This window comes from Conger conger, chromosome 10, assembly GCF_963514075.1.
Source record: "Conger conger chromosome 10, fConCon1.1, whole genome shotgun sequence".
NCBI lineage: Eukaryota > Metazoa > Chordata > Actinopteri > Anguilliformes > Congridae > Conger > Conger conger.
The window spans coordinates 13,749,201-13,880,055 of NC_083769.1; the positions used below are offsets into that span (position 1 = coordinate 13,749,201).

Sequence of the window (130,855 nt, forward strand, 5' to 3'; positions counted from 1 at the left end):
TTCATTTCCGTAAAATGTTACTTTTTGCATAGCAGATGTTAAGTTATTCACAGAGTAAACTTAAAGATTTTTTTTGTATTCGCTTCTGGCAACAGACTTGGAACATTTCATATTATGCCAACAAGAGTGGAACCTTGTGGTCACGTGGGGCTGTGCTCCAATAGCCAGGCTCACCGAAGGATGCTGGAGTAGCGGGTCGTCCCAGAGTCGAGTGAATGGAGAGATGTGGTCCTTCCACTACACACCAGACCGATCTGCGACGGGCAAAAACTTCTCACCCTGCAGAAAGAAGCAAATTAAAACATGGAGAGATGTGCACATCACTTAAAGTCGGCAGCAAGGACAGAGGGACAGATAGGGTCCGTAAGGGAGAGAGACGGAGAGAGAAAAGAGCGCGCACGTGCGTAATCATCACTGGGAACTCGTGTTTATCCTGCCTCTAATTTTTCGTTTGCACTACGGACAGAAAGTGGGTTTAAACATATGAACGGGAAATCCTGGAGTTCGAAAAATAGTAACGTCTATTTTTTTGAGGAAAGCTATGGTAGGTTATTTTTTAAAACAAATTAACGTAATGTAGCTTCTGTTTTTATTCAGTCGGCTGCAAACGTTAAGAGGGCTTCTACCCAGAACATTTCAAAAACCGGGTTTCAGAATCCTAAAACAATTAATTTAACTGTCGCTGGTTGTTTAAATGTTTGGTTGAATTATTAAAACCAAGTGTATTGTGTATTTTTTTCTTTCTTTAAAAAAAAAAAGAATATACTGTGTATTGAATCAGTGTATTGAAAATGTTTCGTGCATGCTTGGCAATAAAAAACGAACGGATTCGTTTACTCTTTTTTGTGTAAATTAAATGCGTGCTCATACTTGTAGTTAAATGCATCTTCGTCCTGAGTGTGCACTGAAACTGCGCATTACGCGAGTGACCAGTTTTTTATTTTGAACTACACGATTTAACTAGTATCAAAGGGAGTGGTCAAACAAAGGGGTTTTGACAATCATTACCATACACAGACAAAGAGAACATCACAAAAGAACCCATCCCTACATGAGAAAATAAGGAAGGGTGTACCAATAACTGCGTGTTCTCCAAGTAGCTTAATCGCTAGAGAGTCGCATTTCGATATGCCGTTTCATCATCATGTTATATACAGTATGGAACAAATTTTCGATAGTAACAAACATGCATATTGGCCCGGTAGGCAACAAAGGCTCTCAGACAAAGAGAGGGTGGTAAACTTCAGCACAAACGAGCTGAAACAGATATATTTCACCACAGCCCTCGCATCTAAAACTTCACTGAATTCATTAACGTTTGATGACTTGACACGGGGCAATTTTACAAATTTATCCTTGTATTTTAACGACGTAAAATTAAAACTGAAGTCAATGCATAACATGTATACCTACTGCAAGTGGACGGCCCCAATTAAACCCAACACTGTAATTCATACCCGATGAAAGAACACCCCCAACGCCAATGAGATCACCTTTAGATATGATATATGTGCAATGAGTTTGCATATTTCAAAACACATAAATACCCCCAAACTCTAAAACAATAAATAGACTAGGTTTGTATATATTTCTCAGTAATCTTGGCAATAATCTAAGACATATAATAGTTTATGCCCGTGAATGGAAATAAATAAATAAATAAAATGCAAACGAAGCAGGGTGCGATTTCTGGACGAAGTTGATGAAAGCCGTTGAAGCCGAGCTGTTTTGAAAGCCCTCCGTGTTTGTCTGTTTGGGGTGATGGATGGCGGACGGAGGAATGTAAACCCGAGTCGACCCTCCGTCTCCTCCGGATATAATCTCTATTTCATTTACTCTCGCGGTGCCGACGAGAGGAGAGCTCCAAGCAAAGGCCTGGCGAAGGGCGGAGGCCGGGCGGGCATCGCTGCTTATTTCACCACAACCGGCTCATTTACCAAAAAAGAAAAAAAAAAAAAAAAGCCACGTGCACGACGGACTACGCCAAAAAAGCGCTAGCAAAGACAAAACAAGTTTAAGATCAAGGACATAATAAATGCAAAATAACCAAGTGATTGTTGAAGCCAATCAAATGTCCAATCATTATTGCTTGGAAAAACAAACAAACAAACAAACGACTTGGAAGTTAATCCAAGTCACATATCATATTTAAATTTCCTCCACACAAGCGAAATGTAGGCGGTTAATTCGGTGATTTGGCACTGTCATAAAATCACTGTTTGTGCGACTTTATTCTCACTGAAAGAAAAACAACTTTTCTATTCTGAGAGGTAGCATAAAAAACAACCTATTTATTGACAGATTTGCACGTGAAACAAATGTACGTACTCATTGAGATGGTTCCTTGTTTCTATGTAATTACACCGTAATGGCCTGCACATAATGTGTTATTTTTACACGCAGCAGAACAGATGCGTACCAAAGTCACGATTGTATAGACAATTCATTCAGCGTCCATTAAGGAAAAATATTAAGAAGACCATCGTTCCCTGACTCCTTCCAGTTGTAGTCTGGAAATCAATCTCATTTTAAAAGCGATTTGTTATTTAGAGTTCAGTGAATTGCTGTCACAAAGCTTGTCAAATAGAAGCATTCAGTATGCATATTACAAGTCCAGCTTCATTCTAGATCCAAAGCCATTAACATGAAATATTACTGTGTTCGAGTGTGCACTGAACGCAAGCAAAGCGCTACGTGGGCCCAGTTAGGTAAGTATCTAAGTACATAATGGACGAACGAGCAAATTGGTTTAAATTCTTATGTTACAGCTGTGTATTACATATACTCTGCTCTTTTACAAAGAAAAGCCTCGGTTCTTGGTGTTGTTTGCTGAACTGCAAGCGGCTTCGAATGCAATCTTGAGACAGAGCCCTGAGACAGAGCCCTGAGACCAAGTTCTCCGTTGATTTTGATAAATAGGCGTGCGTAAATATCTGCACCACACAACGTTCGGGATTTTGCCGGATTATAGACAGGGGCAATGGCGGGTGTTACATTGTTGCTGATGCCAGTCCCCTCCCCCAGCACACACACTACAGCAATTAGAGCTGAAAGCCATAAAATAAGTCATACAAACAGAATTCATCATCTCCATTATTACTATTTTTTTGTTAATACCGTGAACACGAAGCCAAGCAATATAGTTCACTTTTCCGCTTATGCTGTAGCCTAATAATATCAGTTCAAATTCTAATGGGACCCCTCCTTGCCAAGTACTTGCTTCCAAATATTTGGCCTATTTGTCTACATTCGAAATAAATACTTACAAATAAATGTTTCATTTTGTTCTTAATTTATTTTTCTTCATCTAATTAAATAATCTCAGTTGCGGTAGTATTATAATTTTGTTAGTATTCACGTTCATCTGCACAGAAACGCTGTGTTTTGAAAAATTAATTCGCTTTATTTCATTCTTTTCCCCCTCTCGGCTTACCCTCCCTTGCTTGAAATTGAAAAAGCGTTTCTTGATAGTCGGGCTGGTAGAGCAAGACCATATTTTAGCCCCGCCGCCAGCATGCTGCAATTCCGAGTGAACTCTGTTTGAACCGCCGTGGTAGCAATAAATCATTTCCCCTTCTCTCACAAAAGCGCGGCGCTCGCACTGGGTGTCAAACCTCTTAGAATTTCTACTTACCGTCGACGCTTTCAGAGACGAGGACAAAACAGCCGCAGAAAACATCGATAAACCTCAGATACCCCTCACACAGAAACGCAAATAGGCTATGTGCATAATATTGTGCAGATTTAGAATGTTGTTTCAACACTGAGGATATCGATAGTGATATTTTATTTTGTATGTATTTATTAGGACGTGTAACATATAGAAGTAACAAACAGGAATACGTGCTACAATATGGCTTGGTTTGAATAAACCGAGTTTTGATGGGTAGGCTACGCGAAGTAGGCTCGGTGTCGCAGCGCAATATTTATTTATTTATTTTATTTTTTTAAATAATACATGCTGAGCACCCGTCCATGTGGGGGGGGGGGGGGAGAGAGAGAGAGAGAGAGAGAGAGAGAGAGAGAGAGAGAGAGAGAGAGAGAGAGAGAGAGAGAGAGAGAGAGAGAGAGATAAATAAATAAACATAAACGTTTAATGCAGGCTATTTTCCAAAATTTCCTGGCGGGATTGTAATACGAACAGCTCGATAATAACGCCCATGGTAACTGTTCCGGACCAGTCTGTCGTATTTGGCCAACGTCTAGACGAAACCTAACTATTCTCACCGAAGGCATTAACAATCTGTTAATGTTTTTTAGGGGACGGCGCAGGAGAGAGTGAAGGGGAGAGAGCCCGAAAAAGGATGTTAATGGGCAGAAGCATAGCTGCCGCTTATAAGGATGCATACAAATGGTTATGTCCCGCTAGAGCTGAGACAAGATTTATGGCTTCATTGCCGTTTATCGCTGTAAACAACGCCGAGTTATAAAAAAACGCACTTGAGCCCCAAGCGGCGTCCTCACAATATCACAGAGGTAACAGCAATGTCGCAAGTTTAAAACTTTGACGTGTGTGTGTGTGTGTGTGTGTGTGTGTGTGTGCCTGTGTGTTCCCTGCAAGTGAAGAAGTTCACGCTATTCACTACGGACCACGGTCTACGGATACAGCCGGAATATCTACCAGCTAGGGTAGGGACAACACAGGCCTAATTTACAGGCCTGTTTTTTTTTTATTTCAATTTTTTAAGCTAATGTTTCAGTGTATTTCCTAAATAGCACTATACACATAAATCGTTTCCGTGTATATCTGTGCAGCACCAAACACATGAAGAGGCCTTACATGGATATAGCCCAAATAGGCGAAATTACTTCGTTTTAAACACATTTGTTTGTTCTTGTTTGTCTATTTTTGGAATTACAACACTTCCAGCGCACACTCGAGACGTAGCTACACTTTTAAAACCATTGACACGTGTTTATGTGATTACAAAAACTTCGCAATATAATGTCAGGTAGCTTACTATTACCCAAGGAATTGTATTATTTTTATGTACAACATAGTGCATGTTTTGCCCTTCCAGTCGCTCCTGGGGCTAAGGCTCAACTTGTTGAGTGTACTAGGCTACTAGCCCACCTCATGCTTGGCCAAGTGCACGATGCTGATAATAGCTCTCGGAGTAGGCTAATAGTTGAGACTATTCGATTCAAAATGAATTTAGGTTCGAAAGATTAACATTTTAAACTTTGCAATGTAATATGCTGTAATTGCAGCAATTGCAGCAAGGCGCTATGATTTAACGGTACAAACATAAAAATAATAATAATAATTTGAGTAGTTTATGACTGCGCCTTAGTTATAGTTCATAGCAGCCACAAGATTAAACAGCGCTGGTGGTTCGGTAAACCCTTTCTCAACGTGGAACGCTTTTGCTCGAGCTCAGCCAGGTTTTTCTTTCCGAACATAAGGCCTAAGCGAAGGCCGTTGTAGATATAACCACATGCCTGAGCTGTAGAGACTCGACATGTTTTTAATGATTATTTTCGTTTCCATCCCTGCCCCTGACAATGGTTGGCCTTGCTTGCCTCTTCCATTATTGCCCCGCGTGGGACATTAGACACTAGACATGACACTATTTACGAAGAAAACGCATTCTTCTGGCCTGTATGCATGTCCCGTATTCACATAATTGTCCTACTACTGAGGATTGCGTCCCTGCCTGTCAAGCTAATTTCGCGTTATGGACCCTCTTATCCCGTTTTTCATGGTTCAAATTTAAGCACCCCTGCCACCCCCTTAAAATAAATAAATAAAAAATAACAAAAGAAATAACTTTGTCTTAACTGCCGATTAAAGTAAATAGCTGAAATGTATTATGCACGAATCCAGAACTCTGAAGACACACATTTTCTGAGATTTGTCAGAAGTTGTCGTGCTGCTCGGATCTCTCACTTGACGGCGAATGTTCAGATATTGCTATTTCACTAGTTAAACAACGTACAGAACAATAACCTACAATTCATCATTACGAGCACATCTGGGCTACATTTTCAAAAAAGTAGGCTATAGTCCTAATAATATAAACCGATAACAGCCTAGTGTGATCAACGCCAATCATGGCTATAGACTATGGCTATTTAACTTCACAATATACCTAGTAACTTTAACCACCATTTTTTCAACGGTCATTATTGCAAGGTCAGACTGACCAATATAATTCATGTCTTTTAAACTTGAAATGGATTCTCTCTGTTGCAGCCCAATCAAGTCATGCTAACGCTACAGGAATTTAAGGTGATGTCTTCAACAATCCAGCTCGAATAGACCGTTTAAAAAAAATTTGCAGGGTACGTTTTGTTTATGTCACTGGCTCGATATTAACATAAACATTTTCCCCCCCGCAGAACATGCGGAACTCAAGCCGTTAGCAGGCCTACGCGGCATTAAGGGTGGTTGGAAACACAATAAGGATGAGAGTATTAGGCCTAGTCGCCTGCTGCCCATAGAAGCGAGTAGGTGTTTTCGATCACCACAATTACGTAGGTGGGTTCTTTTACTGGGAGGTTAAATGTTATGTCGCTAATACAATATGGACATTTAAGCTCTATGTAATTATTTTAATTGTTTTAAAAGGATTATTGCACTATAGGCTACATTTCGTTTTTATTAACCATATTGGGCCAATAACAATTTAAGAATTCATTGCCATGATTTGAATGACGGCTTATTTTATAATTTTAAATTCATGAACGATAATACACGGTAAATAAAAAAATAATGCACATTTATTCTAAGACAAACCGGCATGCATTGATTCAATCCGCCACCAAGCCTAAACGGTGGCTTATAACGTAAACTGGCTGTTTTCTGGAAAGCTGCCACATTTTGTCAGCTAAACTGATTTTCATACATTTTTATTCTCGCAAGAACAGACAACCACACAGGGGCTGTGCCCTGCCTTGTGACCTCCAGTTGACCTCAGATTTGTTCCGTACTGCGGCGCGACATCACGGCCAGAAACAAGGATACTGCGAGTTTATTGTTGCTTGTAACAGTGGTCTGAGGAAACTTTGCTCTGTCTTCATATTTGGTTAAAAAACTATTCATATGATATTTTAGCAGATTTGTTTTATTCCTTACATCCTTCTAAGAATATATACATTAATTACAGTGGGCTTAAACAGGGACATTGTTCAATATATAGTTTGGTATTTGTGTTACACATTTAAGGAAGGACCTATTTTTCTCCTTTATTTGAATTCTTCATTTATATCAACCAGGGCTGGCTTAGAAATATTGCTTAAGTTACAACAGAAAAGGTCTTAAATTCCTTATGCTTATTGGCTATGAGTAGATAGATCTCTAGGTTGCACTGAGTTTAGACTGGCTGGTCACAGCAATGTTTTTGGGTTCAATAACTAGGCAGTAGCAGGGTTCTAATAGTGCTTTGGGGAATTGTTGATTTGCTTCAAAGAGGGCCTGTTTCTGGTTCAAAGTTAGTAATTATAGCTGATCAGAAGCAGCCTGTAACCTCGGAAAAATACTCTTTAATCAAAGATCTCCTAGGACCAATTTGCACAAGTGGCTTACATCAAGAATTACATGAGTGATTTTTCCCCCAGCTGTGCTGCTGAGGAACTTGGAAGCTGAGTTTGAGTTATATTGTAGTTATAAGAAATCCCAATTAGTCTGTGTGTATGTGTGCGCACATGTACATGTGTGTGTGTTCATCTGTGAGAGCGGGAGAGAGTGTGTTTGTATAGAAGATAGGGTAGGGGTTCTGACAGTCATTTTAATTTTTCTAGAAGAAAGAGTGTCTGGGCCATTAAAAAAAAATGACTACATCTGCTGGAGTTTAGGTGCATGTAGGCTAAGTAGTTTGCTTTGTGATGTGCTCCAGGTTGAAATCCTAACTCACAGTGCCAGCTGTGGTTGTGGAGTATACATATTGTCAAGCCAACCCTCAGGGAGGGAGGGGCTCCAGGAACCTCTGGTCGACAGTGTGAGGACTGTGGCAGTTTCTCCAGTTCCTGTTGCAGTAGGTTGGGTGGTGGCTAGCACAGGGTCTGATGAGACAATTATACCCTTACTATCCTTACATATATTATATTTAAAATGATATCGTCATTGATATCGTTTGCTAGCTAAAGCACTGCATTTCCAGTCTCTCGCTTGTGCCCACTGCGCTTAACTTTATGCTTCTTGTTTATGCATTTGCGATAAGTTAAGTATTCATGCCAACTGCTGGTTATAACGCTAATTACTTGGCATCAGTCTTTTGTTGCTCAAACCTTTGTATGTACTTAGGTAATGTGCTATTACAGTATCTGCCAAATGGGCTGTTTCTTAAGCTGCCAGTGAGACACCAGCTGAAGTATTAATATAACAAAACGGTAAAACCATAATGAAATTAATGGAAACTATAAGCAGAAAATCCAACGAAAAAAATAATACTTGTGAGTTTAAATGAAATTACGGCAAGGTGGTTTATCACAGAGAAATATAACAATTATTTTAACGTTTTGTTATAACCATGCAATTTTGAAGCTCCCCCAGACCAAAAAGGGGAAAAAAACATGTGTAGCTGATGATGGAAAGTAATGGTGTTCAATGATAGAGGGAATCTATATACTTCTAATTTTGGAGGAAACAGCAGTATTCAGCAAAGGCATGGATGATAATTCTGCTCTGTTCTGATGCATTGTAAAGCCCCCAAACACATAGTTTTAATTGCTGATTTAATCAAACTATTAGGAGGAGTGATTACATTTCTATTATACCCTATATTTATTTATTTAACTTTGACTGTTTTCCTCTTGCAAAGGAATGGTGTGAGAAAAAGAAGCAAGATACTGGGGAGCCTTGAATTCATGGCACATTTACGGTCAATTACTGTAAATTATTTGATGTATTAGGCTTGAGGTTTTCTAGCACATTTTTAATTACGGAATTTAATCAAACGATTAGAAAGAACTATTGGATTTCTATTATAGACTATGCACTCATCTATTTTCCCAACTTGTTTTTTTACACACACGTATGCACATCCACAAACTCTCTGTCTGTCGCACACACGCACAGACAAAATGGAAACAACAACACGTGTGGACAGTCACTGATAATGCAGGTGTTGTGTGATGTTTGCGGGTGTTGTGTGATGTTTGCGGGTGTTGTGTGATGTTTGTGGGTGTTGTGTGATGTTTGCTGTTGCTTTTATGGACATTTCAAACTACAGTCTGTGCAAAAAATACTCCCCTTTGCTACGGTTTTCACCTTGAACACAATGAAAACATAATTTCTTCTCCTATATGCGTCTTGAATGCGTCAGTTGTGCAATGTACAGATACCTCTATGGAGGTTTATATTTTAAAATAAAACATATCCTCTGTGTGAAATGCTCCACAATTTCTGCCAGATACAGGCAAGAAGCAGTGGTTTGAGTTTCTCTCAGAGGTGTTTCAAACCATCTGACTGGATTATTTCAAATGTGTTTAAACTCCGCTTTCATGTTTATTCATCCTGCTTCTTCTCTATTTCAAAAATATTATTCATTTTCAAACATGTAATTTGGCTGATGCTTTTATCCAAAACGACTTACAGTTGATTAGACTAAGCAGGAGACAATCCCCCCTGGAGCAATGTGGTGTTAAGGGCCTTGCTGAAGGGCCCAACAGCTGTGCGGATCTTATCGTCGCTACAGGCTGCTAATTGGACCATAGGTTTGTTTAAATCTTGCAATGCATAATTTCCAAGTTACTTTAAATAACAGCTTCTGCTAAATGCTTGAATTGCAATGGGCCTGAAAACCCAAGCCAGAAAATATCTTCTCAAGGCGTGACACACTGGTGGCAGACACTCCCCTCCCCCGCCCCTGGTGAGGCACGCATGGGGGTCAGCTGTATTTGGGCCGCAGGTGAAGAGAAAAGGGGACCACAAGGTCCCTCGCCGGCAAACCTCCTTTTAAACACCAGACCGGAAAAAGAAAGCATGTTTTTTTTTTTGTTTTTTTTAAAGGAAAGAAATACAACCATAGAAAATCCCCAAACCCATAAAAGGGTTCCCCTGTTACCACGGAGCCGTTACTAAGCAAGAGCTTGGAGAGGAGAGGTAAGTGAACTGTAAATCGTGGACGGTTGGGGCGTGTGGGGATAGGCGAAGTTTGAGCTGCCGAAAGGGACGGTGCAGGCTCACCTGCTTTATGGTCTCGGTACTCATTCATGTTTATGGGGGAGCGTGCTGTTTTACGACCAGGTCTGACACTTACTGTAGGAGCGATTACAGTTCCTGACTACCAGGCAAGTGAAATACGCTCCTTCGGCGTGTAGCGTATGCTGTGAAATGCTGCCGAGCCCCAAAAGGCAGGGCCTCGTGCAGGGAACATGAAAAAGCTTAGCGGCAGTTAGCGCGCCTCTCTGCCCACAGCTTAGCGAAGGTTAGCGCGCCTCTCTGCCCACAGCTTAGCGATGGTTAGCGTGCCTCTCTGCCCACAGCTTAGCGCCAGTTAGCGTGCCTCTCTGCCCACAACTTAGCGATGGTTAGCGAGCCTCTCTGCCCACAGCTTGGCGATGGTTAGCGTGCCTCTCTGCCCACAGCTTAGCGATGGTTAGCGAGCCTCTCTGCCCACAGCTTGGCGATGGTTAGCGTGCCTCTCTGCCCACAGCTTAGCGATGGTTAGCGTGCCTCTCTGCCCACAGCTTAGCGCCAGTTAGCGTGCCTCTCTGCCCACAGCTTAGCGATGTTTAGCGAGCCTCTCTGCCCACAGCTTGGCAATGGTTAGTGTGCCTATCTGCCCACAGCTTAGCGATGGTTAGCGTGCCTCTCTGCCCACAGCTTAGCGATGGTTAGCGTGCCTCTCTGCCCACACCTTAGCGATGGTTAGCGCGCCTCTCTGCCCACAGCTTAGCGCCAGTTAGCAGGCCTCTCTGCCCACAGCTTAGCGAAGGTTAGCGCGCCTCTCTGCCCACAGCTTAGCGCCAGTTAGCGTGCCTCTCTGCCCACAGCTTAGCGATGGTTAGCAGGCCTCTCTGCCCACAGCTTGGCGATGGTTAGTGTGCCTATCTGCCCACAGCTTAGCGCCAGTTAGCAAGGCTGTCCTTAAATGAGGCTGTCTAAAAAGGAGTCTGTCCTTAAACCAGTCAGTCCTGCTGTTCCAGTGCATGGTGGGACCCATAGTCTGCCAGTGCCCACTGTGGCCACAGCGCCTCTGGCCATTGCTCAAAGACGTCGGCTGGCATGACGGTGTCTCTGATGTGGGTCTCCCTGACCCGAGGGGATGCTCCCACCAATTATGCGTCGCCCTGCAGAGCAACCGGCCAATCAGCAGTAGCAATCCTGGACCGTGGATCCCACCCACCAGAATAAGAACAGTGTCTTAACCAGGTGAGCCACCCAGCAGCACCCGACAAGTACAAACTTGTCTTGAGTCAGCCTAGGTAGTGATGGTGGTTAACTGTCACCTCCTTTCTGTGAGACTTTATCAGGGACCAGTACATCAACTCATCGCAACAGTACATCGGACATCTTTGTCAATGTGGCTGGCCAGTCAATTTGAAGGACCTGAGCATTTTTCAACCCCCTACACCTCTGACTGGTCTGGGCCCCCCCTGTTTTAACCCTGTTCCTCAACCTCCTGTGACAAAAACAACCTACTCCCCTGAAAGAACAACAGTGTTTTACTGTCTACTGTGCTGGGAGAACTTACACCTCTCCATGCGTACTGTGTGTCCTCCGCAACAGCAGCAAAACGGTCAACACCCCCCCCCAACAAAAAAAAAGCCGAGCAGTTCCCCTGCGGCAGAAGGGTATCATCGCGCTCTCGTTGGGTTCAGCAGGTGGTGTGGCTCCCGCTCGTTCCAGCCCTCTCTTCTCATTCGGTTCATAACATTTCATAAGTTATGTACATTGTAATGTTTTCATTACAGGAGTTCAACGAGAGTGCAGCCGTCGTTAGAGCAGCCTCCCAGCGTCGGCGCGCAGGTGCGTTATAGCGGAACCGGCACGCCAAACGCGCCCGCCTCAGAACTGCTGCGTCAGTGCCTGTCGGCGCCAACGCACCGCGTATGAGCGGCGATGGCGGAAAGTGCATCCGCTGTACCGCCATCTGACCCCCCCCTACTGCATAATTGGGAATTCCTGGACTAATGGAGTTGTTTAATTAAATTTTATTGCGGAGAGAGTAAATGCGCCGGGCTGCTCTCTCCCTGGCGGCCTGTGTCCAGCACCGCAGACCCCGGCCCCGCTCCCTCACAGCCCTGCTCCCTCACAGCCTGACTCCCTTACAGCCCCGCTCCCTTACAGCCTGACTCCCTTACAGCCCCGCTCCCTTACAGCCTGACTCCCTCACAGCCTGACTCCCTTACAGCCCCGCTCCCTTATAGCCTGACTCCCTTACAGCCCCGACTCCCTCACAGCCCCGCTCCCTTATAGCCTGACTCCCTTACAGCCCCGACTCCCTCACAGCCTGACTCCCTTACAGCCCCGCTCCCTTACAGCCTGACTCCCTCACAGCCCCGCTCCCTCACAGCCCCACTCCCTTATAGCCCCGCTCCCTTACAGCCCCACTCCCTTACAGCCCCGCTCCCTTACAGCCCCACTCCCTTACAGCCCCGCTCCCTTACAGCCCCACTCCCTTACAGCCCCGCTCCCTTACAGCCTGACTCCCTCACAGCCTGACTCCCTTACAGCCTGACTCCCTTACAGCCTGACTCCCTTACAGCCCCGCTCCCTTACAGCCCCGCTCCCTTACAGCCCCGCTCCCTTACAGCCCCGCTCCCTTACAGCCTGACTCCCTTACAGCCCCACTCCCTTACAGCCTGACTCCCTTACAGCCCCGCTCCCTTACAGCCTGACTCCCTTACAGCCCCGCTCCCTTACAGCCTGACTCCCTTACAGCCTGACTCCCTTACAGCCCCGCTCCCTCACAGCCCAGCTCCCTTACAGCCCCGCTCCCTTACAGCCTGACTCCCTTACAGCCTGACACCCTTACAGCCCCACTCCCTTACAGCCTGACTCCCTTACAGCCTGACTCCCTTACAGCCCCACTCCCTTACAGCCTGACTCCCTTACAGCCCCACTCCCTTACAGCCTGACTCCCTTACAGCCCCACTCCCTTACAGCCTGACTCCCTTACAGCCCCGCTCCCTCACAGCCTGACTCCCTTACAGCCCCGCTCCCTTACAGCCTGACTCCCTCACAGCCCCGCTCCCTCACAGCCCCACTCCCTTATAGCCCCGCTCCCTTACAGCCCCACTCCCTTACAGCCCCGCTCCCTTACAGCCCCACTCCCTTACAGCCCCGCTCCCTTACAGCCCCACTCCCTTACAGCCCCGCTCCCTTACAGCCTGACTCCCTCACAGCCTGACTCCCTCACAGCCTGACTCCCTTACAGCCTGACTCCCTTACAGCCTGACTCCCTTACAGCCCCGCTCCCTTACAGCCCCGCTCCCTTACAGCCCCGCTCCCTTACAGCCTGACTCCCTTACAGCCCCACTCCCTTACAGCCTGACTCCCTTACAGCCCCGCTCCCTTACAGCCTGACTCCCTTACAGCCCCGCTCCCTTACAGCCTGACTCCCTTACAGCCTGACTCCCTTACAGCCCCGCTCCCTCACAGCCCAGCTCCCTTACAGCCCCGCTCCCTTACAGCCTGACTCCCTTACAGCCTGACACCCTTACAGCCCCACTCCCTTACAGCCTGACTCCCTTACAGCCTGACTCCCTTACAGCCTGACTCCCTTACAGCCCCACTCCCTTACAGCCTGACTCCCTTACAGCCCCACTCCCTTACAGCCTGACTCCCTTACAGCCCCACTCCCTTACAGCCTGACTCCCTTACAGCCCCGCTCCCTCACAGCCCCGCTCCCTTACAGCCTGACTCCCTTACAGCCCCGCTCCCTTACAGCCCCGCCCGAGCGCCAGTTCCTGCACCTCGGACAGAGACGCTGCTGATGCACACAACAACGCAAACGTACAGTGTTCCTACCATCCGTGTCCCTGCGCAAATGCAGCTACGCGTTCGTCTACAAAGCCCTTGACACTGCCCTCCCGCTTAGGCGCGCGGCAACGATCCGTAAATGGTGTTTACGCTTCAATCACAGTCCTATGTCTGTTCCCATATCCCACAGCGAGATTTTGGGAGGAAAGGCCTCTTTGCCACTTTTCTCCTGGATCAGCAAGTCTTGTTTATTATTATTATTATTGTTATTATTGTTATTATTATTATTATAATTACGGACAGTGTGTAGAGGAGTACCCAGTGTACCGGTTGTGCGTCACAGCCCCAGTCCTGAGTGTGCTGAAAATGGACCATTACTTTCAATGAGTTTAGCAGGGAAGCTTATCCGAGTGAATGACCTACAGTCCAGCACAAACACACCTGTATTCACACCTGTTGTTACTGTGAGCGACAGCGCTGACATAAAATTCCCTGGCCACCATTTCCTGACCAGTGTGTAGAATATGATAGAACTAGTCAACTACAGCAACTGACAACTAAAGTACAAATTCTCTTGACATACAGACTGTATCCGTTACAAGCTCTTAGAGGAGAAAAAATATAAACGTGTATTATTTTAACTAATAAAATGGCAGAACCTGCATCCCTGAGTTTGCTATGGTGAGCAGGCTTTTGCTTTGCACATAATTAATAACGTACAAATGTGGGATGTGGCAGTATGAGAAATGTGGGGGAAGAGGCCTACTCGGGGGGGGGGGGGGGGGGGGGGTTGGGGGGGAAACTTGTGTCGTCAGAGTGAAATTTAAGGGTGGTGGGGTGGAGCTCCAAGACAAAGCAGCAAGAGACGGTATGAGTCCGTCAATAAACACACACACACACAGACACGCACACGCACATACACGCACATGCACACACACACATGCACACACACACACAGACACACACGCGCGCACACACACACACATGCACACACACACACACATTATTGGCATTTGGCATACGCTCTTATCCAGAGCGACATACAGTTGATTAGACTAAGCAGGAGACAATCCTCCCCTGGAGCAATGCAGGGTTAAGGGCCTTGCTCAAGGGCCCAGCGGCTGTGCGGATCTTATTGTGGCTACGCCGGGATTGGAACCACTGACCTTGCGTGTCCCAGTCATGTACCTTAACCACTACGCTACAGGCCGCCCCACACGCATGCACACACGCACACACAGTGCGCGCACAGACTGACAAACACACAGACAAACACACACATGTATCCACGCACAGGCACACACACACACACACGCACTTGTGTGTGTACACATGCACACACAGTGTGCGCACAGACTGACAAACACAGACAAACATACACATGTATCCACGCACAGGCACACACACACACACACACACTCGTGCGCGCACACAGATATAAAAACGTGGCCAACGTGCAAATACACTCATGCACACAAAGACCGATCCGAGCAAGCAGGCATATACACACTTTCTCTGTTACACACATTTGCACGTTGTCACACAGATCAATGGACAAATGTCACCGGTTATGGTTATGCACTCTGTTGTACATTGTGCTGGATAAGTAATGTAATGTGCACACACACATCTACTCTGGGGGGGGCACACCCCCCCTCAGACCAGCACTCTCTTACCCCTGGAAGACAGCTGGGTCTGGGTGACCCCTGTGTGACCTCAGGGCTCTCCTGCACATGCTCTTCCACATGTTAACCCCACCAGGTTCACCTGCTGTAGCCAACGACCCGCAATTCACCTGCATAGCACACCTTCCCTCTTTTTTATCCCACTGTCCAGACTCCCATACCCCACACTCCTCTGTGAAACAGGCTTCTCTGGTCCCGAACATTCCGTGCGACTCTCAGATTCGGTGAGAACGGAGACGCGTTTGTGCCCCGCTTTTATGACCCGAAAAGGCATAGCTTGGAGGGGTTGAGCCGTCTTTATATCACTTGGTTACCATGTTTTTTGGGGGGGGGGTTTTAGCTTGAGTAACAGAGGCACAGATGGGTAATATTACAATCCAACAGTGCAAGTGTCTGAGAAAACAAATGTGCGTACCAACCACCAGCTTGCTACTATAGGCTAAATACAGGGACACTGTTTCGGCCATCGTCTCGTCTCACTACCGTATCTAAATAATTAACACATGCACTGCGCATTTTTTTCCCACAGGTGGTTTCCAGTAGGTCTTTATGACTGCTGTGCTATTGTATATTATTTTCTCTTGCTGTTTGAGAAAAGAAAACAGTGTTATATATATTTATTGAATTATTCTGAAGAACACCTAGGCCTACGCTATATGGGCAGGCTGCTACTTTACGTATTTGAAAAGGTACGGATGCATCAGTGAGTCTTCTGGAGGAAATGCATTGTTGACGAGGCAAAGACAAGATATTATTTCAAATATTGTGCTTGGAACAAATATATTTATGTATGTCTGTCATATCAGTTAACACATAATTTAATAAACGGTTGTATCGAAATAGCAAAAATTATATTTGCAAATATACTTAAAAGTCTTTTTCCAAATCGTATTCCTGCATGGTCCTAATTATATGCTTTTTAATTCGTATGCTTGTATAAACGAGTAATTGTTAACTGCAGTCTACAATAAACGAATAATTTATACTTTTCAATAAACGAATAATTTATACTTTTCATGATTTATTTGTTTGTCTATTTTGGTTATGAACTTTCATGAAAATGTAGGCCTACTTAGGGCATTTGCGAACATTTTCCCCCTCATAATTTCGTTTGCTCCCCCCCCCTCAACAGCCTAATAAATAGATATTAACAATAATGCAACATACCTTTCCTTCAAACCTGCAAGGCAACCTGTGTGTTATCAACAACTCCCCACGGATAGACGATCTGAAACGTGCAATTGTACACTTTTAATAACCTAGCTTTCCAGAGTTGTTGAATTCAAACAAAACACTTACTATAGACAGGAATTCAGTCCAAACACGCATGCAATTCAAATGTAAAGCAAGTTCCCAGTGTGATGTAAGCCTTGTTGGACAACGTGAAGAATTCCATGGTCGATGAAACCAATAAAAACGTCTGCCTTTTGCGAAAAATTAACTGTTTCTTTTGTGCTTCAAAGTTAACGACATGGCGCTTCACATCAGGCCCCGTTTACGACATTAATATTGTAGTCTATTGAGATTGAATCCTTCTTATTCTTGTCACAGCCTACATTTTAAGACAGGCTACTCAGCCCACCCCTTTGAGATTGCAAGATAACAGAAGTTGAGCAGTGAACTTGACTGTTAAAAAAAACAAAACAACTATTTAAATGAGAGCAAAGAAAACATGAAGAGTATTGTTCGGATTTATTTCTTTATTATTTTTGCGGTACGAATCAATCAAAAAGTCTTTAGGTAAAACTTAGGTAGTCCTACGCGAGCGGGCCAATGTACTATTTCACCCTAATGTGTTACATAAATGTGAAAGCAACATATGATTCCAAATATAAGTTCATAATCATAAGTCACACGTTTCTCATACTGTAGACAATGTAGACAGACTGTTCCCACGGAAATTATGTTTTTTATAGGTAGTGTATTTAAAGTGGACTTTCACTTTACTTCCCAGAAGTAAATCAAGACCACGGTTAAAAATATTTTTAGGTATACCACTTTACGACCCAACGTAGAATTAGTCAATGAATTATATCTACTTAAAGCATAGTTTCAGAAAACCGATTTACTTCTATCAAATAGCCTACTTAAATATACTTAACTTGACGTAGAAATAAACTTTACTGTACTTACACGTCTTTTGTAAGAGCTCCCCAAACATATTTGAAAATGTAATCTATCAGATAAATCAAAATATAGCCTAACATGTGGTCTCAGCTGCTCAAAGTAGCAAGAATATTCATTTTGGTGACGCAACACTAGACTACACAGTAAACTGTTTATTGCAATGTTTGGACTGCTTTTACGGGCGAGCATGAGACAAATGTCCTGTTAATGGTTGCCTTGATTGAAACCTTGTTTTTTAAGGAGAACCACTCTTTTCTGTATTAATGTTATTTTTAATTAGCCTACAATGCAGTTTGCTGTTAGCAGGGAAACCTGCAATACGTCGCCAATATGAATTGCAGGCTGAACTGAATTATACGTAAACAATGATTTCCTACATTAGCCCTATGATTAGCCCACAACAGTATTGTCGTCATGGCATAAGTAACTCTAAAATATTAAATATTCAAAATATTCTTCTTCTGCCCTTTTCTCGTGAGCACCTCCATACTGTGATGGATGACATGCACAAGCTTAGAGTCCGACTATGCCGCTTCCCTGCACAGCGACACAGGGCCGCGCTCTGTCAGTGGGGGGTAGGCTAGTTGTGACGTAGCGTGGAGGCAGATTGCCTATTACTAATATATGTACGTCGATTTACCGCGGAATTAAAATTTAGTAAACAAAAATATGAAAGAAAACATCATAGTTTTGAAACAAATTTGTGTCAAGATTATAAAGCAAAATATTTCTGATTGAGAGCGAATAAATACAATTGATTTAAATACTTTTTTGTTTTAAATAAAATGAAACATATTGCAGACAATTGTGTTAGATACCTTTGACACAACACTGATTCTTCAGCACAGCTGCAGTAAGCAACCGCTCTGTGCTTGTCTGGGTTGCAGCGTTTCAGTAGTTGGTGGACAGGCTACCCACTTACAAAGCACAGGCCGATCATTCGTAGCCTAGACTATATCAAATTATTATGAAAATATTTGCAGTTCGTAGAATGGAATATTGTCACGCTTGTTTTTCTCTTTATTTTATGTCCTGTTAAGAATTATTTATATATCTCCGTACGTAACTGATGGACGCACGAGGAGGCCAATACGAATCCCTTACTCTGCAATCAGTAATTAATTGTGAAAATTAAACGGCAGATTGGTGACTGACTGGTGGGCTAACCTGTACTTAACATACACGATGTCTCCTCCACTGTGAGAGTCTGGATATCTAGACAAACCACTGCACGATTGGGAAGTAAAGCAAATAATCATCTATCGAAGTCCATTATTTCTCATTTCGTTAATGTCACGTCACCTTTAGGCTTAATACAGGCGCTTGTTTTTGTAGATATTTTATGATTACAATTCCTTAGTTTAGTTAACTGAAACTAAAAAGTAAAATGCCATGGCTCGCAGTGGTTGGCTTTAATGAAAGTAGAACAAACTAGGGCTCAGTATGTTTTGTAAAAGGTCGTTGAGATGCCTGATTCGTCCTGAGGGGGATATGAATCCCGCGTAGAAGCGAGGGGTTTCAGCGGCCTCTGATTAAAATGGGCTATTAACTGGATTTTAAAACACAACCGAATTGATTTGTGTGGGCGACGCGCAGTGCAGGCCACGGTAGCTCTCGAGGACGTTTCATTCCTATAGAGACCGTAACCACGACAAAACTGTGAAGCACAAACCACAGAGCTGCATTGGAAGTTACGGATCCTGCATTTCTGTTGTTGTTTCTGTCGATAATGTTGCCTTTATTGTTGTCGTCGTTGTCGTCATTATTCAGCATCATTCATTAAAATGACTAATACCGACTCACCGCCAGCGTAAGCACCATTATCATCGGCAGCCGTGCATTCAGCACTGTCATCATTGTTTTCATCAGTAGACAACACATTGTCTCATCACAAAAAATCACGTGTTCAAAAACCACATGTGAACACCCAACATGCGAATAATCTTACTTAGAAGATGAGAGAGAGAAAAGGTCAAATATTGCTATTTAAAGTCAAATGTTTGTAGTTTGGAAAAAGTCAGTCACGTGTGAAAATGTCGAATTTCAAGTGATTTCATCTCATGTTTTGTTTTAAATATCATGCGAAAAAAGCTCATATGTGAAAATATCCATTCCTCATGTCACATTTTATTTCACATGAAAATATTTTAATTCACGTGAAAATATTAAAATTACGTGATTTAAAAAATAATAATAAACGCCATAATCCTGTCACTTCACCATTTGAAGGTACAGCTCCGTGGAAAAGGTATTTCCCCCTTGCAGATTTTCTTTATTACTACACATTTGTCATGCTGAATGGTCTCAGATATTTGGATAAAATGTAATATTAGACAAAGGGAACCCGAGTAAAGACAGAAAACATGTATTTTAACTATTCATTCCTTCATTGTTTATTAAATGAAAAAAAGTTTTCAAACATCGATATCACCCATGTAAGAAATGCAATTACCCCCTTGAACTTAAGTAACCTTCAGCAGCAATAACTGCAACCAAACACTTTAACGTCGCTGTGAAGTAAGTTCAGCCAACATTGCTTTGCAGAACTGCTTTAGTTCAGTTTGTAGGTTTGGTATGCCAAGATCAAATGATCAAATGAAATTCCAGAAGAGTTGAGAAAAAAGTTGTTGAAATACATCAGTCTGGAACAGCTCAGTGGCTACACCGAGCCACAGTGGTGGCCGTTATGACCGAATGGAGACCACTCGGAACAGAGCTGAATCTTCCCAGGAGTGGCCGGCTGGCCTGTGAAAATTCCTCCAAGTGACAACTCATCCAGGAAGGCACAAATTATCCCAGAAAATCCAAAGACCTGCAGGCCTCTCTAGCCTCAGCTAATGTTGGTGTTCATGACTCTACAATGAGGTAGAGACTGGGCCAAGGTGGGAGAGAGGCAAGGTGGAAAGCATTGCCAACCAAGAAACACATCGGTGCTCTTCAAAGACAAAGCACCTGGATGATCCTCAAGCCTCTTAGAATAATGCTCTTTAGACAGATGAGTCAAAAGTGGAACTTTTTCAATGATACTGGTCCCATTATATCTGGCATAAAGCAAATGCATACTAAAAGTCAAATGCCATAGTGGCAGTGTGATGGTGGGGGAAGCTTCGCTGCCTTGGGACCTGGAAAACTCGCTATGATTGAAGGAAACCATGAATTCTGCTCTGTTCCAGAACATTCTTTAGGAGAATGTCCAGTTATCTGTCCCTGAGCTGAAGCCTAATTATTATTAACAAGTTATTTAGCAAGACAATACATATAGTCTTGTTACATATACATTTATTGTCTTGTTACATATATATAGTCTTGTTAAATAACTTGTTACTAATAATTCTGCTTTATATATATATATATATATATATATATATAAAACAAGACAATATGTGTATATGTAACAAGACAGTAATCTAAAACACAAAAGCAAATCCAAATGTGAATGATTGAAAACCAACAGAAATTATGTTTTGAAGTGGTCTAGTCGAGTCTTAACTTGAACCCAAAAGAGATGCTATGAAAACAGTCAATGCTTCAAAACCTATACCAATCTTTATTGCAGCAGTTCTGCAGAGAAGATAATTCCACCACAGCAATGTGAAAGACTGAAATTATAGGAAGTGTTAGGCGGCAATTATAAGTTTAAGGGGGCAATTATATTTCAAATAAATAATTTTAATAATAATATTAATAAAGCATTTTGTGTTTACTTCGGTTCCCTTAGTCTAATATTACATTTTGTCTAAAGATCTAAAACCATACAATAATAGAGGAAATCATGAAATACTTTTTCATGGCATTGTATAGGGCTGTGGGATTCATATTTAGGGTTCAATGGACACCTGTAACCAAAGGGGGTAACAGAACTCAAAACACACACACAGAGGTACACACATTCAGTCTTTCCCTCACACTCTCTAGATTGTTGTGCCTATTTGAATAACACCATTCAGGATTATTCAACTGCAGAAAAGTTAAGTGAGTTAAAGGTATATAAAATGGCTGATGATTATTTAGCTTTCTAAATAATTATGGCATATGTCAAACTGCCTATGGTATTTAGTTATTTTTTAGGTGAGGCCTGCTTTTTACCCTATAAGATGTGAGATTACAAATACGTCATTGCAATGTTCTTAACCGAGCATTCTAATGTTAATGACATACAAACTACTCCTCAAAGAGTTCAAAGCCAGCACTAACCACACTCGAACGAGATATGTCAATTGAGTTTTTACATAGTAATATTTTATATTTTAAAAACATTCTAAGACTTAGAACTGCATGAGTCTACTTCTGTCAATTCCTGTGCAGTCTGCTTGCTATACACTACATTTATAGAGCTGAAATCACAGAACACGTCCGGTTACAGTGAAATATTGAAATGAGTTGAACACGTGAAATATTAGCCTGCCAGGCAAGCCATTTTTGTACAATACACCTGTGGTTACTTTAGCAACCTCTCATTCAAATGGGTCGTACGTGGTCACTCAACTTTTTATCCCCTGTTATGAACTTTTTATTAATATGTGCAGCGGCAATCTATTCATGAACGCCAAATGCTATACGCGAATGACAAAGGCATCCTTTTTCACCATCTGCCGCGCGTTCGGTAAAAGTGTTCCTGTATTTCCGCCTACGAGACTGCTAAATCCGAATAGCTTGTCCTCTATGGCCTATCAGTACCCATGAATGTGGTGGTGCCCTTATATTTATAGGCCATGACGACTTATGCTGCTACATAAGTACTTAAAATAAACGCACACACGGCCGAGATTCTGGTCTTAGTGCGGTTATCTTTTTCACTGTGTCGGCGTTGGTGCGGCACCTGTGCGAGTAAACGAATTTGGGCGTCACAGCTAAGCACCAGCATCTTCTGGGTGGTGTCATATTCCCACGTGATATCGTGAATTTTTCGAGTTTATTTAGAAAATATGTGTCCCGGTCGTGCAGAAATGCTCATTAGGTGCTAATTACCCGATGCATTCTGTTGGACTGGACGATATTTCATATCGTTCAGGTTTTGACGATGAAGTTGAAGGGGGAAGGGAGGAGGTTGGTTGGGTAATAGGCCAGAGAATCAGAGAGTGAAACGGGAGGGACAGTAACGGCTAAAATGCGATAACATGTTTGACCTGGCCTTATTTAAACACATAATCTTCCCGAAATAACGAAAATCTGAAATAGGAGGTTAACAACAACTGAACCTCTTGGCCATGTCCGCAAGCTTTTATTTATTGAGTTGCTGCCATACGGTTGGCTAATTATATATTTGCATTAACAAGCTGGTGTACAGGGCTACCTAAATAAAGTGTTCACTGAGTGTGTGTGTGTGTGTGTGTGTGTGAGAGAGAGAGAGAGAGAGAGAGAGAGAGAGAGAGAGAGAGAGGTAGAGAGAGCAGACTGAGAGTACCAGCGTATTTCACAGGAAAGTGGGGGGGGGGGGGGGGGGAATATTGTCTTAACCTTTGAGCCTTTAAGCCTCCCAAGACTAGAACATAGTGTAATTACACCACAGTACAAGAAAACAGCGAGACAATTTAGAATTACGTATGTTTATATAATTAAATTGTGTATTTAAAAATAATAAACTACAAAAAAACGTTTCTTTCCTGCCAAATACAATAAATCAGACAGACACATTAGGAAACCCATAAACCCATGTTAGGAGATGGAGATATACGACACCACAATAAAGATGAGTTATACGCTATTATGGCAGTCTTGGTGCCCATTATGTCTGTTACAACATGTTAAACCATTGTGATTCTTAAATCAAATATACTTTAAAAAATACAGCTTCTTATTCTTTCTTAATTATTTTATAGTACTCAGGTTTATAACTAAAAAATATATAGTTATGTATAGGTACTATAGAACCATGTCTTAATTTACGACCAAAATCTACATTAGAAGGTATTAATTCGAGAAAACGGTTCCTCCCCATGTTTCCCCCTGTAAATTATAAGTAATATAAAAGCTAGGGGTCCGGGATCTGTTCTGATACATTTTTCATCGCAGCACAATAGCCTATCCGGTTGAGATTTTGTTTTTTTTAAGGAGCTTTTTTCTCCAACATCATAGAAAGACAGTCAGCTTTTATTTTCACAACTCGACTTTGGAATTGTCATTTAGCCTACGGAGAGACGGAAAAGTATTATATCTTAAAAATAACCGACATACAATTTCTAACAAGGGCAATAATTTACCCATGGCCTTTTACAAGCAAGTATTATCAAACAATGTCTCGAATAATTTCGCAGACCACCACATCAATACAATGCTGACACTCAGTGTACGACAACCGAAATCAGACCAAACTTCAAATTAAATAAACTGTCATAGCTCACTACCGTCGACATGTGATAAAAGGAACTGATACACATGACATATACACACTTGTATGGTGTAGTTTGTACAGTACGGTTGGTTCATTATTAACGTTTTGGCGTCTCTCCAAGACAAAACCACCATTTGCAGGTTATATCAAAGGCGTGTTCTTTATATTTGGAGTCTAGTTTCAAAAAGACACCCAGTCCCACCCTGATCTGACGTCATGTACAACTAAGCTGTCTTTCCCTGTCTCTCTTTTGAGATAAGAAGTTTGGCGTTATACTCACATACCTCTGACGGGTGCACGCGGAGGTGAACAGATCAGAGACAAGGTCCGTCAACCGCTCTAGAACGCCCTTAGAAAGCTACAGGGCGCGAGTCAAGAAGTTGCCCGAAAGTTCACCGCTCTCTCTCCCTTTCTCTCGGGTCACCCCGGAGACCCGCAACGCAGTAACACATTAAGACCTGCCCTCTTTCCCCCTTTCCCATTAATACGGCAGAAAAATCCACAAAGAAAGCAAGAGGACTGGCGGGGCCCATGCAAACCTACGAGAGCGCACACAGAAGGTACACGTTGAGAGAGCCAGCCAGGTCAAGGGGTTGTAAAGGTCGGCCATCACGGCTGAAACGAAGCTAATGGAACAGAAAATGTGGCCTCTCAGTGAACCCGGCCTCCTCGCCGTTAGCCCAAAACTTCAATAAAGTACCTATTCAGCTTCGCGACATGAAGGCGACAGGGCCTAGAAAGAGATCACGGGGAAGCTACGTTTTGTCGTGCACATTAATTTCTCTCCGCTGTCCAGCTACATAATGGCTTCAGAAACACTCTTCTGGGCCCGCTGTTTCCAGCGCCGCTCGAAAGTCATGGCCAAGTCAGGCCCTTTCTTTTACAATTCTCCTATACCTTTGGAAGAAGCTAACGTTCTCCCGCGACCGTACGTTGTTTTTTACTCTCCGCTAATGTACATTACTTGTAAATGTCCAAAGTAGAAATAAACATTTGCAGTTCCCAAAAAAAAAAATTCAGGCCCAGCCGCACGTGATTGATGGAGCGAAATACCACAATCCTTTGTGCTTTTCAGGACCCCCAACCCAGGAAGCCGTTGTATAATCTTCATTCAAGTCACACCAATTTATAATTTATCAAGATCTCTGTGCCTTTTCTTGGTCCTCGTTTTTTCCCAATTCTCCAACTCGACTGAGTCACGTGATTATACTTGCGAAGGTTTGGCCGCCAAAGTCTGCTCGGACACATCTGAACGGGAGAGAGTAGACTACTGTATACTTAGAGATGCAGAGTTACAAAACTGACACATCGATATATATTTTTTCGTTTTAATGCAAAATGACAGCAGTATAGCTATTCCGATTACTTGTGTTTTATGAAGTCAGATTCTATATTTTAGATTTCTGATGCACTTCGGTTAGGCTATTTAGGGACATCCTGAGTTTACACCAAATAATAACCTAACGCGATTCTGCTTTCCTGTTGGTGTTTTGTAGCAGATGAATGTCCATGTAAATCGACAGGGGGGTCTCCCTACGGATGTCGTGTAACAGAAGTGACGGTGACGCCGTCACGCCGCCTCCAGGCATATCCGAGCGGCACATTTAAAACCTGAGGGTGTATGGCTCTCAAAGTCATATATTCACCAATTCCAGACGCCGTGTTCTGCTTTAAAAAATCTGGGAAGCGGAGTGAATTTAGCCCCAGTGGAATTTGCAGTAGCACACTGTAATCTTTGCAGCTTTATGTGAAACACTGTGAAATATTGAAAACGCGGCGAGCTCACATTCAATCACTTGCTAGGATTTGTGCTTAATCCAGTCTTACTGGGTTTGCCAACATTTGACGTTGGGTGGCTAAAGAGTTGTAACTATGATAGTTACATATTTACAATGCTCGGCTATGTAGCCTATGCGAATATTTAAGTTCCTATGCAGGGACAGCTGGGTGTGGCATTTATTATTTTTATTATTATTAACGAATTTAAAAGTACATTGAGAAAGAAACGCGAATCCGAGGCCTATATCAGACATGCAGTGACATAAACATCACCGGAAATAAGATCGACTGCTATTGCTACTGAGAATGTTCTTATCGTTCAGAGGCTCGTTAGTAATCATTTCGCTGCTGAATATAAACACTGGACCTATGTGATACTAAGCAGTATAAGCTTCAGTAAGGTTATTAACTACTGAGCAATTTCTTTGCAATCAATAAACAAATATCAACTGCAGCCGAACTAATTTGTTTGAGCTATCCATAGACTAGTGACAAATACGTACGTCATTCGTGTTCGAATACATTAAATGGCAGCATTATGCAATTATACATGAAACGTAGCAAAAAAGAAAAGAAAATGTCTACTCGATCTGTACGTTTTCAAATATTAATTAAGTATTGTGAGTATTTGGAAATTAATATAAGGAATAAAAACATATGGGGGCGGGGGTGATAGAAATGGGCTATCCATTATATATTGAGAAAATAAATAATAAATATTGTCCACTTTCACCGTTATACGGTGTGTGAAAAGTTAGTGAGGTATCTTTAGCTAAGAAAACAGTTTGCACTCAGCGTTTGTTTGTAGTCTGTTATTTAAATAACATTTCAGCTAACTTAGACAAAGCAGGAAGCGGCCTTCTTTGGTCGAGACCAACGAGGGCTCTCACTGAAAAGGGCCGTGCCAGGCTTGAAAACTGAAGAACTGATGCATAGGCTAATTACAACGAAGCAACTCGAGGATTGTAGACATGATTTCTTGTGGATTATGTGTAACAGAGTGAGAGAAAGGTCTGTTCCTTGCAGCACGCCAAACGACGCAAATCCTAAAAGAGAAACTGAATCGAACTGATAACTGATTGAACAAATATACAAATATGCTATCTTCAAAATACCTCGTATTTACATTTTAGAGGCGGTGGAAGAGGGAGCGAGAACGTTAAATAATTGATTATTGATTATATACACAGGAGTAGGCCTTTATTTACATTTTCAGAAACACAATGGCTGAAAAAATGATTGAGAGATTATTTCAGCACCACGTTCTTAATACTTGTTTTGGATTTCCACGCCTGCAAATGCCACACGAGCGAGATCTAGTGTACCGCTTAGGGTTATAAAATATGTAAACTCGTCAGAGATAGGAGCCAGAGTGCAAGGGAATGAAACGCACCCAAACGTGTATAAAACTAATGGACACTCACTGTTTTATTGAGCACTATGATTATCACAAATACACTAAACTTCATTTATTGCATTTCACATTGATCTGCTTAAATCAGCCTAAAAACACAACGTTATCACCACAAACTAAATCTTAATTTAAAATATTAATTTTTCAGTTACGCCAAATAAATCACAGCAATTTTTTTTTTATAATTTCAGATCAACAAAAACGTTCAAGGTCAGTGCCTTCCCAGATATGTTCTGGCCGTTTTCACATAGAAAAAAGGAATGTCTCTTCAGTCTGGTTCGCTAAATAAATAAAACAATTGTGCATTTAACCTAGGCGAGTGGGCCAACGAGTAGTCCACAAAACATTTGGAGAAAAACGCCATTCTTTTTCCTTTATCCGAAACATTTTTCCTCAAAAAATCATTCTCTTATTTCCAATGTCCAATAAATTAAACCCTGTGTAGCGTAAAAACAATCCATAGGTATTCGCGATAATCCATGCTATATAACATGCATTTTATATAACTGTGGACTTAAAGGAAGACCTTTTTGTTTGTGTTTGCTTTTTCTTTCTTTCTTTACGCACAAGAAATCTACGAAGAACCAAAATATATTATATTCTATAAATAACCAGTCTTTCCCCCTCCTTCTCTTGAAAGTTATGTCTTATAACCTTGTAATATCCTCGCCACGCTCGGCTCCAGACATCCGGGAGAGTTCATCGGAAGCTGCGATGGTGTTTGCAGCCGCGGTTGCCGCCACAGCGCCGGCTGATGATGTTGTGTTGGACCCGGTGGAGGCGCCCGTGCTGGATGAAGATCTTACTTTGGTGTTTGGTAACCTATGGTCTTTTTTCCATTTCATCCTGCGGTTCTGAAACCAAATTTTGATCTGTCGTTCGGAGAGTACCAAGGAATGAGCGATCTCGATGCGTCTTCGCCGAGTTAGGTAGCGGTTATAGTGGAATTCCTTCTCCAATTCTAAGACCTGCTGGCGTGTGTAAGCAGTCCGAGACCGCTTTTGATCCGCTCCATTGTAATTGGGGTTCACTGGAAAAGGGGAGAAGGAAAGAGAAGGGGAAAAAGAAGGGGTAAGGAGTGAAGGAGGGAGTACATAAGAGTGGTGTGCATTGTGATATTAAGGGGGTAATAAATAAAGCCAAATAGAGGTGGTGGTATATAGTGTTTAATACATCTTAAAAGCCTAATAATCGCGTGCTTAACTGTCCCTAATGAGGATCGCATTCGCACTGAAAGAGTCGCTGAATTATTTATGCAACATTACAAAGCTGAGATTTTTTTCCCTATCCTGTCTCCGTCTCTCTCTCTCCTCTCACACACGCATACATAACAGAAAAGCCACATGGCTATACGGCTGCCCAGAGTATAGCGCGGCTATAAAATTTATGGTGGGTGTAATTACCAATGCCGAGTCGTAAATCCGCCTCAATTGTGCCATTCCAAAGGCATCTCTCCTATCGTAGCAGGGGCTGGTTTTGGAGATGTGGGCAAAATAAAGAGAGAGAGAGAGGGGGAGACGGGGGCAGAAAAGAGGGAGAGAGCAGGAGAGTAAGGAAGACAGACACACAAGTTACCTACCGGTGCTGACGTGAATTTTCTTCATCCAGGGGTACACGACGGGCTGCTTGGCGGAGGCTGTGCTGTTTGGAAGCTCCGGAGCAGCCTGGTTGCAGGTGGAGGACGCGGTCGAAGGGGTGGAGGGGGAAGTGGGTAGTGGTGGGGGCTCACACGGCGCTGGCTGCCCTTTCCCCGCAAGCAGGTGCCCAGAGTGGGGTAGCCCATGCCCTCGTTGGGTGTCAGGCTCGGGGATGCTTGCACAGTTATATTGGCGCTCCTGGTATGTCGCTCGCGGAGGATACAACTCCTGGTGATGATGCTGGTAGCCGCTGTCCCTCGTGCGGCTGTAATATTCGGGGCTGTGGTCTGGGATGTAGCTATTTTGCGAATATTCCTCGCATGGAGGAAATTTCGGATCGATGTAGTTAGAGTCCATCAAATACGAGCTCATGATCATTAATTTCTGGAGTGGAAAATAATTTTTCTAGCTTTGTCGTTTTTCTGCTCCATAAAGCCCTCCTACTAGCGAGCGACCCTGTAAAGTTACTTTAACCACGTGATGCAGCGGCCCAATCGCGGCGTTAGAGGGAGTCCCCGGATAAGGAACCAGGATCCGAACGTACCCTGTCTTTTCGCCACGGCGAGCGTAATTGTATGCAAGTGTGTGCATAGGCCTGCGCGCGCGCGCGCGCGTGTATGTCCTGTGAAAGTGGAACACAGACACTTTGGTAATTGGGTTAAGATAATGATCCAGGAATATATTAGCCATAATGGGTGCAAGGTGATCCAGGTTTGGACTGCTGCAAGGGACAGGCGGACCAATGCGCATGCTCGGCTAGGGAAGGTGCAGGTAACTCAGGTCTGGAGACTGTTGGAAAAAAAGGAACAAGACTGACTTTTTAAGTGCACATATCAGTTATGAGTAATCATCTAACACGAGTTAATAAACTGCGATGATCATGATGATGATAATGTTCGTTTTCAGTGGTAAAAAACAAACACTGAAGTACAGTCTTGCTCAAGTGCTTTTACGTTGTTTGCACAAAATGCTTTTTCCATTTGGCTGATGCTATTATCCACAGTAACGCACACAGTTTGCATTCTTTACATACAGTACAGTCCATTTATATAGGTGAATATTTGCTGAAGTAATCCAGGGTAGGTCATTTGCTCTAGGCTACAATGGCAGTGGCGCGCCTGGGAACAATATTGAAGTTATGAGCCCACGTCCTTAGACATTATGCTACACTGCGTATGCTGTCACAAGAGTCACCTAACAAACGGATCAAAGTTCAGGCAACACCAATTTGCGACTAGATTGAATTTGGCCATGCGAGAGTACAGGGAAGAGGGGCGGGCAAGCTGCTTCAGAAGTTCTGCACATCACACAGAGCCAAGGCAGGGCAAGCTTCTCTACAGGTTACAACGTCACAAACGGCATAGGTACTTTCTCCCCCAGCATATTCGTTATTGTTAATAATAATAATAATAATAATAATAATAATAATAATAATGTCAATCATGTTAATAGTATGGTAGAGTAAACGGATGGATGCTCAATTATTCGAATACCTTCCTCATGTAAGACTATAACTGTGTAAACAGGTCATGTTTTGCCCATGTAAGAATATAAATGTGTAAACAGGTGTCATGTAGAGTGCTTTTAGAAGGGTGTTTTCGGCTGTTTGTCGACGTGTAAACAGCTGGAAACAAAACGACTGAAAAGATACCTGGTGTTTTATTTCTCGACGTTACACAACCACTCGCCCTGCTCGCCCTGTTCGTGAGCAAATCTGTTGTCATTGACAACGATTTATCGTTGGGCACTGTGGCAACATTTTCAGAAAGTAAACTGGGCTTCCTGCTTTCTGTGAAACTCACATGCATTGATACAGGTATAAACAGAATGAAAGGTAGCAATGGAATTAAATGAGATGACGTCCACAACAATTTGTAAACCTGAGAGGGTTCGGAATCGCCCATGTATTCCTGTAGAGACTAATTTGCGATTGTTTGGTGTTCACACAAATTCGGTTCTACAGGGTTCATATAGACGACTGTTGGAGAGAGCGGGTTCACTGGAATCTGCAGGTAAAAGCAATTACACAAATGCAAACAGAGTGAAGGATGGTTATGACGGTACAAGGACACGACAGAAAATAATTGCACGCTGTAGCTACCATTTATAGCCCCATATGGTGTTTCAGGGTAATTCCTGAAACACATTTTACAGCGGGCCTTAAAACTTAACAATATCCTAGAAAGGCAATGACACCAATTTAACCTCAGCCCTCTTCCTATCACAAACAATGACAAAGAACTAAGAATCACTCAGATTAATTGGTTCAAATGGGAAGATAATGTAATGGTGTCGTAGGCCTATTATTAAACAGTATATATATATATACTGTTTAATAATAGGCCTACGACTATATACATATAAACCTCTGAAATTATTTCGACACTATTGCCTCGCTGAAGTGTGTTCTATAACCTATAGTTCAGCATGAGAAAACGTATTGTTTGAGCTATAGACCTGTATCTCAATTATTCATTTCAAATTTTAGTATGACATAAATCCATTTAAGGTATCCGTGTAGACACATATATCCATTTGTTCAACCACCCAAATGAAAAGTGATATATTTGCTTCCATTTTCCGTTATCTTCCAGTGCAAAGTACTGACGCGTAGAATGGGTGCGTGATTATATAAATGCAAATAGGTAGGTTTTAAATGAAATACATCAGGCATCAACAGGACAACTTCCAGCTCAACCCAATATGCACCAACCTCGACCTTTCGCAATACGTTCAGAAAACTGTCATCGCCTATTTGAGCAACTCTGCAAACAGTTAGTGTCAGGCACATAAATTACACCGCAAGACGCCTTCCCGCGAGACTGCCTTACCAACATGTAGCTGCTCTCGTTAGCCTTCCCGCGCACAATCAAAATTAGGGAAGCTGAAACGTCAATGACCAAATCTGTTCGTCGATACCAAAGCGAATAAAAACTGGAGAAACATTCTACACGCAAGTATGCGTACCCACACGCACGCTCGCACGCACGCACACACACATACACAATTTGTGTATAAAACAGGAAGGAGAAATCTTTCACTTTCAGATTATGTGTAATCCAAACTCCCATTGAAGTGGCCCCAATTGTATAAATATTCAGTCACAAACAAGATAGATACAAAGCAGCCGCCTGACAGTCGAGATGAAAAATACATTTCTATTGTTCCCAGGGGTTTATTGTGCTCGCCATTATCATACTGACCGTTCGGTAACCTGTGGGCCCACGGTCCGCATTATCAATCTGCCATTTGCAAAAAATGAGACGAGGAAAGGAGCATGGACGTGACTATTATATGTGCAAACAATATTTATTTATTTATTTATTTATTTATTTATTTATTTATTTATTTATTTATTTACTGTTCGCAATCATGTAGCCTACACGACGGATCCATGCCTGCGCTTTAATATTCACCTTATCCTTAAAGCTATTTTTTCCTTATCACAGTATTTGGAATCATTTAATTTGTGTGATGTGTCCGTGCGCTCACCAATCACCATTAAATTGCAAAAGTAGAAGGCCTTGTATATTATCCTTTCCCTCTTATTACGTTGGCTACCGCTTCTCTCAGTCAATATGACACGTTTTTGTTTCCATTGTCACAAAAATAAAGGTCGAAGATGCTTTATCAGTAGCAGTGTTCCGTAAGCACAGTGGCGGCGGAGAGAATGTATTATTTAATCGGTGACAATGAAAAAAAGAAAAAAGAAAAAAACAACGAAATTGACCACTGAATGGTCTCCATAACTGAGCATTTCGTGGCCTTTATTAATATATAAATGTTGTATGCCCGATTTCTGTGTTTGTTCGATGTGAGGGGTCACGATCTATTTCACCCTTGTTTCTTGCTTCCCTTATTTTTTTTTTCTCCTTTTCCTTGTACAGTGCGGTATAACATAGGTTGAATAATCTGCCCGGAGAAATTGGTAACAAATAAACAAAACTGCATGTTTCTAAATAGATTTTATTTCGAGCCATACTGATCTGAAACGCCCCCCCGCCCCGCAAACCCCCCACCCCCCCAACCCCCTTCCTCCCGCCTCCCGCCTCCCCCAGCGCCTGGGACGCATTTTAATATTAGTTAGACAGCATGACCTGCGTTTCACCTCGCGCGTTCGACTCGTTCCAATAGTTCACTGCCAAGGAGTTATTGATGAGGAAACGCCAGTGAAATCTGTCTCCGCACAAATGGCTTTTAGATCTTGCACCTAGTTCAATAACTAGTTATAATGTGGAACTAGAAAAATGAAGCCCCCAGGCGAACTAATTTGATGTTTCATTTGTATGTTGGAAAAATTGTAAAGCTTTCGCCATCCCTTTTCCCCTTCAAATACACACTCATACACAAACACACACCCACATGGACACGCAAACACACACACATACAAAAAAACACACACACGTGCAGAGTGATTGATAGATAGATATATAGATAGATAGATGTCCTGTTGGGTTATTTTAAAATAAGCTTTCTTGATTTTTCTTTTGAACAGGAACCTGTTTTATCCTAAAAATTGTGTGTGTGCTTGCGTGCGTGCGTGTGTGTGTGTGTGTGTGTGAATGAAGATCAGATGTTGACAGTGCCCAGGCAGGATTAGTCGGCCAGAGTGTATCCTGGCCCAGTCGTTCATTTAGGTGGGACCACCACACCTAACTGTGAATGCCCACCTGGCAGGTAGATAGATAGAGATATATAGATCAAGAGATAGATAGATAGTAGATAGATGTGTCTAACAGTTTGTTTTACAAGTATATCCCCAAACCCACCACACAGAGACTGCTTTCCTATCTCCCGACCATATCGCTGAACAGGATGGGAATTTATTGTGGGGATTTATGTTTGACTCGGAGACACCCAGTTCGTGAACTCGGACAGACCAAGAATGCAATCACATGAAGTCGCAGCGAGATTGGTTCTCCAGAAATTCTGCTTTCACATTCAAACAGCAAGGAAAGCCAACGGGATTGGGGTTTCGTGTTTTCGTCGTCTTTGGCATGGTGGGCCCGACCCAGGATCAAACTCGGACATGCTATTCAGACACGTCATTAACTTATTATAAATGACAGATGACATTGGAGGTAGTTACCTGCAAGTTTTACTGAAACTGAAAGTCAAGAATTTAATAGTGCGTATCTATACCTCATTTAACCTCGTAAATGCAGTTTATCTTAGAAAATCTAATCTTAAAATGATTACGTTTAATTCATCGAAAAAGAAAGGAAATGGCACGTCACGACGTTCCTTAAACTGTAAAGCGATGATTCTGCATAATCACATATAAAAAGCTGCTATTTTCGCTCATATACTCATTAACGGTGGAGTTCAATAAATATTTGCTCAGTTTAGTAGGAGAGACATCAATAATAATAATAATAATAATAATAATGGACAAATAAGGTAATAGGCGATACGTCCAAGTATGATACAGCGGGAATTGAAACTGCAAGATGCAGTACACATTTGCCACAGTTGTAGCCCTGGCACCATGACCGTTTCGAGACATTTCATATCGATTGGCCCGGTGAGTAGGATGCAATGCAACATTTGACATGTTTGAATCCCGGTGGTGTGTTTTTCATGTTTTCATGAAATTCCGTTTTTTGAGATAGCAAAACATTGCAATAACAACTAGAAATGTCTCAAAGCAGTCAAACTTTGACTTCAAATTTTCATACAAACAGTCAAATGTGTTCTTGAATCGGAAGCGAAGACTTCTTAAGTGAATAGGTATCCATGAAATGTGCTCAAAGAAGCTTATATCGAAATATTTTACGATGACAATGGAATTGCCCAGCACACCTCAGATGTTAAACATGACATCCCCGTGACTGGACCGCATTGAATGGGAAGTCATTCTCCTTTACGACTATGAAGACTTACAATAATGTGTCCCTTACTGGGTGATGGATAATTGCAGTGGACCAAGTACATGGTTGAGCATGACTATTTGTAACTCAGCAGCAAGACTGTTTTACACAGGGACCAGACACACATTATTACATTTAATCCTGTCTGAACTTGTAGTAAAATTCTACTATTTTACAAAGATTAGTCCGCTTGTCTTTTTCTATCATTGTTACGATTTCTTAATCTGCGAGACGACACAGTCGCAATGTAAGTACAGAAGAAATTTGTGTTTCTCTTTTACTTGACATTCTCGCCAATTGCATTTGTTGCAACTTTTCTGTTCGCCTTTGCAGCAAGGCAGGTAGGCAACCCTACAACAAAAGCACGCACTAATATAAGCTGTAAGTACCAAAATGCTAAAGTGTCAAGCAGTGTGCACTCTTTTGAAACATTCACTTAATTGTCAGGCCCAGTAAAACTGAAAGCAGCTCGACACATTGATTAGTTTTTAACGTACAAACTAATCCCAATTTGAAATTGTGTAAACTGATTGAATCTACTGTACAGTAAACCGGGTCATGATGATTCAAAACAGTCAGAACTGTACGGTTCTAAGATGTGGGAGCAGTCCCACTTTATTGAATTCAGGTGTTTCCAATGCGCACTGAACGGCGACAGCAGGTCGTGCCAAATGCAGGTAATTTGTAAAGCCAGGATCACCGGATGAGACTCCCAGGGAAAGTTCATATCAGATTCAGAACTGTGATATGCACCCAATAACTGTGCTATAGTAGGGTCTATTATAAACCTGCATCCAGAAAGTCGTGAGTGTTGGTTCGTTTGTTTGATCCAGGTTAATTGTTTACTTCATTTAAAGTTAGTTTGATTTGGTTATAATTCACAGGTAGTGGATATGTTCTGCGTCTCTTCTATCTTCTTCTGTCTTCTAAATTTATGGTTAAGGACGCAGATTGGCCTGTTTTAGCTACACAACCTTCAAACCATATTTGCAATATTGATGTACGTTTTATCAATTGTAGCGTCCTGTTACTTTCCATCTCATATTGATTTTGTTCATCGCCCACCGACAAATAGTGACAGATATTCGCCAGGTTTCGCAGCCAATAAACAAAAACGAATATTTTCCTTCAGCGACTCCCGTTCATGAATGCCTAGAACATTGGGAATTATTAACAAATCTCCATTGTAATTGTATTGGTAATGGATTATCATTAGATTTTTGGCAGTAGAAATCACAAGGAACATAATAAATAGTAACAATTTGTGTGTCTACGCCTGGCTATGTGTCCGCTTTCCCAGAGCCATACCATGCATTAAATACAGATGGCACTCCTTAATACACCTTTCACATTAACGCCTATGATGCTGCCCTACGTCAGTTTTAATGTACCAATATACGAACCGATATATTTATTTGTGCATGTGCGCGCACACACACACACCGCCAGGCGCCAAAATCTCACCAGTGCTAGCAGATAAAGCAATTACAAAGTCAATCTATAAATACAGCATGTTAATGCTGGGGGACTCCAACCAGACGCACAGGCGCATTAATACATACAGTGGGCTCAGATAAAAATGCACAAATATACAAATAAAACCGTTATTGACGTAAACGTGTGAAGTCGTTTTCTTATCAGCGATTCGATGCAATCAACCTCACATTGTTAAAAAAACAAACAAAAAATAAAAACTTTCCCCCAAAAAATCGAATTTATAATTATTGGCACCCCTGGTTGAAACTTGTGCAAACACCCCTGACAAAGATGACAGTCGTGAGTCGTTTCCTATCATTTGCGATAAGGTTAAAGAGTTTGGAGTTCTAACTATCATTGTATCAATATCATTGATATCTTTAGGTTTGTGCTTATTGACTGCCCTCTTCAGTTCAGACCACAGGGTTTTTGATGGGATTTAAGTCTGGAGACTGAGATGGCCATTGCAGAACATGGTTGTTGTTTTCACTTAACCATTTCTGTGTGGATTTTGACAAACCTGGTATTTTGTGAAATTCATTAGGCCATGCCCTGGGACCACTGGTAACAAAACATCCCCAAAACATCAATGACCCACCTCCATATTTGACAGTATGTATGAGGTGATCCTCCTTGCATCAATTCCTCTTTGCCAACAAACATGTTGATGGCCAAATGTCCAATTTTGGTCTCATCTGACCATAGCACTCTCTTCCAGTCATAATTCCAATGAAATTAGTTTTTGTTTATTGTGCACAGTAAAGGCTTTCTTCATGCAACCCTCCCAAAGACTTTGGTGGTATGGAGGTGCCATTATAAGGTTTGTTTTGAGACCTGGTAAAGACACAACCAATCTCTGCAATTCTTAAACTTTGCTCCTTGGGTTCTTTATGACCTCTCTCAACACCTTCTTCACTGTTGGTGGGGACAACATGCTCTTGCGTCCTCTTCATGGCAAGTTTGCAACTATTCCATATATTTGACACTTGTATGGTATGTTTATTCGTTGTACCCATTGCTTGTGGCAGTCTTGTCACTCTTTTGAATGGACAGTTCTTTGGTTTATTCGTTGTACCCATGGTGACAAGGGATTTTGCATGCTTGTTACCTCATTTTTATACTCGAGTGAAACAGGTAGTGATGGAATGACACAACATTGTTCCTTAAATACTGAAAAAACATTGAAAAATGAATGTAAGTGTATGGATATAAAAGTACAGTATGTGTGAACACAACATTGTTATCTGTGTTATCTGGGTGCCAATAATTCTGGGGCTGACCGTACATACCAAACACTACAGCCCCGTTACCGTTTCTGCAGTGTCTGCTAGCGCAAGCCATCCACCGCTACCACGACGAATGAGATCTGGCCAATCACGATCCATCTGCTCTTTGTTTGAACGTACATATCTAATGAGAAATTTGATCAAATATGACTAAATTGGATTCGGATGACAGTGTACCGGGAGTAGTGCAGCACTCTGTTCTCCCGAGAGACCCTGGTTATCTGTAGTGTGTCGTGTGCCTTGATGCTACAGCAACAGGGTAGTGTGCAAAATAAACGTCAGCACCACGACACAACATGTTTTTAACTGAACACTTTGTGTTGTGTAAGCAGATGTTATGCATGCTACGTTACGGAATGAAGCTGAACTTTCTGAGTGGGTCCTGGAGAGCAGCTTTAATTTCCCACATAATGTAGTTCTCACTTCCTTAATTCCATATTCAGCTGAAATATTTAATATTTAAAGCTACGGCAAACTAGATTTCGAAACAAGTGTTGTCTCGGGAATGGGTGAGATAAGATAGAACGTCAACCCATATTATTGATTCAACACCTGTCTAATAAGTGTCACATGGCTACACGGCCCAAGTCCAACTGGGACCGTATGGATTCTGTAAGCCAAGATTTAACACTGACCATTTTACTGTGATTTGGATATAGGCTAATACTTGATATGCCTCCATGCCACTACGAAAGAGAATGTAGTTCTCTGTTAGCCTAATTGTAAGATGAAGTTAAATAAAAGTAGTTTATACGATTATTGTATAGATACGACAGGGACACTTTAAACATCTGATGACTTTCAGAACGAGTCGTGAAATAATAGGTCTGGAATATAATCGAAGCTCATCTATTCATCCAGGATTTCGTAACCATGAAAACTGTTAACCCATCACAGTTTTACAATTTCGCCACAACACTGTAGCCTAAACATTTTTTTCCTAAGCTGGAATAAACCAAAAATACAAAATAACAATATTGCGATTCTTCGCCAGTCAAATTTATTGCTTTGCTGTTCAGTTGAATCGACCCCTGCGAATTTATTACATTTTAATGAATAAAAAATAAAACATTTAGACACTATTATTTTAATATAAAATAAAGAAAAATATGTATCAATTAGGCTACGTATTTTGGTTTTTATTTAAAATAGCATTTTATCGGTAGCATATTCGGTTATTTCCATCTTGTTTTTTAAAAATTGTTCTAATTTTTTCATTTTTGTGATGTCTATCGTTTAATTAAACGAATGTAGCCTACTCTGTTCAATGTGATAATTATTTTTATTTTTGGCACGTTAGTATTTAATGCAATGTAGTCGTATGACCTATATGAATTTTTGTAATTGTCCACTGCCTTGTACATATTAATCAGTAACTTTCGAGAGAGTCAGGCAGTTTTCCTCTGAGCTATTCGGTGCTATTTCATGAGTTTTTATAAGGTGGTGATCCTACGAATATTCTGCACACTTGGGAAATCACTGTGCCTGATCACTCGCTAGTGGCGCCATATTCAAAAGAAATTAATGTGGAGAAACATTAAAGCCATGAAACATATACTAAAGTTAGGGTTTAGCAGGTGGGCGGGGAGCTGACCAGTCACCCTAAACAGCACACTATCAGAAAAAATGTATGAACGAGTCTCTATAAAGGTACAAATGCGTGTCCTTGGGGTGGTATATATAAGTACATTCAATTGTAGACTACCTATAGCTTGGAAGACACTAGTCACAGCACTTGCGTCATTGCATTCACAGTTTCATTATCGGCCTCGTGGGCCAACAGTAGTCAAAAGTGGCTGTTAAAAACTACAACAGCAATAGACTCTCTGTTTTTGAACATCTTTGTTTGAGCATTTCCACTTAATTCATCTGAGTTATTTGTTGTTTAAATTTAAATAACCACAACATATAGACCTGCACATATACATATGTTCAGTTTTTTGCATTTAAATTGTAAGAAATTTTACATGTGCAACGAAAACAGATTACTTCTGGGACGTCAGATATTAAAAGACTGTCCTTATCCTTCACAGAAAATGCCCTGCTTCCACTGTCGCCCCGAATATGCCTGTTTGACTGCTGCTTTCACGCCAAGTGAGCCAACGTGCACGCTCACGAGCTGCCAAAAAGCGTCTCGGTTTTAGCAGTTCCAATACTCTGGGTTTCCGCAGTATGTGTCCATACTACGTCTACACAGGTTCCTTTTAAATGTCGGGAGAGAGGGAATTATGACGTAATGCAACTGGCCAGCACCTCCGCAGCTGTTTTATGGCTTTCGCCCGATTGTCAGGAAATACTGCCCTCTGTGTCCGCACGGCAGTTAGACAGTGGCGGCCGCAGGTATGCAGGTATAATAATAAAAAACATAATAGAAACGTATCGCTACTTACTGGAGCACACATGCTGTCCTTTCCCGTGCTTTCTTCCTCCGTATGTGTATCTGTTCATAAAGAGAAGGATGGAAGCATTTGAGTATGTCAGAAAGAAAAAAAACATTTCCCGAACCACTTAGAAAAAGCATTACATTTATTTGATTCCCTGCGTTTGTTTACAAGAAAATGCATTTCTACAACGAGGATTGTATAAGACAATTACACATGCAACATCCGAAAAAAAACTGCCAATTAACATGACAATACTTCAACATACCTATTAGTGTCATAATGTCAAATGTGATTCGTCCAGGGGGTGGACACATGGTTCTCCCCAGGCTGCGATTATGTGCATTTTAAACGTCACTTTAGTCCCGCTAAACTTCTGCAAGATCCCTCTGGTTATGTTGCAATCACGGTGTTCCAAACACAGTTAAAATCAGGAGGAGAAGCGGCGTTTGAACCCAAGAGTGGTATTAGTACTTGATCAACTTGAAATAAATAAATAGCCGACAGAAAATACATGAGAAATATTTAAATCGACAAACGTCCGGCTTATTCCAACGTGTTGATTATAAGAGATCATGTTATCTATGTGTGGGCAAGTAATGCAAATCTAAACGAAAAGAGGGAGTGTTCATTGCATAATTACTTTTGTCGTTGTGTTTTTATATTCGCGGACTGTAATACGAATATATGCCTGTGTGAATATATAAGTATGATATAGCTATATTATAGGCTATATATGATTAGGCCTATGTCATGACAGTAAGAAATGTTAAATCATTTGCTTTCTTTTTACATTTGACGGTGTTTCGTATTTTTTTAGGACAAGTTTGTCCAAGACTGCATTTAATGCGACTGTCTTCTAAAAAATATTTTTTTATTCAGTCGTTGTAGAACTATAAACGCTAGGTAATTTTTGAACCTGCTTTTGATTTTTCCTGTTTGTGCGTAACCTAAACTCAAGACCAACGTTGAATATGGCCACGCAGTTTAGCTAATTCACTCGGTCTGAGCTGGGAGTGAGACTAGGTTGCGAATTCGCATGTCTGCTGGATCCAATGGGTTTGGGATCTCGTCTGGATTTAAAGTCGCAAGCAAGTAACTTTAGATGCTTTCTCATGTTATTTCCCATAAATGTTGTTTTGGCAGTTGGTATAAGTGTGCTCGTATATGTGTGAGATTAAACGCTCGTGCACGTGTGGAGAGCCAGGTGAGTAGGCTATATAGTAATTCAGCATACACACACATTTTGAATGTCCGACGGACAAGTGTGCCCCCAAGTTGTAGTCAGGCTTGCACTATACTATTCTGCCAAGTCTGGATAATGCGTAGGACATGAACAAGATTGTTGTTACAGATATAAATTTAGATTCACTTTCCTTGATAAAACCTTTAGTTTTGTTCTCTTTCACGAAGACACGCGTTCAGGTGTAGAGCAAATTGTTTCACACACATTTTCCGGGAGGCAAAACGCCCACGTTTCCCTGAGTGCATGGCCAGCAGTGGGCTGTTAATGCTGCGATATTTATTTAGGTTTAGAAATGTTTTATAGAAGCACTGCATCGTTAAAAAGACATTAAGACGCATTTTATAAAATATATTGAATGGGAGCTGTCTCACCATAGATAAATAGTTTCATTGTCATTCTGATTGGATAACGAGATACAAAAAGTAGCATCAAAATCAGTATGCACAAACATGCCCCAGTTGCCTGTAATGATGAAAGTGTCTGCGTGGACACACTCTGTGAACTCTGAGAGCTGTACTGTATGTATAATCATGCTAATTATAATTCAAGACCTAGTAGAGTGCATTTAAAATTTGAGTCATAAAAGGGCCGAACTCTAGAGGCTGCAGGATTGAGGACAAGGTGTCCAAAGGCCAGGCGGAGAGACTAAAACAGCTGCTTCCGTAAACGCGATCAGTGTGTCTTGCTGCCAGTGTGTGGGAACGTGGATAGTGCAAAACAGCACCCCCTACAGGCTGATTCCCGTCTTCCCTCCTTTGCCTCGAGCAGAGATTTAAGGTTAAATTAAAACTAGCGATTTTTAAGACTAGCAATTTGGCCCCAGACTTCAAAGGAAATTCATGGACTGAAAAATTAAATATTTAATTATTAATTATTAATTATTTATGCTAATGCCTGTTGCAATGACTATTGGGGTCCCCTTCCAATGCTTCAAAAATCTTTACTCCTGGGATGGACAAAGTTAGGATGGTTATCCATCACACCCTATGCATATAAACACTTAGCTGTCATCATTCTGCTGAGCCTCCTGCTCCAAATGTATGTCAACATTTTTCACACAGATTTTAACTTGCTGTACCATTAATATATACTCACTTTCTTTGGTAGACCTGTAAACCAGCTTGTTAATGCAAATATGTAATCAGCCAATCATGTGGCAGACACTAAATGCATAAAAGCATGCAGACATGGTCAAGAGGTTCAGCTGTTTCCGACAAAATTTCAGAATGGGGAAGAAATGTGATCTAAGTGACTTTGACCGTGGAATGATTGTCGGTGCCTGACAAGGTGGTTGGAAAATCTCAGAAACCGCTGATCTCCCTGGATTTTCATGCACAAGAGTTTACAGAGTTTACAGAGAATGGTGTGAAGAACAAGAAACATTCAGTGAGCAGCAGTTCTGCGAGCAGAAATGCATTGTTAATGAGAGAAATCAGAGGAGAAGGGCCAGACTGGTCAAAGCTGACAGGAAGGGGACAGTAACATAAATAACCACACATTACAACAGTGGTGTGCAGAAGAGCATCTCTGAACACACAACGTTTCATAACTCTCAGTGGATAGGCTACAGCAGCAGAAGACCAATAAGTGTAATAAATACCTAATAAAGTGCTCACTAAGTGTATATCCCCTGATTATCGTCACAATTGCAGGGTGCTGTCGATGGCTTGCGTCACTGCCTCTATCCTTTCTCTAAATGTGAATTATTATTCACAGTTATTCTTAAGCGTCCTTGCACCACCACTGTAGCTGACTGCAAGAAGTGAAGTCATTTGTGCCAGACATTATATAGTGCCCTGAAATGTAGAAAAAGTGATGCAATTTCTATTTGGCGAAACCAAAGCGTGTACTGCCAGCTGCCATGACCCATCAGCCTGGGAAAAGCCAAAGAACTATTAATTAAAGAGAGGTCGTAATTGACCATGACAAGTCTGGAAATACCACTTAGCACTGTAGGACAATAAAAAAAAACCCTGAGAAATAAGGAATGGTTGCAAACTTGCTATGAAGAGGATGGAAGTGCACTTTGTCCCCACGAAAGGTGAGGAAGACGGAGAGGGCGGCCTTAAAGTGTCAGCATGTGAATTTCGAATGCTACTGTGTTGTTACGTAGGCAAAAAAAATGCTGTGTTGTTTATGAAAGCCTAACTGACTATACAACGTTGGAAATGTAATGACATTAGCTAAAACGCTTCTCAGTCACTGCTTCAATACCATACCGCTAGCCGGTTCTAGGTTCAGCTGAAGTTATACTGTATTTTTTTCTCACAGAGGGGGATCACACCTGTACTATGCAACAGGACAGAACCAGACACAGATAGAACCGAGTTTTAACACTTTCAAACGGTATATCCTGTTACCATAGTGATTGCAAATTGCACAGCCAAAAACGGAATGAATGCAAAAACACCCCACAGAGGCCCTGGTTAAGAATTGCATAGCTTGGTTGCATCTTGGGGTCACCAAGTATCAAAAATAACCAGAAAATTGCACATCCATACCAACACACCAAGCATATGAAGTTTGCCTAACATCATTGGTAATATGATTGTAAAAGAGTGGTAGGAAGATGAGACCAAAATTGTTTTGGCCATACGCACCAACTTGTTTCACGGCAGAAGTGGAATGCACTTCATACTTACTGTTAAATTTCGAGGGGGTTATTCATGCAGGCACTATTTAAGTTCAATGAAGTCAATAAAGTACCAGGAAATTTTGATAGAAAAGCTAGTTGTCTCTGCTTGGAAGCTGAGACTTGGTCATAGGTAGATTGGCCAACGACTCCAAATATACATCAAAATCCACACAGAAATGGTTAAGTGAAAACAACATCCATGTTTTGCAATGGCCATCACAGCCTCCAGACTTAAATCCCATCAAAAACCTTATGGTCTGAACTGAGGAGGGGGGGGGGTCCATAAGCACATACCCACGGATTTCAATGATTCTGAAAAGTTAATGGAGGAATGGTCACAAATACCTCCAAGTGTATTCTCTCACCTTATCACAAAAAAATTCATGGCTGTCATTTTACAAAAGCGTGGCAGCATACAATCATGTAGATACGGATAAGGAGCATCGGTTAATTTTCACATCAACCATCAGGATGGGGAAAAATGTGATCCAAGTGACTTTGACCATGGAATGATTGTTGGTGCCAGACAGGGTTGCTTGAGTATCTCCTGGGATTTTCACACACAAGAGTCTCTAGAGTTTGCAGATAATGGTGTGAAAAACAAAAAACATCCAGTGAGCAGCAGTTCTGAAGACAGAAAGGACTTGTTATTGAGAGAGGTCTGAGGAGAATGACAGTAATGCAAATAAGGACGCATTGCAACAGTGGTGCGCAGAAGAGCATCTCTGAACACACAACGCCTCATAACTCTGAGTGGATAGACTACAGCAGCAGAAGACTTAATAAGTCTAAAAAATAAGTGTAATGCCTAATGAAGTGCTCACTGAGTGTATTCAGTGCCCATTCAAATGGTTAGCTCACATCTACAAAAAAGGCTATGGGAAAATGTTTGTTCTCACACTCAGAATATGAAAAAACTAACCTATAATTGTGGGAGAATTGTTCAAAAAAAAACTATTTTCTGAGTTTCACCATTAGGAACAGTAGGAACTCAGTTACTTAAGTGGTCATCCATGAATTCCTGTTTCACTTGGGTATAAATATGATGAATATTTTTTCTGCCTCTGTCCTTATGTGACTGCATAATGTCTGTCCAAACAGGATGTTGGGTCAGCAACTCTGAAAGTCATGAGGGTGGGTTTCAGGCACTCTCAGTAGCTGACATGGTTGCTCTCTTATGCTTTAATACGGAAGTAACTAAGAAACATATTAAATATTAGTGAGAAATAATCAGTTTTCATAGTTTGTGTACCATGTTGCAGCGGTAGAAGGAACATTGTGAGAAGAGATTGTTGTGTGGATAGTGACCTGTGTTGTGTCTTTGTGTTTGTATCTGTCTCCATGGTGATGCCCTTGGAAGACAGATGGTCCAGAGAGCCACAATGGGCTTCCTGAACTACACACTGGGTCTGTCGCCCCACAGGAAATGACATCACAAGCTTGCTGTGTAATAGGGTACTAGTGCAGCTACTATATCTCCCCTAGGCCTTTATGCTCATACAATGTAAACCTTTAACACACCCGCACACACACACACACACACACACACACACACACCCACATCCTAAACATGTTCTACATGCCCACACACACACACACACACACACACACACACACACACACTCACACCCACATCCTAAACATGTTCTACACACACACACACACACACACACACACACACATATATACACTGGACACACATACACACGCATGCACACATCTGTTTTATACACATATAGTAGCAAGCATAGCTCAAAATCAACCAGCAAGTAGTTATCTGAAAATTAACTAATCAGAAAATTACTAATTGGGAATGGCCATCCCAATCTCCAGCCTTCAAACAACCAGAAATGTTTGGTTTGAACTGAAGAGAATAGCAGTTCACTCATGCAGACTGAACCATCTGAAGTCTCAAGGTTTTCAAGACCAGACTGGTTATTGTCAAAATATTATCTAGCGTTTGAGTGAACTAAAGCATTAGGTACACTTTAGTGGTAGGAAAAGGCAAGCATTGCTGGGCTGAATGACCTGTTATCAACGTTATGTTGTTATGTTGCGTTGTGTTGTGCTGTGTTATGTTATGTTATGCTATGTTATGTTGTGTCATGTTGTGTTATGGTATGTTATGTTATGTTATGCTATGCTATGCTATGCTATGTTATGTTATGTTATGTTATGTTGTGTTATGCTATATTATGTTGTGTTATGTTATGTTATGGTATTTTATGTTATGCTATGTTATGTTGTGTTATGTCATGTTATATTGAGTTATGGTATGTTATGTTAAGTTTACTCAGGGGGTGGTGGTGTACCCCCAGTGTGACTATGATCACCATTCTCAATCAGCATGACTTTTATCCATGTCAGGGGAAAGTGCACCAAGTATTGAAAGTGCTAATCATTTCACTGCCTATCTTTTTACCAAAATGAACAAATAATAAAATAAAACTAAACAATTTTTTTCAATTTATTGGGGGGGGGGCTTCTGGTTGATTACAGATTACATTACATTACTGGTATTTGGCAGACGCTCTTATCCACGTACAGCGACATACAGTTGATTAGACTAAGCAGGAGACAATCCTCCCCTGGAGCAATGCAGGGTTAAGGGCCTTGCTCAAGGGCCCAACGGCTGTGCGGATCTTATTGCGGCTACACCGGGATTAGAACCACCGACCTTGTGTGTCCCAGTCATTTACCTTAACCACTACACTACAGGCCACCCTAGATAGTTCTGTGTAGACACATTCATATCATACTCTTAAAAGCTGTCAATAATGCAGGCCTCCCGAACTGATGGGAGTAATACTCACACAGCCGTTTGGACCAAATAACAACCATTTACCCTGCACCCCAAGACTATAGGTGGCCCCGCCACCACAATACACCAGTCCAACCCCTCTCTCCTCCACATCTACCTCCCCAAAACACACAATGGTGTCCTGCTGTCCTCCAACACAGGACCACAGACTGTACTATGAGTAGACGACATGGCTCAGGCAGTAAGAGCAGTCGTCTCGCAGTCGGAGGGTTGCCGGTTCAATCCCCCGCCCGGGCTGTGTCGAAGTGTCCCTGAGCAAGACACCTAACCCCCAAATGCTCCTGACGAGCTGGTTGGGGCCTTGCACGGCAGCCAATCGCTGTTGGTGTGTGAGTGTGTGTATGAATGGGTGAATGGGTGAATGGAGAAGCATCAATTGTACAGCGCTTTGGATAAAGGCGCGATATAAATCCCTGCCATTTACCATTTACCATTTAAACAGCCACGTTACGTCCCTCTGTGTTGGAGCATCTGCTTGCCTGTGGCTGAATTCGGCAGGTGCAGCCAATTTACTAATTCGCAATTATGTGCAGATGTGTTCACCTGACCAAGACAATAAAACTGGAAGCCATGGCAGGGTTGAAGGAAGGCAATTTTGTGTGTTCATTCATTCATTTGTTCATTATCCTAACCCACTTATCCTGAACAGGGGCTGGAGCCTATCCCAGCATACATTGGGTGAAAGGCAGGAATACACCCTGGACAGGTCACCAGTCCATCGCAGGGCACACACACCATACACTCACTCACACACTCACACACTCATACACTCACACACTCACACACTCATACACTCATACCTACAGGCAATTTAGACTCTCCAATCAGCCTAACATGCATGTCTTTGGACTATGGGAGGAAACCGGAGTACCCAGAGGAAACCCACGCAGACACGGGGAGAACATGCAAACTCTACACAGAGAGGCCCCGGCCGACGGGGATTCGAACCCAGGACCTCCTTGCTGTGAGGCGGCAGTGCTACCCACTGCACCATCCATGCCGCCTCATTTTGTGTGTTTATTTATTATTATTATGATTTATAATAAGCTTTTTAGAGCGCTGTGTATTTTATACTTTTAAGATAAGTGTTTTGTGGCATGTTTTGCTTTCAGTTTGTCTTGTGATTGGTGTGTTTTTTTGTGGTTGGCAGATGGCCAGGCTCATTCTCTTTTTGTTTGAGCACCTTTTGAGAGTTTAGGTCAGAGTAGGGAAGTTTATTTGCGGCAGACTCACCCCTTTTTGTCTTCTTGCAAGTTAGGGATAGATTATTTTTTGTGTGTTAAGTTAGGAATAGTTTAGTTGGCCTATTAAGTGCCTTGCCTATCCTGTCTATGGTCCATTGTGTTCCCATGGTATGTGGGTCGAGTTGGGCAGTGCATCACAATAATAAAAATAAAGAAAACATAACAGTCATACTGCAATGAAGACCCAGCTCTCTACTGGGACAGTGAACCTGTTATCACCTGTGTACTGCCTCTGTACACAGTAAAATACTGAGTGTCAAATCAACTCTTACGGTGTACATATGGTCCCAATTGGACTCATATACACGCAGTGAGCAATTTATTAGGTAGATCTGTACACAAGCTTGTTAATGCAAATATGTAATCAGCCAATCATGTGGCAGCAACTAAATGCATAAAAGCATGTAGACGTGGTCAAGAGGTTCAGCTGTTCTTCAGACCAAATGTCAAAATGGGGAATAAATGTGATCTAAGCGACTTTGACCATGGAATGATTGTTGGTGGTTTGAGTATCTCAGAAAATGATTTTCGCACAGAACAGTCTCTGGAGTTTGCAGAGACTGGTGCGAAAAAAAATACTAAAATTCAGTGAGCAGCAGTTCTGCAGGAAAATGCGTTGTTAATGAGAGAGGTCAGAGGTGAAGGGCCAGACTGGTTGAAGCTGACAGGAAGGTGACAGTAACGCAAATAACTACTCATTACAACAGAGGTATGCAGAAGAGTGTCTTTGAAGACACAAACATGGCAAACCTCCAAGCAGAAGACCAGTAAGTCTAAAAAATAAGTCTTTTAAATACCTAATAAAGTGCTCACTGAGTGTATACTCTCACTGGACATTTTACTGTGTCTCACCTGTTGCAAACCTTTATCTCTCTTGTTGAACTCGGTACATCATGTTCTATATTTACATTTCATTTGTGTTGTACTTTGTATTTTAACCAAGGACTTTTGCATTTGTATTTATCTTGATTCTGTAGTTGCTTGCCTTATTACTTACTACTCACTGTCTTGGCCTATGTGTACTAGACTTGATGTTCATTGCTGTAGACAACTGATTCTTTGTGAATTGTAGCTTATCCGACCTGTTCTGTAATTGTTCTAATGACCTTCGGTATGCGCTTTTTGTACGTCACTTTGGATAAAAGCATCTGCTAAATAAGATGTAATGTAATGTATTTGCTCTGATTGATCGATACTGTCCATCTCCCTTGGGCTAAAACTGAAAAGTGGGAGATTCAGTTGCTAAACTGGCCTCTTTCTCTAAGAGGTTTCTCGCTCCCACATCATATTTACACAGAGTGAATCTCCAGAGGACCAGACAAGTCTTGAAATAACTCACAATGCAGCAAGGTCACATGCACCTGGATCCGTTCCAAAAACAAGTGTGCTTTGGCAAGGATGTAGGCCTCATTTCCATTTTTTTTTGGGGGGGGTGGGGGGAGCACTAAGAGTTCTACCCAATACCACATTTGGGGGGGTGGTTGGATGTTAAGGGCATGTGTGTTAACCCCTTAAGTATCCCTTTTCTTGACACAATGACATACCCAAAATAAAATAGTTACTATTCTTGAACCTTTTTGACTACAGGCATAATTCTGGTCTCTTCTGAAAGGTAACCCTTTGAGGTTTGTTTTCCAAGATAATTACTCTTCTACAAATGTTACTGAAACAAAGTTACAGAAGCTCCAACACAGTGAAAGTGGAAGTTTCTTTCTCACTGAAAATACTTTCTGATTCTGACTGGATGCAGATTATTGTAGCTGTGGCTTGTGAGATTAGAAACACAAAGGAGCCAAGTCAGAACACTGGACAAATCCGCTTTCAGATATGAGGACAATACCACCCAAAATGAGCATTCTGCATTGTTTTTTCGAATCTATTTCCGGGCAGTTTTCCAAAAAGGACATTTGGAGACTGAAAAAGGACAAACTAAATTACATTATAGGTCTTATGAGGTGTAAAATGCTGCATTTTGCTTACTTAACTAAACAACACTTTTTATAATGAAAAAATGTCTTTGACCTTTCCCCTGGCTGTCACACTCCCCTACCTCTCTGTTCCAAACTATCCTCAGACAGCAACAGGTCAAGAAGATCATAGAACATAAGTACAATAATCACAATAATACCATCTAAGTGGATATTAATTGAGGTCCATTGATTAACATTTTTGTCAAATAACCAACCCGCATCAACAAGTCAAACACATTCCATAATTTCACATGCTATTTATTATTCAAAAGCAGAATGGCTCCTTAGTCATAAGCATACTGAATAATAATTAAATGTTTTGAATGTATTTAGATGCTCACCGTTATAAAATTGGGCCACGTCATTGAAAATGCCCTCTATTGTGTTGTCAACGGTGTTTTCACTGTGTTCCTCAGAAATATTCACTCAGACGAGAGATTCCTTGGAATTCCTCCAAAGAAAGTCCTCGATTTGTTTTTTTGTTGTAAATCATACATCTTTTTTCCGCATAAAATCTCAAGTACTGTTTTTGCCAAAGTGCAACAGGCTCCCCGTGCATATTCAAATTCTACAGTTTCGTTATGCAGGTGAAATGCAGGTGAAATGTGTTGGTTTATGCAAGCCTAAGAAATTATATCCTGTTGGAAATGTAATGTCATCACCTAAAATGCTTTTAAGGTGTCACTTCAATAACATGCCCGTAGTTCGGTTCTTTGATGAGCTGACGCTATACTGAATTTCTTACACAGGGATGGGGGTAACACATTTTCTCTGCAACTAAATTACAAATACTGTTCAGAGACGGTTGTATTACAGTTGTAATTATCATGTTCGAGCGAGCCTATACAAAACATAGATAATAGCATTTCTATGTACAAGTACTTTTGTAGAAGTATACAATGGTGAAACGGACAACAATGATAATTCCTTCATAGAAATTCTAAGTAAACAATTGACATTCTAGAAACGTTTCTCTGAGTTAGCACATTTTCAGAATGAGAAACTATTATTCATTTGGTCTGCTGTACACTTATCATGAAAAGGACGCTGACATTACCTTATTTCTTGTAGTAAGATTTCCAAAATGCAGAGAAGGTGAGGTCCCCCTACACTTGTTTCATCACCCCATATGTTACAAAATAGGGAACTGTTTTGCCGGCATTTTAAAATATGTTATACAGATTACATTACATTACATTATTGGCATTTGGCAGACACTCTTATCGAGAGCAACGTACAGTTGATTAGACTAAGCAGAAGACAATCCTCCCCTGGAGCAATGCAGGGTTAAGGGATAGAACTGGGAGTCTTAATGCTTTCAAACGGTATATCCTGTCTGGATGAAAAAAGCAGTGAATGCTGAAAAATCTCAAGGGTTAACAGAATCCTTGTTGAGACCTTGTAAAGACTACTCCATAGCTAGCTCATGGCACTGTTATTTAGCAGCCAGTATTACCCTATTTGATGACGTTCCAGTTATAGCATCTGGGATCAGGACCTACTTCTTGTATGTAACACAATGACAGCAATCATCTTCTTAACATGTCTGTTTTTAATAGATGAATGAAACTGCAAAATAAAACGACAGCTCTAAGAAAACATCACACCGCAATCCAGGTAGCTAATGCCAGGCAAATTTCTGTGTATGAACCTGATCCTTATTCATAAAATGTCACAGAATGGCAATACTGACCAAGCATCAAGTTTTCCGCTCAGAATCCTTGCCTCATACAGTATGAGCTAATTAAAAAAACTGATCCTCAACTGGCACTAATTCATTTAAATGTGCCTGGTGCTTAGCTATCTCGTTACAGTAGAGATGGTGAAGCTTGAATCTTGTACTGATTAGTATTCCTGTCATTTAAACTTTTATGACATACAGTATGAAGGTAATATAACAGTCTTTATTTATCTTTCAATTGTATAACATTTAAGGTTTTGCTGACAACTAACTAGATGGCCAAGTTATTATGGTATTAAGCTTCTCAGTGGCTTTTGTGAAGTAAGAGACTGTGTCCATGATCCCTCCCCCCCTTACCAACATACCTACCTGTTCACAAGCTACCAAACTACCTTGAAAGACCTCAGGTCAATAATGAGAGAGATTTAGGGCCCAATATGAATCATTTGTGAGGACAGTAATAGTTTGACACTGCAGTACTGAGTAGTTTGCCTACTTATTTCAAAGAGGTTGTGTTACAACAGATTTTTCCATCCAATCTTCTGCTTAAATTGGGCACTAAATTCCTTCATGCATACCAGGGCCACAGGTAAGGGGGAGGGGGGGGGGTTGACTTTTCCCTGGGCCAAGGCCTGAGGGGAGTCCAGGATACAGGGTGCAACTATTTTTAATTGGTCACCAAGTACACTCACTGAGCACTTTATTAGGTAGATCTGTACACCAGCTTGTCAATGCAAATATTTAATCAGCCAAGCATGTGGCAGCAACTAAATGCATAAAAGCATGCAGACATGGTCAAGAGGTAAGTCACTTTGGATTAAAAGCATCTGCCAAATGACAAAAATGTAAATGTAATGTAAGGTTCAGCTGATTCAGACCAAATGTCAGAATGTGGAAGAAATGTTATCTAAGTGGCTTTGAACATGGAATAATTGTTGGTGCCAGACAGGGTGGTTTGAGTAACTCAGAAACTGCTGATCTCCTAGGATCTTCCTCTAGAGATTGCAGGGAATGGTGCGAAAAACAAAAACATCCAGTTCTGCATGTAGAAGCGCGTTGTTAATGAGAGATGTGAGAGATGAATGGCCAGACCGGTCAAAGCTGACAGGAAGGGGACAGTAACATAAATAGCCACACATTACAGCAGTCGTGTGCAGAAGAGCATCTCTGAACACACAACGCATCAAACCTCTAAGTAGATAGGCTACAGCAGCAGAAAACTTAATACGTCAAAAAAAAGTCTAATAAATACCTAATAAAGTGCTCACTGAGTGTATATTGGGGGTGGGGGGGGGGGGGGGTAATATATTTTGTCCCAGGCCTGAGAATTCATAACTGTGGCCCCGGTCCTCACCTTAGCTGATGTACGGCGGGCGTTCTGGTGCAAAATGGCTGCTATGCATCTCTCAGGCACATTACAGTGGCAGTTTAGCGGTTGAGGTGACACACCTGTATTACTTTCAGTCTTGGCAACCTAACTTTATAAATCTACAGTGCTGTACAATATTCAGTGTTGATTCAACTAGAAATTAATAGTGTCTGAGAGAGATTACATGATTGTTTAACATTGAACATTTAACTCTGTATTGAACTGCAGTCCCTTAGTAGGTGTGATATTTCCTCTCTCTTGTTTGTGACATTCAACGACTCCTCCTGAAACGTCTCTATCTCTTTAATTATATTTCAGCAGTTTGACTTATTACCAACAAGCAATATATATATCATGCGCTGGCGGATGAGCTAGCTTCTTAAAATAAGAAAAAAAAAGTGTGACTCCAGCAATATTGGTGAGTATTTGTACAAAATGATTACTCTTGAAAATCACAATACATCACTCAATATTAATAATTAAGTGTCTGCGGTTCATCATGTTATAAGGAGTGATTTTCATGAATATTAACCTTAAAGTGTTCACATGGTATATGTGGCAGTTTCTTTTAATGTACCTACAACAGTATCTACAACAACTTTTTTGTGACGTATAGAAGGCAACGATACTGTTCGACTAGCTGAAAAACTATTAACATTTGAAGTGCAAACATACTCATCAACTCCACGGCTATAAAAAATAACACTTAGCATACAATTCGAAAACACAGAGACACCCTTGAATATACCTGAGATACATTTTAAAAGTTGGATTGGAGTATGGAAACATCACCCGCAGGGAAACTGTTAGACGAGTAACTGCTAATTAGGCTACAGCTAACAAACCGCTGGGAATTCTTAATCGTACAGTTTCTAAGCCCCATATAAGATTTGGAACTGTGTAACCTTAAATTATTGTTCGATATGTCATACTCCAGAACATACACAGAACTCAGAACACTGAACACGGCCCTTGGAATCTTTTTCAAATAACTATTAAATAACAGCATTAATTAACCCCCCACGGGTGTTTCAATGGGAGGTATCAATTTCATTAGCGCCCGAGAAACAAGATTACGAACTTACAGAAACAGCCGTTTTGGGGGTCCAGCACGAGTCCAAAACTGCTGGGGCGAGGTAATCCACACTAACCACCCGTTATACCCTCTGTCCTCCAGATAAGGGGAAGCCAGCAGCTGCGATTCTGGACAGTTAAGGTTATATATGATGTAAATATATTGAGGGTTTGTCAGCTCTTCTAAACCATAAAACCCACTTTAATGGCATCACGTGTTCCTCGCGAGCCACTCAGGGTCTGGGCTTCAGGCAATCGGCATAAATAACCTTCAAAAGTTTAAAATACAGGGGAAAAGGGAAAGAAAGAAAAAGGAATTTAACACAAAAGCCACATACCCTACACTGTTAAACCCGAGAGCTTGTCTGTGAGACCAGATACAGCTTATTCTTTAAGGGTGTAAGCAGCTTTCCTTAGACTGGAACTGTAAAATGAAACTACAATTCAGAAGGGGTGAGTGACTTTCTTTTTCGTGTTTTCCCCAGACATGGAACAGGTTAAAAGGAAATGGCAGCTTCAGTTAACCGGATCTAGGAACACAACGTATGAAATCTGGTCTTGTTTTTCACCAGGCTTCGTAAAACAATGTGTAAAACTAACCAAAGGATTAAGCTTTAAAATTTAGGCGGATAGAGGAAAAGGGATAATTAATTAGTCTAGCCTACTGTGCTACCTACGGCTTGGGTCATTATAATGAAAGCGTAGCTCAAGCTAGACCCGTTGGCTTCCTGCCCACGAGTTGCCGGGAGTTCTTTCATTTCTAAGAATTATTTTTGAAGTTTGTCGGGTAATTGCATCATTAGGGACGGAGAAACTCAAAAATCTGATTGAGATCATAAAGAATCTGTTATACTGGTGAGATCTGATTGATGGCTTGATATTCTTTATATTATGTATTTATCTATTGACTTATTTTTCTTGATAAATAACATTTATAATTCCTATTTTTTTTTTTTTAGCTTTTATTTAATATTATGCTTTACCAAACGCAATTACAATCGGGCATAATTTACTTTTAAATTTTTTAGCATATTTTTAAGGTTTCAATTAACTTGCACATTTGGATTTACATGTTTTGAAATATGATTAAGTGTAGGCGTTTTGCCAATATTACGTTATACTTTATCCTTCATAATCTCTTATACAATCAAAAAGTTTTCATTTTCTCATTTTTGTCATTCTGTGGCTTTAGAATTAATGTGGATTTAACCCACCTGCCCCTTCATTATGAGAGGATCTAAAGAGCTTTTGGATCACACATAGCCTAAAAGACAGCGTTAACTCGTCTCTTTTTTTGTGTAACAGACTATTACATGCATTACTGTTGAGACAGGAAACAATTGTCAGTATTTGAGAGGTGCGAGGAAATGTAAAGTTTTATGAGGGGCTATTAAGTTGCACAGGCGACGCATCCGTGTGTAGGCCTACTGTAAATTATTCCCATGGAAATGGCGGCGCGCGATGTGGAACAGAACAAAACATAGACGCGTTTCCTCTCATTAGCGCGAGGAGAAAATGTTGGCCCTTCGTTTATTTGTCAGAAATCCTCTATGCCAGATTTAGTTTATAGGTAGCTAAACAGAGGTTGTTTCTCGTGTCTTACAAAGTGGAAGCAATCTGTGTCCGAGTCCCATTGGACTGACTCGTTCCATTCTGCATTCTCATATTTAAATAAATACATTACAAAATACTGCATTTAACATAATTTAACAAACAAAAAATGTAATAATTCTACCTAGGTCAATATGTGTGCCAACTTCCCAATAAATCTCAAAGTGTATTTAATAATTAGCCGGCTTTACTGTTTTTATTTATTTTATTATTTATGCAGTTTTGGGGAAGTGCATGAGAAGCAGCATGTAAGCCCACAACCTGCAAAATAAACAGGCTCAATTATGGCAGGCAAATATATACAAACTACAACTACAAATAGGCATCTTAATACTGTATATTTTATTCTGGAATACACAAATATACAAATTTGAACTCACTTATGGTTCCTTCCAACATGCTTTTTCCATACGGTTCAGTTGGAGTCAATTGTGATGACACTTAGGTACAGCTATACTGTAGCATACTGGCTTGACCCAGTCCATTCCAATGTAATTTTTATTCAGATTTTAAGATGCGGCTGCTTATATAGGTCGCATGTAACAAAAAGAACACGATCCAATGCGATCTCAAAGGAAACACTCGTTCTCATGATTAGCCCAAGGTATAGGACGTCTTATGCACATGTCCTTAATGTTTAGTGCTGACGCCTCATATTTTGTCAACTATCGACAGTGTTTATTTTACTAAAACACATTTAGCCACGTTGCTGCTTTGTCGTAGCCTACGTGTAGTTGTACACTTAGCCATTATTGGCACGGCCTAGACTACAACTTCCTGAACTTTCGATTGGCCCCATCGTTAGAGCATTAGCCAATAAAGTTAGCATGTCTTTATAGCTGGGACATGGAATATCTGGATGTCAGACACAAGCAAAGAGTTAACAAACAACAACACACGAAAAACAGTGGTACTTTAGGCACAATTTAACGTGTTCAAGCCAAGCTACAGGCGCCTTGGCCATTTAGTTATGACAGCGTTGCAGTGATTAGATTAATGAGGACTGGCTGTATGATATTTAATTGTAGACAACGTAAAGGGAACATTAAAAAAACGTTTCTGGGACAAAAAACAACAACAACAACAACAACAACAACAGCAAAATAAACTGTTCATCAGTAATCAGTGAAATCGAATTAATTTTTATTAGTTGTCGGCCTATGCCTATGTGTTTCCCATATAACCAAACCTAATGCTTAGGTTTAGGCTTAGGCCTATATATAATTTCCTTGGTTCAAGTATGTAACTTCTAAGATTAACTTTATTTCAGCCTATATGCAACCCCGCAAGAGGGAGTAGAGCTTGGAGTACCATAGTTTATTAGTTACTTCAAAAAGTTGTATCATACAGAATAAAAACGATAAAAGACATTGCCCATCATTTGAATTTGTGAGCGCAGAAGACCAAACGAAAGTGATTCACATCCGCCCTGAGTTGTTTAGGCGTGGCCTGTTAAGGCCAGAGTAGCTACAATGGGAAGGGGATGTATGCATTCAGAATTTGCTGTAGTATTTTATAGCCACTTTTTCCAAATTGAGAAGCAAGCTAAGAAATGGGGCATTTCAATGCGTCTACTCGTACGGAAATGCCGAGTTTACCAGATTAGAGAAGCTAACTTGTTGACTAAATTACCAACAAAAAAAACAACAAAAAAATAATGCAAAACATGCATGTAAAAACATATAAGCGCGTTAGAATAGTAGGCCTGTTCTAAGCTGAATACTTGATAGATTACAGTTGAAATATAGTTTTCCATGTAGCCAAAATACATTGATTTCCGCTAGGCTCTCCCTAGGAGCATTCAGTAGGACGCAGGGTGTTCACAACATGGGACTGTATTCTGAAAATCTACTTACTTATAATGAAAATTATGGCAAACTTTATACATTATAATATTTAGAGCGAAATCGCACATGTTTCCTTTCTCGCTTTGATGAGTAGGGGAGGGGTGACCTTTGTCTAGAGAAAGTAACGGCTCCGTCTTATATATATATTCGACTCATATCATTGAGTATCACATTTTCAAGACACAAAATAACTGCAAGTAGATTTCAAATAGTAATGACATTAATAAAATTATACACGAAGGCTATACATAGTCATAATTTACACATAAACATTCCAAAAACATGGAGAATATGTCGTTACTGACTGCTCAGCGCAAAGGGCTGGTGCTGAAAGTGAGTTTTTTAACGTCTTGGCGCTTCGTTGACAGTTTCATCCCCCCTCACTCCTTCTTCTAACAGCTGGCTTTGAAGCCCGTGCAATCCTTTCGGCGCTCTAAACGGCTTCTTTAACTTTCATCTTTGAGTCTTTCTTCCATTTCATGCGACGGTTCTGGAACCAGATTTTAATTTGCCTCTCGTTCAGACAGAGGCTATTCGCGATCTCGATACGCCTGCGACGGGTCAGGTACCGGTTGAAATGAAACTCTTTCTCCAGCTCCAGAGTCTGGTAGCGGGTGTAACTGGTCCGCGACCGTTTACCGTCAGATTCTGGAGTGGTATCGAAAAAAAGAACAACAAAATTAGAATAAGTCAGCCATACAGTCATGAGCAATATCTTACTATCATCTGCACTCAGATATATGAACTATGTTGAGAGAGGTGCTCAGTGTGACGTTACAACTACCATGTCTCCATTGCTTGTCTACAGAATCCACACTATATTATTAGACACTATAGGCTACCCAACCACAAGATTCAATGGACGCATGAATACATGAAAAGACGGATGAGTAAATTAATAAATTCACGTAATATAGGGGTGACACATAACAAATAAAATAAAATATAACCATGAACGGTTGCTACCAATTATTATTATTATTATTATTATTATTATTATTATTATTATTATTATTATTACTATTATTATTATTATTATTATTATTATTATTATTAAAAACGATTTAGAATATAAGTTATGAAACCTGCTCTGGCCATATACAATTTATTTAACGAGGGGAGAGGCGGTGAGCAGTAAATATATTCAAAGATAAATAGTATATAGCCTACCACTTAAAAAGAATTGCAAGAACTTGAAAATAATAGCTGACTGTCGTTTCTACGACTACTACTACTATTCTTGCTAGGATAATACTACTACTAGTAATAATAATAACAACAACAACAATAATACAATAATAATAATAATAATAATAATAATAATAATAATAATAATAATAAGATGATGATGATTATTATTGCAGTTCCCTATTGTGGCTACACATTCCCCCATCTGTGTGTGCACTTCTTTAGGGGTGAAAAGTTCAACCCAAGGGCAGCACGGTCATTCTCACTGGCACCAGATTTGTCCGTTTCCATTCCCTTGGTTGTCCTATACTTGTGTGCGACTTAAAAGGCTAACTCAATTTCTCACTAACTTCTCCCTATAGACAAAACGATAAACACGGTAATAACAACTTTAACTTGTGTACCTAAATATTATATCACAAATACATTGCTAGTCGGTTTTGCGGTGAGTTTGGTTTCTCTTATCCAATTAAGCTGTCATAAATTTGAACGTAGATAGCCTCTTCGCCGTAGCAGGACAGCTTTACGAGCAATTGATGCCTTTGTCATAAAATTTACGACCACGACTTTTATTATTTCCCCCGTACGGCCTATAAAACTCCAGAAGAAAAACTGTGAATAGACTACAGAAGGGTAAAAGGGGGGAGAATAACAAGACAGGGTGAGAAAGCTACACTTTTACCCCTCTTGAAAAAAAAAAGATCAAACTTTACCGTGACTCATGTGTAGCTTTGTCATCCACGGATATATCGGTGGTTGCTGGCGGTTGTTCTGAGACTGGCTCGAACTGTTTTGTTGTGTTACTGGCTGGACGGTTTGCGTGGTTTCAACTTTGACGTCGCTTGCCCTGTTCTTGCCGCTGGGCTTGCTCTCTGTAGCCAGCTCCGTGTCTCCCTGGTTTTTTTGACTGAAAAGCCCCTGAGTGTGAGGGCGCTGCTCGTTCGCGGGGTGCCCGAGGGAGAGGGCTGAGCACGCCTGCGACCGCGAAGGTGGCGGAGCGTCCGGGCTGCCACGCAGGGTCGAGCTCATCTCTTCCCGTTTCAGGGAGTTGGAGGAGGCAGGAGAAGTGAAGGTTCCGCTGAGATCAAGCCCGCCGTAACAAAAACTGGACGGATGGATCTCGGAGAGCGATCCATAGCTGCCAAAACTGTGCATGGTGTAGGCAGACGACTCGTGGGTTTGCTTGTAAAACGAGTTGGCGACGTAAGAGCTCATTTTATGGAAAAACAAAAAACTGAACAGGAGCAGAAGCATTTAAAACAGGAGAGCCATTGTCTACTAATATTAGGAATTATGATGCATCGACGGTTGTTGTTGTTGTTGTTATTATTATTTATTACGTTTGATTTGTGGCTCTTTGGAAGTTCGGGGGGCTTTTGTCCTAAAAAAGGCCAGGATTTATAGGTGGGGGAAATCATTTTCTTTTTTTCTTGATTCGACGTACACTGCCCAAATATGGGATGTTTAAATAGAATCACGTGCGAGAGTTGGCCAGTCATAAATTGGCTTTAACCCCCCAATCCCCCTCCCCCCATACACACACCACCGCCCCGGGAGGATATTGATGGATAGGCGGATTCTGCCTGGTAACTTGGTTGTGGGGACCCTGTTGGACCGGGGTGAAAAGAGTGAGACAGTGGGCAGAGAGCGCCACCTGGTGTCTGAGACGGAGCACAGCGCTGCGCGCTGGCACCACGACCCCCTCCGCACCCCTCAGGTTACAGTTTAGCTCGAAGCGAAACAATGACGTGACATTCAGGAAGGCACGCGCCAGAGGGGAAATCCGTGCCGTTGGAAATTCTGGATACAGGCTGAGCTTTCCTGCTGTAAAATCCAGCTTCCGTTCGAAGCTGGGAAAACGGCGACAACTGTATGTAATCCTGATTCAAAGCACGTGCTTTTGACAAGTCAAGTGTAAAAGCTCCGTATAATACGTGTGGTCAATGTAATGGCATGTAATCATAACGTCAAGAACAATACAACGATTATTATGCGTATTGTTATTAATAATATACATCTTACGATCTGATAGGTACTGCAACTACTCTGACTGCAAGTTACTACCACCAATAATAATAACAATAACAGTAATGGAAATAAATCACTCTAATGCTGTTACTTCTATGACAGTGGGCTACTACTAATAATAATTTATATACCAGTATGATAAAAATGAAACACAATATAATATCAGCAATAATAGCAAAATCCATAGTATGTTTATAGCAGTAATAGGTGTCAAATGTTATTTGAATAACTAACTAGGGGTTTTTATTGAAAAAGTGGTATCAATATAATAACAATAGGCTAATATAAAAATATCGTATTATTATTTTTTATATTTATTATTATTATTATTATTATTATTATTATTATTATTATTATTATTATTATTATAATAACCAGCCTTCCTCGAATGGTAAAGGTAAATGTTTACTGCAATGTTATATTTAGGTGTTCTTGTAATATTCAAGTATTCTTGATATGTACAATTCATACTACATTTTAATTATGTCCAATACCACGTACAACACTCCTGTTAATATTATGGCAATGAATCTGTTTTAAACTACTATAGTTGTGTTGTACAGATGTTAAAATCAGTCATGGATTTTCCATGGGTCACTAGTCCTACACTATGTGCCCTGTGAGGCTCAGACTCTCATAGTCTCCGTGTTCAGTTATACATTTCCCAACACTCAAACCCTAACGATAATCATAGACAATTGAGATTTATGATGCACACATTAAAGCAAACAATAATTGTGCGAATAATGGTCGCTGTTCGTTGTTTGGTGTATTGCCTGCGTAAAACTATAAACACGGTCTGTTAATTTGATTACGTTAGTAGTAACCTATATGGAGATTCGTCGTTTATGGTTGTGGAATACTATAAAAATTATCTGTCAATTTCATAGATTAGATCAGCGAGTAGTCCATGGTGAGTCGTAATTGTGGAATATTAACTCATTTGAAAGGAATCACAACGTTTTTGTCTTGATTTTACGTGTATGCATATTATCATAGCGAGGACATTCCACTCGGAAAAGTTGAGTGCTAGTTAAAATCGCAGTTGACTGGGTGCTGCTAGCAAAAAGTCCTGCTAGCTAAAACGGACTTTTAGCTATCTGCCATTCTTGTTGCTTTAAAAAAAAAACATGTTATTGTTTATAGCATTATTATTATTATTATTATTATTATTATTATTATTATTATTATTATTATTAGCATTATTAGCATTAGTAGTAATAGTAGTGTGTTTTGCTATCATTAATGATCTAGTATTAATGATATTTATGATTGTCTACATTACTGATCGAGACATTGCGTTAGATATAAGAATGTAGTTCGTAAAAACGTGACTAACGCTGGACTACAATCGCACTCAATCCTAAAGAACGAATTAGATTTAGTAACATAAAGCAATAAATCATGAGCCCTAAAACGTGCATCCTGCTTCCAGCCTAAATACATGCTATGTTTATTCCGTGGCAATAAAAATGTCCATCATAAGAAAATGATATCATGCGAAATAACACCCTACAGCATAACTTAACGCAAATATCTCACACTCTGTGTGCTGTTCAATATCAAGACATTTAACCTGTTCTAAACAACGTGTTGATACTATATTTTCTCGCCACTGTCGGAAATAAATTGATTTTTATTTGAATTTATATTGAATTTGCAGTATGCATTCATATTGAATTTATTTTGAATGTTCTGTATGAAATGAGTGCGTCAGAGATAAGGACAACAGAGAGCTGCCCATCGTCAACAATGTAGTACACAAAGTCGCTCGAGGCGGTCACTGAACTTTTAAAAATATGTTTATTAAATATTGAACAGGAGTGGATTTTCATACAGTGCAGAAAACGTGACGTGTATTTTCTTCAATATCATTCGTTCCTTTTTCATGTACGTTACAACATATTTATTTGGACAAAGCGCTGTTAGTATACACAAGCACATAAAGCGAGAGAGTGCACACGAAAGCTCTCACGGGAAATGTGATATATACAGACATATAAACAATTCAGGTAGTATGGATCCTCCCGTGACAGCTTTTTTCAAAATTTGCTACTAGCTACAAGCCTTTATACAACAATATCGGGAAACAAAATACAAAAAATACACACTAATAAATTTTCCTTCACACTTGGAATGGCCATGAGTGTGTATTTACACACAATTGAGTCCAGGTAAACTGACAGACATATTGGCAGGTACAAGTGCCATTTATTTACAATCTTAACGGAGCCACAGAACAAGCTCTTGGCCTATTTACCTCACCGCACATGAGTTTGCACACAGAAGAGAAACAAAAGTAGTCAGCAATTGTTCACACTGTGAACCGAAAGTAAAAAAAGCGATAAAAATAACATGATTTTCACATTGTATCTGAATTGCATATAACGCAGCGAGTACATGTGTGTTGTAAACGCGTTAGTGTGAGAGACAAATAATGTGTGTGTGTGTGTGTGTGTGTGTGTGTGTGTGTGTCTTTTTTTGTTTTGTTTATTTGTGGAAAGGGGGGGGGGGGGGGTCCTGTGTTCATGCAGTGAAATGTGTGCCATCATTCCATATGGTTAGGTAGTTCAGTTACAGTTAAGCAATGAAATAGGACTGGATTATTCAGTCCTTCTTTTTCTCCTCGTCTGTCTCCTCTTCAATCCCTTCTTTTTCAGCGCCCTGAGACGCCCCTGCCGTCTCAGTCCCAGTTAAAGAGGAAGTTAAGTTGCTTTCTTTTTTCCATTTCATGCGACGGTTTTGGAACCAGATTTTGATTTGGCGTTCTGTGAGACAGAGGGCATTGGCGATTTCGATTCGTCTGCGTCTGGTCAAGTAGCGATTGAAGTGGAACTCCTTCTCCAGTTCCAGAGTTTGGTAACGGGAATAAATCTGGCGCCCTCTCCGTCTGTCTGACCCGTACCCGACTCCTGCGTGGAAAATAAGTTTAAACACGGCGCTGTCATCGTAATCAGATCCGACACAAAAAGCCTCATTAATGTTATTAGAAAGTGACACGGTACTGTACAGTCACTTCGCTACAGATATACGTATGAGAACATACACTGAGCAAATCGTGCATTTTGCTAAGTGTCCTTTTAGAGATCAAGTCAATTGACACAGTAATTCATCTGCGTTCGTGTGTGGACATGCCATGTAGGCTATATGCTCACTTATTCTAAGAACACAGCAAGCTACAGAATGATATATATTAGGCATATATGCTCAGTATATTTCATTAAACATTGTATCCCGTAACTGACTGACGCATGAAATTCACAAATATGCTTAATCCGAGACGAAAAAATGTAAACTAATAGAAACGCAGAGTTGATCAATTTACATAATGCAGGGGAATTTTCAAATGTCATTTATATAAATGTACATCATTTGTCATATATATGATTTGTTGTTTTTTATTATATGTTATTATTTCTTGTTTTACACATAATTCTAACACCAGGAAAGTCTTCACTTGAGATTTCTTGGCAACAGAATGTGAGCAATGCTGAACCAAATGGGGTTTCCTCAAAAGGGTTTTACAACCGGCAAGACGCTTCTAGAGTAATGGTTTATGGGGTAATAAAATGTAGCTTGCGCTGTTGCTGGGCCCTATAGTAAAACAGGCCAATTTGCGTAATTTATCTCTTGTAGTCGCGATACTTACCACTGTGTGAGTTCATTCGCTGCATCCAAGGATATATCTGAATGTTGCCTTTCTGTTCCTGCGGTCCCGTTCTGCTCTGATCCGAGCTGTAGTCCTGAGTCAGCGAGCTCTGCCCGTTCAGTCCAACGCTAGTTTGCCTACAGCTGGGGAGTACGTCTTTCTCTGGGAAGAAAACGTTGGATCCATACTCGTATGGTCCCCGGGTAGACCCAAACACAACGTTGTCTTGGGGCGAGTAGAATGGAGAGGAATATATCCGGTTTTGAGCCACGGCAGCCCCGTACGATGAGAAATGCCTGACGGGGTCATAAGTGGTCGAATTAAGGGGCACGTTTGGCAAAACTTCCTGACCGCCAGCTAAATGGCAGGAGAGCGACGGGTTTGCGAAATACGAATTCATACCTTCCTTCTCCCTCTCTCCCTCCTTCTCTTTATATCTCCCTCTTCCCTCTTTCTATATTTCTTCCTGTATTCCTATCCACCGCTATCTTGTTCACTCTTTATTTTTCCTCTTCTTCTTCTTCTTCTTCTTCTTCTTCTCTCTCCCTCCCTCTCTCTGTACCTCTCTCAATTGTAGTGCTTTGTATGATTTCTGTATTATTTATTTCTAGGCTACAGTGAAGACGCACCACTCGAATGTTATAGCAAAGGCTTCGCTCCAAGACGGACAATATGACAGTGTCAGCTGACCATTTTCCTCCAATCCAAAGGAGGGAGTATAAAGAGAAAATGAAAAAAAAACCTCGAGTAGTTTTTTTCCCCCAATCCTTTGCAGAAAAGTATCAATGCATTCAGAAAACAGACGGAAATATGTTGGAAACCTCGTTTCCAATACGGAGGATTTGATCGATGCCTAAAAAGTGTAGAGTCAATGAAGACATTAGCACAAATGGTCTATATATTTAGTTTAATTAATAATTAATAATTAAATGTATTTTAAGAAAAGAAACTCGACAGAATACATATGTGCTTATACGTGGCATGGAAGTCAGCTACTTGCTTAGTATTGTTTGCTTACACAGTCATTATTTATTTATTTATTTATTTATTTATTTATTTATTTATTTATTTGACTTATTGTAACGCCATGAGATTGCTTTGAAAATGTGTACAAAGAACTGTCAAATTAGTGGTCAATTCCGGACATTGTAAACCTGACAACAGTTTTTCCAAGCCAATATATTCCAATTCCAATATTTTTGAGAGAGAGAGAGAGAGAGAGAGAGAGAGAGAGAGAGAGAGAGAGATATGTAGTCAAAGTAGGGATGTGATACCATGATATCCGTCCACTCAATATCTGTTTATATTCACGTTTCTTTAACATTGTCAACAAACAGATTGTCAGGTTGGTGCTTCGTTATTGTGTGTGTGTATATGTGTGTGTGTGTGTGTGTGTGTGCGCGCGTGTGTGCGTGTGTGTGTGTGTGTGTGTGTGTTTAATGTATCACTGTTTTCAAACATCAGATATTCAGATATTGTAACTGAATCAAATATGATTATAAATCGACTAGTTTCACTTCATCTTAACCTACCATTATAATGGTTTATATCCATTGTTGTATATGCTTTAATTGCATAAAGCAACAACCAAAAGTGATTAATCGATTCTAAATCTCTGATATTACCCTTTTCATCCAATGGATAGCACTAAAGCAGAGGAAAATACAGAGAGAGAGAGAGAGAGAGATAGAGAAGAAAGAGAGAATGCACACAGAAATAAATATTTGCTGCGTTTTTATCATTGAGCTGTTTCAGGCAGAAATGTGCAAATGTGTGATCATCTTAATTTCTCTGTTTCCATTGCTGGCATAATTACGTGTTATACAGAGGGGGACGTGTTCGCTCAGTGCTCGTGCAGAATGGGGGGTGAAGGCAGTTGTTCTGCAAAAGAATGCGCTAAGCGCCTGTGCAGGCTATAAAAGTCATAAAACTAGACAAGCGACAGCTCCCAGCCTACCAGCCATTACGCCCTGCACGTGCACCTCTGAGCAGAAAAATCCTCAACCTTATGAAGAATTTAAAAGCGTTTTGAATATGGGGGGGGGGGGTTACCGAAAAAAACGGTTAAAAAAAATCTGGATTACGCTTTTAGAAACCCAAGAAGGGCCTATTTAACTCATGCGTCAAATAAATTATATTCAATGCGAAGTACACTAAATATTGTTGCCAAATGGCCTTTGTTTGACAATCGAATATGAATGGCGGATCGATACAACGTCAGCATCCGCCCTGCACCTTCAGAGAGCGTTTACATATCAATACTGCAGACGCGACGGCTGAACGAATACCAGTGCAGCTGTCAACTTTTTCCGCATCACAACACTTAATATGCTCAAGGCAACCGAAATTGGCTTAAGTCAACTTCATTTATATGCACCAGATTTTTTTCTCTGAACTTTTACTCTGACTGCTTAAATCTCAAACACTGTAATTAATATTTGAAATTTGCGCAACGGTTATAGACTACATTTTTAAAAATATATTCAGCAACACCACAACCCCCTCCCCCCATCGGCAGCGGAAACAGGCCAATAGCTTGGCTGCGGATAGGATATAAGATGGAATTTTAAGTCCTTCCCCCGAAAGAAATGTTTGATCTTGAAAGACGAATGTTTTCAAGAGTGCTCATAAGCAGTTGCCTTTAATCTAGGCCATATGAGGAGAGCCGCGAAGCAACAAACCGTGTAAAGGTGAAACTAACATGAGGGGAAATTAAATAATAAGACAGGGGGAAATGCTGTGTTGGTCAGTGCTATAGACCCATCGGTACAGGGACTTTCGTGAACGCTATTATATGATTCAATTGAACTGTGGTTTTCCTGAGTGAGTTAAGCATTTTAAGATTTAAAAAAATGTGTTTAGGTTACGACAGCATACAGTATACATTAATTAATATGAAAACTCAGTCATTTTCCATGGTCCTGTGTCTACGGCTTGGACATAATTTTGAATGAAGTAGTTCAACATTTCTCCCGAAGTCAAATAAATTATTTTTCAAAAGTAATATATTAGGCTTCATGAGCGGTTACAAAAAATGAAATATATAGCTAGCATACATTTTAATGTTTGCCCCTACATCTTCTCAAACCATAGCGTGTTTGTTGACGTATTGAAAACTAAAAGGAACATGACAGTGCTTACCCTAAGCAGAAATGTTGTTGATTGACTTTCTGCGAGGCAGAGGCGAATTGTTAGCGATGGTGACTTTGTTTTTGCCGTGAAGACACACGGTAGGAACTATTAGCGGCGTTTGAAAGGAGAAGTAAAATACCGTCTTTTGAAAAAAACAAATATAAGGTTATCCTTTGAAGTGACGTTATACCAAAATAATTTCACGTACACGATGATCAGGTATAATTTCAAATGCAAATAAATTATTATAAAATACATTTTTCAGTTTCAATTAAGCCCATTTATATCGCCACTAGGATGGTACTACTAACCTACCACCACCACCACCACTACTACTACTACTACTACTACTACTACTACTACTACTACTACTACTACTACTACTAATAATAATAATAATAATAATAATAATGCAACTTTGGTAGGCTATAAGATAATGTATCTTGTTGCAGTACTGTGGTCAGACCGCTGAAGGAATGCGAAAACAAGCTGGAGCAGTCAGAGGAATTACATTGAGAGCTGTATTGAGAGATGTGTTCAGTCATATAGGTCTGTGCATTTCTAAGCCCCGTTCTAAAGAGATACTTCCTGGAGCGAAAAAAAGGGGTCACTTTTAAAGTGTAGGCCCCGCGGTTCACTCCTCCACGCGCTAATACTCGCAATACATCTTCGAGGCCCTTACTCCTGCCTCCTCGTAGTACTCCCTTCGCAGCCCATTCATCCGGGCGATTTCATACCTTTTATCCGCCCGCAATTAATGGAACCCTCCGCTGCTGTCCTTGGTCTTTATAATGCAACGGCGATAGTAACGATACTGCTTTACTCCCCCTCTTCCTCTCTCTCTTACTCACACGCACAAACACGCGCACACACACACACACACACACACACACACACACACACTAAAGGGGTTATAATAACGACAAAGAAGCCGGAAATGCTCGACGCAGCCTCACACTAGAGTCGCACACAGGAGAAAATTCTGCGTAATTGTAACTGGCTGCGTAATTGTATTTGGCTTCATACGTCTCTACCTGCAGGAATGCTTCCAGACTGAACCTTATCCAGCATAACCCGCCCTGGGGGTTCGCTTGGCGAACTATAAGGAATTTATATTGCTCGCGTTTCATGGAGTATCCATACTGAGTTTCCATTCGATAATGTACTTATGTCGCTCTTAAATTACATTACCATGGTGTTTTTCAGATTGATTTTTTTCTCTGTCCAAAATAGCACCGTAAGCTTGTGTGTACATTAAACATAACGTTGCTGTTCAAATTCTAAAGCCGTTCTTTGTAATGCATAGACTGCATTCTACCTACGCTTAATCGTCACTGACGCCAATTTTTCAAAGCTTGTTTCACTACATTGTTTACTGCCTATTTTAATATGGATGTGACATTGTATTTATATGTAAGATAGTATTTATGACACACAGAATTAAGTGACAACACCGAGGGACGTTCCTTAGACCGTTTCCAGGACTTAAGCTATACATTATGTATTGGCCGAGTTACGTTTAAGCTATACGTTTATAATTACGCTTTTGACAAAATTTGTATTTTCCTCTTTCGGATCCCACATTTGACTTAAATCTGAATATTAATCGGATCAGCACGGGATGCGTCGGGGCGAAAAATAATTATTTGGAACATACCTTTCTGTATGTTCGCTTTTAACGTGAGATAAAACAAGCTATATGTAGGTACGTGCGAATGTACATGGGATTTAAATCTAATTACAAAATTCAAAGGCATAATTATTTAAAAAATAACGATGATAATAAAGACGGCAAACCCTGCATAATTTCACAAACTTATTTACATTTCTCAGGTCGTCACTGCAAAGCCGAATCCAAGTTTACCTTACCCACCTGTTTACAAAAATAGATACATATTTTAAATGTGATGTTTGTAGATGTCTGTATAACGAAGGAACACTAATTATCATTAGCCTAATGTTCTTATTAGGGTTATTATTTTTTACTTTAGATTATAATCTCAGATACATACATTTTATGGACACTGTACTTTATTACTTGTGAGATATCCTAGTACGGTAGATTGCTTCGAGTAAATGAACAGTATTTTAATTACATCGACGTCTAATTTCGTTGGTACGTACTGTCACCGAGCACTTTATTAGGCATTTATTAGACTTATTTTTTTAGACTTCTACAGCTGTAGCCTATCCAGTCAGAGTTATGATGCGTTGTGTGTTAAGAGATGCTCTTCTGCATACCACTGCCGTAATGTGTGGTTATTTGCATAACTGTCACCTTCCCGTCAGCTTGGCCAGTCTGGCCATTCTCCTCTGACGTCTCTCAGTAACAAGGCATTAATGTCTGCAGAACTGCTGATCACTGGATTTTTTGTTTAGTTTTTTGCACCATTTGCATCATCACGCACACTCCAGAGACTAGTGTGCGTGAAAATCGCAGGAGATCAGCAGTTTCTGAGATACTCAAACCACCCTGTCTGCCACCAACAATCATTCCTCGGTCAAAGTCACTTGGATCACATTTTTCTCCATTCTGATGGTTGATGTGAACATTAACTGAAGCTCCTGACCCGTATTTACATGATTGTATGCATTGCACTGCTACCACATAATTGGCTGATTCGAAATTTGCATGAATAAGTAGGTGTAATAAAGTAAAAATGTTCCTAATAAAGTGCTCGTGTATATATACGTGCTATTATTATTATTATTATTATTATTATTATTATTATTATTATTATTATTATTATTATATAAGCTTTCTATTTTCTGCTGCTCTCTCTAACGGCTGCTAAAGGAATTCTTTGCAAACAAATCATATTACATCTGTTGTCTGTTTTGTAGATCTCACGGCCAGTAAGTACGGACCACGGACTGCCTGATGGGACAAGGACGGTGTCCGGAACCCTGGACTTTGACTGGAAGAACGTGCAAAAACAATGGAGGTTTAAAATGGGAAATTAAAATATAATTGAAGAAGGTTTCTTGGTTCAAATGCTTTCCTATTATCAAGCATATTGTTTATTTACCGTCATAGTAAAGTAAAGATAGTCATCGAATTAGTGCAGTGGCATTATTGCCATACTATTTAATACATTGTATTATGTGTGTCTAAAAATGCGGTACACGAGTAGCTTCCCCTCGATATAGAATAATTTGCATGCGCACGCCCTGTTATATTAATGATGCCTGTGTAAGTTATGACATGGCCGTTTTAATAGACTTTTGATCTGAATGTATTTTACTTTATTGATTGTATTTATGTCACAGCCAATCCGCTGGGATGACACCGGGCTACCGATTCCCAAAATATCAGTATATGTTAAATGCTACTCAAGACAGTTTTACATTTTAAATGTTAATTGCTGTCATGTCGGACATAATTCTGGCTTTATTTGCGTTTGTAAACCGATAATTTATGTTTGAAATTGTTCCGCTGTTTCTTAAGAAATAGATCCCGGTGGGCAATTGCAGATTAAAATTATGCCCATAATGCGCAAGAACAGAGAGACCTATTTAACAGAGAGAGCGAAAGAGGAAGGGAGAGTTGGATGAGTGAGGCGAGAGAGAGAGAGAGAGAGAGATTAAATAAAACTTTTTTTTGTTAAATACGAATTAAAAAAGTGTTTATTATACAAGTGATTAAATTATTGTAAGAACTGTTTGCCGTTTTCTGTTGTTTTCCTGCCATTGCTGGCCATTTCCTAGTCCAAAATAACACCTCACTTATCTCCAATCAAGATATTCCACGTTACCAATCACCGCTCTGAACTCATTTAAAGTCTGTGGGCATATTGAGGGTATAGTGACACAAAGAACGCCTACGAGTAAAATGCATACGCACTACAGAAAGCAAATCCACTGATGAACTATTCTACATCCGCAAGTCGCTCCGGATTTGGGCGTCTGATAATGAATATAATGTTATGGTCTTGTTTAGGGAAAGGAGGGGCGGAGGTGGGAGTTGTTAATGATTGTAAAAGACGTTGTTGTGAATTAACTTTGCCAGAGAGATGGTGGTGAACAGCGGGCACAAGGTGGCAGTGTTGACTGCGGTAAACCCAACAGGAGCACTGTCCTGCTGATGGCCGCAGAGGAGTGTGTGTGTGCGTGCGTGTGTGTGTGTGTTGTTTCTGTGTATACGAGGTGGACTTGAATAAATTTAGAAGGTGAATAACACAATATCTGAAGTATTGTCTTTTTTTATCATGTTAAATTCAGAGGGCATCGTCACCATACAAAATGTGAATATAGCTGTTTGCTGTCAGGCACACATTCTCATTACGACTGGCTTTGGAGCAACACGGTCAGAATTAATCATATTTATAAGTACAGCCTTGAAATATAGTGTTGTATTACCTTAGTATTACATTTCATTATTTTGAAAATGTGATCCCAAGTGAGTGCTTACATGAATATATATTAAAAAGCATCTCAAATACCGAGTTAAAAAGGAACATGTTTCATATTATGTGTTAATATTTAACGCTCACCAAAGAGGCTATGTATGAAGGTGTACTGATTTGGGTCATTTTCATCGCGTGGTGGGTTCACACAACACACCAAACCACTTGCTATAGAAAATATTGTATTTTGTAAGATAATGTACATGGACAGAGACTAAATCAATTCAGCAACCAATAAAAGGTACAGAAAAATATCTCAGAAGGTACAAATGCATGTCACTGGGGTGGCACCCTATTGGTACATACAATTGTACCCCTAGCCTGCAGTGTTCATTTCATTTTCACCGTTTGTGCTTGTAAAATGTGTTCCTTAAAGAACAAAAAGCGCTTCGTTTGTACCTTTTTAGCCCTAATCCACAAGAAGTACACAGATCTATGGAAAATTGCAGTACTATCACTGAACGCCGCCTTTCTTTGTAGGTAATTTATTGGCCCATAAGCATTACGCAGGATAATATGCAATGACTAGACTACATGTCTAGGAAGCACTGCTTCACGCTGTCAAACGCAGTGGAACGAACATATTAGCAAAGCAGCCCAGACACATGCCTGAACGATCTGAGAACGGACAGAGCGAGCACATTCGCGTTAATACAGTTACCAAGTACCTTTAGCACACAAGGTCTGCCTATTACGCACGGCATTCGTGTTATGTCAGTTTATTCTTTACTTCACAGCGGAAGCTTCCCATATTTAAATCGCCGCCCCCCCCCCCTCTCCCCCTCCTCCCCTTGAAGGGGGGGGGGGGGGGGGGGTAGAAGTGCCATCTTCAGCCTGCCCCTCGCGGCTGTGGACCATTAGATAAACATCCAAGCCAATAAGGAACGCAGAAATCGCCTACTTACCCGCGTCCTGTCTGCAGCTCGCGTGACGCCTTCTGGTCCAGCAGCAGTGAGGGAGGGGGGGGGGGGGGGAGCAGGTAGGGGGATCAGCCGAACACCAAACATCCTTATCTTGCAGCAGATCGAAGAGTTGGAGAAGAAAAAAAATTAAAAAGGAGACGAAGGTATTTACAACCCGCTGTTCTGTCAGTCCAGCATTGACAAAAAATAGGCTCAGTTGTTTCGCCTCTAGGGGCTGAGAGAGGGAAAGAGAGAGAGGAGGGGGAGGAGACGAATGTCATAAAGCGATTACTGGAACAAGGAGGCAGGGTGGCAATACTGAGTGTGTAAAATCAACCACGGCCCCGCTGAACCAAATAATACAGATAAAAAAATAAATGTAAAAACCCGGGCGCTGAAATAGAAGCTGGGCTGGTTTCCTACGCCGCTGCTTGGTCTGTAGCCGATAGAACGTGAGATCCAGGGGAAAGACAACAGTATAAAGTTCACGTTCATGGAGAGGGAATCATGTGACTTCTTGCAGCCAATCCCAGAGCCGAATCAGTCGTAAACTTTTATTACTTAGCTGTAAATTTCCCCCCCCAAACAACTAGGAATGTGTGGCGCCCCCATCTGCTCTCTCTCTCTCTCTTTCTCTCTCTCTCTCTCTCTCTCTGTCTCTCTGTCTCTCGCTCTCTCTGTCTGTCTTTCTCTCTCTCTTTCTCTCTCCCTTTTTCTCTCTCTCTCTGTATCTCAATTCAGTTTTCCCAGTGTTTATCTCAATTCAATTGAAACATAAGGTAACATAAGGTAGATTGCTAAAATAGAAAATCTTTAACTTATCTTCCTGGTCTTGTGTCAATGCCATGCCTATTTGACAGGAATTATCAGCGACCGCCCACATCAATAATTGGTTGATAGTAGCATCTATAGTAACTCACTGTGGATACATTATTACATCTGTGGGACTCCAGAGTTTTCTTTCCCATTTGACAGCTGCTCTTCTGTCCTCTTCCCAGTAGAGCTGCTTGGTCATAAATGCATTGGTCGTAGTATGGTAGAGGCAGCAGTAGTATAAGTAGTATAGAAGTAGTAGGTGTAGCAGTTGTAGTAGTAGTAGTATTAGTCATAAAATGATACATTGTTATCGTAGAACTGATGCCATAACTAGTATTTAAATGCCACTGTTACTGATATAATTAACAGTGAAGTCATCAAATAACAGTGGTAGTGACAATTTATGTTACTGTTGTGGCCTCAGCAATATCCAAAATTTCACTTCTCTCACTGCAAAGGAGGATGCTACTATTAAAGTCATATTTAGCTTTTTACTAATTCCGTTTTTGCGATGTTGCATGAAGGTAATATTTCTGACGTTACTACTGGCTGTAGTAATCGTAGTACATTACGTTACATTATAATTATAATAGCAGCAGCAAGAATAAAAATTGTAGTTGTAGGAATCATCATCATCACCATCATCATCAGCATCATCGCTTGCAGCAGTAGTGCGGTTGAAGCAAAGGTAAAGAAGTAGCCTATTGGTTGTAATAACAATGCCTCACCACAAATAGCATTGTCTAGTTCTTAGTAACTTAGTAACTATTAGTGTGCTAAACGCATGCGCCATCGCCATCAAAAGCAGGATGATTTCTAAATATTCATGACAAATAGGTTCCACAAACCCAGCGCAAATCTGGCTGCAGATCAATATATTAATTCTAAAAGTTAAAATTTTTTGTGAGTCACGTACAGTATGAAGGAAACGCAGTGATCCAAAATAGGGCTATCTTCATGATAAATATATATTTTTGACCCATACTTGAAAGGCCGCTTTAAAAGTACACTAACGTAATGAAGAGGTCAGGTACATTTAATGGTATTTTTCAGTAGCACTAGAGTTTGGTGTTAATATATAGCTAACGTGTCTAAGTATATAATTAAATTGCAATAATAATGCGATTAAATGGCAATTGAACGGCATCTTTATCTACACATACACAATTATGTTTGTAAACCTACTTTGAATATTATACATCCAACAATCTCATCTCTTCTTGAAAAGATCCGTCTCAGATGAACTAGAAGGATATTATCAATATATGCGCGCACACACAACGTTTAATTACAATTATGACAGTATTACTTCATTATTATTGCGATTTCATTCTATTTTTCTTACAAATAAGACGCAGACTTTCCTGTTTTAATTTCAAGCTTTTGCAGACATTGTATCAGAAAGATACACACCCCAAAAATATCAACAAGTCATTCTTACGAAATTTCTCAGATTTGAATACCCTGAGCTTCACTTGCAAGATATGTTCATTCCTGTCCGAAAAAAACACCTCTATTGTCGAAATGTGGAGAAGAAAGCACTTGTTATGCAATTTAAGCAAATAATTGTAATCTTTTCAAAAGACTTCTTATTTTTCTCCGAACATAAAAGGATCTGCGTTAATGGACAATTTGTACTAATGCCAGAATTCCAAGCATGCTGAATTCGGTCCAGCATGCAAATATTTGGACAATTCATTATGTTGTGAATAAAATATGTTTAAAGAAAAGTTTAAATAAGCCAATGGTATGCTGCAAATATGATGATATTTCACGATATGTAAAACTATGATGGCAATCTATTCATTTATAGCAATAATTGACCCCACGGTTCATGTGTGTTGATTTTGTGTGTGATGATCTCGGTCAAGATTTCTGTCTGAGATTGTATCAGTACAAATCCATTTCTGCGGATGTATTAAGGCATTCTAAAGTATTTCCAGTTGCAATGTTTATTCAATTAATAGTTATATTTGGTTTATTTTTCCATATTTCATAATATATGCTACGTTTATATTGAACTGACGAGAGGACCTTTTACGATCTACAGCTAATGAAGAAGAGCTCGTTCGCACTATAATCCTATTAATTTCTTCTTCAGCACATTTTAGGCTGATATCTATTAGATATCAACATTTTTCATATATAATGATCATATCGCTATCCTGTTTTCAAAAGCGTCTTACTACAGTTACTAAAGTCAAGTACACGTTTAGCTCGAATTGTAAACACAGAGCGGGAGGCCTACACAGCACAAACCAGCAAACAACCAAAAATTAGGCCCAGTTAGGCCTATCTGTCTATTATGTCATAAATACAAACTCATTTTTATTTTAATCACGGAACAGACAAAAGTGAAAATAGCATCGAAATTATTCAGAAGTAAATATTTAATTCTGCAGCAGCAATCGACAAGCACGAGGACAAGCATGTTGACATGTCTGTGAGAGTACACATATTAAAATTGTATCAAATTCATAAAAGTTTCAATATAATAATGTAAGGAGCAACGTTAGGGATAACACAGTTGATGAAGTGTGATTGTAGACGATATAACCTATTTAATAGACGACTCAGTGAGAGAGGTAAGGCTATAACTGTTTATGTTCTAGTCGTGTAGCCTACACACCGCATTCGTGTAACGATTGTTGTTGTTATTATTATTATGATTATTATTATTATTATTATTATTATTATTATTATTATTATTATTATTATTATTATTATTATTAGTAGTAGTAGTAGTAGTAGTAGTAGTAGTAGTAGTAGTAGTATTAGCATAATTAGCGTCCAGTGTCAAAATCTAGCGTACTAGTCAAATCCCCTGCATGTAGTAGTAATTCCAATTTTGTAATGACAAAAATCAATACAGCTTTAACTGTAGAAGAGTTGAAGCCTCCCAGCACCTGTAAAGTGATAGCTCGTCTGACACTTAAAACAGCACGACATGGGCTAGACTAAATGTGAAAAGCAAAAATGTACATACGCAGACGTCTGTGGCAAGCTGTCCTTACATGTTGCCTCGCGCCAAATGTCCACGAGATAGTTCATTGTACACGTACAAGAGAAAAAAGATCAGTCGGTCCGGATATACGACACTGCGAAGTTTACACCGCCAATAAACTTTAGTGCAACTACAGCCAAGACTTGATTGGGGATGTTGCCTCCTGAAAGCAATATAACACACAATGACCAGACGGCTGGACAAAGATCTCTGACAATTGTCACTACCAGAGAAACTTCCGGGATATTTCTATCTTTCCAGTAAAAACATTTTACTGCAGCCATCAGAAGACGAGACCGACCTTCTACCAAAATGCGTACTCCCCATATAAATATGTTTATTAAATAACAAGTTGAGTGCCGATATATCTATTAAATTTGTTACGTGTATTGGGTTGTCTAATTGATTGAAACCCACAAACATAGGCCTACTCCAAAATCATACAAAGTATGATATATATATAACTGCATGTTTGTATAGAAACGGTTTTCCTATCACACAAGCGTGACTATGTCAAATGTCTTTTCATAGATATTTTCTAACAAAGTATACCCACGTAAATATCTTGTTAGGATTAATGTAACAAATTAAATCGCACCCGAATAGGCTAAATAGGTACCATTTTAAGAGCGCATTTGAGTTGTATTGGATAGTTACATTATTACAATATATATATATATATATATATATATATATATATATATATATATATATATATATATATGCCAACATCTAATTAATTTGTATCCAACTGTATAGGTTTCCACTGCGTTTCAAACTAGATGCAGTAACTATAGCTAAATAATGATACGGGAGACCGAAGATGGTTGTCACATTTACTTTGGGGTTGGTTGTTACTTTTCATGTCAAATCTATAACCTAAAACAAATGTCTATCCCTACATATGTGAAATGTTACCTGGTGATGTCCACCAAAGACATACCAAAGACGTACCTTACCTCGTTGAGAAAATGTTGCCATGGAAGCTCGTGAGAAACCTGGAAAAAAATGTATTGTATGTATTCTAAATAAACAAATTTGATGTAATAGATATTGCAAATCTCCACAAAAAAATTGTAGTTGTAGGAACTTATTATTTGGTGACTACAATATTTATATTGTGTGACAACCAACCCTGTGACGGGGTTGGTTGTCACAAAGTGACAGGTTGCCTTTGAGAGTTTCTAACTTTTTCTTATGTTATTGCAAGAGGATAAAAGGTGTGCATACTAGAGACTTATATGGGTACACTAGTGTTGAAATGACTCTTATATGATGTACTGAAATTGAATGAGTCACAAGTGAAAAAGGTGACAACCATCTCTGGTCTTCACTACCTGTGGTGTTTGTAATGTAATCTTTTGCAGGAGAATTTTGAAAGCAAATGAACAAAATGTAATTGATAATTTTTCTGATGATGATTAGATGATGATAATAATAATAATAATAATAATAATAATAATAATAATAATAATAATAATAATAATAATAATAATAATAATAATAATAATTAATGCTATTATTAGGCTAGTATTATTATTATTAGTAGTAGTAGTAGTAGTAGTAGTAGTAGTAGTGGGAAAAGTGTAGTATAGTAGTCAGCAAGTTTTCATTCCATAGTACTAATAACCAATTTTGTGGACTTATAAACGATATTGATATTGATGCTGATAAACCATGTTTATTCGTTTATTGACTATACAACAATATAGCAGTAATAGTTGCTATATTGTTGCACGAACAAACACCCTTGGCTTGGAGTCGAGAAAGACACCACAGCGATGACGTCACAAAGACTGTGTTAAATGTGTTCTGCAGCTGGAGCGTGGTCAGTCTGGCCTTCATCAGCAACGTCAAATGGTGATAATTTCTTATTTCTGAATACTTGTGTTGGTACTCAATCTGTAAAGTAATTTGATTTAACAGACGAGTGCCTCGTTTTGTATCGCACTGAAGAGCTGCTTTCCGCAATAAAACGCCTTAAACAGAATATCGACTGTTATTTCATTTAAATTCCGACCTTGGAATAAAAACATCTTGGATCATTTGCTCAATAATATAATAATATATAATAATATAACACTTTCTCAATGCTTAAAGTTCATATAGTTCTATTAAAGCCTATAGGCTATATGTACTGCTATTATGTATATATGACAAATATACGAAGTCACACACACACACACACACACACACACACACACACACACACACACACACACACACACATGTTCAGTGATAAATCAACTCTGAACACGTTTTCTCATAGAACAGTCTATATTTGGTCCCTCTATAGAATGTTATTGTCTGATTAGCGTTGAATATTTTACTGTAAACCATTCTGAATGACCAAGTCATTCTGAATTTGTGAACGGTATTACACAATGAACACATCGCACTATTGCAACGGGTATACCCTTGAAATCACTTGTGGACTGAAAATAACCGGCAACATATTTGTTACTCGGCTAATGTTATTGTTTCAAGGGCTCTGAGAATTTAAGCAGGGGCAGTGGTCAACAAGCGCTTGCAGTTTCATCCATGTTAGCACAGCCTAGCTCCCTCTTCACAGTCCGAAGGTACCCGGCGTTCACATGAAACCCAAATAATCTGGCCAATAAACATAGCAAGCATAAAATCTCCCTGTATGGTGGAAATAGCACGGGGAAAGTGCACTGAGTGATATGTTCGTGTATCTTTCTCTCCAAGGGCCAGCATCATTTTATCACATCTCCATCGCCTCTTCTTCTCGAGCATGCTGGGATTACTGCTCTTTAGAAAGAGTTTCACTGTTCCTTTATTCAAGTCACATCTGCTGTGGAACAACCACCATTGGTTTTCCCTGCATTTTCTCCGTTTGCCAAGCAGGGATTTCGCTGACAAACTGCCCGATAAAGAAGTTGCCGAGGAACTATCTTAAAAAGTCTATTTGTATTTCTTACTTTTAAAAAAAATGGGATGACTTTCTCATTTTCTCATTTTACGTTTAGCCTTGATATTGTTCCTTTTTCTTTTTATTAGAGGTGATTGTGCTTTTTCTCAATGAATGTGCTTTGCAAATATTATTATTTTTTGCCTATTATTATTATTATTATTATTATTATTATTATTATTATTATTACTGTTAATAGTAGTATCTAATAATAATAATAATAATAATAATAATAATAATAATAATCATCATAATCATACAAATATCAGTAGTAATATTTGGTAGTATTATATAGGCTACGTGTACGGTTGTAAAAAATATGTGATTTATCGATGGCCTGTATATCAGAGATATTTGACCAGAATCTGCATTATTGAACTGTACGTGCTCTGTGGACTGCAGGTGGTTATACATATCCATTACCGACAAAAACCATTGCGTGCTTCCTCTAAATAGTAATCAACCTATCTTTCCAGAGAATCATCATAACAACCAATAATGAGAAACTATTGGGTTATTTTGCTCATGAACACTCGTAAAAGTCGGACAGCGAAGGCACTGTTTAGAACAGCAACCGGAACTCTTTATTCCAACCAGAAACGAAGGCAGAATGAAACCTCTTCCAAGTGATTAACGGCGCCTGAGTCAGTCATGCAAAAGTAAGGCTTAGTGAGCCATATTGGGAGGCTATTTTCGCACATTAGTGTGGCGCTTTCTTCCTTGCTCCACTGAAATGATAGTCTCGTCAAACGCGTAAGTATTTTTGGTGGATTGGGTCCAGTCTATAATGGGGAGGAATTTCAGTAAAGAGTCAAAGAGGAAGTCGTGCAATTGGGTTCAATAAAACAGTCGGATATGTAAAGAGAAGTGCTTTGAAATAAATATGTTCTACCAACCACTGAAACATCGGCATTAATGCACATCGCAAATAGGCTGCTCTTGGGAGCTTACCCACATTTCAAACACTTGGTTTACACAAAATGGAAACCTCAAGTGTGCTTTTTTTCTACGTGAGCGCTTGCACAATGGTTCAGATAAGTGACTTGCTGTAAACCGCAGTTATTTGAAGGAAACCAATCCGAGAATGGGAGAGCGCAGAGATTTCACAGGCGACCATCAAGATAGCATGCGATCTATATACAAGAAAAACATATATAGCGATCATTCGGACAATTTCATCTCACAAATTGATTACATGATGAAGCAGTGTTATCTGTGGATAATCATCAAGGTGTTGCAAGGTGTCGCTTCTGAAATAAAATTCTAGCGATATATCTAGAAAAGATAACGGTTAAGGGGCGAATCAGGGCTGTACGAGAACCACACTGCTCGCATTTCGACAAGGGGTCGTTGATTGTAGCCACTCGGCTCATTGGCTGTCAGTTCCAATGGCAGTAAATGGCTGGCTGACCGCCTTAAATTCGGAATTTTGCTTATACACTTCGAATGCATCTTTTTCCAGGGCGACACATATCTTATATGTTGCCCTGGATATTTACTAAAGGCTGGATACGGCTGGATATTTGCTAAAGGAATTCGGGATAGGGGACTCGTCCGTGGCTAAAACACCAGTGCTGGCTCAAGGACTTAGACCTACCACCCTTGGTCTTAAGTTGCAGTTCCCTCTAGGCCTGTAGAAGTGCTGTCGCGCTCCTTCCCAATTAATGTACCATGTATGATGCATGATATAACTGCAAGATGTTTTACCACATTGCTTATGTACTTTAGCCATTATAAACACCTCGCCTCTATTCTCTGAAATAACTGGATTAACAAAAACATTTAAATACGAAACGCGAAAGAAGTTTACACAGTTTTGAATCAGTCGGAGAAAGTCTGAAATGGACGGTTGACGCAAACGACAGTACAATGCAGTTCGCACACGGGTACTCATTGAACACATTAACTCATTGTCTATGATGACGCAACACCGGAGGTCTCTCGTGAGTTGCATCAGTGCACCTGCATCTCGCCACACTTTCTTTCCATTTAATTGGCTTTATAATTATACAATTGTACACAAATAAGTGGCTTTAAAAAATATATATGTTACACTTGAATTCCATGCGATTATCAACGTTAATATTACTGTTAATGTTACAGCCTACTGTTTCTCAGCTTCCCTGGGTATTTACGTGTCCATTGTTTAAGCCTTCTTGGTGAAAACCCAATCCTCTTATCCGGAAGTAAGTTCAGTGACAATGTGTATAAATGTGAATTTAAGAATTTCCCTAGCAAGATCATTTGGTCTCGACCTATTAATGAAGCCAGTTGTATTCTGTGACATCTTGTAAGATTGAATTAAAGTGTGATCATATCAACGAAAATGGCGACCTTCTGCAATGGATGCAAATAGACGAGGCTGCTTTAAGCAAGATTACAGGCTACTGCAGGCATTCCTCTGACCGGCATGATCTGCCAACGGTGCCAGCCAGCCCATCTGAAACTTGTAATGTGACGAACTTTAATCATAAATCCGTAAATGATGCTATCTCTTTATCTGTTAGTATATCTATGTGCTTTTGGCATTAAACCGCGATATTGCATAATCAACCCTCCACATTCTCTTGTTGGGGACTCACTACTGGACATTTGATATTGAAAACAGTTTATTTGCTTTGTTGCCGAGACGTAAATGAATGACAAACAGTTTTAAAGAATATGGGAATGCGCTTGCGCACTTGTGTGATGGTGAACTCAGTGGGAGCCAAGAAGGGTCTACTGCGTTAAATGCACAGTCACTTAATTCGATCAAAGAAAATAAGACAAGTGAAGAGGACAATTTTATTATCGTTTTTATCTCAACAACAATGGCGTGGTCACACGAAACTGTTATTTTCACTTTAAAAAACAGCAACAACAAAACGAGCATATTGTGAACAGCAAGATATACGAATACGTACATAAAGAGTATATTCAGTGCAATTTAAAGTCTACGCTATAACATCACGATAAAATAAACCTCTTTATCTACTTTCTTTAAAATAACTCGAATTGCAGTATGTATGATGGTCTACACAGAAATGTGCGTTTATCTATAGGCAGTTTAAGTTGTTGGGGAATAAATCAAATGTATATAAAAAATTAAAGCAGCACAGTAATTAGGATATCCATACAAATAGGCAAAGCTCTATCGACTAGTGATCGGGAGCGACCTTGATTTTAGTTTTTACCAAACTGGTAGCTGGCTCACAGCGTCTACCAACCACCGACAAAGCTCTTTCAATATAAGATACTTGGTTGGGAAAGAATACAACTTAAATGCGATAGAACAAGTAAATACAAATACATGAAATACCTTATTAAAAAGAAAACACACACACAATAGGCGATGTATTGCAATTTCCCAGTTTTAGGTAGCATCGTTTTTCAAGCGATTGCAGTTCCCTGGTAATCCTAATATGAGCATCTACGAAATATAAAAAAATGACCTCTCACTGCTCACCCACTACAAATAATACCTTGATCAATTACAGGTAATGATGATTAGCAACACCTACAGAAAACGACGCTTTCTGGCCGATACTCTTATTCTAGAGCAGCAGATATCGTTGTCAGGTAATTTAAACCAATTGTCATACGTTGTTTTTCATTTAATGCATTTAATTTAATTGTTCACTTTGTGAAACTCTTAAATCTCATATTTAAGTGCTGTTTGAATGCCCAGCCTACTTTCAATTTTATGCAGGCCTTGGTCCAATCGTCACTGTGATACTGCTATAGCTATAACTATTTCAGTCTTTTTACATTTTACGATTTTTAGTTGAGGCGTAAAAACGGGTTGGGTTCCAATATGTGCCTTCTTCGGGTTTTGATTGTGTTTTATGCTTAAAACAAGTTATAGGGTACAAAACAAACCTAGTTCGAAAACATATACAGTCCCATCATGCTATCTTTTTAAAAGCTCCCCAGAGCCGCAATACAGTAGCTATGGAGCTATAGATTCTCAATATTTATGTGCCCTCTTCACCTCCACACAAACAAAAGCATTTCCAAAAGCGGAACATGGCGTAGGTTACGTTTGCTTCAACCGAAAAGTGTATTTATTTCTGTACCACAGGACATCTTGTATCGATTGTCCCGTCTGGAGGATGCGCGAGGAGAGAGTGGTGCTTTAACGGTTGTGTCTGTGGGATCTTCTCACTTGTTGACTCAATAAACTGTGGTCATAAAGTTTATGATTTTCAGTCTCTGTCTCTCGATCACTCATCGCTCATTCGCTGTAACTCTCCTCTCGAAGCCATATAACCATAAAAACACCATAAAATCACTCTTTAGTCTCCTCTGACGCTTCCGTTTCCTTTTCTTCTTTCTCTTCCACTTCACCATCCTCGTTGCCCTCCTCTTCGGCCTCTCCTCTCTGACCCGGGAACTTGTCTTTGTTATTCTCTTTTTTCCATTTCATTCGCCGGTTCTGGAACCATATCTTTACCTGTCGCTCCGTCAGGCCAAGGGCGTGGGACACCTCGATCCGTCGTTTGCGCGTAAGGTAAGGGTTGAACAGAAACTCCTTCTCCAGTTCAAGTGTTTGGTAGCGACTGTAGGTCTGCCGTCCACTGCGTCTGCCCGGGGCTTTAAAGTGAAATAGGTATTCATGTTTTTATCATCAGACGAGTCATTCATATTAATGGAAAGAACACATTTCCACAGCATAAATATTATAATAAACACAATAAGAGTATTATTTAAAAACATTCTTAGCTGCCGGAATAGCGCACATGCCTATTACATCATTCACTGGCCATCCTGATTTACGTGACACATTTATTCTTGAATTCATACCTATATACGCATTAATTGCTGTTTAAGTGAAAAGGGATGGTCTTTACTTAGTAACGCAATTTCTCTTTAGTAATAATCGAATGCTTATTCTGTTGAGCACATGGTTCCTCGGGCAGCTTTTCTTTAAAACTTTAATGAAAGCCTGATGATCACGCGCGGGGAATAGACTTTCCTATATGTCATCACCCATGTCACTTTCGAGATGATTGGGTATGGATAGAACCGAATTAATATCATGGGTTTAATATTTTGACATTGTTGGCCGCAAAGCAACACAAAAATAGGAGATAGGCAACGTGCTGCGCGATTTAACTGCAGCTTACTCGATAACATTAAAGACTAAATTGTTACTGGATTATCAAACGCTAAATGATAAACTTACTGACTTACTTAAATGTCATGAAGCTTAATGTTGTTTTCAAATTGATCAGACCAGACATATAGAGGCAAAACGGAAACAGACTATATCTAAAAGTTTGTTCATAGTTCGGATATAAAGCGATTATTGACCTTCTCTGGATTTTATTCATATTTGAAATTGTATTTTAATATTATCCATTAATCAGAACATAACATCTCAGTGTACTTCTCTCAAAGACGCGAGAAGACGCACATACACACACCGTCGTGTTTTGAGTAGCAATATTTCTGCATATATAATTATTATTACTATGGTTATGAGCCAAACTCTATACCCAGTAACATACACACCATTACGAGAAACAAGTGCAAAGGTAAGATACAATAACCAAGTCAGGGTTTAAATACACATCGCTGTTAATCTTACCTAAGAAGATAATAATGCGGTGTAATTTGTACTTTAAAATAATTGGTTTTCAGGTGCCATTCCTCTTTGTTAGATCGAATACGCTTCCTCGCCAAAAAATAAATACAAAAAAATAATCGATTTTGTCTGTTATATATCAACGTTCAAATCCCTTGTATGGAGTTGTGGATTCTAGATTTCGCGATAAGGAGGTCTGAGGCCATGCAAGTAAAAACAGGCCGAAATGTGGACGTCGGAATGGCTTATGCTTGTAATCATATTGTGTCAACCGCTCAATGCCCCTGCAAAGTCATCAAGTTGTTTTTAACCTCACCTGCTTTCTTTATCTTTTCTCATGACAAGCGAATTCTATGGCTGAACAGAGAACCAATAGCACCCAAGTGAGGAGCATTGCACAACGATCTTATGTACCCACTAAGAAATTAATATTTGACAACAATATTATCTTTTGTACGAGGGAAGAGCATGTACTGCGACAACTGAAATGCACAATCACAACAGTCTAGCCACAAGCACATTTAAAGCTATATGGGGGCTGAGGGGAGGTAGGTGACATTACTCAGTTCCAGATCTTACTATGAGCCAGCGATTTAAAGACATTTAACGAAAGGAAGCTCCTCGTCGACGCACCTCAACACTGTCCTCGCGTTCCTCCCTATGCCTAGTTCCCTTTCCTTCTCGCCCCCTCCTTCTCTCACACACGCGCACGAACACAGACAAAACAAAAACGAACAGGAGAACACAAGAACACAAAAGAATTCTAACCGTGAGGTCTCATCCAAGGAAACATGAGACTGGGAGACGAGTTTTGATTTAAGTGGCCTTGTCCTTCTCCGAGGTTAGTGCCAGTGGACGATTTACAGTCTGGGTACTGCGCTAAACTCCCCTCTTGCTGGGTACCATAAAGAGATTGCCTCGGAAGGGCTTCGTATCCATAAAATTTCGTGGCGTCTCCATGGCAAGCCAAAGCGCAGGGGTTTTGCTGGTATCCGGGGTTGGAGATTCCAGAAGTCCCGTGGTGGAAAAAGTCCTGAACGTGGTGTGACGGATGTTGAAAGCCCGGCGCTGCCGCCCCGGGTCCATACACCAGCGCGTGGCTACGAGCAACGCTCTGTGGAAACCTGCAGTCGTAGTAAGTTGGTTCCAACGTCTCGCCGCCTTTGTACTTGGAAAACAGGGGATTAACAAAGTAGGAACTCATGTTTTTGTTTGCATCAAAACACGATGTGGTGGTTGGGATGTGTTTCCTGTTATAAATTGTGCTGTCTAAGTTCTCCTCCAAATATCACACCAGCGACACACCAACCGGAACCACGGAGACAAAATGCTGCCCCCTTGGATAATCTCAGGCAGAAGCGCTCTTTCAGCTCTCTTTCTCCTGTGCAAGTCTCTCTCTCTCTCTTTCTATCTACCCTCTTATCCCTGTTTGCAGTCTGAAATCCGGCTCATGGCGCGCACTGTGGATGCGTGTTACGGTTAAAGCTGGCTAGCTCCGCCGGCACAGTCACAAACGCACTGGGTTTTTTTTTCTGCTTCCCACCCAGCCACCCCCACTACATCGAGCTCCCCCCCCCCCCCCCCCCCCCCCCGCCCTGCTCTCTCCACCCCCCCTTTCCGCGAGCGTTCTCAGGCGTCCACCTTGAGAAACACAACTAGGCCAAGCCATGATCTGGCTGCTGTAACTGTGAGAAAAAATACTTTTAAGTGTATTTATATGAATCTAAGAACCTTTCGGCCTGGTAGTGGGGTAGTTAAATAGACGCTATGTCAGAAAGTGTTTACACACACAGTGTGTACGCTCGCGTGCGTGTGTTTATAAAAGTTTACGAATTCAAAGGACAAATATCTTTAAAAAGCATTGCAAATGAAATGTATGTATCATTTTTAATGTGTGTTTTTTCAGTATTTAATGCTGTTTTTTATTTGCCGCTGGCTGCAACCCAGTACGCTTAATGACAGTATAGCTGCCTGGCAGAGCAGCAGTGTGGAGTTCATAAAGATGCACATTACACCCCTCGTTATATGACCTGACACATTAACGTTTAAATGTTTTGTTCAGCAGCGCTCAGTCGCAAGGCCGGTTGACTCACGCTGGTTTTCTGGTGTTCCTGACGATTTTTACACATCGTCATAAAATATGACGAGAAGCTTTTCACAGAAAATTTATAGACTTCATGAAAGGATTCTGGCACAGTACTGAAACAAGATGCAAGTTAGGAAAAATGAGTTGTTGTTTATCATTATTCATTATTATGTTTCATGTTATGATCTATGCATTTCAACTCTTTGTAACATTTTTCTTCTTCTTCTTCTTCTTCTTCTTCTTATTATTATTATTATTATTATTATTATTATTATTATTATTTGTAGTAGTAGTAGTAGTAGTAGTAGTAGTAGTAGTAGTATTACATTAAGACATAAATATGTTTTGCGATGTGTGCAACTATGTACATTTCTTGTATTGCCATCTTAACCAATGAATAAACGATATTTTTATTATATGATACCTCTTTGTCTTTATTGGGTCATTGTTTACTATCAAAATTTGATTCATGGGAAGATTTAATTCAGTAAAATATTATTCGATTCGTCGAATGTGTGTTATATTTTTATTACAGTGCTTGACAGTGTTATTACAGTGGTCTTGCGTTCAACATATCATTATGTTTGGGGGTTTGAAACAGTCTATATTTATTTATACAATCGGTTGTACGCTGGAGGCTACTGGAATTGTTTGAGGGGAAACAATTGCAGTTTGCAGGTACCTATGAAATTCGGTGGGCTTTTTTTTTCGGTGGGATCTGTGTGGAGATTCATTCAAAGCCTTGACACTTTCACATTTCAAGAATAAAACTAGGCTAGGTGTAATTTTTTGCACGATCGTGTTTTGATAAAAAACCTCACGTTTTTTACTCGATAATTTAGTGAATCATACACGTAATTCTGCACATAGCGGTAATAAGATTTAGATTTCACCATACATTGCAGCCCACGTGTATAATTCCGTCATTTTTTAGATTCAGTTTGAAGCAGGGTACCTGTGTTCATTTGTCTCTAAAATCCTAAAAAGGTATTTTAGATTTTTAAATTCGATCATACCCTCCTCTGTTGTTAAATATTTTCAAAGCCAAAAGGCATGACTACCCTCAGTAATTATTTTATGTGATTATTTTATTAAGACTTTCGCACAACGACACATCAAGGTTGTATAGTAATCAATTTCAGTAAAATAAGGTATATCAGCCGTGTAATGGCGGCAATATCAGCAATTCCCTCGCCAAGCATTCCAGTCTTAAACAACATGCAAGCTGGAAGCAGCGCCAAGTATGAGCCAACAGCGACATCTAGTGTTCATATGAACTCTTTGATTTATGCAAATACACAGACATAAACAGAGGGAATGTGCAGTTAAACTACCGCATTTTCAAAAATACATTTAGAGTGGGTAGCCCACCAGCGACATCATGCATGCCCCTAAAACGTTTTTCCAAACTTTACCGTCCCAAATTCGTAGTTTCAATTCCAAAACAACCCTTGAACTGAACGCATTATGGGTTGTTGAATGTGGTGGATCGACTTACCTGTGCGCGAAGGGCGGCCTTTAACATTTTTCGTTATTTTGAATTTCTGTGACGTGTGTAACGCATTCGGCTTGAAGTCGGATTTTGTCAGGCAATAGCGTGATATTTGCGGTGGGACAGACAGACAAAAAGAGCGCAATAAGGTCCCTTTGAAACAGCCCATCACCGCAGTCCGTTAAAGCCATAAAGCAATTTAGTCCAGACGTCTAGCCAGTTCTCCAGGTTCGCTTTGTTTGTTCGCATTTGAGACACAAGGGCTGTAAAACCTGCATTTTTGCCCCGCGCTGCGGAATTGTCGTCCTGGATTGGGCTTTAAAATTTCTACATCCTGTCCTCATTGTTTGCCACCACAAAAAAGGCAATTTTACTTCACAGGAAGCCAGTATCACACACGGGAGATAACTGCTCACCGGTAGAGTGAGCAGGCAGAGGACACACAATCATGTTGTGGAATCAAGCAAAAAAAGTTGTACAATAATAATAATAATAATAATAATAATAATAATAATAACAACAACAACAACAACAACAACAACAACTACAGTAACAATAAAGCGAGCAAGAAGGTCTCGCGCTGTGCTCGAATTTGCCAATCATGGAAACGTAATAGAACAGATATTATATATTATCGCAATATATTAATGCAATGCAATTTACATTAATATGTCCTACATCGATAAAATCGTCCCGTGAAACTCGTTTGGTTTCCTTTGTACTATTGAAGCGTATACAGAAAAAGGCGTACAGTTAAACTGGAAGGACCTGCAGCTATTTATAAATAAACTTTTCAATTGTGGCATGGGTGGAGATTTCAGCGTGTACAATTATGGAAATACCATAGTTAGTACATAGCGTGATATGCATCGGTGATGTATTTATAAATTAGCATGTGATGTGTAGAAAATATGATTTTATGTTTGGAAAATATTGTATCGCCTATGTAAGAAATAATAACAATGATCAAAGCCCGATTGTGTCTCCTGGCTGCCGTTTATATACTTAGTAGGCCTACCTTTCAATAAGTGTTTAGGCCTATACGAAGAAGAGAGCAACAATTTAAAAAATAAAAGAAATGATGACCAATATCGATGGAATCAACTGATGTATTATTATTATTATTATTATTATTATTATTATTATTATTATTATTATTATTTAGTAATAGCAGTAGCACAGCCGGAATTAGGCAGAATATTTATATTCGCTAACTCTTATATTTGTAGTGACGCCGTCTGTCAAGTCTTCTCGGTTGATTTTTTAATTCTCGTTCACAGAATCTAGTAGATGGTTCGAGGGAAATAGCAGAACTACTTCCAGATATCTGTTCATCTGTCGTGTAAAATATTTCGCCACCAATTGTAGCTACAGGAAGTGGTTATGCTACTATCTCGATATCCGGTTATCTAAAATGCTAATGCAAAGGTACGAAGTAGTCGAATACTGAATTGATCATAGTTAAAGTTCCTTTTTAAACCAGAAAAGGGTCCATTAGTAAGGCCAACTTATGAAGTCAAGGTCTGATTAAAATAGTGACCATGCACCGATAAGAAGCTAAACATAAACGTAGAACAGCCTTGGGTCTTTTATATTTATCACACAAGCAAATGTCATCAATGTATGCAACTGAAACAGGCTTGGTGGGATAAATGCACCATATCAATGTATGCATTTTGACTTTTGTTGTATGCTGAACAGTCAATTTAGCATGTAAACAAAGAAACCATTTTCCGTTTGGCAACAGACTACAGAAAAAAGTAGCATACACACCGACTCGAATAATACAGTGTATAGCTGCAGGCATGGTAATCCGGACCCTTTATTAACAGAGAAAAGACGAGCAAAACGAGATGCTCATAAATATTCGCTTCTGGGTCATATTCAATATGCAAACAGCACGCATATATTCAATCCGCGTGCTGTTGGATATGGGGCTGGACTAGGCCTGTGTGCGAAGAGGACATATTTCATAGCGATGACTGGCCTTACACAGTACTGGAAATGTTCATTAAGAGGGAGCAGAATAATACCAATACCAATTTTCAATAACCGATATATTACATATTATGTGTATGCATCCTGTGCATGCGTAAATACAAATGTCATTTGGCTTGAAACCTATTGGTCTCGTGTAAGCGGTTGCAGTCCAATTAACATAGAATATTTTACTGCACACGCTTTCTTTACGCTTTATATTCTATGCAAAGTGTCACTTGCATTCAAAGAAGAACACGAAACTTGATAACTATGGTGATAATGAATATATTTAAATATACGACATCTACATTAGAACATAACTTCACAGGCTAATCATCAGAATAAAGTAAAAATACACGAACAGGTACACCCTAAACTATTACAGAAGGCCTACCACAAATACGCACAGACAAACGTTCCTGACTTTATCACTACAGATGATGTTGCAGTCCCCTTTCTATACAAAATATGCAGCGTTTACACGTGCATAGGAAAAAGCAGGAAAAAATATAGGCACATACATGAACGTCATAAATTACAAATGAAAAGAAATAACGAAATAAAATTTCAAGTACTTTCACGCTCATACTTCAGAACAGTCGTCCCATATGTCTCGTATTTTTTCCACCAACTCAGGTAGAAAACAACTGTCCTTTCAAAGCAGCAGCTGAATGACATTTTACCATATATCTTACTGAATGTTGGATGAAGTAAATTATGACACAACAGGAAAATATAATGTGTAAATAGACGTGAGAAAGAAAACGCAGAGATTGCTTCTTGTGATCTTTGATGATGTGTGTGGTTCTAAGGGGCCGGGGATGTTCACTAATGTGGTTTTTCTGTCCTTGTAGAGAATACAGATTTTTGCTCATTATTGTTCTTTGCTGTCAGTCTTTTCTTTGTTCATTTTCTTCATCTTCATCCGCCTGTTCTGGAACCAGATTTTAACCTGCCGCTCCGTTAGATTTAGAACCCGAGCAACCTCGTACCGACGGTCCCTGGTCAGGTACATGTTAAATAGAAACTCCTTTTCCAGTTCGAGTGTCTGGTATTTGGTGTACGGACACCGCTTCTTCCTGGTCGAGCGCGCGTGGATCCAGTTCGCCACTGGGTTATCTGCAAATCGACAGACAGACAACACTAACTGGACTGGACGCAAATGTAACACCAAAACAATCAACCTACAAATGCAGTCCTATCAAGTGCATCATTTCTGTAGGACGATGTGATGGAATATGGAATACCATATAGCTGTGTGAAGAGATAGTGTGTGGGTGTGTGTGTGTGTGTGTGTATATATATATATATATATATATATATATATATATAGCTTGCTATGTATGTATATGCATGTAATCGTCATGAAGTGCTTCCTTTCCTGCCGTTGCCCTAGAAGGGCAGCGTTCAGTACTTAAGAGGAATAGCCTCGTAAAATCGTGAATGCGCCCATTCGCTTTATAGGCCTATAAACGAACATAAACGCCTTTGGTTTCAAGCCTTTGCAAGTCTGCTGTCAAAGTCCTAGAGGAGCCTATATTTTGGACATTCCACAAGTTGTTCCCTGTAATTTTGATTTACCCAATAAATGTCTCTGTATGAGTCTCATATGCAATGCCGTAAGAGCATAAGCACGTTTGTGGATGTTGATTTAACTGGACTGTATTATCCTTGCGTTGTATTACTTTGTCGCGTTTACACGATAACGAATACTTGCGTTTTAGTGCTAGATGCAGATATCTGGATTTACCAGACTACCTGAATGGACATGCAGGAAACCTGTACCTTGGCATGTTTGCTCATATTGCCAAATTGGAAGGCATCTGCATATGAATCTATGCAAAAACAATACTACTACTACTACTACTACTACTACTACGAATAATAATAATAATAATAATAATAATAATAATAAGAAGAAGAAGAAGAAGGAGGAGAAGAAGAACAATAATAATAAGAACAATAATAATGAGAATAATTCATATAATAATAATTATAATTATAATTATTATAATAATAATAATAATAATAATAATAATTAGCAGTACAAATCTATAAACGTTAGCAAAATCTCAGCGAAGTTGATTTAATACAAATAAAATACCTCAAAGTATGTCAGCGAGGGAGAGAACATTTAGTGCTACAAGTCCAATTTCTCCACCTGGCCATTAAAAAGCTTGTTTTACAAGTAGCCACTTTTTATAACCTGCCGCCTATTTTACAGCCCCATAAGATTGGCGTTTGTCTCGTTCAATAATGCTAGCTGCCCCCTGGCTGGAGTCTCGCGAAGTCGTGGAAAGTAAAAGAACTAAACGGTCGTTTTATGGAAGACAGCAGCCAACCACCAAGAAAATGCGTGCAGTAAACATAATATCACCCAAAGCGCTCCAATACCCGGTTGTAAACAAGGATGTCTTTAACTTACTGGGGTCTAGTTCTGGTTTGTCGTCTTTGTGCTTTCCGGAAGCCAAAACCTCAGACTCCGGAGAGGGGATGTTCTGTTGGCTCTTATCTCGGATGTCTGCGGAGGAGCCGTAGAGATAATCCGTATAGCTGCGCCCGTTGGAGCCCAGACAATCACCGGCTCTGCGCTCCGGGAAGGCGTCGGGTTTCAGCCCATAGTGTCTACTGTTTGCCGGGTAGCCGGGAAAGGGCACGGCGGCGGAGAGAGGCTCCAACCAGGAGCGCACATACCTGGTGTCTGTTCCTAAATGAGGCGGGTGGGTGTACGGATGGTAGACCACTGAAGACTGAGAATGTACTGGGCCCCAGGAGTTGGCGAAGACGGGAGGTTTCGGTGCAAAGCTGCAGCTGGGAAAATCAGCACAGTCCGGTACGAGGGGCGTCGAGCGAGATCCTGGAGGAAGCGATCCTGGGGTGGAGAATCGTGTCGCCAGAACGTCCTCGCTTTCATGGCTTATCAAGGAATCCACATAATAATTACTTATGGGACCAGTGGTCGACATGACGAAGTCCCCCTCTCTTTTACATGCATCTGATTATTATATGGAGTGTATGTGTACTTTTTTATCTACCCATAGAACAATCAAGCCAGGTAATTATTTCTCCAAGCCTCTCTAGCTGCTATTGGCTGCGTCTGTGACACGTGATTATATTTACCCCAAAAAAATTACACAGCGGATCAATGCGCGAGTCTTCCGGTCCGGTGATAGCAGGGCAGTTCAATGGATTTCAGTGGTTTTCTGCAAGGTTTTTTCATTTATATGACTGAGCAGACCGTATTATAAAGGGGAAAGCATGTTTTCTACCGTTTTTTTCATGAACACATTAAGAATTCTGTATCGTCATTTCGCAGAACGAGGAACGTTCTCGACCAAGTGTAAGGTACTATTTGTTGCTGTAATTAATCTCTGTCCGAGCTGACTGAGCTTGCTCTGTCGGACTAATGCTCATCTTTGGCATTGTTATATAATAGTATAAAATGCACATTGAGGACATATTTGTATTATTATTATATTATTTTAAAAGATGCGCGGCGTCGCTTTTATTTAGTCTCAGATAATTGTAATTGCAAAATGAAATCGATGCTCTGACATTTGCTACGCGCCGAAAAAATAGCTCGCTAGACTCCTGGGTTATGCAAATAAACATAAGTGGGATCTCGCTCGTAAAATGGAGTTTTAAAACCAGAGGGGTGGGAATCGTAAGACGCTTGAAAACTTGCCCACTACAGCGGCTATATTCGGCAAGTGACCGTGCATGTTTTTATGTGCTTCAATAAATTTTTACGAGGACCATTTGATTGTTCATAAACGTGTCGTTCATAAAAACTGCAGCAGAGTTCTTACAACAACGTAAAACCAACACGATGCATGTGCAAACACCCCACCTCACAAGACAAGCAGCCTAAATCGGAAAAGGCTTGGGCAGAACGAAGGGACTCGAAATAGCAAAGAACGAAGTTTGTTTCTGACCGTGAGTATGGAAACAAATTGACACAATGGACTATTACTTATTTTAACCACACCTGAGGTGCTCGAGAAAAGATGCATATGAGTGAAAGTAACTTTTTATAGAGCCTAAGTAACATTGTATATGACTGCAATTATTGTTTTCATTTATAGCCGAAATAATCTACGTTTCAGAATGGCAGGGATTATTTAATGGCTAATTTGTAATGAACTTGTAATTAAATCATAAGTCATAAGTCTCGATTCCTACTACTATATTATGTTAAAGGTGTTTTGGTCGCTGCAGCGTTCCAAAGCATGTCTAGACACATGGCATGAATTGCTGACCACATACTAACCAAAAGATATTCGGTGGTGACATTGTCTTTGCATCTTGTGTGATGACGTTGCTGTGCAGTGTTACTGTGTTCAGATTGGGTTGCTCGATGTCTCACAGCTACAAAAAACCTTCATTATTTAGTGGTCCCTTACTGGCGCATGTTTTTGTACTGAAATCATAATAAATGATCTTGTGTAAAAGAAATTAGGCAGTTATTTCGGCCAAACACAAAAATAAAATGAATAGTAATTGGCTAATGTTGAGGCCCGTTAGTCCACAAACCATGGTAATAAACAACCCAAGTACTACATGCATTTAAAAATACATGTATTTAAAAAGAAAGTTTGAAAATACGTGAAAGTAAATATTTTGGTCCGTTTGCAGTATAGCTGTCCGCTAGTCAGTGTTGGGCCTGCAGCAGTTTTTCTGCTGCAGAAACCAGACGGCTAGTTTTACCATGACGCGGTGGCGTAAAATGGGATCCACCTGTCCACTCAGATATTAAAAAGAATCGGGTTGGATGCCATTTTAAATATCATTTTTAATCAGCTTCAGAGGGAAACTGCCCCGTTCGTGAAAATACATCCAATTGCAATTGCTCCTGTTCTTGCTTTCTTTATTCCAGGCAGCGAGAGACTTACTTTGCCTGCAGCAGACGCACAAGTGACGTTGTTGTCCACGCAACAATGAACAGAGAGACCACAGGAATAAATGTCATAGTATTAGCCGAAAAGTATGCGAGTTTGTATTATTGCACCCACTATGCCGAAGGTCCGTAGCTTTAAGGAGGTATCGTTAATCGCCAAGCTACTACTAGTAGGCCTACTGATACAACAATTACAACAACTACTATTACTACTACTACTACTTCTACTACTAGTACTACTACTACTACTACGACTGCGACAATAATAATAACAACAACAGCAATAATAATAATAATAATAATAATAATAATAATAATAATATAATTAAAATTCTAGCCTATTAATTTCCATTGTTATTAGTTATGCCTTTCACTAAAAAACGATGATATCGGGGTAAAACATATTGATGCTGGCAATATTGAATATCATACCTTTCCTGTCAGTGTTAATTCCTTTCTTTGTTGATCATCTCGTCTGCATTAACCGATATATCCTGATTTATATAAACCTATGTTCTGAACTTTAATATATGTGAGTAAATAAGTAAATGAAGTACTTAAACTTAACACTTGAAATTAACAGTTAGGAGCATGTTATTCCATCCCGACCTATTATTATTATTATTATTACTATTATTATTATTATTATTATTATTATTATTATTAGCTATTATTGGTTGCTATATATCGCCACGTCCATAGAATTACAACAGTCCGGGCTAGGTTGTATATATTGGACAAATACCAGCATATTACGTACAAGAACGCGAGAGTATGTTTTATTTAAATATTTATGTATTTATTTATTTTGCTTACTGCATATCGCAGTGTTTCATATCACTATGAAGAATTCGAGGTCAACTGCCCTGCCGTAGATCATTTCTTGCGTGAAAGGTAGCGTGCATATTAAAGGTTTTGGCATTGCTGTCCAAACAAAGTTATTTTTTTCATTGTTACAGGCTTTAGCATAATAACATATAAATAAAAGTAATAACAAGCACAACCGATGCAATTAATGCATTGCTGATTCACCTCAAAAACTAAGATGTTCTATCCAATGTTTCCATTGCTGTTGAACAGTGGACATGCAGGTTCACTGCGCTTGGCCAACCCAGTGTCTTCTGTTATATGGAAAGGGCGTGTGGCTGAAGACGTTAAACTGGATTTTATTTGTTCCTTTGCGAGCTGCGGAAATGTTAAAGGAAATGGTTCAATAAAGTGTTAAATGCTTGTAAACACGAAGAACACTTGCCGCTTATTAAAAGGAACCGACGCTTGACACCCGGCGAGAACTATATTTTCTCTCTCGTTTCCGTATTGTAACGTGTTACAGCTAATGTCAGTAACTTGCATTTCTTCCTGCTGCTGATCCTAATGTAATGTCTAATGTGTACTTCATGCTGAGTTGAATGTATTGTTCTGTAACCGGGCGATTAAATAAAGGATAAAATTAACTGGCTGAGTTCTGTATCTACTTCAAGGTTGAGAAGCTTTTTTTGTCCCCAGTGTGCGTGTCTGATGTCAGCTGTAGCCCTACTCTTTTTTAGCTACTAAATCTAGGAATGAGTCTACTGAACCATTGTTTTGGCTGAAAAATACATTTCATTTCCTGGAATAAACCTGAATAACTGGAATAATTTGGAATAGGTTTAGCAAGCAATTATCAAATTAACATATTCTGTTATGTTTTGCCAAATGCCAATCACTTATCAGTAATGAGATAATGTAGGTGTTTATATCAACGAAGCAGACCTAAAATCATATAGGCTCTGACCATTCCAGAGAGCAAGCGACCCCGCATCTGGGCAGATTCCGGTACGAAATCAGCAATGCCGGCCTAGAAGCGCTTTCTGTCTGGGATTTGTGCTTTGTTCAAAATAGTAAGTAATATAGGGCGTAAGTTTTCGTTTGCAAAGTATATATATATATATATATTTCTCTCAGTTTCGTATTGCTCTTATAAAGTTTCTAATCGGAATTAAGTGCACTGAGCACATAAGAGCCTGGATAACAAAGGCACTATAATCAAGGGGAAACACGCTTCATGCGCTTTTCTGAAGTTGCACTTCCTGTGAACTATTTTAAATGAATCAAACTTGAGCGGCATTGCGCGCATGCGTGCTGTGAGATGGTATTACGACGTAAACGAAATACCATGTTAATGAAAGACTAAAAAGCGCAACAAGGGTGTTGTGTAGTTGATAGAGAGAGCCTGAGTTCTCCCGCACAGGCCTGACGTCATCCTATAGGCCTATAGGTTTACAAATAGTTTGCCCCATTTGAATCAACTTTAAATAATTTCAATTTGATTATTACTTTCCCAAAGCACAAAGACGGAGCCCAGTATATCTCACGCAGAAAGGCGGGACTATTGATAATATTACATTATATTAATAAAGTGTCGAAATATTGGATGTTAAACATTGCCACACCACCAAATTAAAGTAAATTTTACTATCAACGATTATCAATGAAGATGAGACCGTGAGAAACTAACCTAAAGATTTCAGGTAGCAAATCTTACCCAGTCGAAAGATGGTGTAAGAAAGCCATTCAAATTCACATTGCCACTGCTTTACTGGACAGCCTGCAATATATAGTATAATATAAATGCATGTATATCTTGACAGATCTTTTTTTATTACAAGAACACTACTTTTCAATTTCGTTTTATCTCGTCTTTGAAAAACCAAATTAGGTAGCTATGTCAGCCTATCAGGTTACTGACAAGTAGCCTATGTGTTTATTTTACCAGGAATGGACGCGTGGTCTGTAGCCGACGTACGTTTCCTAATATTATAGGCTACTCCAGTTTATGGAAAAACGCGCTTTTTTTGTTTAAGTTGCGATGTGTAAACACGTTTTACTGTATTTATTTTGCGTAGGGTTCTTCCAAAAATGTTCATGGTACATCGTTTACCTTGTCGAATTGTATTATGTTGAACACCAAAATAAAACATTTTAATGGATATTTCACAGTAATGCCGCTAATGTAAGGCAATTTAATCATTTCATTTACTTAAAATATCAATCAATATGTCTACATTTTCTATCGCTAATAAAATAACAATAAAACCAGCTTTAGACAACAACAACAACAACAACAACAACAACAACAATAATAATAATAATAATAATAATAATTTTTATTATTATTATTATACTCATACTACTAGCCTACTACTACTACCACTACCACCACCACCACCACCACCACCACTACTACTACTACTACTACTACTAATATTAATAATAATAACAATAATAATAATAATAATAATAATAATAATAATAATAATAATAATAATAGGTCTGCAGTAATCATCCTTGTTATTAATACTGATCAAATACTGAAATACTGATCAAGTACATGATTTTTCCCTCTTTGAGTCCGGGTTCAAGTGTACTGTTAAGATAGTGGTGCACTAAACAAGTGCGAGGCCGTCATATTTCTTGCTGCATTTCCTGCACACGTTCTTTCCATTTACTCGCAGAGCAGAGCTGCGAGCCGTCACCAGCAGTAACGCAGAGCGGAGTAAAGCCGGCCAAAGTCAAGATGTTACCTTGGCATCTTCCACGAACATACAGTGATGGAATGAAAGCAGATTCCAGCCAGCTGTAAGTTCAGAACTAAGTTCCGCTATTAAGACGTTCACAAAACAGTGGCAAGCTATAGACACGCAAGTGTGTTTCGTTGACAGTTGCTATGTAATTAAGTCCTTCGCCACACTGGCGTTCAGTCGTGATATTTGGCATCTAAGCCAATGAATAATTGATGTGCACTTTCAGCAGATATGGAAATTGTCCATATTAGGAGGAGCCTCTTTTCTCTATTCAGCGTTGATTGGACACGGATTTGCATTATTTCTTGAACCAAACCACTTCGAACGTAATCAAAACCATTATGAAGCCAATACTGAGACGTAACATTAAAAACCACAGGAACATAACCATTTTTTATCTGAAAAACAAATCAGTTTACTTACAATAAAAGTGCTTTGATTAAAGTAACTCTCGGATAATTATACAGCCTAGGATAATTCATTTACGCTCTTTTGGTTGTGAAGCATGCGTGTAGAATATACCACGATTTGGGCAAGGGCATTTTTAGAGTTATGGCAACAAGACAAGGCTCTGCTTGAAAATAAAATAAAATAAACGGTGAACGGTTAATGATAATAGATAAAAAATCCAGGTTACAACAGACTTTACACTCTACAATAGTTGCAATAGGAGCTATGTGATTCCATGGAATAAAGCTAGTTATATGACGGGGCAAAATTGTTCTTTGTCTGGGAGTTTTCGCACTTCACACCTATGTTCTATAAGGAAGTAAAACGGTTCCCCTATGGAATCAAGCCAAATAACCAACTCAATTTTCAAAAATTTCTTCTATTTAATGACTTGAGGATATGGGGCGCCAGTACAAGACCTTTTACAGAACGTGTAGTCCGATGGTGATGTCACAGCTCAGCGTAGTACATACAATCTGTCCAATCCGAGAAGGTGTGGGTGCAGGTTGTTAGCACAGTATAAGACCTCTGATTCAAGTAATTAAATAACCATAGTCTTCAATTAAGACATTGATATTCAGGTTTCTTCATGCTGGTCTAAAACAAAAACATGCAGCAACATCGGAAGTTTTCTGATGGACTTAAAATGATATATCTTCCAACAATTCCCTGAGATTATGATGGAAGAATATAATATAATTTAAATTCAAATAAGAAAAAAAGTGTTTACAAACGAGTAAAACCTTTAGAGTAATAAATGTAACATATTATGTTAGCGCCATGCTATATATGATAGTCTAATATTCCCTCATTTTTTCTCCAAAGCTCCTGAACCATCTTCCAGAGCAAAAGAGGCAAATTAATCAGATTTTCGGAGTTAAGAATCATAATGATGCGTTTCAAATGTTCACGACCAGACGCAATCAAAGACATATAACACCGACATGTCCATGGAATATTCTTAATTGGGTGATGAATGCTTAATAATCTTTTCGATTTAGTTTTATTATTTAGCTCTTCATATTGGTTTCATAAAAGGAAAAAACTGATATATGTACATTCAGAATGTAAGGCCCACTTCAAAATCAATGTGCAGCCTAGCTTTCCACATAGCCTACAGCCTGCGTGTAACCAGCGAGCAAAAGACGGGACCTAGGCATCTTAAGTTTGCGGGCATTTTGGTTGAGAGACGTTTTAACATAAACGGACAAGGTTAACCCAAATATGACCGGGTATTCACATGAATACCATGGGCGTTTCACCGGCCTTTCGCCACAAAAACTGTTCACTGGGTGAAAATATTGTAAGGGGCTCCTCATAGTAAGGTCATGGGTGCCCCTTTGCCCAAAATGTTACGTTATGAAGTAAATAATAATAATAATAATAATAATAATAATAATAATAATAATAATAATAATAATAATAAAAAGCATCATCATCATACTACTACTATTTGTGAGATTGAGCTTGTCTTAGCATGTGAACCTGATTTAGATTGTGTGTGTGTGTGTGTGTGTGTGTGTGTGTGTGTGCGTGCGTGTGCATTAACCAAACCCCACTGCAACAATAGTTGCAAACATTATTTATATAATATATATTACATTATAATTTAGCGCCTAATGATTGTGGTTATAACCATACACATACTGAAATATAAAGCATCTCAACAGAAAATATAAGTATATTATAGTCTATATATAACAGAGTTACAGTAAAAACATTAACAGTTAGGCTACTACTGCCATGAGTCGACTGATATAAGTATAAGAACGTGAATAAGAATAAGGATTGCACCAAACGGATACTACTACCAATACGTATTGGATTCCATAATGTACTCACTGGGTCGCATTGCTTGTTCGTGGGTATATAAACTTGACACAATGGTTGGATTAAATTGCTAAATTCCATACTTTTTCTCTTTCAAACGAAACGTTACATATAAAGAGTCTGACAAATTCAAAGAGCCCTGCGTCTAAAAATGTGGTAAGTGGGATTTATCTCTAGGTTTCTGGTGGAGGCCGTTGCGCCTGTTGATGGCGCATTCGGGAGCAAAGTCCTCATTCATTTCAATTGAATGAAAGTGACTTTGGATTCCAGACCGTCGTCTCCTCTCTCTCTACAAAGGCAAGGCGAAGGCGTTTAGGAGCAACGGAGCAAATGTATACGTCAGCCTACAATACATTTACTTATTTCATCGTGTCCAATAAACAATGGATGTGTTTATTGAAATACCATTACCTGTCTCTGAGAAGTATTGGCTTGAAATATTTTTGATAGCCATGTCATAAGACCGGAAATGGACTGAATGACATTGTTTCTTGTTGGCCCTCGTAAACCGCAGTGTATACAGGCCAGACAACAATGTAATACAAAGTGGCTGGTTTTTGATAGTTACAGAAGTGTCACAGACCGGAAATTGACTGAATTACATTGTTTCTCGTTCGCTTGATGTTTTTCAATTGAATTTAGCAACAGGCCTATTTCGCCCTCTTATATTTCGCACACGCCAAGGCATTCCGACAAATGGCAGATGTAAAATCAGACAGCGTTCGTTAAATTTACTTTGATAAGTTATATAGATATATTCAGTACACCGGCTTTTAGGCTTAACAGCGAAGGGAATGCGACCGGGGAGTTATATACCCCATCATTTGGCTCACAGCTAGTTTAAATACACTTAGACTTAAGGCATTGCACTGTGGATATATTTCCGATTCCACTCTATGATTAAGATAGTGAAAGACTGAATTTAAAATGAAATGTAAAAAAAACAAAACAATAAAGATTATTGTGCGAAAATATTCTTGAAACGATTCGTGTTGTTTGCAATTTATTTCCAAATTGTTTTGCCTGGTCTCTCTTGCAGCGAAGAGGAATTATATATCCACGGCTTCAGTGCTCTTCCAAATCATACAGGATTTGTTAAATTTCCTTTTATTGCCATTTTGTTCAGTTTCCGTGAATTTAACGCAAAAATAGGCTTTCATTCTCATTGAGCATCGTTGCTAGTCGCCTAATAGGTTGAGAGACCACAGAAAGTTGTAAAATAAAGTTTTTTGACCAATGATTCTCTAAAAACGGACGCTTGTAGTATTTCCCTTCTGGAACACAGCTGATAATAAACCATATTTTCGGCAAACGTCAAAAAGAACAAATAGCTACCTCACATCAGGAGCTTTTGACATCTATATATTGCAGGCCTAAAGAGGCCTAATCAGGTGAAGGAAAATGTACGTTATTATTCTAACTTAAAATACCTTAGGAAGCACCAACTAAGGTATGAACTCACAATGCTGATTTCCGTGTCGACTCCTAAATAACGAATAGCATCCAGAATTGGAAACTCAGTGTGATATTCAGATATGATCGGAAATGCCATAGCAAGTTCTTCCACCAGTATTTCACTATTTCATTTTCAAATTAACTTCCAGAAGATTTGACTTGGGTAAATTGGATAAATATTCGGGCGTTAGATCTACCTGTATTTTGTAGTAATACATTTTCGCCTGTGTGTACGCGAGTGTGCGTGTGGGGGCGCATGTAGGCCTATTTGTACAATATTAATGTTACATTCTTATTTTTCCTTCACTCCTTCTTCGTATAATAAACACTGTCATAAGCATAATATTGTCTCTGTTATTTATTTAACAGAACCGTTGTAATGCTTTTATGATAATTGGAGTTAACACAGAAAGCCATAAGATATTAATCGTTTCTCTTGTCCGCCTTATCCAGGTACAGCCAGGGTCTGAAGTGTTCTGGCGCCACTGAAGATGTTGTATTAGCCGTGCCAAAAAAACACATTTGAATATTGAATCAATTTACTGTTGCTGCCGTCTCAGCAGAACTGGCAGTACTTTACAAGTTAATACGACTTGGAATAATACCAAGTAGTCAACTCAAGATGCTTTCGATTTTTTTACTTTATTTTTGCATTTTGAAACTTTTAAATGAATTAAATTGTAGTTAGCATCGAGCTATAATTAGATGCAGAGTATGTAGCCTACATGTGGTCAATCTCCGAAGTTGAAATATCACTGGTTAAATAACAGGAAATGTTTTACCATTCAGAAATTACAACAATGACCACGGATTTCAATATAATGCTGTAAATGATTATAATCTAAGGGCGTGGGGATTCTTAATGTGGGGGAATTAGAAATTCTGTCAGCATGTTGCCTGGGATCATTCCCTTGAACTTGTGTAATTCTATTTTCGCTTCACGAAATGGGGATTAAACGTTGGATTACTAGTTCATCCAAGTGTATTACACAACTCGTGCTATGCGCCGTTATTAAATCAATCAAAGTCAGCGAGCACTTGTTCATTACATGCAGGACACATGCATCAATGGGTGAAAATGTAAGTTGGTCTCTACCGTGTGATTTCAGACTAATATGGGACCAGTAACCCCATGCGGGCAGATACACCGAAAATCACCGGTATCTACATATCCACTCTGCCAACCTCTTCTGATGTATTAATTTAGGTTCACCACGTTCTGTAATTCGGGAAGTGTCTCACTTTTGACATCTATTCCTTTGACTACTATACACACACGCAGGCATATTCACAATGTCTTCCGCAATAACAATTAATTGTATCCAAAACAGGCTTCATTTCGTTTAAAATTCGTGCAAAATATGTATGCACAAACACAGAAATACACACATACGCACACACACATATACACACACACTGTGTCCAGCCTTGTTTGAATGCCTATACCCGAAAGCATGCACAGCAGGACAAAGCGATCGAAGGTTACCCCGTGTTGTTTACAACCCCCTTTCCCTCTGAGAGTTAAAATACATTTTAGTGCCCACCACATAAAGGAGGTCCAAAGAGAAAAGCACTCTTCCTGGATAGGACAGCACAGTTCATTTACACTGCCATTTACGAGGACGTCGAGACTTGGCGGGTAATCTAACGGAAATTGTCACCCTTGATGAAGACGAACTGACGTAATCAAGGCAGTTTCTTGTTGCCGAGCCAGGAAGCCAATCCCAACAACATAAAACTACCTAAACCACGCATCAGCTGCGCGAGGCGGGTTATCCGCGAGAGAAGACGCACACAAACAGCAACAATCTTCCCGGAAGGAATGGTTGACGCGGCACATGGCAAAATGACATTATATAACATGATATTCTACAAACTGTGCAGTCTCTTAAAAACCAGTGTAACTTCATCTGCAAGCTGAATCATTTCCAGCGGAACTGTATCCGGAAAGTGAACCGCAGATGCACACCTCGTAACCTGACAAATGAGACTACAAGCCAAAACCTCCAATCAAAAATAACCTACATCAAGAACGTATATTTAGGTACGACTAAATCCGTACAACAAACACGTTTCATTGTTAGCAGTAACAGTAGTCATTATAATAGGTCTACCAGAAGCAGCAGTAATACCGGTACTAGAACTAACTGACTAACTGAGCTTTGAGCGAAGACAACACCGCAAAAGTAGGCCTACGTAGAGATATATTCCCCCAAAAAAACCAAAGCAAACTAAACAAGAAATCGTCGCCGGTGTCAAAATTCCTGACATTTCATAAAAGCTGTCAAGCGACAGACCCAAGCGTGAACGCTTCCAAAGCAAACGAAAAAGTATTTCCAATGTCTTGTCCTACCTTGCGTTGTTCCAGCGATAGTGCACCATTCTCCTTTTCCACGTTCTTTTATTGCTTGGTGATTGATATTAGCCATCCATTTGCATTCCACGGCGTGTTTACACTCGGCTATCCTAAACAGAAGTGGTGGCGTCCATAAAAGCCGAGCAGTTGGAGTGCGCCGTGAATCCAGCACTCTGCAGACTCCGCTCTGCCGAGCGGTCCTCCTCCGCTCACCTTTAAACGCATCTTTACTGCTGCAGCACATTATATTTGCAGATCATAAAATCCACCCCCAGCGCTTTTCCAGGACCGTCCTGACATTACAATTTTATGACCTTGACTTACAGTGGTCACCTGGATAATATTTAAATCAACGTTATGGTCTCCCACTTATATTAAAACTGCCAGAATACCCCCACCCACCGGCTTTCTCTCTCCATCTCCTTCTTTTCTTCTTTTCCTATCAGAACCTCATAAATGATAAACAGGGGAAGGAGATAGTGTGGGGGAATGACTCTTCCATGTCCCCGGGTTTATTTATTGTTTAACAATGGGCCACTTATAGGTATCTAATTGGCATACACATATAGGGAAGCAACACACATGCAACGAATACTGCACGCAATAACCAGCACAATACATTAAAAGTGCATTGAGAACAACCAATCAGTCAATTAGCGTCATCAAATTAAACAGAGCAGGTTAAATTATATAGTGGGGAGTAGAACATGTTTCAGCACAATGCACAAGCAATATAAATTCATTTCTGATACAAACTGGAACGTAAATTGTACTTTTTCCGTATAAGCTTGGTGCCCCAACACGAAGACACAGCGGTACAGCCGTGTTATAAGCATTTTTCATGTAGAATCGGTCTTTTCTAGTAAAGGGGGGGGGGGGGGTCAATAATCCAATTTTCAGTGCTTAATTGTTTTTCCTGAAATTCCCCTTAGATTGTTCCAACTGTGTAATGTCTGTGCGTGTCTGTGGTGTGTGTGTGTGTGTGTGTGTGTGTGTGTGTGTGTGTGTGTGTGTGTGTGTGTGTGTGAAAGACAGTGTGTGTGTGTGTGTGTGTGTGACACGGAGAAAGAGAGAGTATGCGTGTGTGTGTATGTGTGTGAAAGACAGTGTGTGTGTGTGTGTGTGTGTGTGTGTGTGTGTGTGTGTGTGTGTGAAAGACACACAGAGAGAGTATGTGTGTATGAAAGACAGAGAGGGAGAGAGAGAGAGAGAGAGAGTGTGTGTGTGTGTGTGTGTGTGTGTGAAAGACACACAGAAAGAGTATGTGTGTGTATGAAAGACAGAGAGGGAGAGAGAGAGAGTGTGTGTGTGTGAAAGACAGAGAGAGAGGGAGAGAGTATGTGTGTGTGTGTGTGTGTGTGTGTGTGTGTGTGTGTGTGTGTGTGTGTGTGTGTGCGTATGTGTGTATGTGTGTGTGTGTGTGTGTGTGTGTGTGTGTGTGTGTGTGTGTGTGTGTGTGTGTTATGCGTGCTTGTTTATTGTTTATGTTTGTTCGGGAGGATTCAGGTGTAGCTGAAGCTGGGTGTGAGCTCTCGAACGCGACTCTCCCTGTTGAGCTTCTTCAGCTTCATCCGTCGGTTCTGAAACCAGATCTTCACCTGCCTGTCTGTCAGGTTGATGCTCTTACTGATCTCCAGGCGGCGCTCACGAGTCAAATACATGTTAAACAAGAACTCCTTCTCCAGCTCCAGTGTCTGGTATTTTGTGTACGGACACCTCTTCTTTCTGCCACTTTTCGCCGTAAGCCAGTTTCCTGTCGTCTTTTCCGCTTTTCGGTCCTCTGTGGAAGTAATGGAAAGGTCCATATAAGTAGCACATAGATGCATAAACCAGCGTAAGCATAGCTTTATCAATAGACTCCGACCTTTTACCACATTAAATTGACTGCAAAACGCCTATATGTATAAAAAGAAAATCTTAAACAAAAAATATTTAGCCTATTTCACAGTTAATTGCAACCTAAAGGGTCATTGTCAGAACTTAGAGTGAAGGTTACTAGCGCATGTATACTCCAGCTATCTTTAAAATCCAACGTGTAGTATTTCTAAAATACAGGGGAATTGTATATTTATTAGGCTATGCTAGTCACGTTTCTGCCGAGGATCTAGCCCCCATTCTTTAGGGGAAGTGGCCTAATTGTCACTGAAACGAAATTAAATCTTTCAAAGAAACAGTCAAATAAAAAAATGGCTTTGGCAATAGTCCCCTCAATGCCAGTATATACTTATTGTTTGAGAGCATGTTCCATGTTTTCGTTCCGGTGTGTTTAACTCATATGTTTAAAATTAGATCAAAGGTATGAACTTGGAATATTTTACAAAATTGCTGGCGGCGTTTAAGGTGAAAGACTGTAATCCTCAAAAACTACGCAGTTAATACCGGCCTCCAGCTTGCTTGTCACTTTTTGCCGTAGTATTTTCAGATAAAGGGTCCATTAATCCACCATCGCTCGGCTGAAGTTTGACATAGCGCCCACAAAATGGATAAATAAGCATTAACCGAGTCGCAAATCATGAGTTCATCTGAAAAAAATCTTTTTAAAAGTATTTTTAACTTCAATACGATTAAACCGTCCCAGCGAAAAGATCGAGCACGTTATGTTCTTCTTTTCCTTTGTATCTGTCAAAAAAGTTTACCTATTATGGACTGTACTGGCCCGCAAACATGCGATTCCATGGCTTGAGTATGAAACAGGTATCTGGTGATAACTTGATTTTGTGACTCTTGTGTAAGAATATATTTTCTGTGAAAGAAGTCTGTCTTAAAATGAAAATGTATGGATAAAATGGCTTGGTCTGGATGGCTGTACATAGCCAAATCGAAAATTAACTATATAATCCTACCAGATCAAAATGACTAAAACTATCTGTGTCAATAATACCGTCCATAAATATTGGCGAAAATGAGTATTACTTTGAACTATTTATACTATATACTATTTTTTAAACGTATCCCTTATTTAAAATGACAATATAGTTACATCAAGGTCATTGAGTTAAGCCTACTTAATTATCTAACAAGTCAATGTGCTGTGGGCTACATTCTATATGCGCATTTTCACATAATTGCCCATAAGTAGTTTAAATTTGCTTTCCTAATTGTGATACATATACAATGTGAAGTGTTATATATGAAAGTAAATATACTTTGACATATAATACTTTATATGGGCAGATAAACATTAAATAATGTATTTGATTACTGAGTTGAACTTTATAGGTGTATGTAAAATTGCATGTCAGAATACACACTGGAAAAATACCCTGGTAAGACGTCGTAAAATAAAACCAGAAACACCGTACCACTTAAAGGACAACCCACAATATTAAGGTTTAATAATAGGCTACTACTACTACTACTACTACTACTACTACTAATAATAATAATAATAATAATAATAATAATAATAATAATGATAATCATTGGTGTTCTGTTTTATCGTTACAGTGATAGTCACACCGATATTAAACGCTATTATCCAGCTTGAATAACAACATGTTATCTTTAACACTCGGGGCCAGTTTCCAGACAGAAATTAAGCCTAGTCTTAGACTAAAATGAATTTTGAATGGAGATTCTCCATACAAAAGACAATTTAGTCCAGGACTAAATTTAGCCTGAGTCCGTGAAACCGGATATATTCCTTCCACAAAAAATGGCGATATTTATTCTACACGGCACCAGAAATTATACTCTCTATACTCTCAACTTAAATTGTCTTCATATTTAAGACAGTTAAAGTATTATTGAGATTAGACTGATAATATTAATAAAATGCGTGTTGTTGTTTTACATTTAGGTAGTCTTGTGCGCGCGCATTTGTGCGCGCGCCTCTGCCTGCCTCTGGATAATAAGGTGTGAACAGCAAAGGCACCATAACCACTGGCTCGACTGTCTCTCGCGCATTTTTATCGACCTGGAACATGTCCATAGCCCGGATATAGTCTGAAAGGAACCAGGCTTATAGCATACTGGAATACTATCACATAATGTGCGAGCACTGACGATAACATGCTGTAATGGCGAAACAAAACATTTTAGACCTCAGAAAAAAATATATGGATAAAAATGGTAAATTAGCACCATGGCACAACCATGAGCACTGCGGCAACTTAGTTGCCTTGCGCATATCATTACAGCTTTACGTTTACGACCCAGAAAAGCTGCAGGCAAAGGACCAGAAAATTCAGACTGAAAAAAAGTTACAACACTGTCCCATTGATGTATTACCAGTGCACTATCCCGAATATTAATGTACTGGCAACACACTGCCATACGAATTAATATACAGCTAATATATTATCAAAGGTACAAATGCAGTTCAATTTCACAATTCGTAGCATTCAGATATCTGGGTACACTTTGAAAAACATTAAAGTAGCCTACTAATCCTTGGGTAGCCTACTACCCTACATTGGCGCTATGTTCAAGGATTATCAGGTAAAGCGCATTGTTCGAAACAAAGGCAGAGATCTAAGATTCACTGCCACCTTCATACTTCACTGTTGACAATGGCATCCAAGTGTCCCAGAAATGAACGAAACAAAAATAAACGAAACAAAACGTGCGCATGATGTGCGCAATTTCAAAGCGCGACAATTTAAACACATTTTGTTTGTTTTTGTTTTACTTTGAACAGGACAGCTTATGGCATTCATTCATTTTTATACATCGATGTTTTGTATTACAAGACTGTGTGTGTGTTTGTGCACGCGCGCGTGTGTGTGTGTTTGTTTGGTTACCTTTAATTTCGTTGTCCGAATTGTCAGTACTGCTACAGTCCACCTTGTTGAAAGCCTCTTCTTTCTCTGATAGTCTTTTAGCCGTGCTGGAATCCTCCTTCTTCATTTCTTCAATAACCGGCTCAGGCTCGAATTCGTCGCTGTCGCGCAATGACTGAAGAGACTTCTCCGTAGTAGCTGTCATATTAGGTACGGGCGCGAAACCCGTAAACTCATTTTCACCGCGTTCCTTCTCCTCTGGATACACCTGGTTCACTCGGAAATAGCCAGGCTCGGGTACAGGACCTGGCTTACACTGGCTGCTGCCGGCCCCAAGTCGCGTGTAGGTGGCTGGCTCAGTAGTCTCCTTCGCCCTGTCAATGTCAGCCCGGTACAAACAACACATCGCCTCTTCTTTGACATTGCCCGCTGGAAAGGAGCAAGAGGGTAAAGGACGGGCAACAGGTTGTTCGATCCTGCATGAAGCTTTGGGGTCTGTGCCCCATGAGTCCAGTTGCGGAAGGAAGGGTTGGTGATGGTAGGCGCTTACAGGCAGGGAGGTCGCTGGAAGCTCGTCTCTTTTGGAAAGTGGTGTAGGTACAATTCCACAGTTTCTCAGCATGGAGCAGCCGTATTCAGCACCCGCCTGCACGTATATCCCAGGGCTGCCGGAGTAGCCCTCACCTCTGTAGGCGGGGGGTCCTCCCACAAGAGAGTCCATGTGGAAAGAGCCCGCCGCCACGTTGTTAGGACATGACATTTTATTGTTATTGTTGTTATTATTATTTTGCATCAGCAGTGAAAGTTATTTCGAGGAAGATTACGGCGGTAGGAAGCTGACATCTTTCGAGGGGAACGAAAAAAAAAATATCAGCAACATAATTATGGATGCAAGGCACCCTGCCACGTGATTTTCAGACCAATAGGGTTTTGAAAGTGGCCTTGATGCTCCAGACCGTAGTGACGTCAGCGGGGTCAAGTTGGTGAGTACGTGGACGCGTGGCGTGGAGCAAGGGCGCCATCTAGCGCGTGAAGCAGGAGAAGGACACCCTGCTGCAGAAAGAACAAAGAGTCGTCGACTAGAACTGAGCAACACGACCAAATACGTGGCTCTTGCGGCTGATGCAAGGTAGATAAAAACAGACTACAAGAAAAACAAATTCCAAAGTTTAAACCTAGAAGCGTTAAGAAGCCCCCTACACACTCCCGTTCGGTTCATTGATTTCACCGTTTTTTTAAATAATCATTTCCTGAATGCATCATTTAGAATGTGGACATGCATAGTTACCGTGTTCTTAATCGTAATGTTTGTGAACAAAAAGATTGCTCATGATATGGAGTGAAGGTTGACCTCCAGGGAACACATGGTAGGATTTTCTGGTATGTATGTATTTGAAAGCAGTTCATTTATATAGGTCTGGATACTTATTCGGGAATGTATTTATTGGTCGTTCTTATTCTTCTTCTTCTTCTTCTTCTAATGGTAATGACGTTGATGAAACGGTCACTCCTACTAAAACCCGAGCTTATTCTCAAGTAGTACTATTGTGGACATAACCGTCTTCTGAATAAAATATCTTGAATTGTTGCTTTGATGTTTGAAATTTTTTAAACGTGATATGAGGTTTGGCGTGTTACAATAGGCTTCATGTTTCTAAATATCCCCTATAAGAATCTGGGCCTACAAAAATAGGAGAAAAATAAGAGAGCTCATTCAATTTATATTATGATAAAATAAAGCAAAATAAGAAAGTCCTTAATCAAGTCTAAACGCGTAAACAAAGCTAATTTGAAGAAGAAAAAGATCTACATTACATGTTTTTTTTCTCTCCAAATGTTTCACATTTTGCTTTTAGCCATTCACAAATGGTTTTATTTCAAGGTATTGAAATGTTGGAATTATTTTTTGAAAATAGTATTGTGTCGCATTCGTTTTTACCGAAGATGAACTATTTTGAAAAGTGTAGCCCACCTGATAAAAACCGAATTTCAGTTACTCAGTAAATAAGCATATATTCTATAATGTCCTAAATGAAAAATAAGAAAACAATTATCGGAATGATCTCGTCTTACAAATTACATATTTCGTTTTCAGTTTAACGTGTGCGCTAAAACGCGGCTGTACATTTAAAATTTACATTATAGTTTACAATTCATATTATTACTAAATATATGCAAGTATAGGCTATCTTTAAAATAATGTAATGTTGATACATAGAAGCGGAAGGATACTCTCTGAAATAAGCCATATAATTTACAGAAAATATTTTTAAATTGCGTGGAAAAAACAGGTCCATCAAAGCTACACATAGCTACATATGCAGGGCACCGTGAAGTCATTTAGGTGCCTTTTTCGTTATTACACTGGACTTTACGTCGTGTCGAACAACATAGCCAATCCACATTATCGTATCTGAATGGAAGAGACCCCGCAGCGCATCCCGTAATTCAATCATAAAAGATCAAAAGATTTTAGTCCAGTCTATTTCTCCCGTCTTTTGGTGGAGGAAATGCGATAAGCGTAAATAAATAAATAAACAAATAAATAAATAAATGGTAAATGGTAGGTATGCCTGGCCTGTTCTTTTAACGTTCTGTTGCTGGGGTCCTGGAGAGAAACCCACTTCTCCCTGATGTGCTTCCAAAGTGTATTGCCTCATTTTTACTCCAGCGTCCTCTCTTCCACATTATTCCCGTATAGGGACGGTCCTGCCTCCTTGTGCTGCTGCTTCTACAACAACAACAACAACAACAACATCAACAACAACGGGGGGAAATCTTTCTGAGAAGCAGAAATGGGCGATGGTTTGCATGTTCGCCTACCAAGTTTTGGATGATACCTAGGAAATTGTATTAAAAAGCGTAAAATCTGTAAATAAAATCAACAGAAATCCTGTTTTGTTCACAAGGCCTAAGTTTAAAGGTCTCAATCTCATTTTCAATGGCGCCGACTGAGAGGTCACTGGCAATGACCCCGCCTCGTGAAGGCTGGATCTGTGGAATTCGCCAGCCTGTGATTGGTCTGTCCGCCATTCAATCATCAAAATTCCCTCCTTTTAAATTCTACTTAAAAATAACATTTTCAAGTATAATATTTGTAAATGTATTAAGATACAACAGTATAATCCCACCAGAAAGGAATTTTAACCTTTCGTATCTAATCCAGAACTATACCCACCTTTTAAAAACATCCAAACTTGATCTTAACGTAGCATTTTAATGCCTTTCTCCGGGTCGAGCGCTCATGTTTGCTGTGTGTGTGCGCGCGTACGTGTGTGTGTCTGTGTGTGTTTTAATCACAGGTACAAATGAATTACAACCACAGATACACGTATAAGTACACGCATATAAACAGCCAGTTGACAGCGATTTAAAAAAATTAACAAAGCCTATATTATTATGGTATACGTATATATATGGCATTTTTTAGTTTGCTCAGACGGCCAAATACTTTTGGTTTTCAGACTTTTTCAAACTCTGAGAAAATGCTATGCATTAGGTACGCTCAGTCTTTCAAAAAGGTTAGGTCATCAGCGAAAATATGTAAGGTACAATGAACACTTCTAATTTGTAGAATTGTAGCCTGCATACACGTTTTTGTTGCTTAGTTAGAATTATATGAAGGTGCGCGCTTTTCTGTTATTAGAAACAACAAACAAATTAATTTAACAAATTAAAAGTATGTTTCTGACCCCCCACACACCCCTTATTGTAACATTCATATTGTTATGCATATTCAGGCTTGTGTGTGGCGGCGTTCTCCCATGGGTTTAATAATTTGGTAGACGGTGGAGAAGAGCAGCATCAGTCGTTTTACATTATAGCCATTTCTAGATATACAGTTACGCGACAATTCATAACAATTCGACGCAGCATAAAATACACGTGAATACGACATACTTGTACTTGTGAATATGTCTGTGACAAGGGGGTCGGGGGACTGTTATGTGTGCGCGTGTATATTGATACGGAGAACAAGAGGGGAAGGAGGAGGATGTATGGATCAGAGATATGAAACAAACAGAAATATCTTGCAACCAGCCCAATAACAACCACACTATTACGCCCTGCCAGTTCTATATTGAAAAGCGAAAAAGGGAGCACCAGGCTAAATGCACTGGACGGATCATGAATAAAACGTACCGGAAATGGAATATTGATTGTAATTACTGTAGAGGTATGCATCTCATGGCGCAAAACAACGTGCCCCAATAAATCTATCTGGAAATGTTACTCTACATGTTATAATAGTATTGACGATCGTATTGACAATAATGTTTTCTAAATAATACTTACCTTTCAAAAACTACATGCAGCCGCACTGTCTACCAATTTTACCTTTGAACAAAATTGTTTTGGAAAAAACTAGATTTTAGTAAAGCTAATAATAATAGCTCTACATTTGCAAGTCTGTAAATGCAAATGTAAATATGCGTATGCACGGGACTGCATCAGCAGCTCACAGACTGCAGATAAAACGCATCGACTAGCCCCCTCTTTCTGACGTCACGCAGTTGTAGTCCGTTTGATATCATTCGATTGGAGACCCATAATAAATTAGTGACATTCAAAATGCAAAAGCATGAACAGATGGAACCAATATTTTATTTATACAAGGCATGTGTGCATTATTACGAACACACAGTAATGTATTTCATCACTCGGAAACCAGAAAACATTTGACATGTCAATAAACAGCATTGTATTTGCAGGATTTGAAATGAGAAAACAGAACTATGAATATTATGTCAAATAAATATTTTGAAACATTCTTCCTCGCTGTAATAGAATATAAGAGACATACGCATGATCCAATATAATGACATTACAGATGCCGGAAATTATATAGGCACTGTTTCTTTGGAGACGTATTTTTTAAATATAGTATATAAATATTACACATATAGTTTAAAAAACACGTCTCTAAAATAAAATAAAAAGTAAAAGTCAATACAATAAAAGAAAACTTCGTCACACCATTTCGTGGCACAACTGAGTTAATCTCCTTCTCACGGTGTCCTGTAAATACAGAAAAGGCCCTGAAACAGAAGGAAACGCATGCACTCATGTACTACCCAAGTTGTGGGAACAGCGGCAAAGACATCACCAACAAGCCATGGAACCCCGCTAGTTCAGCACCAGGGAACACTTACAAGGAATGCGCAGACGCCCGGGCCAGTTCTACGCTGAGGCCCTGGAATATTTTACCAATCTGAAGTAACGACTTTCAGCTTTTTCCTCAAAGTAGACGTCCGTGCGATAGAGAATTTATGCCTAGAGCATGTTCTGTCTTAAAGACAATTATAAATCAGAGAATCGTAATCGGTAAGCACGTCAGCATTATATTAAATTTAAATATCTTGAAAGGCCAAACAAATTGCCGCATTGCACAGATCCGACTGGTTATTTATAGCTTTTCGCCACAAGCGTAGCAGTGTAAGTACTTGGACTTCCACCGTTTTCGTGAATGCGCACTATACAAAGCATGGCAAAGGGAATTGGGGGGTCTAATTTAATATTTCTCGACGCTGCAATCCACGCCTATAATTTGGGAACATGTTTCCAGGCAACACAAATTGTGTTCATATAAGTGACAGCGAAAGAAAAATAGTGCGAGCAATTGTAAGCTAATTTTCAGTGCATATATTTCAGTATATTTTTAGTGCACACGTACATGCAAATTGGCTTGTTCTTTATGGGCATACTGCCCTATTTTACGTCAGGGGCAACCTACGCACGAATAAACACAGCTGTTGGCCCCTCTTTTAAAACTGGCCTAAGGTTGCCGAGTGTCTATACTAAAAGGGATTTCTGCAACTACAGTCTTCCCTGGGTATATAATGGGCGTGTGCTATGGAGAGTCATTGAAAATTGCTAAACAAATGTGTGTTTGTGTGTGTGTGTGTGTGTGTGTGTGTGTGTGTGTGAGAGAGAGAGAGAAAGAGAGAGAGAGAGAGAAATACAACCACACTCGCACACACATAAACAAATTCATCAAGATTTCATGCAAAATACAAAATACTCCAGGAGAAAATGTATTAAAATAAAATGCCATATTCATTATGTGTAGTTGTTGTAAAAGGTATGACATTTTAAATGTATTTTTCTGGATAATTTTCAGTTAATATTCTGCATAAATATTTATCCATCCTGGTCTAGTGGGGTTAAATACTAATACTAATATGTGATGCCTAGTTCTGTCCAATTTGGGCATACAGTAATCAACAAGGAAGAAATGTCCAACCGTAATCAAACGGTCAGGATCTCTCCCATATCCATTGTGGCACTGCAAATATTCTTTAACCGACTCAAAGTTAAAAGTCAACGTAGTCTTTGCTAAGGGTATGGGATACTCTGATTATCAATGGTGCAAATAATAAACAATAATAATCTAATTTCATTAAAACTCACAGAATTATTAACATTAGCAACATTTTAAAAAGAAAAAAATGTAATCAAATTCATCGATAAAAATATAACATGTGTTCAACACACAGGCCCAAAATGGAATTGATGGGATGAGCAAAGACGAATTGAAAAAGTATCTATCTAACTTGCTTTTAATGTTACATTTAAGACTATTAGGACTATCAGTATAAAGTTTACGAAATATTGAATCTCAATGTTTATTACATGCTAATCATCTATAAAATTATATATATATAATTTATATATATATTCAAGTTCAGAGATATAACAGATGGGGACACAAAAGCGTTATTAAAATTATATAAATCTGATCGGGGTAAACATTTAGAAATGACAGAAATACCTCTTTCTGAAGTATCAGTATCCTGCAAATTACACAAAGAGCTTTCCAAGTTCATGAAAAAGAAAGAAGTATTTGAAATACTGCCCATCCCCCATGTGTGTGCATGTGCGCGCATGTGTGTGTGCGCGCGCATGTGTGTGTGTGCGCGCGCCTGTGTGTGTTTAAAATATGCATGTGTGTCAGGATAGTCTGGGTATGTATGTATTAAAAATAAAAAAAGAAACGTTTTATTTGAACAAAAATAAATGTAAAGACAAATTTCAAATCAATGGCATAGACAAATACGGAAATTACGCACGGCTCTTCGCCTAGAACAGAAAAGTGTTGACGGACTTCATTATTTGGTCAGCAAATGGTCAGCAAACAAAAATAAACACAATATATACTTTCCGACTCGCAACCCGTATCCGGCAGAGATAGTTTTATTCATTTTTACAATGTACAACAACAGAAAATCCATAGTTGTTTCTCCATTATTCCGCATTTCAAATTCAGTCCGCTGTTCGATGGTGATGTTTCATACTTGCATTGCATCTTTTGCATTAACCATCCTTGCCGAGGAGCGCCAAGGAGCCAGCCACTCAAGCCTCGCCGAGATGAGCGCCGAGGAGCCTCCTGTTTCTCTGTTCCTTCCCCAGCTGTCGGAAGACATCGTACCGCCAAGGGACTTACAAACTCTGATTGTTGGAGTCACCCGATGAAAAACACCAATGTGTTCTTTTGCTTGGCAGCGATTGTCAAATACATCATTAGAATACATGCGCAGCTATCACACCCTGCCGGAATATGTATTCCGAGCGTCTTGATGCTGTAAGTGGCGAGTGTGTGTCGACAGAACTTGCATGTCACACATGTCATAAAGACAAGTAGAAAGCGTAGCATCGGCTACACGACTCGGGTAGCGTTTGATACGCGGCTACTGGCAAGCAGTGACAGTCAAGGGTGGTAACCAGCACGTCATCTTCCCATGGCAACGCTCCCCGAAGGGTGTGACGAGCAAAGTCTCGCCTTGATCTTCTGACAGTGCGTGTGTGTGTGTGTGTGTGTGTGTGTGTGTGTGTGTGTGTGTAGTTGTATTTCTCCCTCCCTCCCTCTCTTATTCTCTCTCTCTACAGTTGTTTTGGGTTATAAATTGCTTGTGCATTTTTATGCGCAAAACCAGCATATCCATACAAGTAATAGAAAACAAAAGCTAGAAAACTTGTAAAATGCTGTAACATGCCGACATAGTGTGACATAATATACACTTATTGGAACAATAAAGTATATTTAAAGGTAAAGTTGCCTGATGTAGCTTAATAAAGTTACTTGACGTCGCTTAATGTGAAAGGTCAACGCCGGGCTCCGAGTGCATTCCTGATTCTCACCCCCGGCCCCTCTCATTGGTTGTTTGCGAGAGACTCACATTTCCGGGATTAAACCCCTCCCCAGTTCTGCTTTATTGCTAAGGGTGAAAGGTGAAGGCCTTGACTTTATTGAAGTTCAAAGACAGCTTTTCGTTATTTATTTTTTATTTTTTTATTTGAACATAATATAACACACACACATATACACACACAGCCTACACACGTGAGCATGCACGCGCGCACACACGAACGCACGCGCGCGCGCGCGCACACACACACACACACACACACAGACACACACAGCCAGAAAAGGAAACAGATGCGCAAATGCGTTTTCTTAATTGTGATATTCATTGGTATGCGGGAATGAAACATTCATACGTTCGATTGTACTTTATAGTCTCTTTTCTTCTCCACAAGCGCAATGATCCTTCTACCTCTCATCCCTCTGTTATTTTCCAGCAGTGCAGTTAAGTTCCACGTGGCCAATAAACCTGAGGTTTATGGCCAATTCCAGAGAAACCGGGTGGACAGAGAACTTTGAACAAGATGCCTAATACCTGGGCAAAGTAAACCATTCACATGCGATATCACTGCATGACAAACTCATTCGGGGAGGGGGCGTGTATTCACGTTGGAAAGGTTTGGTAAGTTGTAAGAAAAAATAGTCTTTTTTGTTTACTATTTGCAGCGGAAGTGAATGCCGCCTCGTTAAACAGACGGTGCAATTAAGAAAGAAAAAAAAACTAGCTATTTAGTGCCTCCAGGTTTATGGCAGTGTCTAGACTGGACTGGACTGGTTTTCAGATAGCCATTGGCGATTTCATTTAGGGCGCACTAAAGCAGGGTTTTCTCCTTCTCCCCCTGGCTTCTTAGCACGCAGTGCCCATCGTCCTGCAGTGCACCTATGTGAACTTAAACATACCAACACATATTTGGATTCATGGACCCGGGCGCTACGCTGCCTAAACACCGTCGGCTACGGACCGATTCACACTAGGACGTTCCCACCCCGCCCGGCCTCCCTCTGCACACAACATCGCAGGCGAATATAGACTGCTCTTTTAACTCAACACTAGGCAGCCAAACCGCTCTTGCAGAGGAACACGCCCATACAATGTGAATACGCGTACACTTGATACCATAACAACGCATTAGTAATAATAATGCATTTCTTTGCTTTATTGCCTGTGTGTATATATGCGTGTGAACGACAGAGAGAGAGAGAGAGAGAGAGAGAGAGAGAGAGAGAGAGATAGAGAGAGAGAGAGAGAGAGAGAGAGAGAGAGAGAGAAAGAGATTTTTTTGCCTGCATGAAGCAAATAATACCAGAAAAACCTACAAAAATCCGTTTTTAAAAATAACTAATAACTAACAAATAATTATAAGCAATTTTAACGTATTTAACTTATTCCGGCATGGGAATACCAGCTCTGCATTCCAGAAGGCAGTAGACCCGGATCACATTATTAGTTATTTTTCTTTATTTTTCTTTCCGCTATATTTGAATTTGTGCCTCAGACCACACTCCGCGGATGCAACTTTGCAGTATGCACATTCTTCATTCTCAGCTATTTTACCTCACAATGTGCAACTTAATATTCTTTCAAAAATGTAGGTATCATCACCCGGAAAGTTCACCAAATAAAGCAAGCAATTTGTAAAACGTCAAAAGAACACATAGGTCGCATAATCTCAAATGTCATTAATTTGTAAACGCTGTTAATTTGTCATTGTTTGTTTTTATTTTGCGTTCTTACTTAATACACAGGTCCAACATGGTCTCCTCTTTGTCTTTCTGCATAATAATAAACATCAAGCATTAAACAATAAGTTAAACGGACCAAACATTAAAGCTCTCAAGATAAAGCATAGTTGACGAGAAGGGAAAATTAAGTCAAAATATAATATATATATATGTGTATTTATATATATATTTACAGCCACAAACGCTCATTGCATAGCCCCAATACAAGGAATACTTCTATTGTGGATTGTGCGCAGTTCTCCGAGCGTCAGAAGAATTATTCTTAGACATTCAGAGATGATTCCGGTCGACAGTCTTGTGTCATCAATAATCCTTTTATATGAATTAGAGTCATTTTCACCTGGCAAGAAGGACACCTGAACTATGTATAGTGTGAGATAAAGCGTACTAGAGTCCCCCCGTACATTTAACATTTACCAGATACGACTTGTGAAATGCACACTGAATTAAAATAGGCTGCAAGAATATTGGAAAAAGTGGAAGAGAATAAGAAACCGGAGAACTGCATATAAATGTGTATCTCACATATTCACAAACATTCTTAATTGCAAAATCTAATCATTACGTAGAATACATCCTTCGTTGCATTCTCTTCTCAGCTATGGTCAATGAGTTCATATTGTCCTTTGCTGATTCTTAATATTAGCTTCATAAATGATAGACACAGACATCGATTATCTGCAGTCAGAGTCCGAGGGTTACATCAAACGACCTTTCACCTTAAAACGTAAAGTCTGTCTTGACTGGTCTCCTTTTCTGAAAGTAACTTGAATTTAGTGTTACTCATAATGATATCAATGCCACGGGGCTAAGGGAAATGTTATGAAAGCATACGCTTTCTTCCGTTGATGCGCGATGGTCATTTTCTGCATTTGCGAGCACTAAATAGCTTTTTGCCACTGTCAGCGTTCACAACAAGGGGTTTCCAGAGAAGTACTGCAACCGATCCCGGCTCAATTTCTTTTCTTTCATCCGTCGGTTCTGGAACCAGATCTTGACCTGTCGGTCAGTGAGACTCAGCATTCTGGAAAGCTGCAGCCGTTTCTCCTTGTTTATGTAAACGTTGAAAAAGAACTCCCTCTCCAATTCCCGGATTTGAAACTTGGAGTATGGACACCTCTTTTTTCTCGTGCGAGGAGCACCTAGGAGGAAACAAAGAGGAAATCAGGTCAATAGCGCGAAGTTGGACACTTAAAAAAATTAATCGAACTGTGAGAATGGCATAGCCCACAAAGACCGCCGCACAATTACAGCGATAAATCATACTTTGAATTAAACAAATATACAGACCATGCCCATAGTGTATCCTCTAATTCAATCGATGCACCCAGCACATTCAGTCTATCGTGCAAAATAGTCATCGCTCCGTTCCAGGGCATTGCCTCCTTCTACATTATCACTTTAATCAACGTGCAATGTGATTAAATTATATGAATTTGCTTCTCTTGGTGCAATCGGCTTTTGACGCAAGGTCCACTATTGCTTCTGCTACTGTGAAGGAGTAACCTCAGTCGGAACCTGTTTTTACCTGTTACACATTTGAAAATGATTGGTAATGTTTGACGCAAGAGTTTTCTTTCAAATCCCTGGATGCTCACATGAAAATTAACCACCATGGAAACGACCATACAGAAACAATAAACTGGGTACAGAAACACCTTTTAAAATTTGCCTCTGCTAATGTCCATTGGCTTTATTTCTTTCGAGGCATCTCCTGGTATAGTCCATGAACTTAGTTTTTTTAAATTGCATTCTGTTGTGCTAATGTTATCGATGTAAAGGGTCTCACAGGCTATTGTGCTGAGCTTGGCCTTAATGTGTAAGCCTGAAGTGTGGAGAGTAACCCGATCTCAATGTCAACAAGCACGCAGATACACAAAGGCTATATTTTGTTCATAGAGCTACCACTAGCGATTTGGTTCGAAAGAACGACCACACAAATCCATTTTTCTTCCAAATCCATGCGAACATTGCCTGTTAAGTTGAAATCAAGCTTCGGCAAAGTAATATTCGCTACGCCCATTATATTTAAAGGGCACACAACTGACCAGCGGAAACGGCATGCTTTCACTACATACGAAGCAAACTCACGACTTATTGCTGAATATTTATGTTTCTGTGGTCCTTTTACATTTTAATGATGAAAAGTGTGAGATAAAATTTACGGAATTTCCTACATATGTTCAGATGAAAAAATAATTCAGAAAATGATATCTACATCCAATTATCGAGATAGATAGATAGATAGAGATAGATAGATATACATATATACAGATAGACAGACAGATAGACAGATAAATGATAGTCCTGCAAATTCAGGTTGAATAGTCTATTATTACCCACACTCTTACACAAGCATATGTAAAGCATGCCATCAGCACGTTGACTAAAAAGGCTGGCTAGTTTTGATGTAAACTGCAAAAAGAAAATGCAGATGACGCCAAAACAGTGTTCTGCTCAATTGGTTTTACTTTAGAGGGCCAAACGTGAAAATCCTTTAAAATGCCCAACGCAAGTTCATGATCAAAGTTAGCATTTGCCACAATATAGCGCGCTCTTAAAATTTCACAGACCCGGGGATAGCTGTGTCTGTGTATAACATCTTTCTTTCTTTTTTTTCAAAGCGCTTTCCCATCGTAAAAATTCTTCTCGGTCGAAGAAAGAGCTTTGTAGCTTATAATAAAATCCTTTGAATGCTTATAAAACTCCACATAAAATCTGACCGACAAAACACCGGGCTAGTCCCCTAACCTTTCCCCATTTACTGCTTCGGTACCTACTCGAGTGGCTGGTCTTGTTGGTGCTGCCGTCCTTCGTGTTGGAAGAAGCACATGAGCCCGAGTTTGTGTGTTCCTCCTCATCCTCGGCGTCTTTTTCCGGATCCGCGGCGCCAGGGAGCGCGCTGGGTTGCTGGGTCTCAGACTCACACTTGCTTGCCTCGCCCTTTTGTAAACAATTCTCCGGTTGACTGTCCGCGCCGCAGTAGGCGCTGTCGAAAAATCGGTCAAAGCCTTGTGGGAGGACGTTGTTTTTCCCCACTCCAGAGTAAAAACCCGTAGAGGTATGGTTGGAGCTAGGATGGTGATGGTGATGGTGGCTGTACACACTCTCGTTTTTCATAAGCATTTCTGTCATGGTGGATGGCGGGAGACAGTCTCGGTGCACCAGGTCCTCTCCTGAATAGCAGGACGCATAATTGCTTCTATGGTGCCATTTACTGGACGGGTCCAAGCCGTAGGAAACCTCCCGGACCGGCTGCACTTGAGACAGGTTTGTAGAATAAGGGTAGGTGATTTGCCGCGATGGGGCCTGTGGTAAAAAAGAAGAGACCGCAGAAAATTCAGGCACGTAATAGGTGCAGCTTGGGAGATAAATGTTAGAGGCGCAGCCCGTCCTATCCGCAAACTCGGAAGTCCTGTCTTTGCGCGTCTGGGAGCAGAAGTTGCCCAGATTCACCGAGTTAAACATGTTTCTCCCGGTCCTGACGCTATAGATAGATGTTTTGGATTGGAACTGCAGAAGAGAAAAATTTGGGAAGGCGAGATGACGCGCTATCCGTCTAAGTCGCCCCGAGACACGTGATCGAAAGTAGATATTGTCATATATCAATTTGGAACACTTAGATACGTAGGAGTGGTTCACTTAGGTAAGATCCTAGAGGTTCAAACGATTAGTTTCAAAACACCGCAAGACGATTATGAAAATTAAAAGCAGATTTCTGGTTGTTTTCTTGGCATTTCTGATAGCGGGCATCATGAAGCGTTAATGGAGTTTTATATCATAGGAATACAGAATACAATATATGTAGTAGAGCACTGGTTTTCTAAGGTTTCCAAAGGTAAGGTAAATTAATTATTATTATTATTATTATTATTATTATTATTATTATTATTATTATTATTAAACGCATACTACGTTCAGCTTAGTAGTAGTAGTAGTAGTAGTAGTAGTAGTAGTAGTAGCATTAGTAGTAGTAGTTGTAGCAGTAGCAGTAGCAGCAGTAGTTGGCTGGTAGCAGCTTGTTGTGATATTTTATTAAAACAAGACGCAAATGTTTTTCGTATACATCACGCCCTCTCCCAAATAATGCACCATATTGAATGGAGGGTACCCTTCACACCAGTAAACAAGCAAAATTCCCATGCACAATATTAGCAGCGGGTGTACCTCCATAATCTCTGCATTCCAGCCCAATAAGGTGTGTCTGTCTCAGTGACATTCCCCCGAAGAAATAATACCCAGTAAATTAAACGCTTGAAGATTCCCGTAATATTCTTTATCGTTAAACCTTTAATATTATTACGGGTGCAGTGGGTGATAGTATACAATATTTTACGCTCAATTTCAACCAATTTCATGAGGAATATGTCTCATTGCCACATTCCAAATCCAGTCATAATGGACGTACTGAACTAAATACCGCTGGCTTTTGAAATAAATACATGCAAGCTTTTTGTGCACTTATACAGTTTTTCCTTTATATTTCACCTGACATACATTGCCCCAAAAGGCGTTTCTGTGTGATGGTAGCTCTAAAAGATATTTTCATATTTCCATAAACATACAAGTGACATTTCATTGAAAAATGAACATAAATGCACATTATTCATATTTACACAAACACACGTGTGCATGGAACTCTGTGCGCGCGCGTGCGCGCGCGCGTGTGTGTATGTGCAGTTACATGCACATGAAACCTTACACAGAGTCCAGATTAAATAATCATTTTTAAAAAATACGTTACAAGTTATCTGGATGTGTGATAAATGGGACACAAACGTCTGCATTTGCTGTAATGCAAAAGAAATCGGTTATATGACAGCTCACTTTATTTGAGTTACAGACTTTATGGAAACGTGGAAAAAGTGTTTGGAAAGCACCGTTTCATGATGGTTTACGGAAATACTGATGCTTAACCCGTTGGTATGCACGTGTTTTTGTGCCATTTTTTTACCAATTCTTTCTTCATATATATATAATTACGAATAATCACTTCGCTGAGGATGTGGAAGCAGGATAAACTATTAGCAAACTTATTAATGGCTTGTCTGTGTTAAATGTGAAGCAATGTACACCTATACTTTGTGGCGCTATCCAAATCTCCTTTTCATAATGTTAGTATCTCGATTTAGTTTATAGGAAGCAGCGAGATTGGCCTTAATTGCACAGGCATTCCCTTACGAATAAACGAAAGCAAAGTAAGCAATGGGGACAATATTATGACACAACAAATTAAGATTTAAGATGAGCTGTTTAGCGATAAACCTGGCTGGCCGCATTTCTATTATATCCACGCAGTTTATTAAGTGCTTTTAGAACAGATTATAGATTATTCGATCTTTGAAAAGGCAACAGTGTTCATTGTTTATATTAGGTTTTCATGTAAATAAGTTACGAGATATCCAAACAGATTATGGAATTCTACATTTTAAATGTCCTGAGTGTCTCGGGTTGGCTACAACGGGCCAACAAGAGGAACGGTTCCGAAATCGCTTTATAAACGAACCTCGGTATACAAGAAAATAAGTCCTTCGTCCTAAATATATCATTTATTTGATCTAACGTGCGGTTTGAGGGCTTTGTTTAGCTTTGGGGCAAACTTTTAATTAAGCTGTCAGAGACCCTTTTATTGGGTCGCTTTACAGTCCTGTATTAATACCAAGTAAATCTAATAAGGCTGGCAATTGTTTATGAGGCTAATTTTATTCCCAGGTTTTCTCTTCATTAAAATATTATGTGGCAGGAAATCAGCGCCCAGCAATCATAACGCAATATAGATGCAATATATGATGGCCTATATTCGAAACCGTTCTGATTTCCAGTTCCCTCCCTGCATGAATCTTGTTTTCTTCGGGTGTATTTTAATTGAAACTATGTGAGTAATATCAGTTGGAAAGTACCATAGGGATATTCGAACGCAAACAGGTCTCCGTTGTAATGATATTGAATTCAGTTCAGAGTTCAGAGATTGAAACAGTGGTGTTTATATATGCAATGAACCCTAAAGGCGCAGTTTGGGAACTTTTGGGAGGCCTGTAACCATTTTGCAGAGAGGTATGTGGCCACGGCATTAGTTTGTTTAAGACCCCTTTTATGCAGATAAAAAGGTTGACGCTTAAGCCGCCTGCATCCAAGTACAAAGAAAACAGACAGATGCCCAGACTTAGCACTTGAATTTGACCACTAAAATCCTCTCCCCGACTGCCATAAAACGTCGAATGGCTACAGCAAAGTGAAATCCCTTTGTTCTCTGGCAAACAGGAAAGAAAAGAGTTTGAAAAAATAAAAGCGCAAAATTCGCTGGAGACGACATAATGTCCTCCAATAGAAAAGGGAACCAAAATATAACACATCTATAGCCTACGTCAAATAAGCATTATATGTGTTGTTTGACTGTGTTTGTTTTTTTGCAACAAAAATGTTAAGCAATATATTTCTGCGGTAATCTGTCTAATGCGTTAATTAAACATTTATTTTGTAACAATATACGACGATAACCGTTCATTATTATTAACTTTTGATTGGCTTTTATTTCTCAACGCACAGACACACAACTGCAAAGGGTCACAGACGCACATGCACAGATCATACAGACACAAATACACACTCTCCTTCTCTTACACACACACACACACACACACACACACACACACACACACACACACACAAACATGAGTCTGCGTGCATGAGTGAGCGTCCATTCATTGGATGTAGTATTGAAAATAATGCTCGCATTTAATGAGGCCTGTATATCTCCCTTGGCACATTGAGAAAAAGATTAGATTGAATGTCAGCATGAACATAAACTCTACCTGGAGAACTGTAAAACTAATAAACAAATAAGAATAAAACTTTATCTTGTTCGCAACATGCCATGTCTCTGCAACATTACAGCTCCCCCAATACGAAAGCATTGCCTAACACCGTATTGGTGAAGCACCTCCACACCGTTTCTGAAATAAAGAGTTATAAATGAAGTGATTGAATAACTGTTTGTGTAAGTGTTTTTTTTTTTTTTTTACAGCAAATGAAGCAACACCATTCCGCAAAAGAACAAGGCAATTAGTTTGTGCGATGGATGCAGAGGAATCAAACAATTGATCGGCAGCTACAAAGCATACTATTTTGAAAAAACTTTTTAATATTTTACTCGTACAGTGTCAGAATTCTGGATGCTAGATGTTGAATAACAATCAACTTTGCTGCATAGCCTACCCAAAATTGTCATGTCTTTCCTCAATGCGTTGTTGTGATCTGACGAATATATTTTGTCACAATTCTTAAAATTCGGACACGCAGATGGGTTAAAAGGTTTAAATCTTCCCAGTGCATTCATAAGCCTGAACCGTATTATCCAAACAGAACAGATAGGGCGATTTGGGCGAATTAAAGGCCTATGTACACAGACTGGACGGGGATATTCGTTCGAGTTTGTCCATTTGTTTGCCTTTCAATAAAACCTTGTTTTGTCGGAATATGGCAATGCTTTCTCACTTTTTTCCTTTAACGTGAATTTAACAGAAATCATGACCGGGGTACGCCAGTTTCTTCCATTAAAATAGAAAAAAGAAGCATTTTTTGTTCAGCAGTTTAAAAAAAGGAAATGGTTTCTTTAAGTTTTGGCAATTATTTTCTCTAATTCAGTATAGGTTTAAAACGTGCTAACAATACAACTGTTATTGTGTGTGGGGGGTTGGAACGGAATGGAATACTAAAGACTATACTTTCAGGGACAGCGTTTAGGTGTGTGTGTTTGTGAGTGAGTGAGTGTGTGTGTGTGTGTGTGTGTGCGTGTGTGTGTGTGTGTGTATGTGTGCGTGCGTGCGTGTGTGTGTGTGCTTGCATTAAGAGTCAATTGAATTACTATTCTGCTCGCAGTAGGACCCTGAAGTGCAACGAGAACGCCTTTCTCAGTATAAAGCTCTTTTTCTTCTCAAACGACTATTTTTCTCCTGTCCCAGCCTTTCGAACACTTTGGTGAACTTGAGACAGTTAAAGAGATATAGCTATAAGGCAAAATACAGGTAAATCCGAAAAGCAGCACGGGCCTTTCGAGCCGAGAGAGTTGCGTTGGGAAGAGGTGTTGTAAATATTTGCCATTCTCTACTTGCAAGCGACACTGTAGGGGGAGCGAAGACTTTACGACTTTAGTCTGTCTGCGGAATCTAAGCAATGTATTGCCACCTCGTGCTATAATTATAATAGTAAACTGCTAATATTTCAGACTGGTTCCTCAAAAAGAGAGACACATTCAGTCGAAGCGGTTTCAGGAAGAATGGGCCTAAGAGAAACCATGTGACGTGTTGTTTTTAGCATGCAGCTGTTTAATTTTGCCGTTCCTTGGAACGCCATGCAAATTGAAACCGAATAACCAAGATCATCCAACCCATCCCACTTCTGATTTTTGCGTTCCAAACAAGCGGTCCTCTTTCACCCATAATGCACAGCGGTCAAGTTTGCTCATCCGGTGCCTATTCGCATTAAACCGGTCAGAATCAGGGCCAAATGTGGAAAGCGTGTGCGATAATATTATTGTCCCCTCATGGCCCAGATAAATTTAATTGGATGTAAGTCAGGCTGTTAAACCCGGTTGTATGAGCTGTGAACAGTTTCAAGGGACAACAAAACGGCCTTTGGTTTTACTGAGGTCTCTGGCAAAGCAGCCACAGCCGTCAAGCGTCTAAAACGTTGACACAACGTTTGTCTTCTTGTGAGCGCGTGCCTGTGTCCGGTGTTCTGGAAGAAAAACTGAATTGTACATATAGGCTAGCCGAAATTCCAACGTAAGGAATGAAAACATGGCATAATAATAAATAAATAAATAATAATAAAAAATAATAATAATAATACATACATACATACCGGGACTTTAATTTCAGAGGTCTAAGAATAAAATGTGATCAGTGTGATCCTTGTATATTATGTTGTTAGCGTGAAAGCCAGGATTGGTTTTCAAAGTGGTTCTGTTCACTGACGACCACTAAAAATCTGTTTTTATTCTTTTTTTAAAAGGCATTTTGGTTTTAACCAGAACATCTTACACATTCTCTCTGCAAAAGAGAAAGGCCATAGTACTCTGTGTCCCGCTGAGCATCAGCATCAGTTAATTGTTCGGTTGCTTTTGAATTTATTTATTTATTGATTAATTGATTGATTCATTTATTTATTTTCTGTAGCATTGCACCAGCAGGAAAATATAAGATGTCAATAATCACTGCGAATCCGAAGATTCGGTCGGCGACTGTACTTACCCTCCATGTTTTAATTCAAGATTTATCTGAAACACACAGACACCAACACACACACACGCACGCACGCACGCACACACACGCACACACACACACACACACACACACACATTCACTCACACCAACTCACACACACGCTGGGCTTATCAATTTCTGTATTTGAATATCTATATAAAATGTATGTATACGCTCAAGTCGCCTGATGGACGACAGATTTTCCGTATAAATTCAGCAACACCTATACGATAAATAAACCGAACTAGTCAGTGTAATTTCAAGAATCGACTCGAGGATTTCTGTACACAAAAAGATTTAATTAAAGTGATTCATATGAATCAATTCTATGTGCAGATGCCAATTCGACCATATGCCCAGACATTTGAAGCGTGATTGCATGACATACCTTTCCTATATGATAACCGAAAATAGTCTTGGCTGTCGTGGATTTTTCTATAGCTAAAGCGTCAAGTCCTTTATTTAAAGTATGCGTTATTTAAAGTAATGCTTTCAATGCCGGTACAATTTCGACAGTTAAGCTCACGGTTACACCTTCTCTGTTGTGACGGTTTATGTCCCTGTCCGGAACAGGATGTCTCAAAACGTCGGAAGGGGTGTAGGATTCCTGCAGGGACTAACATTGACAATGAGCATTCTTCCGAATACAGCCGTACTTCAAGAGGAAGAGAATCCCCTTCGGCTGTCTGTTGTTTGAAAATAGAGACAATTTATTCCGGCCAAATTTAATGTGTTTTTTGTTGCATATAGCATAGCTATGGATTGTCCAAACAACTGCCAGCGACTGAATTGCAACACAGGGCTTAGAGGGTGTATTGGAAATAGTTTGGTTTAAAAATGACGCAAACAGGTGATATTTTTTATTGTATTTCTGTATGATTAGTACACAGTAAAATTGTTCAGTGATAAAGGAACTATACCAGTGTATGCGCGGTCTGTATTGGAAAGGCAATCGCCATTACTGACGTCGGAGCAACGTTATTTAGCCGTGGGTGTGTGTGTGTTGTTATTGTTGTTGTTGGTGTTGTTGTTAATGATGACGACGATGATGACGGTGACGCTGGTGGTGGAAGCTGACTGTGGAAACAAAAGCCAACTGATGATTAAAAAGAATCCCTCTGATGTGCCTACACCTATAAGCTTAAAAAGTCCGAAAATGCAGCTTCCAGAACGGTGGGTATCATGAGTGGCATGGTGATTTCATCTTCAGTAATCAATGCTATTTTACTCCACATATGATAGAAACACCTCAAAGATAAATTTACAAAAGTAATTTTCAATTCACAAACGTAAATTGCTTGACCTATCCAAATCTATTCCACGCAATCCATATTCTAACACCTACACAGATTACCAACTGGTGCCTATAATGCGTCTGCAGCCTTTCATCGTGAATTTCTAATTTTACTAAAATTGAAATTAGTAGGAAGAAGTGAAAAAATATTTAAATAGCAAATCTTCCTGAAAACGAGTAACATACGTTTTTTAATTCAATTGACTGTTCTTCCATGAAACCATGTTACCTGGCAGAAATATCATTTGAAAGTAGCTACTTAAATGTAAATATAACTACATGTTTTTTTTTTAGTGTTGGTAGTAACCCCTTGAGTTTTTAATGAGTAGGCTAACGCTTAATTTCACGATCATTGCTCTCATCGCAGTTTGGCAAGAACATCGCTATAATTCATTGCCTCTTAGTGTACCCTTTATTTAGAGAAGCCGCGCTAATTTTAACCAACCCCGTCGCAACAATTGTCCGGCTCACCGTCCTGACAGCCTATTGGTTAGTCTGTATTTATAGCTAATTTACAATTGTGTTGCTTGTTTTGAACGTTCCTATAACAACAGAATAAGCGATTTGGAAAGTACAGATTAACATCTCGACTTTTCAAATCGCCG

The 130,855-nt window shown here is 39.9% G+C and overlaps 7 protein-coding genes and 1 long non-coding RNA gene across 9 annotated transcripts; 1 reads left to right on the plus strand and 7 right to left on the minus strand.

Annotated features, from left to right (window-relative positions):
* Nucleotides 1-27,196: 27,196 nt before the first annotated feature.
* hoxc4a (homeobox C4a) lies at nt 27,197-54,044 on the minus strand. Of its 2 annotated transcripts, XM_061258377.1 has the most exons (4): nt 53,908-54,044; nt 39,866-39,915; nt 28,786-29,632; nt 27,197-28,236 (listed from the first exon to the last, which is right to left on the minus strand). In XM_061258377.1, the coding sequence occupies exons 3-4, from the start codon at nt 29,219-29,221 to the stop codon at nt 27,854-27,856; spliced, it is 819 nt and encodes a 272-aa protein (XP_061114361.1). In that variant the 5' UTR covers nt 29,222-29,632; nt 39,866-39,915; nt 53,908-54,044; the 3' UTR covers nt 27,197-27,853. The 2 variants fall into 2 exon arrangements, with proteins under 2 accessions (XP_061114361.1, XP_061114362.1); XM_061258378.1 differs by lacking the exons at nt 39,866-39,915; nt 53,908-54,044 and having other exon boundaries at nt 28,786-29,985.
* Nucleotides 54,045-55,828: 1,784 nt separating this feature from the next.
* hoxc5a (homeobox C5a) lies at nt 55,829-59,767 on the minus strand. Its single transcript, XM_061257634.1, has 2 exons — nt 59,256-59,767; nt 55,829-58,002 (listed from the first exon to the last, which is right to left on the minus strand). Exons 1-2 carry the CDS (start codon nt 59,755-59,757, stop codon nt 57,788-57,790), a joined length of 717 nt encoding a protein of 238 aa, XP_061113618.1. The 5' UTR covers nt 59,758-59,767; the 3' UTR covers nt 55,829-57,787.
* Nucleotides 59,768-62,354: 2,587 nt separating this feature from the next.
* Nucleotides 62,355-64,841, minus strand: hoxc6a (homeobox C6a). The gene is made up of 2 exons (XM_061257732.1): nt 64,220-64,841; nt 62,355-63,482 (listed from the first exon to the last, which is right to left on the minus strand). The coding sequence occupies exons 1-2, from the start codon at nt 64,617-64,619 to the stop codon at nt 63,178-63,180; spliced, it is 705 nt and encodes a 234-aa protein (XP_061113716.1). The 5' UTR covers nt 64,620-64,841; the 3' UTR covers nt 62,355-63,177.
* Nucleotides 64,842-82,194: 17,353 nt separating this feature from the next.
* Nucleotides 82,195-86,474, minus strand: hoxc8a (homeobox C8a). Its single transcript, XM_061257715.1, has 2 exons — nt 85,746-86,474; nt 82,195-83,983 (listed from the first exon to the last, which is right to left on the minus strand). Exons 1-2 carry the CDS (start codon nt 86,179-86,181, stop codon nt 83,679-83,681), a joined length of 741 nt encoding a protein of 246 aa, XP_061113699.1. The 5' UTR covers nt 86,182-86,474; the 3' UTR covers nt 82,195-83,678.
* A 4,024-nt stretch (nt 86,475-90,498) lies between these two features.
* hoxc9a (homeobox C9a) lies at nt 90,499-93,558 on the minus strand. Its single transcript, XM_061257714.1, has 2 exons — nt 92,961-93,558; nt 90,499-91,654 (listed from the first exon to the last, which is right to left on the minus strand). Exons 1-2 carry the CDS (start codon nt 93,499-93,501, stop codon nt 91,410-91,412), a joined length of 786 nt encoding a protein of 261 aa, XP_061113698.1. The 5' UTR covers nt 93,502-93,558; the 3' UTR covers nt 90,499-91,409.
* Nucleotides 93,559-94,238: 680 nt separating this feature from the next.
* On the plus strand, nt 94,239-103,668 carry LOC133138154 (uncharacterized). Its single transcript, XR_009709682.1, has 3 exons — nt 94,239-94,471; nt 98,927-99,050; nt 103,184-103,668. It is a non-coding gene; the product is annotated as an uncharacterized LOC133138154 (long non-coding RNA).
* A 1,930-nt stretch (nt 103,669-105,598) lies between these two features.
* Nucleotides 105,599-112,393, minus strand: hoxc10a (homeobox C10a). Its single transcript, XM_061258057.1, has 2 exons — nt 109,829-112,393; nt 105,599-106,866 (listed from the first exon to the last, which is right to left on the minus strand). The coding sequence occupies exons 1-2, from the start codon at nt 110,598-110,600 to the stop codon at nt 106,589-106,591; spliced, it is 1,050 nt and encodes a 349-aa protein (XP_061114041.1). The 5' UTR covers nt 110,601-112,393; the 3' UTR covers nt 105,599-106,588.
* Nucleotides 112,394-120,596: 8,203 nt separating this feature from the next.
* On the minus strand, nt 120,597-123,176 carry hoxc11a (homeobox C11a). Its single transcript, XM_061258469.1, has 2 exons — nt 122,474-123,176; nt 120,597-120,835 (listed from the first exon to the last, which is right to left on the minus strand). Exons 1-2 carry the CDS (start codon nt 123,159-123,161, stop codon nt 120,603-120,605), a joined length of 921 nt encoding a protein of 306 aa, XP_061114453.1. The 5' UTR covers nt 123,162-123,176; the 3' UTR covers nt 120,597-120,602.
* Between the last annotated feature and the right edge of the window lie 7,679 nt (nt 123,177-130,855).

What these genes read in the sequence shown, in the direction of transcription:
- hoxc4a (XM_061258377.1), bottom strand. Translation starts at nt 29,221, where the DNA reads ATGATCATGAGCTCGTATTTGATGGACTCTAACTACATCGATCCGAAA. An exon ending in GAAAATTCACGTCAGCACCG is followed by an intron (nt 28,237 to 28,785) that starts GTAGGTAACTTG and finishes CCCCTTTTCCAG; the next exon opens with TGAACCCCAATTACAATGGA.
- hoxc5a (XM_061257634.1), bottom strand. Translation starts at nt 59,757, where the DNA reads ATGAGCTCTTACGTCGCCAACTCGTTTTACAAGCAAACCCACGAGTCG. An exon ending in AAAGCTACACATGAGTCACG is followed by an intron (nt 58,003 to 59,255) that starts GTAAAGTTTGAT and finishes ATACCACTCCAG; the next exon opens with AATCTGACGGTAAACGGTCG.
- hoxc6a (XM_061257732.1), bottom strand. Translation starts at nt 64,619, where the DNA reads ATGAATTCGTATTTCGCAAACCCGTCGCTCTCCTGCCATTTAGCTGGC. An exon ending in GCGAATGAACTCACACAGTG is followed by an intron (nt 63,483 to 64,219) that starts GTAAGTATCGCG and finishes TTTTCCACGCAG; the next exon opens with GAGTCGGGTACGGGTCAGAC.
- hoxc8a (XM_061257715.1), bottom strand. Translation starts at nt 86,181, where the DNA reads ATGAGTTCCTACTTTGTTAATCCCCTGTTTTCCAAGTACAAAGGCGGC. An exon ending in TCCTTGGATGAGACCTCACG is followed by an intron (nt 83,984 to 85,745) that starts GTTAGAATTCTT and finishes TTCACTTTAAAG; the next exon opens with CCCCGGGCAGACGCAGTGGA.
- hoxc9a (XM_061257714.1), bottom strand. Translation starts at nt 93,501, where the DNA reads ATGTCGACCACTGGTCCCATAAGTAATTATTATGTGGATTCCTTGATA. An exon ending in CAAACCAGAACTAGACCCCA is followed by an intron (nt 91,655 to 92,960) that starts GTAAGTTAAAGA and finishes GTCGATTTGCAG; the next exon opens with ATAACCCAGTGGCGAACTGG.
- hoxc10a (XM_061258057.1), bottom strand. Translation starts at nt 110,600, where the DNA reads ATGCAAAATAATAATAACAACAATAACAATAAAATGTCATGTCCTAAC. An exon ending in TTCGGACAACGAAATTAAAG is followed by an intron (nt 106,867 to 109,828) that starts GTAACCAAACAA and finishes TTACTTCCACAG; the next exon opens with AGGACCGAAAAGCGGAAAAG.
- hoxc11a (XM_061258469.1), bottom strand. Translation starts at nt 123,161, where the DNA reads ATGTTTAACTCGGTGAATCTGGGCAACTTCTGCTCCCAGACGCGCAAA. An exon ending in CAACAAGACCAGCCACTCGA is followed by an intron (nt 120,836 to 122,473) that starts GTAGGTACCGAA and finishes GTTTCCTCCTAG; the next exon opens with GTGCTCCTCGCACGAGAAAA.